The sequence below is a fragment of the Heterodontus francisci genome, unplaced genomic scaffold (genome assembly GCF_036365525.1).
Source record: "Heterodontus francisci isolate sHetFra1 unplaced genomic scaffold, sHetFra1.hap1 HAP1_SCAFFOLD_106, whole genome shotgun sequence".
Lineage (NCBI taxonomy): Eukaryota > Metazoa > Chordata > Chondrichthyes > Heterodontiformes > Heterodontidae > Heterodontus > Heterodontus francisci.
Window position 1 is genome coordinate 4,991,144 of NW_027140940.1, and position 104,423 is coordinate 5,095,566.

The following is a 104,423-nucleotide window of genomic DNA, read 5'->3' on the forward strand; positions in this document are numbered from 1 at the left end:
AAGGCTGAAGCATGTGCAAAAGTGCCGAGATGATGATCCATCTCGGCCTGTTGCTGAAGTCCCCAGCATCACTGATGCCAGTATTCAGCCAATTCGATTCACTCCACGTGATATCAAAAAACGACTGAAGGCACTGGATACTGCAGAGGCTTTAGGCCCTGACAATATTCCGGCAATAGTACTGAAGACCTGTGCTCGAGAACTTGCTGCGCCCCTAGCCAAGCTGTTACAGTACAGCTACAACACTGGCATCTACACGGCAATGTGGAAATTTGCCCAGGTATTTCCTGGACACAAAAAAGCAGGACAAATCCAACCTGGCAAATTACCACCCCATTCGGCTACCCTCAATCATAAGCAAAGTGTTGGAATGTGTCATCGACAGTGTTATGACGCAACACTTGCTTAGCAATAATCTGCTTAGTTTCGGGTTCCGCCAGAGTCACTCAACTCCTGACCTCATTGCAGCCTTGGTTCAAACATGGACAAAAGAGCGTGAGTTGAGAGTTACTGCCCTGAACATCAAGACAGCATTTGATCGAGTATGGCATCAAGAAGCTCTAGCAAAACTGGAGTCAATGGGAATCGGGGGTGGGGGCCGGTGGGTGGGGGGATACTTTCCGCTGGTTGCAGTCATACCTACCACAAAGGAAGATTATTGCGGTTGTTGGAGGTCAATCATCTCAGCTCCAGGACATCACTGCAGGAGTTCCTCAGGGTCGTGTCCCAGGCCCAACCATCTTCAGCTGCTTCATCAATGATCTTCCTTCAATTCTAAGGTCAGAAGTGGGGATGTTCGCTGATGATGGCACAATGTTCAGCACTATCCACAACTCCTCAGATACTGAAGCAGTCCATGTTGAAATGCAACAGGACCTGGACAATATCCAGGCTTGGGCTTAGAAGTGGCAAGTAACATTCGCGTCACACAAGTGCCAGGCAATGACCATCTCCAACAAGAGAGAATCTCCCCTTGGCATTCAATGACATTACCAACGCTGAATCCCCCACTATCAACATCCTATGGGCTACCATTGTCCAGAAACTGAACTGGAGTAGCCATATAAATACCGTGGCTGCAAGAGCAGCTCAGAGTCTGGGGCGAGTAACTCACCTCCTGACTCCCCAAAGCCTGTCCACCATCTACAAGGCACACGTCAGGAGTGTAATGGAATACTCTCCACTTGCCTGGATTGGTGCAGCTCCAACAACACTCAAGAAGCTTGTCACTATTCAGGACAAAACAGCCGACTTGATTGTCACCCCATCCACAAACATTTACTCTCTCAACCACCAATGCACAGTGGCAGCAGTGTGTACCAAATTCAAATCCTCTTACAATAAGATCAGGTGAAGCCTGAAAGAGGCCCCCAGTCACATTTCTCACCTGGTCATAAGACTAATACATCCAAAACTGCGTGGATGTCAGGTGGTCTAAGGGAGATGATAAAAGGGAAGCTTATGACAGATACAGAGTGTTAAATACTAGAGAAAACCTAAAGGAGTATAACATGGGGAAAGCTGAAATTAAAAGGGAAATTGGGAAAACAAAGAGAGGGCATGGCAAAATATTGCAAGTAAATTCAAAGAACATCCAAAGGTTGATATGCATTTCATGTTCAGTCAGTGGATGATTCATCTCGGCCTCTTTCTGAGGTCCCTACCTTCAGAGATGCTAGCCTTCAGTCAATTCAATTCACTCAATGTGATATCACACAAATGCTGAAGGCACTCAATACAGAAACTGCTACTGGCCGTGACGACATCACGGTTGCAATACAAAGATGTGCTCCGGAACTAGCAGTGCCCCGAGCCAAGCACAAGTCTAGAATGTGATGGAATTTTCCCCACATGCCTCGATGAGTGTAGCTCCAACAACTGTCAAGAATTTTGACATCATCCAGGATACAACACCCCACCCTCACCTTAAACATTCACTTCCTCCAACACCAGTACACTGTGGCAGCAGTGTGCAGTTATGGTTATCTGCCCAAGGAAGGTCCTCTGCACAATTTGCCACACCTCAAGGTCCTGTGCTTTCCTCGTCAGTTGTTCATGTGTGCTTTAAAGTAAACACAAGTCCTTTTCCCCAAAGTTCCTACTGCTGTAAGCAGCTGTTCTTCCTCGATGTTCGAGTGTATTTGCCATCACCACAGAAAATTCTGCCATGGATCGTAACGCTGATCACGTGATTCTTACCTGGGACTGGGGGGCTAACAAAAGAGCAGAGACGACCACCACACTGCCCTCTCAAATGACCTTGCTACCCCAGTGTGTGCCATCTACAAAATGTACCGCATCACCTTGCCAGGTCTCCTTCGACAGCACCTTCCATATAAATAACTTTGACCACCTTGAAGGACAAGGGCATCGGACGCATGGAGACAACAAGAATTGCAAGTTCCCGACCAAGGCAGACAGCAAACTGACTTGGAACAATATCACCTTTCCTTCACAGTCGCTGGGTCAAAATCCTGGAACTTCCTTCCTACTAGAACTGTGGGTGTACCTAAACTACAAGGTCTGCAGCTGTTCAAGAAGGCTGTGAGGTGATGCATTTTGGGAGAACTAGCAAGGCAAGGGAATATACAATGGAAAGTAGGACCCTAGGATGTACAGAGAATCAGAGGGACCTTGATGTACTTGTCCATAAATCCCTGAAGGCAGCAGCACAGGTAGATAATGTGGTTAGGAAGGCATATGGGATACTTGCCTTTATTAGCAGAGGCATCGAATATAAGAGCAGGGAGATTATGATGGAGCTGTATGAAACACTAGTTAGGCCACAGCTGGAGTACTGTTTCCAGTTCTGGGCACTCCACTATTGAAAGGATGTGATTGCACTGGAGGCGGTGCAGAGGAGATTCACCAGGATGTTGCCTGGGCTGGTGCATTGCAGCTATGAAGATAGATTGAAAGGGCTAGGATTGTTTTCCTTAGAGCAGAGAAGGTTGAGTGTAGATATGATTGAAGTATACAAAATTATGAGGGGCATTGATATGTTAGATAGGAAGAAACCTTTTCCCTTAGTGGAGGAGTCAATAACCAGAGGGCATAGATTTAAGGTAAGGTTCAGGAAGTTCAGAGGGGATTTGAGGAAAATAAAATCAACCAGAGGGTGGTTGGAATCTGGAACGCACTGCCTGAAGAGGTGGTAGAGGCAGGAATCCTCACAACATTTAAGAAGTATTTCGATGAGCACCTGAAAAGCCACAGCATACAAGGCTACGGGCCAAGTGCCAGAAAATGGGATTAGAATAGGTAGGTGCTTGATGGTCGGCACAGACACGATGAGCCGAAGGGCCTGTTTCTGTGCTGTATAACTCTATGACTCTATGACCTTCAACTTCGGAAAGACAATTAGGGATCTGCAATATATTCTGTCCTGTCCAGCGACTTTCACATCCCAGCAATGCAGTAAAAAGAAAGAGCGGGAGGAAAATTTTCACATTGGAGCGAAGAAGGATGAGAGGTGACTTGATAGAGGGGTACAAGATGATGAGAGGCACAGATAGAGTGGATAGTCAGACACATTTTCCCAGGGTGGAAAGGGCTATCACCAGGGGGCATAATTTTAAGGTGATTGGTGGAAGGTTTCAGGGAGATGTCAGAGGTAGGTTCTTTACACAGAGAGTGGTGGGTGCATGGAATGCGCTGCCAGCGGTGGTAGTAGAAGCAGATACATTAGGGGCATTTAAGCGACTCTTGGATAGGTACATGGATGATAGTAGAATGAAGGGTAGGCAGTTAGTTTGATCTTAGAGTAGGTTAAAGGTTCGGCACAACATCGTGGGCCGAAGGGCCTGTACTGTGCTGTACTGTTCTATGTTCTATGTTCTAAATAATAAGTACAGCCTATTAGGGATTATAAAGGAAGCATATGGCGAAGAACGTTGCTTGGCTCCTAATGAATAGTTTCTGTCTGTTTTCACAAAAATAGAGGCACATTACAGATATTGAAATCAGGGAGGAGGTGTGTAAAATAGTAGATGAAATTAACATAATGAGAGAAGAAGTATTTAAGGTTTTAACATCTTTGAAAATGGTTAAATCCCCACGGCCAAAAGTAACATGTCCTCAGCTTTCAAAGGAAGCAAGAGAAGAAATAGCAGAGGCTCTGACTACCATTTTTCAATCCTCTCTGGCTGCAGGTGTGTGGTGTCTGAGGACTGGAGGATAGCTAAAGTTGAACCACTATTTAAATGCAGAGAAAGGGATGGACAAAGTAATTAAAGACAAACCTCTGTGGTGGTTAAATTATTTGAAAATTCCTGAAGGACATGGACAAATCTTCATTTGATAAAAAGAAAGGTGCTGATCAGTCAAAGACAGTCGGCAATGATTTGTTAACTTTGTGTCTGACAAAAATTATCGATTTTTTTGAGGAACAAACATGGGAGGGTCTCTGAGGGTCGCGCATTTGATGTCGTCTATTTGGATTTTTGCAAGAGTTTTGTTCATGTCCCACACGGATGACTGGTCAGGAAAGTAAAAGCCCATGACATCCAAGACAAAGTGGCAAGTTGTATGCAAAATTGCTCAGAGGCAGGAAACAAAGGTTGTCCTTGTGACTTGAACGCTGTTTACAGTGGGGTGCTCATACAGTCATAGAGAGATACAGCACTGAAACAGGCCCTTCGGCCCACCGAGTCTGTGCCGACCAACAACCACCCATTTATACTAATCCTACATTAATCTCATATTCCCAACCATATCCCCACCATTCTCCTCCAACCTACCTTCACTAGGGGCAATTTACAATGGCCAATTTCTGCAGGTCTCAATACTATGTCCCTTGCATTGTGTGGTATGTATCAATAATTTGGAATAGCAGGTATGATAAAGAAGTCTTCTGACGATACATAAATTAGCCCTGTGGATGACAATGAAGAGAAAATCTGTAGACTGAACGAAGACATAAGTGGACTAGTCAGATCGGCAGAACGCTGGTAAATGGAGGTCAATCCGGAGATGTGTAAGATAAGGCATCTGAGGAAGACTAACAAGGCAAGGGAATGAATAATAACTGGTAGGTATTGAGAAGTGTAAAGGAACAGAAGGACCTTAGAGTCCGTATGCATAGATTCCGGAAGGTGGCTGCACAAGCAGAGAAGGTGGTCAAGAAGAAATACGGGATACATGTCTTTATTTGACGAGGCATAGTATATAAGAGCTTGGAGGTTATTCTGGAACTGTATAATTGAACAGTTAAGCCACAGCTGGAGTACTGCATGAAATTCTCTTCACCACATTATATGAAAGATGTGATTACTCCAGAGAAGGTACAGAGGAGATTTATGAGTATGCTGCTTGGATAGTAGAATGTCAATGAAGTGGAAAGATCGCATTCAAAGAATCACAGAATTATTACAGCACAGAAGGAGGCCATTGAATCCATCATGTCTGCACCAGCCTTCAAATAAGTAATTTACCTAGTGCCATTCCCCTGCCTTCGCCCCATAACCCTGCACATACTTCCTTTATAGATAACAGTCTAATTCTCTTTTGGATGTTTCGACTGAGCCTGCCATACTAAACTCTCAGGCCGTGCACTCCAGACCTGAATGACACACTGTGTAAGAAAAGTTTGTTCTCATGCTCTTTTGCTTATTTAGCCAATTAATTTAAATCTGTGCCTTCTCGTTCATAATCCTCTCACAAGTAGGAACGGTTTCTCCCTATCTGCTCTGTCCAGACCCATCACGCTTTTGCAGAACTCTATCAAGTCATCTCTCAGCCTGCTCTTCTCTCAACAAAGCAGTCCCAACGGGCGGCGTAGTGGTTAGCACTGCAGCCTCACAGCTGCAGCGACGCAGGTTTAATCCTGGATACTGTCTGTGCAGAGTTTGCAAGCTCTCCCTGTGACCATGTGGGTTTTCGCTGGGTGCTTTAATTCTTTAATTTTCTTTCTTTCTTTGCTCTGGTTTCCTCCCACAGCCAACGGCTTGCAGGTTAATAAGTAAATTGGCTGTTATAAATTGCCCCTAGTGTAGGTAGGGGAGTTGAGAGAAGATGGGGTAGGAATATGGGATTAATGTCGAATTAGTAAAAATGGGTGGTTGATGGTCGGTGCTGTATCACTAAATGAGTAAAAAAGCTTCTCCAGTCTATTTTCAAAAGTGAAATTCATCATACCTCAAACCAATCTCGTGTATCAGGAAGAGAAAAGTGTCAATGTCTGCAAGGTCGAGATACAGTGGATTGGAAGGCACTATGCAGTTACTTGCAGCGTCCATAACTAGAGGATTTTTTTCATCTGGAGGGTGGTTGGAATCTGTAACTTACATCTTGTCAACCAGAAAATGACCCATTTATGCCTACTCTCTGTTTCCTGTTAGATAGCCAATCTTCGATTACAAGACTTTGTTAAGGCAAATAGGATTTGTACATTCAAGGGAATCTTGACAAGTACTTAATTATGCTATTCTCAGGTTCAACATGTTCTGAGGCCCCCTCCTCTCCGTGGCTTCCAACTGTCACAGGCCCTCCAACTGACACAGCCCCTCCCACTGGCACAGATCCCGTAGGTGATACAGATCCTCCAACTAAGGCTTCCTCTAAATTCTCTCCTATTGCAGCACATTTCATTGACTAGACAAGTTGAAAAATGAATCCTTCAGTACTGGCATACTTGGAGGCGGGACATCCTGCATCAGAAGGCGCACATCACAACATCAGGCAATTAATTGCCTGAGCCACGCAAAATTGCGACATGGCATGCAGGGCCGTCGGGCCAGCGCCTCCTCATTAAATCCTGACCCCACAGTTTAACCACTCTCTTGATAAATACATTTCTCCTATATACTTAATTGGATTTGTTATTGTCTATCGCATATTCATGGTCCCTTGATTTGCAGTTCCCCACAGGGGAATAATTGTTCCATGTCGACGCACATCATCAAACCCTCAGTATCAATATCTTTAATATCATTCTGAAGGGGGAGGGTGAAGAGTTAGAAGTCGTGGTACACGTTGGTACTAACGACATAGGTAGAAAGAGTGATGAGGTCCTGCAACTAGAATTTAGGGCGCTCGGGAGCAGATTAAAAAGCAGGATCACAAAGGTTGTAATCTCTGGCATACTCCGCTGCCGCGTGTGAGTGAATACAGGAATAGGAGGATAGAGCAGATGGATGCGTGTCTGAGGAGATGGTGCAGGAAAGAGGGCATTAGTTTCCTGGATCACTGAGTCTGTTTCTGGCGAAGGTTGGACCTGTACAAGTTGGACGGGTTGTAATTGAACCGAAACAGGACCAACATCCGTGCTGGGAGGTTTGCTAGTGGTGTTGGGGGTGGGGGGGGGGGGTGTGGGTGCAGTGTGCAGAGGGCAGTTTAAGTAATTTGGCAGTGGGTGGGATACAGAGTAGAGGTACATTAGGGAGTGATGCATCGTCAAATATAGAAGAGAAAGGGAGTCAGTCTGGAAGGCAGAGCAACTATAGACCTGTTAAGGCACAAGTGAAAAATGCAAGGCTGGAATACATCTATTTTAATTCAAGGCGTTTTACTAGTAAGGCAGATGAATTGAGGGCGTTGATTAGCACATGGCATTATAATAGTATTGCTGTCACAGATACATGGTTGGGGAAGGGCAGCACTGGCAGCTCAATATTCCAGGTTATAGAATCTTCAGACAAGACAGGGGAGGGGTTAAAAGAGGAGGTGGCATTGCACTGCTGATCAAGGAGTCAATTACTGCAGTAAGGAGGGATGATATCTTAGAAGGTTCCTCAAATGAAGCTTTATGGGTAGAACGTAAAAACAGAAAGGGGACAATCACTTGGCAGGGAGTGTACTGCAGGCCTCCAAACAATCAGGGAGATATCGAGGAGCAGATTATGTGGACAAATCTCTGAGAAGTGTAAAAATAATAGGGTAATAATAGTAGGGAATTTCAGATTTCCCCATACCAACTGCAAAAGGCTTAAAGAGAGTGGAATTCTTAAAATGCATGCAGGATAGCTTTTTGAGCCACTACGTAGAAAGTCCTACAAGGGAAGGGGCGGTGCTGCATCTAATCCTAGGTAATGAAGCCGGACAAGTGGTAGAAGTTTTGGGGGTGTGGGGGTCATTTCGAGGATAATGACCATATCTCTGTATGATTTAAGGTAGCTATGGAAAAGGACAAAGAGGGACTGGAAATAAAGGTACTGAATTGGTGGAAGGCCAAAGATCTGGCCAAAGTGGAATGGGAGCAGCTACTTGTAGGAAAGTCTACATCAGACCATTGGGAGTTTGGCAAAGTGGAAATAGTGAGAGTTCAGAGCCAACATGCACCCGTTAAGGTGAAGGGTAGGACCAACAAGTTTAGGGAACCCTGGATGTCAAGAGATAGAAAGGATTGGATCAAGAAAAAAAGAGGCTTATGGCATATACAGAGGGCTGAAAACAGCGGAGGCACAAGAGGATTATAGAAAGTGTTTGGGTACTTAAAAAAGTAATTAGGAGAGCGAAGAGGGGACATGAAAAAACACCGGCAGGCAAGATAAAGGAAAATCTTTAGGCATTTTATAAATATATTAAGGGCAAGAGGATAACCAGGGAAAACTTAGGGCCCTTTCGGGACCAAAGTGGCAAACTGTGTGTGGAGCTGGAAGACTTGGTGAGGTTTCAAATGATTACTTTTTGCCTGTGTTCACTAGGGAGAATGACGGTGTAGGTGTAGAGATCATGGAGGAGGATTGTGATATACGTGAATACATTAGCATTGAAAGGGAGGAAGCATTAGCTGTTTTAGCGGGTTTAAAAGTGGATAAATCCCCAGGCCCAGATGAGATGTATCCAAGACTGTTATTGTGAGACAGGGGAGGAGATAACTGTGGCTCTGACTCAAATGTTCGAATCCTCTCTGGCCGCGGGAGAGGTACCAGAGGACTGGAGGACAGCAAATGTGGCACCATTATTCAAGAAGTGTAGCAGGGATAAACCAGGTAATTACAGGCTGGTGAGTCTAACATCAGTGATTGGGAAACTATAGGAAAAAATTCTGAGGGACACGATTGATCTCCACTTGGAGAGGCAGGGATTAATCAGGAATAATCAGCATGGCTTTGTCAGGGGGGGATCGTGTCTAACTAATTTGATTGAATTGTTGAAGGCGGTGACTTTATGTGTCGATGAGGGTAAAGCAGTAGATGTAGTCTACATGGACTTCAGTAAGGCTTTTGTTAGTTTCCGCATTGGAGTTTCGTTAAGAAGGTAAGAGCCCATTGGATCCATGGCAATTTTGAAAATTGGATCCAAAATTGTCTTGGTGGCAGAAGGCATAGGGTGATGGTCGAGGGTTATTTTTGTGAGTGGAAGCCTGTGACCAGTGGTGTATCACAGGGATCTATGCTGGAACTCTTGCTGTTTGTAAAGCACATTAATGATGTAGACGTCAACATAGGAGGCATGATCAGTAAGATCGCAGATGGCATGAAAATTGGTGGTATTGTAAGTAGTGAGGAGGAAAGCCCTAGGTTGCAGGACGATATAGATGGACTGGTGAGATGGGCGGAGCAGTGGCAAATGGAATTTAATCCTGAAAAGTTTGAGGTGATGCATTTTGGGAGGACTAACAATGCAAGGGAATATGCAATGAATGGTAGGACCCTAGGAAGTACAGAGGGTCGGGGGAATTTGGTGTACTTGTCCATGGATCACTGAAGGCAGCAACACAGGAAGATAAGGTGGTTAGGAAGGCATATGGGATACTTGCCTTTATTAGCTGAGTCATAGACTATAAGAGCAGGGAGGTTATGATGGAGCTGTATAAAATGCTGTTTAGGCCACAGCTGGAGTACTGTGTACAGTTTTGGTCGCCACACTATAGGAAGGATGTGCTTGCACTGGAGAGGACGCAGAGGAGATTCACTAGGATGTTTCCTAGGCTGGAGCATTTCAATGAAGAGAGACTAGATCGGCTAGGGTTGTTTTCCTTAGAGCAGAGAAGGCTGAGGGGGGACATGATTGAGGTGTACAAGATTATGAGGGGCATTGATATGTTAGATAGGAAGAAACATTTTCCCTTAGCAGTGGGGTCAATAACCAGGGGGCATAGATTTAAAGTAAGGGGCAGGAGGTTTAGAGGGGATTTGAGGAAAAATTGTTTCACTCAGTAGGTGGTTGAAATCTGGAACGCACTGCCTGACGAGGTGGTAGAGGCAGGAATCCTCACAACATGTAAGAAGTATTTAGATGAGCACTTGAAACGACACAACATCGAAGGCTACGGGCCAAGTGCTGGAAAATGAGTTAGAGTAGTTAGGGGTTTGATGGCCGGTACAGACACGATGGGTCAAAGGGCCTGTTTCTGTTCTGTATAACTCTATGACTCTATCGGACCACCCCTACACCTTCTATGATCTAACGAAATGAGCTCCCGCCTGCTCTGCCTTTCCTGATAGCTTGAACCTCTAAGTTATGCTCTCATCTTGTAAACTGTTTGCACATTTTCTGGAGCCTCACATTCAGTTTAAATAATATGGAGACCAGCATTGGACACAGTACTCTTAGTGTTGTCTAACCATTGTTCTGCAGAGTGTGGGGTCTGCTAAGACACCTACTATGTTCCTGATTTTCAATTATAACCACTACGAGTCTGAACTATCAAAGTGAACTGTTTAATACAATGCAGCATGGCACCAGGATTTTAACTCCATTGGGTACAGCGTCATATTCCGAGGCAGCCTCATACGTGTTGGCCTTGTTATTTTGCTCGTTTCACCACCAGATAACCTAATCTTCATGTCGAGATTTCCAAAAGGACCCTCTTATGCAACATTTGTTTAGTTAATTGCTTCTTCCTTCTGAATACCTCTCACTGGGTTGCATTTCAACAGTACCTGCAAAATCTGCGCCCTACAGCATCCAGAAGGGCAAGGGCAGCATATGCATGGGAACATCGTCATGTCCAAGTTCCCGCACTTGGGCATTTGATACTTTTCCTCGACACTGGATCAAAATCAAAATGTAAATCTCCACCGAGCAACACAGTGGTAATCCTTTTTGCACACGGACTGAAGCACTTCAAGTTGAATGCCCACCACAAGCTTCTCAATTGCAACGAAAGATGTTCAATAAGATTAGAGATACAGCACTGAAACAGGCCCTTCGGCCCACCGAGTCTGTGCCGAACATCAGCCACCCATTTATACTAATCCTCCGCTAATCCCATATTCCTACCAAACATCCCCACCTGTCCCTATATTTCCCTACCACCTACCTATACTAGTGACAATTTATAATGGCCAATTTACCTATCAACCTGCAAGTCTTTTTTTGGCTTGTGGGAGGAAACCGGAGCACCCGGAGAAAACCCACGCAGACACAGGGAGAACTTGCAAACTCCACACAGACAGTACCCGGAATCGAACCCGGGTCCGTGGAGCTGTGAGGGTGCGGTGCTAACCACTGCGCCACTGTGCTGCCCAATAAATGCTAGACTTGCCAGTGCCACACGTATCGCAGCATTTGCAATGCATAACAGTGCATAATTTAACAGAGATATGCACTCTTTGCATCAAGTTATGTCTAAACTGAATTAGCAGGAAAGTGAATTTCACACCAGCAATCCCCTTCTTTACCTGATATGCCAAAGTGAAAATTCAGCGTTAAATCTGGGGTTTGGAAATAAATCCTCTGCTGATTTTTTTTGTGCAACTTTGTTTGATTCAGTTAGTAAACGCCTCAGTCCTCCTCATGTGGGATTATCACTCGTCAATAAAAGCATTAACAATTGTCATTAAGTTGCCAGCATTTCACGGCATAACAAAACCAACAGAACAATTTCTAATTGACTGTTTCATTTATTTAACCTCGGATCCGCTAACAATGCCAATGCTATCACTTGATCAAATGGACTTTGGTTAAATTAGAAGAAGAGACAGTCACCATTACCTGTACTCTGAACAGAGAGAATCGGTGCCTGATCTACTTCCACAAAGATAATCAATGTCGGGACTCTTGCCAAATCGTTGCAAAGGACAACATTGGGACATTCACGGTAACCAGTACAAATCAAAGACAGCGGCATGAATGCCAATATAGAACTTCTATGCCTGTGAAGGCATCTGTAGCAGGAGAGTTGATGCAGAGCAGTAGCTGTTAATATGTCGATTAAACATTCTTGGTATAGTCAGAAAAGCATCCTTGTTTCAATGTAGCAGTGCTTGATTATTACGGATTGAGTCTTTGGGCATAGCTCTTTTCTGTAACGGTTGAATCTGAACAGACAGACTGACGTTTGACTGCCAGGGTCAGTATTAATCATGGAATCATAACATGATACAGCACAGCAGCAGACCATTCGGCCCATCATGCCTCTGTCGGTTGTTTGAAAGACTGAGTTTTTAATATCTGCCGATGTAAATGCATTCAGTATCTTCCCTTACGACTCACCCCATAACATCTCAACCGATTATATCTGAACTTTTTCACCGTTTTTGGTCTGAACAAAGAGCGTTGTAATCACGGCTAGCAACTGAACCCTGAGAAATCAAATGCCATGCCTGTTCCCGGCAGCAAGTTTTCCTGTTACATCTATTTGCAAAATCATGTGGAACTAGATTCAACCTTGAACAAAATCTGGCTTCACATTAAGTCAAAATAAACACTGTTTAAAATGGAGAATTCTCTTTTTCTCTATAAAACTGTAAATACAGACACATTTGTTGAATTGATGTGTGTGATCCTCTCCTAGTCAGAATCCAACATGAGCATCAATGAGCAGGTTATTTGCGAGTATATGCTACTTGACAGCTTTGTCGATGACTGCTTTCATCATTTTTGCTGATGATGAATAGGCTGATGATCTGGCAATAGAGAGAATCTTCCTGGGCAATTTTCTAACTCACCCGGTGGACGCCAGTTTTGTAGCTGTACTGGAATAGCTTGGCTAGGTGCACAGAAGTTCTGGAGTGCTAGTAACCAGTACTACAGCCGGGATGGTAACAGAGCCTAAAGCCTCTGCAGCATCCGGGGCCCTCAAGAGGGTAATAAATCGAACTGACGAAAGAATGGCAGCAGTGATGATGGAGACGTCAGGATGAAGCGACATCTACTCGGCAATTCTGGCTGAACATGGTTACAAATGCTCCAACCTTGTTTGTTGCATGGATGTGCTGGGTTCTGCCATCAGTGAGGATGGAATGGTCCGTAGCAGGCCTGCAGATCTTTGATATTATCCCTTGGTTGTGGAATCAGTTAGCTCTTTCTATACAATGTGTCATGGTCCTGTCGGGTTTTTTTTGGAAATATACGGTTTGCCTTTAAGGCTTGCAAGGGATCTGTATTGCTTTCTGAACCAGCAACCCTCAGGAGTTATAGAAAGCTGTATTTTCGGTTGCCATTGGAAACAGCCATTTGGAGACTGCGATTCATAGGGGTTAGAATTGAAATCAGGTGCCAACCAAGCAGAGATAATTGACGTAATAGCCGAACATCTGCATTCTCGTTACCATAGATACAGCCACTGGGAGTGAGTAACAAGTGATACATTTGTTGCAATTCAATTTTGAACTGGCTTTTAGTTGAAGACAGTTTGTTCTAACAAAACACACAGACAGAGGACACAGACAGCTATGGTGTTCAGCATACATAAAAACGAGCTCGCAACCATTTAAATCGAAGAATAGGATTTTTCTCTGTTTATTATTATCTCTCAAAATTCTAAAAAAAATGTCAAGCCAAACTAGAGATCTCTGGCAATTTAAATTCAAGACAGGGAAGTTAGACTGTGACAATCTTTTATCCCTCTGTTGAAAGTGTTTGCAAGTCGTTAATTGTTGAAATTCGCTGGAGAAGGAAAGCAACATTATGTGAGGACTTCAAGCAAAATTCTGTGAGGACTTCAAGCAACATTCTTTGAGGACTTCAAGCAGCATTGGACTGTAAATATGCAAGGGCTCTTTTGTATTCTATTTTAAATGTTGTTTATATCTTCATAGCGATTCAGAATTTAGTTCTTCTAATCAAAGCATTAATTTGTTGCTTTAAGGACACCTGGTTTGGTTAGCCTCATTCGGGGGTCAATAGATGGTACAATTTGGCAGGGTCCTTCTTTCATTTGGAAAGTTTTAAATGATCTGTTAGACGATCAGTGGAGTGACAGGATTGAATTATCAGTGCGTTTCTCCCACCACAATAAGCATTGTATATTTTGATTGGGGGCTTTGACTGGAGCGGTCAGTCATAACATATTTATTGGGGGCACGTCCCGAAATTTGAATAAAATTTAATTGGGTGCTCATTCGAGATTTGTATCACATATTTATTGGGTTTCTCGTCTGGGATTTGAATCATATTAATTAGGGTCTCTCTCAAGATTTGAATTACATATTAATTGGGTTTCTGGATTTGAATCATATCTTAATTGAGGGCTCGCTCACAGTTGCACCATATTTAATTTGGTGGCTCGCATCAGGGTTCAGAATCAGACTAATTTGGAGGGCTCACGTTTGGAATCATAGCAATTACTCGACTCTGGGATAACATATTTAAATCGGGGTCCTGCGTTTTGCATCAGATTAATTGTTACCGAGTCTGGGATCTTATCAATTAGAAACTTGATTGTTGGGATCTAAATCCGACGCTAATTACAAAGAAATTAAAAGAACCAGGTATCCTGTATAATAAGGCACAATCTATACCATTGTTATGGCATCAGTAGTTGCAGCAGAGGTTTTGGGAAAGTAGAATATTTCCCTGAGTGATTTGCTAATTTTAACAAAGAACAAATTAAATGAATTGGCAGCGCAACTGGGGCTAGAATTGAAGTCAGGTACAAAAAAAACAGAGATTGACATCATAGCCGAAAATCTGGAATTGGTGGAAGGAGATCATGATAGTAGTACAGAGGAAGGGCAACACGAGGAACAAGAAAGTGAATACGAAAGACATGATGGTAGTAGATCCGAAAGTGATGCAGAGGAATTGGCCAGGACTCAGTTAGAGAAGGAGAAAAAAACTGGAGCTTCAGCAGAAAAAAAGAAAAAGCAATCGCAATAAGAAAACTTGAATTGGAGGAAAGGGAGAAAGAGAGAGCATTTCGAAGAGAAAGTGAGAGAGAAGAGAGGGAATTTAGGTTAAAAGAGATGGAACTAAGACAAAGGGGTAAACTCAAATCCAGGGAAAATTCGGGTCAGGAAGATTCTGAATTTAGATCAGGACCCAGCGAGAAGTTTTTTTTTAAAATTTATGCAGGCACTTCCGAAGTTCGAGGAAAGGGATGTAGAGGCATTTTTTATAACTTTTGAAAAAAAATAGCCAAACAGATAAAATGGCCAAAGAAAGCTGGATATTACTCATGCAGGGCAGGCTGGCAGGCAGAGCTCATGAAGTTTATGTCACGCTTTCTGAACAGGATTCTGCAGGTTATGAGATGGCAAAAAAAAGGCTATTCTCTCTGCGTATGAGTTAGTCCCTGAAGCTTACCGTCAGACATTTAGGAACTTACGGAGATTGACTGGGTGGACATATTTAGAATTTGAGAGGGTGAAGCAAATGAATTTTGACCGTTGGATACGGGCATTAAAGATAGAAACCACATTTGAGAACCTTCGAGAATTGATTATCTCAGAAGAGTGTAAGAACTCCATTCCTTCAGTCGTGAAAACTCATATGGATAAGCTAAAAGAGCTAAACGTTTTGAAAGCTAGGCAAGTAGAGATGCTGATGCTTTTGCGCCTTTCAATAAGCCAATCAATTTTGTCCATCACCCCCATAAAACTGATAAAGAGAGGAAGTGGGAGAGTGAAAGGAACTCAAGTAGCCGGGGACAAGAAGGAACACCTGGGAATGTCCCAGCAGCACCTCCTCAGGTCAGAAAGGAAGTTGTTGGTGGTGGAACTGAGATTCGCAAGCCAAAGTGTGACCATTGCAACAAAACGGGTCATCTTCTTTCAGAGTGCTGGAGGTTGCGAGGTAAACTCATATGACCTGTTGGGGTATGCAAAGTTAATGCAACGGAAAAGACTCTGACTGAGATTATAGTAGACCAGGCTATAGCTTTAACGACAGCTATGAATGTGAAATCTGACACTAACTAAGATGAGTGTGGAGGTTAAGAACGAACTACCTGAGAGTTATATGGATTTTTGTCAAAGGGGAGAGTAACTCCGTATCCTGTAAGTGAGGCAGGGAAACCTATGATTACACGCAGGGATACAGGAGCGACCCAAACACGCTTGCTGGGGTAAGATATGAGGTTTCCATCAGAGAGTGCCGTGAATGGTAAAGTTTTAGTTCATGGAATTGGCGGGGCGTGTATACACGTAAACTTGTATTAAGTACACCGAAAGAGTGACTTAATAACTGGTGTAGTAACTGTAGGTGTTGTCCACTGTTTACCAGTCAAGGGAATTGAGCTACTCCGAGAAAATGATTGTGCGGGATCAAACATGTCAGTTTATCCTTTGGCTGCAGAAATGGAGCAACTACAGGAGCAAGTTCTGACAATATTTCCTGCATGTGTAGTTATCCGAGCAATGGCTAAACAGGACCCATTGTTGGAGGCAAAAGGGGCGCCACAAATAGATAATCAGGCATCTGAAACCTTATTTGGTGATTTAGATAATCCAAATAAGATGCTTAACTGATCGTCTATCATGCCAGCACAGCAAGCTGATCCAGAGATCTACCAAATAGCACAGACGGCTCTGTCAGAAGCTGAAGTAAAAGGAGTTCCAGAAGGCTATTATATGGCAAATGGGGTTATGAAGAGGAAATTGAGACCGCCTCATAGACCTGCCGACGAAGACTGGATAGTTGTTGAACAGATAGTGGTGCCACCTAAATATCAACAAGGATTATTAAGGTTAGCACACGACATTCCCTTTTGAGGACATAGGGGAGTTCGGAAGACCAAAACACATTTTAGCCAACATTATTACTGGACAGGTCTTACAAAGGATGTGACACAATAACCAGTGAAAGCACGGTTCAGTGGCCCATATAGAGTGATCAAAAGAGAGGTCAAGGTAGATTACTTGATTGACACCCCTGATCGCTGGATGAAGAACCGGTTGTGTCACATTAATTTGCTCAAACCTTATTACCATAGGGAGGAGGATAAGCCAGTACAGGTATGTCAGGTAATCGGGACTGTGGAGAAGGAAAAGGATAGTGAGGATGAGGCAGACGTAGTCCGAGGAAATTCTCAGATTGAACCTCCAACTATCCAATCAGCGAATGCAGAATGTCTAGGAAAATTAAACAATAGGCGTTTAAAATTAGAGACAAAACAGCGTGAAGTTCTAACCAGTGTTTTCACAATGTTTCAAAAGTTTGTAGGGAGAAGCCAGGATGTACAACCTTAGCCACAGATGATGTTGGTACAGGGGGAGCCATTCCTATAAAATGACATCCTTGTCACGTAAGTCCAGGCAGACAGGCCAAAGTGGAAGCAGAGGTACAATGCATGCTGAAGGGTAGCTTAGATGAACTTAGTCAGGACAGCTGGAATTCGCAGATGGTCTTGATGTCTAAACCTGGTGGGACGGCTCATAATTGCATATCTCTAGAAAAGTCACTGTGGTAATGAAGACAGATTCCAACCCAAATTCTCATTTAAATGACTGTCTGGACAGGGTAGGTAACACAATATGTGTTAAAGAGACAAATGTGTTGGATGGAGACTTTCAAATTCCTTTGACACCCCTGGGTAAGACAAAAATCCACTTCTGTTACAGCCGACAAGGTTTTCCAGTGTCAAGTGATGCCACATAGGCTAAGGGGTACTCGAGGAACTTCTCAGAGTATAGTGAACCCGGAAGTGGTCATTGCTCCTAGCTGTTCAGCTCACCTGGCTGAGGTGATGGCCAATAGGGATACTTGGAAGGAAAACACGAAACAGTTGGAAGACTATGTTTGTAAATTTGAAATGGGTTAATTGGAACAACTTTTTGTAAAGTTAAAGCCGAGATGTTCTGGTGGAACTTGCTGCTGTAGTCTAAACTTGTTTTTTAGAAATGTGTATCTCTGTAAATGCATGAAAACAATTTTCGTGCTTTTTAAATTTGTATTTCTTTACCCATTGTTATGACACGCATTTCAGAAATGGCGTTTCATTCCGCTAGGGGCAGAGGTGTCATGGTCCCGATGTTTTTTTTCTGGATATGCGATTTGCCTTTCAAGCATGCTTTTAGAACCAGCAAGTCTCAGGAATTATAGAAATCTGCATTTTCAGTTGCCGTTGGAAACAACCATTTGGAGATGGCGATTTAAAGGGTGCATTCTCGTTACCATAGATGCAGCCACTGGGAGTGAGCGGCAAGAAATATATTTGTTGCCATTTAAATTTGAACTGGCTTTTAGTGGTGTTCAGTAGACCTGAAAAAGAGCTCTCAACCATTTAAACTGAAGAATAGGATTTTTGTCGGTTTATTATTATCTCTCAAAATTCTAAAACAAAACGTCAAGCCAAAACAGAGATCTCTGGTAATTTAAATCTAAGAAAGGGAAGTTAGACTGTGACAATCATTTATCCCTCAAAAGCTCTAAAGTCAGATTGATTCAGTTGAAAGTGTTTGCAAGTCGTTAATTGTTGAAATTCACTGGAGAAGGAAAGCAACATTCTGTGAGGATGTCAAGCAACATTCTGTGAGAAATTGAAGCAACGTTCTGTGAGGACTTCAAACAACATTCTGTGAGGACCTCAAGCAACATTCTGTGAGGACTGCAAGCAACATTGGACTGGAAATTTGCAAATACTCTTTTTTTCTATTTCAAATGTTGTTTATATCTTCATACTGTTTAAGAATTTAGTTCTTATAATTAAAGAGTTAATTTGTTCATTTAAAGACAACGGGTTTGGTTAAGTAAAAACAAGAAATGCTCGAAATGCTCAGCAGGTCAGTCAGCTTCTGTGGAGACAGAATCAGAGTTAACTTTTTAGGTCAGTGACCCTTCTTCAGAACTGACAAATATTAGAAAAGTACAAGATTTTATGCAAGTAACGCGGGGGTGGGGCAAGAGATAACAAAAGGGAAGGTGTTGATAGGACAAGGTCACAGTGACTAGCTGACCAGAGGGTCATGGAGCAAAGGCAAAAGGTATGTTAATGGTGTGCTGAAAAACAAAGCATTAGTACAGAAAGGGTGTGAACAGACTGTAATGCGCAAAGCACTCCAATCAAAAACATTCTTTTTAAAACAAAATAGAAACATTGGGTAGGCACAGTACAAACAAACTAAACACACAAAAAACCTAAAATAAAATAACAAAATAAAAACGACCTAAATTAAATAATAAAATAGTGGGGTGGAAAGTGTGGACAAGGAGAAACCTGTCGCGGTTCTGGGAGGGAGGGGAAGGGGTGCGGGTAGAGGTGTGGGTAATGGGCTGGACATGGTTGAGGGCCCTGACAACCTCAGTGGTGGAGGGGGTGGGGGGGGAAATCCTAGGTTGAGGCAAATGGAAGACATATCAGAAGCACTTTCATGGAAGGTAGCATCATCAGAGCAGATGCGTCGGGATGGAGAAACGGGGAGTATGGAATGGAGTCCTTACAGGAGACAGGGTGTGAAGAAGTTTATTCTAGGTTGCTGTGGGAGTCGGTGGGCCTATAATGAATATTAGCAGGCAGCCTATCCCCAGAGATAGAGACAGAGAAGTCGAGGAAGGGAAGGGAAGTGTCGGATATGGACCATGTGAAGATGAGAGAAGGGTGGAAATTAGAAGCAAAGTTCATAAAGTATTCCAGTTCCGGGCGGGAGCAGGAAACGGTACCGATGCAGTCATCAATGTACTAGAAAAAAAGTTGGGGGAGGGTGCCTGAGTAAGACTGGAGCAAGAAATATTCAACATATCCCACAAAAAGACAGGCATAACTAGGACCCATGTGGGTACGCATAGCAAAACCTTTTACTTGAAGGAAGTGAATCGGGTTGAAGGGGAAGTTGTTCAATGTGAGAACAAGTTCAGCCAGGCAGAGGAGGGTAGTGCTGGAGGGACTGGCTGGGCTTCTGTTCAAGGAAGAAGTGGAGAGCCCTCAAACCGTCCTGGTGGGGGATGGAGGTGTGGAGAGACTGGACGTCCATAGTGAAGAAGAGGCAGTTAGGGCCAGGAAACTGGAAATTGTCAAAATGACGTAGGGCGTCAGAACAGTTACGGGTGTAGGTGGGAAGAGACTGGCCTAGGGGAGAAAATATAGAGTCAAGAAAGGAAGTAATATGTTTGCTGGGTCAGGAACAGGCTGAAACAATGGGTCTGCCGGGACAGTCCTGATTGTGGATTTTGGGAAGGAGGCAGAAGCGGGCTGTCTGGGGTTTCGGGACTATGAGGTTGGAAGCTTTAGAGGAAAGATTTCCAGAGGAGATGAGATCAATGACAGTCCTGTAGACAGTAGCTTGTTGTTCTGTGGTGGGGTCATGGTCCAGGGGGAAGTAGGAAGAAGCGTCTGAGAGTTGGTGCTGAGCCTCTGCAAGGTAGATGCAGGTATGCAACATAACAGCAGCACCCTTATCTGCAAGTTTGATGACAATGTCGAGGTTAGATCTGAGAGAACGGAATATGGCAAGTTCACAGGTGAGCAGGTTAGAGTGAGTGAGGGGGTCAGAGAAATTGAGATGACCGATGCCTCGCTGACAGTTTTCAATGAAAAGATGAAGACCATGTAAGAGGCCAGAGGGAGGGGTCCAGGTAGAGGGGGTATGCTGGAGGCGTTTGACTGGTTCAGTTTGTCGGGGGAGGACTCATGGTCAAAGAAGTGAGCCAGGAGGCGAAGGCGACGGAAGAAGTGCTCAACATCATGCTGAGGATGAAATTCTTTGAGGTGGGGGAGTGAGGGGATATAACTGAGTCCTTTTCTGTGTACAGAACGTTCAGCGTCAGAGAGGCGAAGGTCGGAGGGTATAGTGAATACACGGCAAGGGGTCAGATCAGATGGGGTGGTGTCAGAGAGAAATGAAGGGCAAGAAGGATCTGGAGGGGCATTAGTCACCATCAGATGCTGGAGCTTGCGTTCCTTAAGACTGAAAGGAAGAAAAAACGTTTTTTGTTAATGCATTGAACAAGACGAAGGATGAAATGAAACAGAGGAGTAGAACAGCTTTGAGATAAGGTGAGGTGGTGCTTCTGGAGAGAGAGGTCCAGTGTATACATATGTTGGCGCATGGCACTGACTGTGGATCTCAGGATGCGGCGAGAATAGCAGTCCGAGGAATGTTGTATTTCGTGGGGATATCTATAATTTTGGGTACTTTGGTTAGCCTCATTCGGGGCTTAACAGACGGTACAATTGGCTGGGTCTTTCTTTAATTTGAAAAGTTTTCAATGAAATGTTAGGCGATCTGTGGAGTGACAGGATTGAATTAGCAGTGCGCTTCTGTCATCACAATCAGAATCGTATATTTTGATTGCGGGTTTAACTGGAGCAGTCTGTCGTAACACATGCTACCGACAGGTTATGTGTTTATATCTGTTCGTGCTGAAATGGTATTGTAAGATGAAATTGATGGTTCTAATAGACAGAGGCACAGTATTAATTTGAGGTGTTTTTCAGATTGAACCTGCTGTATTAACATGAATGGTTGTATTAGTATGAAGGGCTGTATTATTTTGAGGGGCAGGATTAGTTTTAACTGCTGTATCAGTTTGAGAAGCTGCGCTATTTTCAAGGGGCTGTATATGATTGAGGATCCATGATATTTTGATCTGCGGTGTTATTTTATGGTTCTGTATTAGTTTGTACAGATTTGCTTATTTTCAAGTCTATTAATTTAAGGTCTGTATTAACTGGAGGTGCTGTATTCTTTGAGGTGCTTTGTTTGTTTGAGGAGCTCTATAATGTTGAGGTGCTGTATTAATTTGAGATGCTCGATTAGTTTTATGCTACTGATGTTTTATTACCACCTGATGAGCGTAAATTGACGCCAATGTAATATTGGGAAGACTGAATCCATTGTTTTCCTTCCGAACTCCAAAGTCCATTCCCTGCATACTGACACCATTACTCTCGCTGGCAACCATTTGAGTCCATCTGATTGCTTGCAACCTTGATGTCATATTTGACTCCGTGTTGAGCTTTTGACCACACGTTTATCACTCAGACAGCCTATTGGCTGCTCAAGCTCGCTTTGATGCCTTATTGACCTCCAGACTAGATTATTATAATGCACTCCTAGCTGGTTTTGCACATTCTATCCTTCAGCGTCTTGAGATCACCCAAATCTCTTCTTCTAGTCTCTTTACTCAGACGAAGTCCTGTTGACTTAACTGGCCGATGATCGCTGAACTCCATTGGCTCCAGGTCAAAGAATGTGTTCGATTCTAAATGTATCATCCTTGTTTTCAAATCTTTCCATGGTATTGCCTCTCCCCATTTCTGTAATCTCCTCCAGCCTCACAAACATCTGCGATGTCTGTGCTCAATTACATCTGGCCTCTTGAACAATCCCAAATTTAATTGGTGGTGTTTTTGTGGACGTATTTTCAGTTGACTCGGCTTTAAACTCTGGAATTCACTCCCTTCACCTCTGCACCTCTCTATCTCCCTTTACTCATTGAAGACAACACTTAAAACAAAACTATTGGACCCAGCATTTGTTCATCTTAACTAGTACCTCCTTATGTGGCTCAGTGTCAGTTATTATTTTGTAATGCTCCTTTGGAACTTCTTGGGACGTTTCATTACGTTTAAGGCGTTATGCAAATATAATTTGTTGTTTTGTTGATGTGCTCTAGTAGACTGACGTGTTATTTTAGTCTGACAACTGTATTAATGTGAGTAGCTCTGTTAGTTTACATAGGGGCCTAAGAAATAGGAGCAGGAGAATATGATACAGCGTTCAAACCTTCTCCATCATTGAATATTATCTTCTGACTCAACGCCACTTTACTGCCCTTTCCTCATATCCCTTTTTTCCTGTGAGACCAACAATCTCTCTATCTCAGTCATAACTATACTCAACGAAACATATAGATACATATGGAGTAGACGATACTGAAGATTCACAACCCTCTGAGTGCCTCCGTGTTCCAGATTCCCCAAGCCAGGGGAAACAACGTCTCCATATCTACAATACCAAGCCCCTTCAGAATTTGTATGTTTCAATGAGATCACTTCACAGTTTCTAAACTGCAAAGAGCATCAGCACAGTTTACTGAGGCACTCATCATATGACAAACGTTGCATCCCAGGAACCATCACTAGACTGCCTCCAAGGTAAGTATATACTGACTTAGATATTAAGACCAAAATGGAGCACAGTACTCCAGGTGTGGTCTCAACAAAGCCTTGTATAATTGCATCAAAACTTCCTTACTCTTTTACCCCAATGCCATTGCAATAAAGGCCAATATGCCAGTTGCTTTCCTAAGTGCTTGCTGTACCTGCATGGTAACTTTCGGTATTCCTTGTACGAGTCCAGCGAAGACTCTCTGAACAATAACATTTAGAAATGGTCATTCATATAAAACAAAAAATCTTCCATTGAGTTCTTACCACCAAAATGAATAAGCTCACACGCCACCACATTATTTTTCCTCTGTCACCTTGTCGGCCATTCACTTAAACTGCCTATATCTTTTTGCAGCCTCTTTGCCTCTTCCTCACAGATTGCATTCCTTTGTAAAGTGGTAGCCTCAATAAATTTAGGCAATCACTCTCAGTCTCTGCGTGTAAGTCATTAGTATAGATTGCGCTCTAGGTTTGAGGTGCTTTATTAGTTTAATCTGCTGTATCAGCATAAGCTGTTGTATTCGTGTGAGTTATTAAATGATATGAGGTCCTGTATCAGATTGAGATGCTATATCCGTATGAGATGTTGTATTAGTTTGAAGTGCTGCATTAGATTGCGTCACTATATGAATTTGAAATGCTGTAGTACTAATGGCGTTTCATTATTTCGAGGATTATTAATTTGATGTGCCATATTAACTTAAGGTACTGCATTAGTTCAGATGCTGTCATAGTTTGCCTTTCTTCATCAGATTGAGTGTCGACGTTGTTTTGAACGGTCTACGTTTGTTTAAGGGGTTGCATTAGCTTGCGGGGCTATTATAGTTGAGAGCTGTGTTATTTTAGTGACTGCATTACGTTGATGCGCTGTGATTTTTTTTGGTTTTAGTAGCTCTGGGGCTTAAATGATTTGTGGTGCTATGATAGTTTAAGATACCATATTAGATTGAGGGCTGTGCTCGATAGAAATACTGTCTTAGTTTGAGAGGCAGAAGTAGTTTGAAGTTCTGGAATAGTTTGTTGTGTTAGTTTGAGGTAAATTAATTCCGATGAAAGGGCATCGAACTGAAACGTTAACAGCTTTTTCTTTCTCCAGAGATGCTGCCTGACCTGCCGAGTATTTCCAACACGTTTTTTTTGCAGATTTCCAACATATGCAGTATTATACTTTTGTGTTGGTTTGAGGTGTTGCATTCATATGAATTGCTGTGGAAATGTTACGATGTTTCACTAGTTTGAGGTGTGGTCTTAGTTTGAGGAGCTACATTATTCTGAATGTCTGTAATGGTTTTTGATGCTGCATTTCTTTGAGCCGTTGTGTGATTTTGAGGGTCTATGTTTATTTGAAGTGCTGTGTTAGTTCGAGGTATGTATTAGTTCGAGATGCTCTGCTACTGAGAGGTGCTGTATTACCTTGAGGTTATGCATTCGTGTGAAGTGTTTTGTCAGGTTGAGCTGTTGTATTAGTTTTAAATGTTATATTAGATTAAAATGCTATCTATATATGTGCTGTGTTATCTTGAGAGCTGCATTAATTCAACTGGCTGTATTAGCTTTAGTTGCTGTGAAAGTTTCTGGATTTTATTTGTTTGAGGGGTGATACCTGCTTCTGCAATTATGATCGTTTGAAATGCTTTATTATATTGAGAACCTGTATGAGATAAAGGTGCATTATGGATTTGACGGACAGTATTAGTTTGAGACATTGTAATACTTTGAGGTGTTGTGTTAGACTGAGGTGTTGTAATAGTTTAAATGCTATATTATTTTTAGGTTCTGTATTGGTTTTAGGTTCTGTATTATTTTTATTGGCGCTGTTAGCTTGAGGATCTATTTTTGGTGTTTTCTTTGAATGGGTTGTATTGGTTTGAAGGTTTGTTGTATTGGGAGACTTTGTTGGTTTGAGCTGTTGCATTAGTTTGAAGGCAGCACTGTACGCGATTCTTTATCAGTTGAGGCGCTGTATTAGCTATGCAACAGTCTTAATTTGAGAGCTGGATTTGATTAAGTAGCTGTCTTAACTTGAGGGACTGTATTAGTTTTTTGTGATATATTTTAGGGATGTTCTTTGTTTGATGTGTCTCATTCGATGTATATGCTGTATTATTTTGAGGTGCTGTATTGTCTGGAGCTGACGTATTATTTGAAGATGATGCACTAGTTTGTGATGCTGTATTATTTTGAGTGACTGTATTAGTTTGAAGAGCAGTATTAGTTTGAGGTGGTGTAGCTGTTTGAGCTGCTGTTTCAGTTCGAGGAGCTTTATTAATTTGACGTGCTGTATTAGTTTATGTTTCCATATTAGTTTGATGTTCTGTGTTAATTTGGAATGCTGTATTAGCTGATGCAACGTATTGGTTTGAAGCGCTGCAATAATTGGAGGAAATGTGCTTGTTTGAGGGGCTGCAATAGTTTAGTTGCCTGTATTCGTTCGAGGGTTTTATTGGTTAGTGGCCGGGATTAATTCAATATGGTATATTTATTTGTGTTATTAGTTTGAGGCGCTGTGATAGTTTGAATGACTGTATTACTTTGAGGTACTGTATCATTTTTTTTGAGGTACTGTATCATTTTTAGGGGCTGTATTGAGTTGAGAGGCTGTATTAATCTGATTTGCCTCATTAGTTTGATCTGCTAAATTAGTTTGAGTGGCTGTTTATGTTTGAGGATTCTCTTAGTTTGGTGTGTAGGAATAGTTTGAGGGGATTTATTAGTGATGGGTTGTATCGGTTTAAGAGACTGTATTTGGTTTTGGGCCTTTTTAGCTTGAGGTGATGTATTAGTTTGAAATACTGTATAAGTTTGTGTTGTTGCTTTGGTTTGAGGTGATGTATTAGTTTGAGCTGTTGCACTCATTGAACGGCCGTGTTATTTTGAAGCATCATGTTGTTTTGAACTATTATTTCAGTTGGAGGCTTTGGATTATTTTAATGTACTGTATTTTGGAGTGGCGTTGTATTGGCTTGTGGTGATGTCTTACTTTGTGGTGAGTTGTTATCTTTTGGGCAAGTATTAGTTAGTGGACATCTATTAGTTTGAAAGTCAGTGATCGTGTGAGGTGATCAATTAGTTTGAAACAAATTCCCCACTTCAATTGTTTAACTGAATGACCACAGTTAAATAGGTCTGCCACATACCAGAGTACAGGAAAGCAGCCCGAAGATGGCACTTAAAATTTGAAATATAATTTCTGAATAAACATCACTGAAACAACATGCGATGTTGACATGCTTGAGGGAACAAACCTACTGTTGGGGGAAAAGGAATTTCAGTTTACGTTTGTTAATTAATGTGACAACACTTGTTCTGTCTTCGTATTTTACAATTGAATCTCAGCACAAAAGTATTCACTCACAACAGGAGCTTAACTATCCTATTCAATCGCACGCCTTGAGGATAGCACAGAAAAGGTGGGCCACTCGGCATACCTCAGCAAAATCGACCTTTTCAAAGGGTACTGGCAAGTCTCCATGACGCCCAAAGCGAGAGAACTCTCAACCTTTGTCACCGGATGGCCTATATCAGTGTAAGGTTATGCCCTTTGCTCTTAGAAATGCCCTAGCAACGTTTCAGAGTTTGACAAACCAGGTACTGGATGGACTTAGCAATTGTGCTATGTACCTGGACGATCTGATTATTTACAGCAACACATGGGAAGAGTATTTAAACCACCTGTAGGTTGTATTCCAGGGCCTAAAAAGGCAAACCTTGTGCTGAACTTGGATAAAAGTGAGTTCACTAAGGCCAGAGTGAATTGCCTGGATAGTGTAGTGGGATAGGGAACTGTGTTCTGCCGCAAAGCCAAAGTAGGTGGTCCAGCCGACTTCCCTAATCCTATGAAACAGTGGGAAATCAGGCGAATCCCTGGGATGTGTGGGTTTTACAGAAAGTTTGTCCCAAACTTTAACACCCTAGCAGCCCCACTAACAGAAGCACTGAAAATAAAAAAAACAAAGATAAAGGTGAGATGGACAGAGGTGTCCCAGAAGGCCTTTGCAAAGTTGAAAGCTATGCTGGTAAATCTGCCCGTATTAGCGGTTCCAGACTTCAGCAAAACTTTTAGAGTGACATTGATGCCAGCGACTTAGGAGTGGGAGTAGTCTCACTCCAGGAGGACGACTCTGGGGAACCTTGCACGGGGGTGGAATCTTCGGTCAGTCACTCCATTGAAGTCCATTCCTCCGTACACTTCAGTGGTTGATTAGTCCACTCCAGCTGCAGCCCCGAATGTTGGATGCTGTGCCGCTTTCATTCCAAATCCTGGCTCCATTTCAGCTTCTCCAGGTTTCCATTCAGACTTTCTGAAAACAAAGCTCCAACAGCCATGAGTCCTTATCAAATTCTTCTGACAGGCACTTCGAAATCGTTCAGGATGTTTGCATATCCTTCGATGGAGTCTCTCATGTGCCAAGAATTAAACTACTCTGTCCATCAATTAAACTCCATCTTCTGCCCCCACACCATAGTGGACCACTCCATGTGCAAGGTTATCCATTGTCCTGGCTTATAGTTCAAGGGTCATCGAATATCGTTTAAATTGACTTCCGTTTAAATAATAAGAAAACAATTGTTTAGCAGTACAGAACTTGAGTATTGCTGAAAATGGACAACATGTCTCGATTTTCAGCAAAACAAATGTTATTTTAAAGAAGCCAGAAACAGTAGTTTAGAGAAAACAACAGCAGTGCATGACCTGGCCTGACCAGCACGACAACAAAAGGAAGAAGTTCTTGTGAGAACACAAGTTCATAATTAATAATAAACAATTGATTACATAACTGATTAATGACCTGACTCTTGGCACACTCGCACTTAGTTTTAAATCAATGCCTACAAAATGCCCTTTAACAATTCACTACAGGTTTAATACAGTTTTTAAAAAAAATCAAACGCAAAGCACAAACCAAGCAGAAGTAACATGCAAAACTATAAAGAAAGTGCAAAAAGTAGTGGCTGCAGGCTTCAGGCTTACAGATCGGGATGTTGAAAATCACGAGGGGGTTAGGCAGAGCAGATAGGGAGAAAATGTCCCCATTGGCTGAAGGGACCAGAACTAGATGATACTGATTTTAAGCTGATAGACAAAAGAAGGAACAGCGACATGAGGAATATCTTTTTTTTTTACACAGCAAGCGGTTAGTGTCAGGAAGGCACTGCCTGAGAAAATAATGGAGGCAGATTCAATCGTGACTTTGGAAAGGGAATTGGGTAATTTGTTCATGGGATGTTTGTGTCGCGGGCAAGGTCAGTCGTTGTTACCCATCCCGAATTGCCTTTGATTTGAGTGGTTTCCGAGGCCAATTCAGAGGGCAGTTAAGAGTCAAACACGTTGCGGTGGGGCTGGAGTCACGTGTCGGCTAGACTAGGTAAGGAGGGCAGATTGTCTTCCCTAAAGGACAATAGAGAACGAGATGGGTTTTTACAACAATCGGTGATAGTTTCATGGCACCATTCATGAGGCTGGTTTCCAATTCCAGATTTTCTTATTGATTAATTGAATTAAAATTCTCCCAGCTGCCGTGGTGGAATTTGAACCTGTGTCCCAAAGAAATTAGCCTGGGCCTCTGGATTTCTTGCAGTTAGCTGTGGATGATAGGTGGTGGCTGGTGGGGGTTTGGGGGTGGGGAACATCCATTCTGCTTGGCGCTGAATGGATTAATTCGTCCAGACATATCCGACAATTCAGAAACTTAGAATGTCATAATACCACACATATATCCATTTTCATTTAGCAAGCTAATAGTTGCAGTGAGCTAAGCTGCTAGCAGAGAGGGTTAACTTCTCTGCTAGTTTTAAAAGGGGGAAGAGCTAAGCTCTCAGATGGGTATGATAAACATCATCCAAATCTGTCTTTTTAGGCAGGGCAACTCTGATCCTTTTGTATGTAAAAAAAAAGAGAAAATGGGAATTTTCAGAGAAAGTTGTTATCTTTATTGTGAAAACAAACTGCTGTAATTTGTATTTTAAAGGAGGGAGGGGCGGGGAGGATGTAGGACTGAGGCTTGCAGACACTTGTTTTTGAACTTTATAGTTTTGCATTTTGTTTCTGCCTTTCTTTTGCTTTGCTTTTGACTTAGAAAACCCTCTATTAAACCTATAGTGAATTTTAAAGGTTATTTTGTAGCCATTGATTTAAAACTAAGTGTGAGTGCATTCTGAACCAAGTAATCAATCAATTCTGTAATCAATGGTATATTGTTAATTGTGAACTTATGTTCTCATAAGAACATCTTCCTTTTGTTGTCATGTTGCTCAGGCCAGGCCAGGCACAGCTGTAATAAAAGCAAAATACTGCAGATACTGGAAATCTGAAATAAAAACAAGAAATGCTGGAAATACTCAGCAGGTCTGGCAGCATCTGTGGAAAGAGAAGCAAAGTTAACGTTTCGGGTCAGTGACCCAAAAAGTTCTGAAGAAGGGTCACTGACCCGAAACGTTATCTCTGCTTCTCTTTCCACAGATGCTGACAGACCTGCTGAGTATTTCCGGCATTTATTGCTTTTATTTCAGGCACAGCTGTTGTTTTGTTTAAACTACTGTTTCTAACTTCTTAAAAATAATAGTTGCTTTCTTATTGTTAAACAGAAGTCAGTTTAAATGATATTCAATGACCCTTGAACTACTAGCCAGGACAATGGATAACCATGCACATGGCGTGCTCCACTATGAGGTGGAGGCAGAAAATGGAGTTTAATTGATGAACAGTATAATCTAATTGATGGCAGGTGAGAGACTCAATCGAAGGATGTGCAAACAGCCTGAACGGCCTCGCAGTGCCCATGAGAATAATTTGACAAGGACTCATGGATGTTGGACATTTGTTTTGAAAAAGTCTGAATGTAATCCTCGCGAGGCTGGAATGGAACCACAAATTGGATTACAAGGACACAACATCCAGCGTTCAGGGCAGCAGCTGGAGTGGACTAATCAACAACTGAAGACAGCGGAGGAAGGGACGCAGTTGGAGTGATTGACCGAAGAGTCCATCCCCGTGCAAGGTTCATCAGAGACTTGGTGATATATGCACCAAAAGGGAACGGTACCATTTTAGCGAGCTGCCGTGAACCGACTAATGCGGTATAAGGTTTTTTTTGTCTATCTATTCGCTTTTCATTCTTTTTAAAAAAATAAAGTTTTCTTTCTTCTTTTTCATCATTAATAATTCGTTAATAATTACTCAATACAATTACTATTTTCACACATTATTTGGTGTAAAATCACTCATTCCTGTTACATCTAGAGTATGACTCCAAACATAAGTGAGACGCAGTAGGGGACTCACACACCCTATAATCAAATCTCCTCATAGTCTTTCCTTCTGCAAGGGGAACTGTCCCAGCTTCACCAGCCTATCCACTTAACTGAAGTTCCTCATCTCGAGAATGTTTTCGACATCCTCTCTGAAGTCTTCACATGATTCCAAAAGTATGGTGCCCACAACAGGACGCAATACTGCAGTTGAGGCTGGTTTATATATTTATAAAGCTCTGGATCCCACATGTTCTATATGCTTACTAAATCTGTGCTGCCACCTTAAACGATTTGCACACACATAGCCCCAGGTCCATCTGCTTCTGAACCCATTTAATTTGTTCCCTTTAATTAATATTGCCTCTCCTCACACATCCTACCAAAGTGAATCCCTTCATGCTTTCCTGTATTAAATTTCATCTGCCACGTGTAAGCCTATTGTGTCAGCTTGGTTAAGTCCTCTGAAACTTCATCTTTCGTTAAGGTTTCATATTTTGGCGTTAAGCTTGGGTTAGTGATAGAATCCCAGTTAGGTAGAGGGATTTGGATTTATGTTTACAGATTTTGAATTAGGTAATAAACTTAGGGATGGTACTTCAGGGTGCCAGTTGTGGTTTGAGGTTGGAGTAAGGGTGTCAAGGTTAAACTAGTGCTATGGTTAGGGTTTCAGTGAGGTTTAGGATTAGAGTTACTGCTTTTGTTAGGTTTACTTTTAGGTTTAGTGTTGGGGCTACATTTAAGGGATTGGACTCGGGTTAGGTTTGCAGTTATGGTTAGGGTTACATTTCAGACTCGGGTTATGTCTAGGTTTAGGCACATCCAGCTGTTGGTCACCTCTTGCTCATTGGTGAAAAATAATTACTACAATCACGGACATAAAACAATGGGACACACCTCTGGGCTGCTCTCAGTTGGACCTTTTATTCATTAATTGAATAATTGATGTAATTGGATATTTTCCCATGTTCTTGATCTGCTCTCTGAACTTGGACTGAGTCACCCCATAAATAAATGCGCTTGTGCAGCAACTTAAAGTCAGCAACATAAATCCGACTTCTCGAAATATAAATTCAGACTCGCTGTAATCCCTGGAATCTGTTACTGAAATGATATAATATAAAAATTCTATAACATACACCAGCCACAGAAGTATGAAGTTGCCGGATACAGCAAAGAGTAAAATCACAGACTTCCTTCTGCTCTCCATCTCTGAGTCTTTGCAATTCTTTCCTTTGCTCTGACCCCGCAGTCCCTTACGAACTCGACTGGCCACTAGAATGTGCCTGACTGTCAGAGCGTTGAGCAATAGTATTAAAGCAAATGGGAGAAATGGTGTTAAAATGTTATCAAACCAATCAAATCCCACCCATCCAGGCTCAGTATAATAACTTGGAATTAGATAACACTTCCATGCCACATTGTCAATTATTTCTACAGTTTCATATGCAAAGTAGAAGGGGATGTTTTTCAAACAGAGCAGAATGCAGGTTGTTGCTAGAACCACAGCTGCAGTTTTCTCGGTGCAATATTTTGTTTTCAGCTTCAGGCAACAAATGGCCACAAATCGATCAAAGGTGAAAGTGACAGTGAACCAGACTGAATAGTCTGTGGCTATAATAATCAAGGCAGGAAGAAAACTACATACAGAGGTGATGCCCAGGAAAGATCCAGGGAAATAATAATAAATTATCACATACATTATGACCCGAGAGATAATTGACAGTAGATCCGCCATTGCCATGGCCAACAGGTAGCGAGTGGTGCAGGTGGAGAGGTCGCACTTTCCCCGGGACAGGATCACAATTGCCAGTAAATTAGCTGCAAGAGGGAAAAGGCAAGAGAGAATGGAAATTACATATCAAACATTCTCTGTGTCTGACTCAGAAGCTTAAGGCATGATTTTAGCATCAAAAACACGTGTTTTTAAAATTCCTTTTCATGGGATGTGGGTGTTGCCAGCTATTCCAACATCTATTGTCCATCCGTAATTGCCCTTGTGAAGGTGGTGGTGAGTCATTGATATTTAATTTAAAAATCTCAACACCGACCTCAAACCACCTCCAACCCGCCCACCTCCAGGTTTGATGGATTTGCGACAGGGACGGGCAGTCAACCATTCCCAGGAGGTTTATTGGCAATTTAACGATTTGAATTAGATTAAAAGTCTCTGATTTAATCTGTTTTACAAGTTTAACTCTGGCTGGCCAAGTTTCCCCATTCGAACCCATGCCACATGCAAAAGCACCTGGCATAGACATTTGAAATAATCATCTTCTCCATGATCTGACTTCTCATCGGGACATAGAAGCATAAGTGCAGGAGTAGGCCATTTAATATGATCATGGTTGACCATCCACTTCAATGCCTTATACCCGCACTATGATCATATCAAGACATCTCTCAATCTCTGCTTTAAACATACTCAATGACTGAGCTTCCACAGCCCTCTGGGGTAGATAATTCCAAAGATTCACAACCCTCTCAGTCGGAATTGGAGCCCCCACCCCTAGATCTGACTGCACACTCACAGATTGGATATCATCACCCCAGGGATTGGAACCACAGCCAGCATGATCGGACTGCCCACGCTCCCAAGCACTGGATCCGAATCACCTCCCTGCATCAAACTCTCCTAAGTGCTTGAATTTTTCCCACATTTGGAAAGCTTGGTGGCCCACATAGTGTCTTAGATCAAACAACCTCCTGCCCCCATACCCTAATAGGCCTCAGACCACGCGCCAGGATAAGACAACCCCTCCCTGTGGTTGGCTATCGACAGCCCAGTGATCGGAGATGTCAGTATTCTGAGCCCCTCTGGAGTTGGGGGTTAGATACTGGGCAATATCAGGCAGCTCGCCCAAAACCCCGAGGTCGTGCTTCACGCCACCCTGGTCCTGAGGCCTGATCCACTGTCCTCCCTGCCTGACTAGAAGCCAAGTTGTCAATTAGGCTTAATTCAGAGCAGGGAACCTGTCAAGGATAAAGGAGGCAGTCTGCGGAGTTAAAGCTCTGAAACACCGCTCCCCACATATCTCCCTCACCCCTGTTCATACCCAAGCTTAAACATTGGAGTATAAGCAAAATACTGTAAATCTGATAAAAATTAGGAAAATATTGAACACACACAGCAGGCCAGGCAGCATCTGTGGAGATAAAAACAAGACTTTACCTTTCAAGCTGATAACTTTTCATCGGAGCTGTAAGATATTAAAGCAATGACAGAGCCAGTGAAAAGTGGGGTACAGGGAAAGAAAATAAAAAGGGTTGGGTCTGTGATCAGGTGCAGGGCACGAGTGATTCCACGACAAATCGGATGATGGTGCAAGACGAACGGGATAATGAAAGAAACAGAGGAGGGTCCAAAGGAGGGGTCTCGTTTATAGCAGAATGACAGAGAGGGGAGCATGGGAAATCTGGCAAAGAAAAGGCACCACCCGTCCAGAGAAGTGAGAGACATTAGTGGGTAGACTCCAGGTGTGTGGACCAGCCTACTAGCTGTGTACCAGTAGAATAATCCCCACCGCAAGAACTAGCCTACACCGCCTCCACGCTATGTGACTGTGCTTTAACCATCCTCCATTGTGAGCACCGACCAGAAAACGAAATGGCAGCTGCAGATATAATCTGAAGTGTTTATTCGCAGTTTTGAGTCCAACAGGCAATAAAAAGCCGAGCTGAAAAAAATCAACACTGTTGCTCACTGAGCTTCAGTGGAATAGGAGTTCGAGGACAGAGTGGGAGTGGGATGTAGAATTAAAGTGACCAGGGTCACACTTGCAGACTGAATGGAAGAGTCCCACAAAGGAAGCACTCAATCTGCATGTGCTGCTCTCCCAATGTACAGAAGACTCCATTGTGAGCGGTGAATAATGTCAATAAATTGTAAGAAGTACAAGTAAATCACTGTATCACCAAGGATGAATGTTTGGGCCTTGGACCATAGGAAAGGAGGAGGCGAAAGGTCAGGTGTTACATCTCCTGCACTTGCACAGGACGGTGCTAGAGGAAGGGAGGGGGCTTTGCTGTTAACTGAGGAGGGGACAATGATGTCACAAAGAGATGGATGTGAAGAGCAGGATACGAGCAGAATTTATGGTAGGTGATGGACTTAGCTGGATTTGGGAGAAGTATGGGAGGATGTTCCATTGAATGTGATGGTTATTGAGATGGAAGATGAGGACAAGAGGGAAAATAATTGTGGTGCTGGAAAAGAGGGGAAGGAGTGAAGGCAGTCATCAGCGTAATGGGATGGAAATGGTCGAGTGCCCTGTTAACCACAGTGGAGGGAAATCTTCAGCTGAAGAATAATGAAGACATTTCAGAAGCATTGGTGTGGAAGGTAGCATCATTGGAACAGATGGAACAGAGGTTGAAAAACTGTGAGAATGGAGCAGAGACTTTCCAAGAAGTGGGGTGGAAGGAAGGTTAATCAAGTTAGCTTTGAGAGTCGGTGGGTTATAGCAGATATTGGTGGACAGCCACTTCCCTGAAATGGTGTTCGAGACGTCGAGGGAGAGAAGGGAATGGTTAGAGATAGACCATGTGTATACAAGGAGGAGGTGGGAATGAGAAGAAAAGTTGATGAAATTTTCCAGTTTAACGCAAAAGAGTGAACGACATCGGCACAGTCATCAAATTATCAGAAGAAAATGTGGATGAGGAGTAGGATTGATCAAAGAATGGTCCACGTATTTAACACGAAAGCAGCATAGCTAGGATCATATAGCTCCCTTAGCGACACCACATGATTGTGGAATATCACAATGTTTAAACTTGAGGTCCACACACAAATGCTTTACACAGGGATCAGGATCTGGAACCTATGAAGGGTGCATTCCCATACCAGAACCAGAGGGAAGATCTGGGGAATGGCTAGTGAATGAAAGAAAATAAATTCATAATAAATGGGGCCCTTGAATGTACCAAGGGGAAGGCCAACTATACCAAAATTCGGCAGGAGCTGGGGAATGTAGATTGGGAGCAGCTGTTTGAAGGTAAATCCGCATTTGATATGTGGGAGGCTTTTAAAGAGAGGTTGATTAGCGCGCAGGAGAGACATGTTCCTGTGAAAATGAGGGATAGAAATGGCAAGATTAGGGAACCATGGATGACAGGTGAAATTGTGAGACTAGCTAAGAGGAAAAAGGAAACATACATAAGGTCCAGGCTGCTGAAAAAAGACGAAGCTTTGGAAGAATATCGGGAATGTCGGACCAACCTGAAACGAGGAATTAAGAGGGCAAAAAGGGGTCATGAAATATCTTTAGCAAACAGGGTTAAGGAAAATCCCAAAGCCTTTTATTCATATATAAGGAGCAAGAGGGTAACGAGAGAAAGGATTGGCCCACTCAAGGACAAAGGAGGAAAGTTATGCGTGGAGTCAGAGAAAATGGGTGAGATTCTAAATGAGTACTTTGCATCGGTATTCACCGAGGAGAGGGACATGACGGATGTTGAGGTTAGGGACAGATGTTTGATTACTCTAGGTCAAGTCGGCATAAGGAGGGAGGAACTACTGGGTATTCTAAAAGGCATTAAGGTGGACAAGTCCCCAGGTCCGGATGGGATCTATCCCAGGTTACTGTGGGAAGCAAGAGAGGAAATAGCTGGGGCCTTAACAGATATCTTTGCAGCATCCTTAAACATGGGTGAGGTCCCGGAGGACTGGAGAATTGCTAATGTTGTCCCCTTGTTTAAGAAGGGTAGCAGGGATAATCCAGGTAATTATAGACCGGTGAGCCTGACGTCAGTGGTAGGGAAGCTGCTGGAGAAGATACTGAGGGATAGGATCTATTCCCATTTGGAAGAAAATGGGCTTATCAGTGATAGGCAACATGGTTTTGTGCAGGGAAGGTCATGTCTTACCAACTTAATAGAATTCTTTGAGGAAGTGACAAAGTTGATTGATGAGGGAAGGGCTGTAGATGTCATATACATGGACTTCAGTAAGGCGTTTGATAAGGTTCCCCATGGTAGGCTGATGGAGAAAGTGAAGTCGCATGGGGTCCAGGGTGTACTAGCTAGATGGATAAAGAACTGGCTGGGCAACAGGAGACAGAGAGTAGCAGTGGAAGGGAGTTTCTCAAAATGGAGACGTGTGACCAGTGGTGTTCCACAGGGATCCGTGCTGGGACCACTGTTGTTTGTGATATACATAAATGATTTGGAGGAAAGTATAGGTGGTCTGATTAGCAAGTTTGCAGACGACACTAAGATTGGTGGAGTAGCAGATAGTGAAGGGGACTGTCAGAGAATACAGCAGAATATAGATAGATTGGAGAGTTGGGCAGAGAAATGGCAGATGGAGGTCAATCAGGGTAAATGTGAGGTGATGCATTTTGGAAGATCCAATTCAAGAGTGAACTATACAGTAAATGGAAAAGTCCTGGGGAAAATTGATGTACAGAGAGGTTTGGGTGTTCAGGTCCATTGTTCCCTGAAGGTGGCAACGCAGGTAAATAGAGTGGTCAAGAAGCAATACGGCATGCTTTCCTTCATCGGACGGGGTATTGAGTGCAAGAGTTGGCAGGTCATGTTACAGTTGTATAGGACTTTGGTTCGGCCTCATTTGGAATACTGCGTGCACTTTTGTTCGCCACATTACCAAAAGGATGTGCATGCTTTGGAGAGGGTGCAGAGGAGGTTCACCAGGGTGTTGTATGGTATGGAGGGCGCTAGCTATGAAGAGAGGTTGAGTAGATTAGGATTATTTTCATTAGAAAGGCGGAGGTTGAGGGGGGACCTGATTGAGGTGCACAAAATCATGAGAGGTATAGACAGGGTGGATAGCAAGAAGCTTTTTCCCAGAGTGGGGATTCAAATACGAGGGGTCACGAGTTCAAAGTGAGGGGGGGGGGAAAGTTTAGGGGGGATATGCGTGGAAAGTTCTTAACGCAGAGGGTGGTGGGTGCCTGGAACGTGTTGCCAGTGGAGGTGGTAGATGCGAACACGATAGCGTCTTTTAAGATGTATCTAGACAGATACATGAATGAGCAGGAAGCAGAGAGATACAGACCCTTACAAAATAGGCGACATGTTTTTAAGTACAGGATCTGGATCGGCGCAGGCTTGGAGGGCCGACCGGCCTGTTCCTGTGCTGTAATTTTCTTTGTTCTTTGCTCTTTGTTCTACCAGCAGATGATGCTGAAGGCAAATTGGTCGGGAAATGGCCAGGGGTCGGCAACATGTCCGTACACTGACACCAATGACCGTGGAAATGCATTCGGTTGTCCGTACTGGTAATTTCATGGAAAGTAAATTTCCTCTTGGCTTCTTCTTTCAGACCAGTCCGACTTTTAAAAAAATCATGGCCATCAGTTTCACAGCTCACAGGTGCTTTGAGGAGAAACAGCATGTTTGAACCTCAGCCAATTTCGTGGTTTCTGGCGGGTTCCAATTCCTTTTTTTAAAGTCTGCGGAAATCAACGGAGTATCTGAAGTTTGGAAGCACAGTCTCTGTTCAAAGCACCTATCAGCTGCGAAACTGACAGCAGCGACTTTTTTATGATGAAGGATCAACCACATAACACTCAGCTAAGAGGTCCTGCTTTCGGCAACTGTCGGGGTGGCGGTGGGGGGGTGGGGGGGGGAGGTGGTTGTGGCGCTGCAGACAGAGAGAGAGGGACAGATTTGGAAAAAGAAGGGACAGGCGGAAAGAGAAGGGACAGGCAGAGAGAGGGCAAAGAGAGAGGGGGTAGAAAGAGACTTATGGAGGGGCAGAGAGAGAGAGGGGAGGCAGAAAGACAGAAAGAGTGGTCAGAGAGGGAACAGGCAGAGAACGAGCATTGGACAGAGAGAGAGGGAGGCAAGAAGAGATAGGAGTGGACAGAGAACGAGATAGAGGGACCAAGGGGTCAGAAAGAGAGAGGCACAGAGAGAGGGGGTGGGAGGGAGAGAGGGAGGCAGTGAGAAAGGTGACACAGAGAGGTGATGGGGACATGTGAGGGATAAGACACAGGGAGGGGGGATGACAGAGAGGAGTGGACACTGTAGAGACGGGTTACCACAGAGAGAAGAGAACACAGAGAGGGGGAACAGAGAGATAGGAGTAAACAAACAGGGAGGGGAACAGAGAGAGAGACAGAGAGAGAGTCAGGCACAGGGAGAGAGAAAGAGGAGGGAGAGTGATCATGATCACTCCTGACAGATAGACATCTGTCCGGATACTCTGCATCACGACAACAAGTGTGAGGGCAAACAGTGACTACTTCTGCAAGCAAAAACATTCATTTGAAACTTCTTCATAAAACTGCACGTGTTGTTGTTTGATTAACAGTCAGATACACTTTAATGCCTTTATCTTCACAAAATTATATCATCCGCCCCCCAATAAGACAAAAATAGCAATGCGGCCCCCATGCGAAAAAGTTGATACCCCTGCTTCAAACCTTTAACATTTTGTTGGTAAAAAAACTAGCGGCTAGGTTATTTTATGACTCACGTTTAAAGGCTTGTGTGATATAAACTCACTGTAAAATGGTAAAATTCACTTCGGGCATGTCACGATTTCTGTGCCTGGGCCACAAGCTGAATGACATGTTGAATGTTGCTGGACTTTTACTTCTGTATGAATGTCACAATTCCGCTGCTATTCATCTGGAATCACATTGTTCCAGAACTTGTATTGAGCGGAAAACAGACAAGAAATCCAAGGAATCTCCAGAAGTCAACACGCTAAATTCCTCATGAGTACAACAGTACATTGTAATGGGACTAAGCGATAATGGCACCAAAGGAGCTGCTGACCCATTTACAGTAGTTAGTAAATACAATATAACGGATAGTTTTAACAAACCTTCATCGAGGATGAACTGTCTATGATTCTGAACAAATTATATATGTTGCATTTGAAGTTTTAAAATCTGTCGAGGAAGGCATAATACAAATTTATTATGTTTCTGTGATCATGTTGGAACCATTCATGAACTGATTATTTTTGCTGTCAGTTGGACTAAAGGACACGTTTTGCATGTATGCCAAATTTCAGTAACTGCACTGTGCACCATTTACTATCCATTTTGAGGGCAGGTATCCTGAATTGCCAACGTCATTTGAAAGTTTTCTGCATTATATAATTGCATGACGTTAAAAGTGCTCCGTTGTTAACAGGTAATAGGTTTGGTTTATGCATAAATTAAAATCTTACTGATACTGACTAAACATTTTGTAACCGAATAATACATGCAAAAATAAAAGCTCATTTTTTGCAGAATAGCTTTTTTTTAATAATTATCTTGTCAAAGCTGAATAGGAATTGACAGTGATATATTGAGATATGGAGGTAATTGAATTTCAGAGAATCACTTTTTTTGAGGAACTGAAGGGCGCGCTTCACTTGTAATTGTATTTATCAAATTTTGTCAGCAGCTTTGATGAGCAAATGACAGTTTGTTTACGGGCGACTGCTATTTCTGTATATTACACTCAAGGACCTGGTTTAGCAGACTTTCGAGATGAATAAACTATCCTTGGCTACCTATCATTAATCTTGCTGTCCCTTCCTGTCCCAATCTGCTTTTCTGTTTTACACGACTCATCTGAAGCACTATTTGCTTCGCCTGATAAAATTTGCCTGATTTGGAGATCTCTGCCTTTTTTGTTGGCTGTCCTGTCTTCAGACAAGCAGCTGGAGATGTTGTACAAACAGAGATTATCACGGGGTAAAATGACTTGTGACAACACTAGTTTGAGAAATGGTATATCTCCCTATTGCTGATTTTTCTACTGCCTCACCTCAATGACAATGATAACAATCCTCTCCTTGAGTTTCGTGATGCATTGGATGAATTTGCACTCTTGACACAGTGTAAATCCACAATGGTCATCCAATAAGTTCTGTCTATAACCCCGTGACATGTTGTGGCTAACTATATGATTTCAAAAAAGAAATTAGCATTGACATAGCATGCTATTTCGCCTGCTTTCTAGCTAATGCAGTTGTGTTACTCTCCATTGATGTTTGTATCCTTAGCTAAGTTATTTATAGGGAAAATTAGTTTCAATCCCGATTGTGTTTTGATGGCATCAGATTCGCTATAAACTTTAAATTCAGATTAATTGCTCCCATGTCCGTGGCTGGGTCAATAATTTTGTCAAATTTAGTGGGGCAACATGTCGGTGCCAATCCCTGGAAACGGCCTCATGGTGTCTTTCCGGCAGATCCCATCAAGTGTGATTTAAGGACAGCTCGTGGTAATGGCCTTTTGAGTAAAGAGGGGCAGACTGACATGCACAGAAATTGAAATAGAATTTTGAATCACAGCTCCGAGCACAGAAGGAAGGAGGTGTCGTGTGTTGTGGGAGTGTCGGGGCAGAATGAACCAGTGGATGAAAATTCAGAGCCTGAAGAAGTGAGCAAAATCTCTGAGGGGAGGAGCCAACCTGTCAAATAATAGTCAATAAATTCAATGAAATAGTTTAAGGCACTAAAGGTAGCAGGGGACAGATATTTGATGAAGTGATTAAAGAGAGGATAAACTCTCTGGTTCAGATGGATTATATCCACACATACTAAAAAGAGAAAGGTAGAGAAGCAGAGACACGATAATCTGTTCATTCATAATCATCAGAATAGGGAGTAGAGCAAAAGGACTGACGGACAGATAAAGTGATTCTTGTATTTAAAACTGAAGATTGAACAAATCCAAGGAACTATATACCAGATAGCATAACCTCAGTGGTAGGAAAGATAATGTAACCCTTATTCAAAAATGTACCTGAAAAACTGAATGAAGAGTCATAATATATTCCAAAAGGAATGTCCTACTTGACCAATCTTAAAGAATACTTTTAATAACATCAGAAAGACATAATACAGTTGATGAAATATACATTGATTTTCTAAAAGAACCACGCAGCAGAATCGTGACGAATCGCGCAGCAAATGGAGTTAGGGGACAAGCAATAGAATGGACAGCAAGTTGGCTACAGTAACAGAAAACTGGGAGTAGGGATAAAAAGTATTCACTCATTTTGGTGGGAAGTGAGAAATCGTGATACACTCGGTTCAGTTCTGGGAACACTGTCGATCACCATTTAAATAAAAGATTCGGATTCGGGAAGCAGAAGCAATATTTCAACATTTACAAGGAAATCCAAATTGAGAGAACAGTTAATATAGAGGAAAAATGCAGCAACAAACCTGAAGGTATTGTTAATGATAATTAATACACTTGCATAATGTAATTTAAATGGTAAATTATTTTCAATATATCTAAGCGTGAGTTGCTGAATTTTGGTCAAAGATAAAGCTTCCCAAATACTCCTTCGAAAGTAAGTCTGTGAATGAGGAAGAGGGGAAAGGGGGTTCAGAGGGCTGATTCACAAATCATTGAAAGTAGCAACAGAGGTTAATAGGGCAATACATGTGCAAATAAAACACTGGAGTTCATTTCTAGAGGAATGGAAACTAAAAAGCAAAGAGGTAAAAGCATATCGTGTACAATTCTGGTCCCCATTTTACAAAAAAAGAGAAAGCGGAGGAGGTGCAATTATTCTAACCAGGATAATACCAGGACTGAGAGAAGATTACTATTTATTTCAGCAGTAAGAGTTCACTAATGTTATTATTTACTGTCCTCAGTCTGATCTCTGCATGATGAACGAAAATAGTGTTCCTCAATTATAGATGTCGCTTTTCGCAGGCATGCATCTCAAAGAGCTCAGATTGGTGTAGGTTACATGTGTCACGATTCAGAATCATAGATAGGAACTAGTCCATCCAAATGTAATCAGTTACAGAAGTGGATGATTCAAATAACAGAGTCCAATATTCAATCTGTGTATCAGCAAGATTATAAAATTCATCATCATGAGCAACAGATTCTTAGGACCGTGTTGCAGGAAGGGGATTAATCAACATTAAAATAAAGTGCTTACAGTAGTTATACTCAGAATATGTCATTATATGGAGGATTTCAATACTGTAAGTGCTGTCCTGATTTTTCTTTTAACTGTCAGTAAATATTTTATCTCTGTTTCTGTTGGAGGAGCTCAATAGGAAACAAAGAAATATCAATGCAATTGAGTTTATACACTTATTACCAAACATCAACAAATATCTTCCACTGTGAAGGGGAGATCGTGAGTTACTAATTTGATTGAGTTTTTTGAGGAAGTGACGAAGATGATTGATGAGGGAAGGGCGGTGGATGTTGTCTATATGGACTTTAGTAAAGCCTTTGACAAGGTCCCGCATGGCAGACTGATGCAAAATGTGAAGTCACACGGGATCAGAGGTGAGCTGGCAAGATGGATACAGAACTGGCTCAGTCACAGAAGACAGAGGGTAAGAGTGGATGGATGTTTTTCTGAATGGAGGGATGTGACTAGTGGTGTTCTGCAGGGATCAGTGCTGGGACCTTTGCTGTTTGTAATATATATAAATGATTTGGAGGAAAATGTAGCTGGTCTGATTAGTAAGTTTGCGGACGACACAAAGGTTGGTGGAGTTGCGGATAGTGATGAGGATTGTCAGAGGATACAGCAGGATATAGATCGGTTGGAGACTTGGGCGGAGAAATGGCAGATGGAGTTTAATCCGGACAAATGTGAGGTAATGCATTTTTGAAGGTATAATGCAGGTGGGAGGAATACATTAAAAGGCAGAACCCTGAGGAGGATTGACAGGCAGAGAGATCTGGGCATACAGGCCCACAGGTCACTGAAAGTGGCAACGCAGGTGGATAAGGTAGTCAAGAAGGCATTCGGCATGCTTGCCTTCATTGGTCGGGGCATAGAGTATAAAAATTGGCAAGTCATGTTGCAGCTGTACAGAACCTTAGTTAGGCCACACTTAGAATATTGCGTGCAATTCTGGTCGCCACACTACCAGAAGGACGTGGAGACTTTGGCGAGGGTACAGAGGAGGCTTACCAGGATGTTGCCTGGTCTGGAGGGCATTAGCTATGAGGAGAGGTTGGAAAAACTCGGACTGTTTTCACTGGAACGACGGAGGTGGAGGGGCGACATGATAGAGGATTACAAAGTTATGAATGGCATGGGCAGAGTGGATAGTCAGAATCTTTTTCCCAGGGTGGAAGAGTCAGTTACTAGGGGGCATAGGTTTAAGGTGCGAGGGGCAAAGTTTAGAGGGGATGTGCGAGGCAAGTGTTTTACACAGAGGGTGGTGAGAGCCTGAAACATGCTGCCAGGGGAGGTGGTGGAAGCAGATACGATAGCGATGTTTAAGAGACATCTTGACAAATATATGAATAGGAAGGGAATAGAGGGATATGGGCCCCGGAAGTGCTGCAGGTGTTAGTTTTGGCAGGCATCAAGATCGGCGCAGGCTTGGAGGGCCGAATGGCCTGTTCGTGTACTGTACTGTTCTTTGTTTGTTCTTTGTTCTTTACAACCAATTGCACAGTGGTGCAGTGGTTAGCACCGCAGCCTCACAGCTCCAGCGACCCGGGTTCAATTCTGGGTACTGCCTGTGTGGAGTTTGCAAGTTCTCCCTGTGTCTGCGTGGGTTTCCTCCGGGTGCTCCGGTTTCCTCCCACATGCCAAGGACTTGCAAGTTGATAGGTAAATTGGCCATTATAAATTGCCCCGAGTATAGGTAGGTGGTAGGGAAATATAGGGACAGGTGGGGATGTGGTAGGAATATGGAATTAGTGTAGGATTAGTATAAATGGGTGGTTGATAGTCGGCACAGACTCGGTGGGCCGAAGGGCCTGTTGCAGTGCTGTATCTCTAAATAAAAATAAATAAATAAAAATAAAATAACACGGAGATAGCTCAATGGAGTGGAGACATCAGTTACTTGAAACAATTATTTCAAAATAGAATGGACTGGACACCTATACTCAGGACAATCCAATAGTGACAGAATCTCCCAGTAATACATAGTCACTGCCGTCAGGTGTTCCACTCAGCCCAGTGACCCACACTCATTACAGTTCTACAGTGACGGATGCTCCAATAATGCATGGTCATTGGGGTCAGATGTTCCCCTCCAGTTCGTGAAGCACACTGATTTTGACTTTACAGTAACTGATACTCCCACTAGTGTCTTCAATAAGAGAGTTGATTTCACCGGGGACTAATTCAATATCACTGCATTCCACCAAATGCAACAACGTGATAATTCAGAGAGTCTGTCAGTTACAAACTGAAGTTTATTATCAGTTGAGACAATGGAATGAAACCACAGAGAAATTCAAGATATTTGACTTAAAATGATGTCACTGATCAGTTGTCTGTATAATAGTGACTACTGGATCAGCATATAACATTATCAGTCACAGAGTAAAACCAAACAGCAGCTTACATACAGTTTTAAACATTATCTCTAATTATACTCACTTACCAGGTACACCAAAGACGGCAAGAAATATGTAATAATTTTTTTTGATACTGTCAATTGGATGATCCATTTTCTCTCAGTGATCTGTCAGTTCGTGCTGCAGGCAATCTTTGTGGATTAATCTCTGAAGCAATACATTCCCAGACACTGTAATTTATACCCTGTGGAATCTCCATGGGGATCCCGATGTTGCCACATTGTTCAAACTTTCCCCCCCTAATTGAACAGATTACGACATCAAGTTCAGTCCATGTTGTGATAGAATATATTAATTTATGAGTTTAACTAGAAAACTCCAAAGACTGCATAATTCTGATTACATTAATTGACTGATTGAAACTCGAAGCTGTTTTCTCCCAGCAATGAGGTTGTTCTTTTAAACACCATCAGTTCCATCTTTCGACCTCAAGCTGTTTCATTGATATCTCTCACTCGATTGCAGTTTGGCCAGTAAAGAGCAGATTGCAGCCATCATCTGTCTGTGCCTTGAGCTGCACGTGCTCATTGTGAAGCATTGAGAATTGAGATTGGAGGCAGCGAAAATCCAGGAATCTTTCACCGTCTCATTGGCAAGTGTTTTCAGATGTTCCTTGGAAGTGCAGAGTGGGGAGTAGACACCAGAAAAGGACAGGTAAACCAGAGAGAGAAATACACTATCTCACACCTTATCTGACCAATCAGAGTAAATTCAGCAACAGGAGCCTATTGAGCTCCTCCAGCCTGTTACACAGACACAGGAGGCGGCCATTCAGCCCTTCAAGTATCCTAGAGAGGAACAGGAGGAGGCCACTAAAATCTCTCGAACCTGTTCCACAGGAACAATAGGAGGCCTATCCATCTCCTCGAGTCTGTTAGAGGAACAGGAGGAGGCCTTTCAGCCCACTCGAACCTTTAACACAGAAACAGGTGGAGACCATTCTACCCCCTTTAGCCTGTTAGACGGAAACTGGAGGTGGTCATTCAGTTACTCGGCCCTGTTACACAAAAACAGGAGGTGGCCATTCAGCTGCTCGTGCCTGTTACACATGAACAGGAGAAGCACTATTCAGACACACAAGCCTTTTACAGATGACAGGGAGGAGGCCATTCAGCCCACTCGAACCTACTGTACAGGAAATGAGGAGGCCATTTAGTCCCTGCGAGTCTACCGCACAGGAAATGGAGGAGACCATTCAGCCCCTCCAGCCTGTTACTGAAGAATACAGGAGGCTATTCATCCCCACGAGCCTGTTATACAGGTTCAACAGATAAACATATAACCCCTGGAGCCTGCTCCATCTGTTGATGGAAGCTGCCGGGGGAAAGGAAGAAATTGCGGGATAGATGAGTGTTCTAATGCGACAGACAGTCTCACGGCAGGAAGGAGTGGCCGTGGATTTTTTTTGCCGCCTTCTGCGAGGGCAAACCCGACTTTGGTATAATCCCTCAGTACTGACACACTGACAGAGAGGTGTTCCCTCAGTGCTGCATCTTTGACAGTGCAGCACTCCCTCAATACTGACACTCCGACAGTGCAGAATTCCCTCAGTACCGACACTCCAATAGTGCAACACACCCTCAGCATTGACCGCATACAGTGCAGCACTCCCTAAGTTCTGCCCTTTGCTGATACAGCTCTCCCTCTGCGTTGATCCTCCGACATTGTAATTTTCCCTCAGTGATGAACCTCCAACTATGAAGCACTCCTTCAGTACAGACCCTCCTTCAGTGCATCACTCCCACGTTACTAACCCTCTGACAGTGTGGGACACCCTCAGTATTAATAATAACAGTAAAACTAAAACTGGAGATATTTCTCCACAATACTTTGAATGTGGCAGGCCAGGTTGAGAGGGCTTCTTAAAATGCATACTGGATCCTGAGATTCATAAATAGAGCAACACCTTGTGAAAAGATGAAAATTATACTAAACATTGATGAAGCACTGATTATGTCCCGCTGGATTATTGTATCCACGTTAGGAAGGATGTCAAATTCATGGAGAGAGTGCGAGACGAGATTGGCCAGAATGATTCCAAGGATGAGAACGCAGTGGTTAGCATCGCAGCCTCACAGCTCCAGCGACCTGGGTTCAATTCTGGGTACTGCCTGTGTGGAGTTTGCAAGTTCTCCCTGTGTCTGCGTGGGTTTCCTCTGGGTGCTCCGGTTTCCTCCCACAGCCAAAAGACTTGCAGGTTGATAGGTAAATTGGCCATTATAAATTGCCACTAGTATAGGTAGGTGGTAGGGGAATATAGGGTCAGGTGAGGATGTGATAGGAATATGGGATTAGTGTAGGATTAGTAGAAGTGGGTGGTTAATGATTGGCACAGACTCGGTGGGCTGAAGGGCCTGTTTCAGTGCTGTATCTCTAAATAAAAAATAAAATAAAATTCAGTTAATATAGAGAGACTGGACACTACTGGACTGTTCTCCTTAGTAGAGATGGTTAAGAGGAGATTTAATGGAGGCTTACAAAATCATGAGGGGTTTTGACAGAGTAAATAAGGATAAACTGTTTCCAGTGAAAGGATGGTCAGTAACCAAAGGACACAGATTTACGATAATTGGCAAAAGAACCAGAGGGGGAGATGAGGAGAATTCTTTTATGGCGAATTGTTGTGATCATGAATGCATCGCCTCAACGGGTGGTGGAAATAGATTCAGTAGTAACTTTCAAAAGAGGAATTGGATAAAGTTGAATGGGAAAAATCTACAATGCTATGGTGGGAAACCATTGGAAGTGTGAGAGGAACTGGATAGCTCTTTCAAAGAACCAGCACAGGCTCGCAGGGCTCAATAAGGTATGATTCTGCTTTTGGGTATATTAATAAGCATGAGAGAGAACTCTGGGTTCAAAGTGACACACCCAAGGCAGGGATCAGTGGAGGACTCAATTTTGAGTGACACACTAGTTGTATATGGTGAGATCGGGCAGAGGTGAATATTAAAGTGGAGGATTACCAGTGCAAACGCCTTCGGAATCACTGAACCCGCAGAGCCACTGAACAAACCATGCAATCTCTCACTCCACGCACCCTCCCAAAATTCTGCAGTACCCATAATTAGTAATACTTCATTGCATTGATGGTCACAGTTGCACCAGACAAATTACTATCCCAAGTAAGCATTGTAACCGTTCAGATTCGAAAGTGGGATCTGTACAAGTCGGACGGATTGCACCTGAACAGGAACGGGACCAACATCTGTGCAGGGAGGTCTGCTAGTGCTGTTAGTGGTGGGGTGGGGTGGGGGGCAGTGGGTTAAACTAATTTGACAGGGGAATGGGATACAGAGTGGAGGCACAGTAGGGGGTGATTCACAGTCAAACATAGAGGAAATACCAGGTCATTCTGGAAGGCAGAGAAAATATAGACTTGTGAAGGCACAAGCGAATAATGCAAGGCTGGATTGCATCTATTTTAACGCAACGAGTATTTCAGGTAAGGCAGATGAATTGAGGGTGTTGATTAACATATCGGAATATGATATTATTGTTATCACAAGACATGGTTGAAGGAAGGGCAACTCTGGAAGCCCAAGTTCCAGGGAATAGAATCTTCAGGCGTGATGGGGGGTGGGGGTGTAAAAGAGGAGGCGGCATTACACTATTGATCAAGAAGTCAATTACTGCAGCAAAGAGGGATGATATCTCAGAAGGTTCCTCAAATGAGGGGTAGAACTTAAAAACAAAAATGGGGCAATCACTTTTCTGGGAGTATACTACAGGCCTCCGAACAGTCAGGGAGAGATAGAGGAGCAGATATGTAGGCAAATCTCAGAGAGGTGTAAAAATAATTGGGCAATAATAGTAGGAGAGTTCAACTTCCCCAATATCAACTGGGAGAGTCTTAGTGCAAAAGATTTAAAGGGGGCAGAATTCTTAAAGTGCATTCAGGAGAGCTTTTTGAGCCTGCACGTAGTAAGTCCTACAAAAGATGGGGCAGTACTGGACCAAATCTTTGGAAATGAAGCTGGACAAGTGATAGAAATGCCAGTGGGAGGAGGGAATTTTGGGGAATACAATTTAATGAATAAATCTGGAATTAAAAGCAAGTCTAATTATGCCCATGAAACCATTGTCGATTGTTGTAAAAACCCATCTCGTTCACTAATGTCCTTTAGGGAAGGAAATCTGCTGTCCTGGACTGGTCCACACGTGACTCCAGACCGACAGCAATGTGCTGAACTTTTACCTGTCCTCTGATTTGGCCGAACAAGCCACTCAGTTGTACCTAACTGCTACGAAGCCAATAAAAAGGAATGAAACTGGACGGATCACCCAGCATCTATCCAGGCACCAGAAACGACAACAGCAAACCCAGCCCTGTCGACCCTGCAAAGTCCTCCTTACTAACATCTCGGGGCTTGTGCCAAAGTTGGGAGAGCTGTCCCATAGACCTGTCAAGCAACAGCCAGACATAGACATACTCAAGGAATCATACCTTACAGACAATGTCCCAGACACTGCAATCACTATTCCTGGATATGTCCTGTCCCACCGGCAGGACAGACCCAGCAGAGGTGGCGGGACAGTGGTCTACAGTAGGGAGGGAGTTGCCCTGGGAGTCCTCAACATCGACTCCGGACCCCGTGATGTCTCATGGCATCAGGTCAAACATGGGCAAGTTAACCTCCTGCTGATTACCACCTACAGTCTGCCCTCAGCTGATGAATCAGTACTCCTCCATGTTGAACACCATTTAGAGGAAACACTGAGGGTGGCAAGGACACAAAATTAACTCTGGGTGGGGGACATCAATGTCCATCAGCAAGAGTGGCTCGGTAGCACCACTACTGACCAAGCTGGCCGAGTACTAAAGGACATAGCTGCTAGACTGGGTCTGCAGCAGGTGGTGGGGGAACCAACACGAGGGAAAAACATACTTGACCCCCTTGTCCTCATCAATCTGCCTGCTGCAGATGCTTCCATCCATGATTGTATCGGTAGGAGTGACCACCACCTAGACCTTGTGGAGACAAAGTCCTGCCTTTACTTTGATGATACCGGCCATCGTGTTGTGTGGCACTGTCACCGTGCTAAATGGGATAGATTTCGAACAGAACTAGCAATGCAAAACTGAGCATCCATGAAGCTCTGTGGATCACCAGCAGCAGCGGAATTGTACTCAACCACAATCTGTAACCTCATGGTCCGGTCTATCCCCCACTCTACCATTACCATCAAACCAGGAGAGTGGTTCAATGAACAGTGTAGGAGGGTATTCCAGGAGCAGCACCAGGCAAAGCTCAAAATGAGGTGTCAACCTGGTGAAGCAACAACCCAGGACTACTTGAATGCCAAACTGCACAAGCAGCAGGCAATGGACAGAGCTAAGCGATCGCATAACCAACGGATCAGATCTAAGCTCTGCAGTCCTGCCACATCTAGCCATGAATGGTGGTGAACAATTAAACAACTAACTGGAGGAGGTGGCTCCACAAATATCCCCATCCTCAATGATGGGGGAGTCCATCACATCAGTGCGAAAGACAATCTTCAGCCAGAAGTGCCGAGTTGATGATCCATCTCGGCCTCCTCCTGAAGTCCCCAGCAGTACAGATGCCAGAATTCAGCCAAATCGATTCATTCTGCATGATATCAAGAAACGACTGAAGGCACAGGATACTGCAAAGACTATGGGTTCTGACAATATTCCGGCACTGCAGAACTGTGCTCTCGAACTTGCTGCACCCTAGCCAAGCTGTTCCAGTACAGCTACAACACTGGCATCTACCCAGCAATGTGGAAAATTGCCCAGGTATGTCCTGTACACAAAAAGCAGAACAAGTCCAATCCGGCCAATTACTGCCCCATCAGTCTACTCTCAATCATCAGTAAAGTGATGGAAGGTGTCATCAACACGGCCATCAAACAGCACTTGCTAAGCAATAACCTGCTCAGTGATGTTCAGTTTGGGTTCCGCGAGGGCCACTCAGCTCCTGACCTCATTACAGCCTTGGTTCAAACATGGACAAAAGAGCTGAACTCAAGAGGTGAGGTGAGAGTGACTGCCCTGGACATCAAGGCAGCATTTGTCCAAGTATGGCAGCAAGGAGCCCTCGCAAAACTGAGGTCAATGGGAATCAGGGGAAAACAATCTGCTGGTTGGAGTCAAACCTAGTGCAAAGGAAGATGGCTGTGGTTGCCATCTCAATCATCTGAGCTCCAGGACATCACTGCAGGAGATCCTCAGGGTAGTATCCTAGGCACAGCCATCTTCAGCTGCTTCATCAGTGACCTTCCTTCAATCATAAGGTCAGAACTGGGGATGTTTGCTAATGATTGCACAATGTTCAGCATCATTCATGACTCCTCCAATACTGGCGCAGTCCGTGTAGAAATGCAGCAAGACCTGGACAATATCCAGGCTGATAAGTGGCAAGTAAACTTCGTGCCACACAATTGACAGGCAATGAACATCTCCAACAAGAGAAAATCTAACCATTTCCCCTTGGCATTCAATGGCATTGCCATCGCTGAAACCCCACCATCAGTATCGTAGGGGCTACCATTGACCATAAACTGAACTGGAGTAGCCATATAAATACAGTGACGACAAGAGCAGGTCGGAGGCTAGGAATCCTGTGGCGACTAACTCACTTCCTGATTCCCAAAGCCTGTCCATAATCTACAAGGCACAAGTGAGGAGTGTGACAGAATACTCTCCACTTGCCTGGATGGGTGCAGCTCCAACATCACTCAAGATGCTCGACACCATCCAGAACCAAGCAGCCTCCTTGCTTCGCGCATCATCCACTAATATTCACTCCCTCCACCACCGACGCACAGTGGCAGCAGTGTGTACCATCTACAAGATACATTGCAGCAACGCACCAAGGCCACTTAGACAGGATCTTCCAAACTCGCAACCTCGACCACTTCGAAGCACAAGAACAGCTGATGCATGAGAACATCACCACCTGCAAGTTCCCTTCCAAGTCACACAGCATCCTGACTTGGAACTATATCGCCGTTCCTTCACTGTCGCTGGGTCAATATCCTGGAACTCCCTTCATAACAGCACTGTGGGTGTACCTACCTCACATGGACTATAGCAGTTGAAGAAGGGAGCTCACCACCACCTTCTTAAGGGCAATGAGGGATGGGCAATAAATGGCATAGCCAGTGAAGCCCACATCCCATGAATGAATTAAAAAAGGCTAGTGACCATCGTGCTGTAAGATTTAAGGTAATTAGTGAAAAGGACAAAGATGGACCGGAAATAAAGGTATTGAATTGGGGGAGGCCGAATTCAATATGAGAAAACAGGATCGGGCCAAAGTCGACTTGCAGCAGCTACTTGTAGCGAAATCTACATCAAACCAGTGGGAGTCATTCAAAAAGAAAATAGTGAGAAATCAGAGTCTATATGTTCCTGTAAAGTTGGAGGGTATGACCAACATGTCCAGGGAATGCTGGATTTCAAGGAGTATAGAGGATTGGATAAGGAAAAGAAAGGAGGCTAATGACAGATTCTGCTGGCGAATAACTGTGGAGGCCCTAGAGGAGTATAGGAAGTGTGCGTGTGTTGGGGGGAGGTACTCAAAAAAGAAATTAGGAGAGCAAAGAGGGGTCATGATAAAACAATGGTGGACAAGATAAAGAAAAATCTCAAAGCGTTTTATAAGTATCTTAAAGGCAACTGGATAACCAGGGAAAGAGTAGGGCCCATTAGGGATCAAAGTGACAACCTGTGTGTGGAGCCAGAGGACGTAGGTGAGGTTTTAAATTATTACTTTTCATCTGTGTTCATTTTGGTGAAGGACGATGTAGGTATAGAGATCAGGGAGGGGAGTTGTGATATATTTGAACCAATTAGCATTGAAAGGGAGGAGGTATTAGCGGTTTTAGCGGGCTGAAAAGTGGATAAATCCCCATTCCCAGATGAAATTTATCCCAAGCTGCTTTGTAAGGCAAGGGAGGAGATTGCAGGGGCTCTGACACAAAGTTTCAAATCCTCTCTGGCCACAGGATAGGTGCTAGAGGACTGGAGGGCAGCGATTGTGGTACTGTTATTCAAGAAGGGTAGTAGGTATAAACGTGGCAATTGCAGGCCAGTGAGTCCAACATCAGTGGTTGGGAAACGATTGGAAATAATTCTGAGGGACAGGACTAATCTCCATCTGGAGAGGTTGGAATTAATCAAGAATGGTCAGCAAGGTTTTGTCAGGGGGATATCATGTCTAACAAATTTGATTGAATTTTTCGAGGAGGTGATTAGTGTGCAGATGAGGGTAAAGTGGTTGACGTAGTTTACATGGACTTCAGTAAGGCTTTTGCTAAGGGCACGCATGGAGATTGGTTATGAATGTATGAGTCCATGGGAACCAGGGCAATTTGGCAAATTGGATCCAAAATTGGCTTCGTGGCAGGAGGCAGAGGGTGACAGTCGAGGTTTTTTTTTTGATTGGAAGCCTGTGAACAATGGTGTGTGCAAGGAACAGTGCTGGGACCCTTACTGTTTGTAGTGTACATTAATGCTTTCGACGTGAATATAGGAGGTATGATTTATAAGTTCACAGATGACACAATAATTTGTGGTGTCATAAATAGTGAGGAGGAAAGCCTTAGATTACATACAAAATAGATGGGCTGGTAAGATGGGCGGAGCAGTGGCAAATGGAATTTAATCTTGAGAAGTGTGAGGTAATACATTTTGATAGGACTAACAATTCAAGGAAATATACAATGGATGGTGGGACCCTAGGAAGAACAGCGAGTCAGAGGGACCTTGGTGTACTTTTCCATACATCACTAAATGCAGCAGCACAGGTAGTTAAGGTGGTTATGAAGGCATATGGGATACTTGCCTTTATTAGCCGAGGCTTAGAATATAAGAGAGGAGAGGTTATGATGGAGCTGTATAAAATGCTAGTTGGGCCAGAGCTGTAGTACTGTGTACAGTTCTGGTCGCCAAACTGTCGGAAGGATTTGATCACACTGGAGACAGTGCAGAGGATATTCACCAGGATGTTGCCTGGTTTGGAGTATTTCAGCTATGAAGAGAGACTGGATCGGCTAGCGTTGTTTTCTTTAGAGCAGGGAAGGCAGAGCGAGGACCTGATTGAGTCATATACAAAATTATGAGGGGCATAGATATGATAGATAGGAAGAAACTTTTTTCCCTTAGCGGAGGTGTCAATAACTAGGGTGAAAAATTTAAGGTAAAGGACAGGAGGTTTAGAGGAGATTTGACGAAAGCAGTTTTCACACAAAGGGTGGCTGGAATCTGGAACACACTACCTGAGGGGTGGTAGAGGCAGGAACTCTCACAACATTTAAAATGTCTTTAGATGGGCATTTGAAACATCATAGCCCACAAGGCTACGCGCCACGTGCTGGAAAATGGGATTAAAATAGATAGGTGCTTGATGCCCGACACGGACACGATGGGCCGAAGGGCCAGCTTCTGTGCTGGATAACTCCATGACTCTTTGACTCTAATTTCCGCTGGAGCAGGAAATAGAGAGAGAGAGAGGGAGAGAGAGAGAGTCACAATAAGACCATCTTTCCCCTTTTTTGATGGAGACAGCGTAGAGGGAGCTTAACTCTGCATGTAACCGTTTTTTAAATTTCTGTCCCTGCCCCAAAAGTGGTTGATGGTACAGTGTGGAGGGAGCATTATTCTGTTGTTATGAAAGTTTATCTATTTTTTTTGAGGATTCCTGTGTTAGAATTTTGGACATTTGTTTATTTGGGAAAACTGAAAAGACTCCATTGATTTTTTTTAAACAAAGGTCACTTGTTTGAAAACAAACCTTTTTACTGGATATTTCATGCCTTAAGTTCAATAAACAACAGAAAGCTTAGTAATTTTGGGAGAGAGGTTTACCAAGAAGTGACGTGCCAAGATTTAGAGTGGTCAGGAAGTTCTGTCTTGCTGTTTGGGATTTTTCTTCTGTGATATGTTTCATTCAGTGGCGTTGTGGACAGTGCTTGAAGGCAGTTGGAAATCTGTCTGCTGAACAGATAAGAAGCAAGTTCATCTTTCTCTAACTCTTCAAAAATCTGTGGATCCACAGTGGGATAATTGAAACCCCTGATGCCACAGTTCTCCTGGAAAGACTACGAGACTACTTCTAGAACTCTCCAGAATGAACTGCTCCAGACATGAATCTACTGATTAGTCCCAGTACATCCTGACGCCAGACCAAAAGGAATACCTGACATCCTTCCATATCTTTTCTTTGTTTCTTCAAGAATTAGCAGGTATTTGGCCAAAGATTATTTCTTGTACAAGAGACCTGCACAGAAAATGTCTTTATTTCTCAGTTAACAGGTGTACCTGTGTGTGTGAGGGGTTCAGGGAAATAAAAAAGAACTTTCACATTTCAATCTATGTGTGAATGCTTTGCTTCATGACTGGATAAGCCTTGCTTTGCAATAAACAGATAATTTTGTTGTTTATTAAAGAAACCTGGTTGGTGTATTTTATTCAGCGATAAAGAGTAGTGCAAATGATTGACCATATCAGTAACTGGGTAAAAATCGACATATATGTTTTAACCTGTGGAGAAGTGGAATTAGAAAAGGCACTGCACTCCTCCCGCCCTGGTTATAACATATAGTTGGCGGCTCTGTGCTGGACAACCCAAAGCCGACGACATTCCATTGTGAGTGGGGTAACAATAGTTGAATAGAAGAAATGTTAAAAACCACATTTTTTGTGCATTAAAGTTTTCACAAACACAATGTATTTGGCAGTTGCCTCGACCTTGCTGGGGAAGGAACATTTATCCCTGTGTTGTTTCACAAATTTAACCAAGGATAGGTGAAAGAAATTGACGGAAATGTTGATGTTGGAGCTAAAATCAGGGTCTAAGAAAGCAGACATGATTGAGGTAATGGCTCAACATTTGAAATTGGAAGAAGGAAAAGGCAATCCTGATGGTAGTTTAGTTGAACTAGCTAAAATTCTGATGCAAATTTTTTCTTTTATTCATCTGGAGGACGTGGGTGTCGCTGGTTAGGCCAGAATTTATTGCCCATTCCTAATTGCACTTGAGAAGATGGTGGTGAGCTGCCTTCTTGAACCGCAACAGTCCTTGTGGTGTACTATTGGGAAGGGAGTTCCAGGATTTTGACTCAGCAACAGTAAAGGAACGGCGATATAGTTCCAAGTCAGTATGGTGTGTGGCGTGGATGGAAACTCACACTGGTGGTTTCCCCATGCATCTTCTGCTCTTGTCCTTTTAGGTGGTAGAAGTTGCGGATTTGTGAGGTGTTGTTAAATGAGTCTTGCTGAGTTCTGCAGTGCATCTTTTAGATGGTACACACTCTTGCAAATGCCTGTAGTGGAGCGAGTGACTGGTGAAGGTGGTGGATGTGGTGAAAACCAAGTGGACTGCTTTATCCTGGACGGTGTCGACCTTCTTGAGTGTTGTTGGAGTTGCATCCATCCAGAAAAGTAAAGAGTATTCCATCACACTCATGACTTGTGCCTTGCAGATGATTGACGGGCATTGGGGAGACAGGAGGTGAGTTACTCGCCAATTAATTCCCAGTCACTGACCTGCTCTTGTAGCCATAGCATTTATGTGTCTGGTCCAGTTCGGTTTCTGTTCAATAGTGACCCCCAGGATGTTGAGAGTGGGGGTTTGGCGATGGTAATGTCATTGAACATCCAGGGGAGAGGGTTAGATACTCTCTTGTTTGAGATGATCATTGCGTGGCACTTGTCTGGCATGAATGTTATTTGCAACATATCAGCCCAAGCCAAGGTCTCGCTGCATATGGACACGGGCTGCTTCAATATCTGAGGAGTGGTGAATGGTGCTGAACATTGTGCAATCATCAGCGAACATCCCCACTTCTGACCTTATGACTGAAGGAAGGTTATTGATGAAGCAGCTGAAGATAGTTGGGCCGAGGACACGACCCTGAGCAACTCCTTCAGTGATATCCTGGAACGGAAATGATTGGCTTCCAACAGCTACAACCATCTTCATTTGTGCTGGATATGCTCCAACCAGCTGAGAGTATTCTCCTTGATTCCCATTGACTCCATTTTAGCTCTGGCTCCTTGATGACATTTTCGATGAAATGTTGCCTTGATGTCAAGGATAGTAACTCTCACCTCACTTCCACATTTTGGTGAGCAGGACTTTGCTGGTAGGGTCGAGTTTGCCATTGTCATTGCTGAGTTTGCCATTGTCCTTTCCAGTGATGAAGTCGATGCTGGGTGTTCCATCCAGTTTCATTCCTTATTGACTTCATAGCGGTTAGATACAACTGAATGTCTTTCTAGGCCATTTCGGAGGCTGTTAAGAGGCATCCACATTGCTGTGGATCTGGAGACACATGTAGGCTATACCAGGTGAGGGCAGAAGATTTCTTTCCCTGAAGGACATTAGTGAACCAGATGGGTTTTACAACAATTGGCAGTGGTTTCATGACTAGCTTTTTAATTCCTGATTTATGATTTGAATTCAAGTACCACCTTCTGCCGCGGTGGGATTCGAACCCATGACCTCAGAGTTATAATCTGGGTATCTGGATTACTAATCCAGTGACAACAGCACTTCGCCATCACCACCCCTTGTTGTTGACCATTCAGTGAAAGGACGCTGGTATGTTGTTTAGAAACAGCCTTACAAGAAGCCATGTGCTTTGAGCAATAAACAACAGAAAACTTGGTGACCTGGGGAAGATATTTTACAGCGAAGTGACAGTTCAAGATTAATAGGAGTTGGGGGCTTGACTCTTTAGACATTCTTTTTTATTTGTTTAGGTTTGGACTGTGTTTTGGCGTGTGAACTGTTCTGAAGACACTTGTAGAAAAGCTGCCAGGAGAGCTGCCGCTATCCGTTCACCTCTTCCATCTCTTTGAGATCTTTCTGAAAATCAAGTGCAAGAAATAGAGAAAAAGATGCTGCATTTCTCCCGGAAAGCCTGCCAAACTGGTTGTCAAAGTTGCCTGAAAGGAACTGCTTTAGAAAGAACCCAGGGACAGCAGTATATGCACAATGAATTAGCAAGTATTTGGTCAAAGTATTTGGCCGAAGTATTATTTTCTGTAACAGACCTCTTCAGGCAGAATCTTTGTATTTTGTAAGTGTGTGTGTGAGTTTGTGTTTGGGGAATTTAAAAGGGAATTTTCATATTTCAATCTGTGTGTTTATGCTTTGCTTCGTAACTGGTTAAGTCTTATTTTATAATAAACTGATAATTTTGTTGTTGATGAAGTAAACCTAATTGGTGTATTTTATTCTGGGATAAAGAGCAGAGACCACATCGGTACGTTTTGACCTGTGGACCAATGGAACTAGAAAAGGCAGTGCACTCCTCCTGTCTCGATCCTAACAGCACAGAGATGCAGGGTCAGCTGCTCGGGCATACAGAATCAGACACATAGAGATCGAGTTATGCACATAAATACACGGTTAAATGCACTGGGATAGAGGGTAAGCGGCACTCGAATACAAAGTAATGCACACTGGAATACAGAGGCAGATACATCAACACACTTAGTCAGACACACAGGGATACAGTGTCAGACCTACTTGGTTACAAATCTAGGGCTACCGCGTCCGGCTCAAGGCATTAAATAGACTGGCTGGGCTGCTGACGCAGACACGCATGAATAAATAGTCAGAAATACTGAGAGACAGTGTCATTGACAGGTGAATACACAATCAGATGTACCATGATACAAAGACAGACACATAGCGATAGAGTCACATAGACAGGTACAACAAGAGTCAGGCACAAAGAGAGAGAGAGTCAGGCTCACTGGGACACAGAGTCAAACACACTGAGATACAGTCAGGCGCACTGGGTACAGAGTCAGCTATGCTGGATGCAGAGTCACCTACATCAGTGCACGGAGTCAGAAACTCAGAGACAGTGTCAGACTCTTGAGATAAAGCTTCAGACGTACTAGGCTAAAACGTCAGACACATAGCGAAACAGAGTCAGACAGATTGGGATCCAGATTCAGATAAACGGGATACAGAGTCAGGTACACATGATGCACAGTAGGCACAACATATTGAGTATCCTGACACAAAGCTTGACAGAGGCAATCACTCACAGATAGAGACTGACATTGGCATGGAAGAGATACTCATAGATACAGAGACATACATATAAGTACAAAGTCATACATATGGGGTAAAGATTCAGTAAAATTATATGCAAATTTCAGATACCTAGGAATGCAGAAACTGACACACAGGGATGCAGAGTCATGCAGACAGGAATACAAGTGGAAGGCGGGCATGGATACACAGTCAGATACACAGGGACAGGGTTAAGCACACATGGATGGAGGAGCAGAGACAGAGAATACAGTCAGACACATGGGTTATAAAGTCACACCCAGTTCAATGCGCTGCATGAATACTGATCCATCAGCCAGTACCTGACGAAGTGACAATCACTTAAACCATCACGCATTCACTAACCAAACATCCAGAAACTGAGAAAGTGATGAGCTCTAACTCAGCGCAAGCTAAGTTTCTGAGCCTGAATAAAATGACTAGGTATCCATGACCTAGCCCTACAACAGGAAGCAGATCCATTTCCGCAAACTGACCATGTGTGACCATTCAATAATCCAGCAGAAATAAACAGTCTAATCAACTGGAAACTGAACAAGCCACCGATATCGAACCCAAAATACTTAAACTGATGCATCATAAAGAAACTGACGAAGTGACAATCACCAAACTCAACACTTATAAACTGATCCACAGCAAACACACTGACCAAGTGGCAATCACCTAACCCAATACACATAAATTAATTCATCACCCAGGAAGATACCAAGTAACGATAATCTAACCAAGAACAGGTGAACTAACAAAGCATTTAGGAACTGATCAAGTGACCATCAACGAACGAAACACTTATCAACTAGCCAAGTCACCAGAAACTCAGAGAGCGGGAAACAGAGAAAGTGGAGTGAGCAGGAGTCCAGGCAAGCCAGAGTTTGAAAACAAAGTGAACAGTGACATCAAAGGAAAGCTGCAAGGTGATTGGTTGGTGAGTAACTCTGTTCGGGAGTATCAGTAAATAGCTCGGTTAGTACACGAAAGTTAGAGTGCGTGTATAAATAGCTGGGTTATAGCGTCTCAACAACTAGCAGGCTACAAAAGAGTATAAATTAAGTATTAATAATAGGGAACAAGTGAGTAGCTGGTGAGTGTTTTTATTGAATATGGTATACTTTAACGAGTGAACTGTATTGATTTTTAGTAGGATTTATCAGTACTAGTAAGGTTTTATTAATAATTCTAAGGTGTTGTAGAGTTGGTAAGTTTTTTTTTAACAGTAGAAAACTGTCAACTAATAGATAAGGAATGGCAGTGTACTTCAACTTGGGAAATACACCTCCTGTGCTTTGTGGGAGCTCAAGGATGCCTCCCCTATCCTGGAGAACCATTTATGGAGGAAGTGTTGCCTATTTCAGCAGCTTGAGCTCTGGGTTTTGGAACTTGAGCGGCAGCTGGCGACACTGTGGTGCATTCGTGAGAATGAGAACTACGTGAATAGCATGTTTATAGATGTGGCTACCCCACAGTTTAAGAATATGGAGGAAGAGAGGGAATGGGCGACCACCAGGCAGTCAAAAAGCATCAGGCAGGTCGTGCCGTGAGTGCATCTCACGCTCCATCAGGTATTAACTCTTGAATGCTGAGGACAGTCATGCTTTACCTGAGGAGTGCAACCAGAGCCAATTACATGGCTTCACGGGTGGCTCAGCTGCACAGTGCGGTACAGAGAACACTGGAAGATCCATAGTGATAGGTGATTAATAGTCAGGAGAACAGACAGGCGTTTCGGCTGCCGCAGACATGGACCCAGGATGGTGTGTTTCCTCCCTGGTGCCAGGGTCAAGCATGTCACTGAGCGGCTGCAGAGAATCCTGAACGGGGAGGGTGAACCACCAGAGGTTGTGGTCCACATCAGAACCAACGACATAGGTAGAAAGGGGGAAGTGGTCATGCATCATAATTTAGGGAGCTAGGTAGGAAGTTAGCAAGTAAGACCCCAAAAGTAGTCATCTACTGATTACTCCCAGTGCCACGTGTAAGTGAGTATAGAAATAGAAGGATAAGGCAGATGAATGCGTGGTTGAAAAGATGGTGCAATAAGGAGGGCTTTAGATTCCTGAGACATTGCGACTCGCTTTGGCAGACAGGGGACCTAAAAAATCTGGAGGGGTTGCACCTGAACAGAGTCGGTACTGAGTTCCTTGTGGGACATTTTGTTGGTGCTATGGGGGGTGTGGGGGCGGGGGTAGATTTACACTAGTTTGGCAGGGGATGGAGAGCTGAGGGTAGACTCAGTTGGGAAAGCATCAGAAATTAAAATGGATAGCAGAAAATAAATCGATGAATCTGGAAGACAGAGGAAACAAAGGTTAGAAAATTTAAAGAAAAGTGTTTGGCAGTGCTCAAGCGTATCTATTTCAATGCAAGAAGTACAGAAAATAAAGCAGATGAGCTGAAGGCACAGATAGACACGTGACAGTATGATCTCATAGCTATTACAGAAACATGGCTTAAGGAGGTACAGGAGTGGCAGCTCAATGTTCCTGGTTACAGGGTTTTCAGACGTGATAGGGAGGGAGATACGAAAGGGAGGGGAGTGGCAATTTTGGTCAAGGAAACTATTACAGCTGTGGGGAGGGATGATATGTTGGGTGGTACATCAAATGAAGCCATATGGATCGAACTAAGGAACAAAATGATTTGGATGTAAATGAAGGGGGCATGATCAAGAGATTTGCAGACGACACAAAGATTGACCATGTGGTAGATTCCGAGTAGGATAGCTGTAGGCTATCAGGTCTGATCAGCTGGGCAGAAAATTGGCAAATGGAACTTAACTTAGAAAATTGTGAGGTGATGCATTTGGGAAGGTCAAACAAGGCAAAAGGCAAAAGAATACACGATTAATGGGAAAATACTGAGAAGTGTAGAGGAATGAGGGACCTTGGAGTGAATGTATACAGATCCCTAAAAGTAGCAGCATAGGTCGATAAGGTGGTTAAGAAGGCATATAGAATCACTTCCTTTATTAGCCGAGGTGTAGAATATAAGCGGTTACGCTGGAACTGTGTACCTTATAGTTTAGGCCACAACTTACGTACCGTGTGCAGCTTTGGTGACTGCTTTCGAGAAAGGAGGTAATTTCACGAGAGAGCGTAAAGAGGAGATCTAAGAGGATGTTGCCAGGACTGGAAAATGCAACTATGAGGAAAGATTGGATAGGCTGGCATTGTTCTGCTTGGAACAGAGAAGGTTGAGGGCAGGCCTGATTGAAATGTACAAAATTTTGAGGCTGAATAGAGTGGAGGTGAATGGTCTATTCACCTCAACAGAGAGGTCAGTGATGAGAGGGCATAGTAAAGTGATAGGTAGAAAAATTAGAGGGGAGATGAGGAATAACCTTTTCACCCAGAGGGTGCTGGGATCTGGACCTCACTGCCTGAAAGGATAATTGAGGAACAAACACACGACTTATTCAAAAGAAGTCTGGATATGCACCTGAAGTGCCATAACCTGATGAGCTCCGGACCAAATACTGGAAGGGATTAGAATAGGTGGATTTTTTTTTCGGCTGGCACAGACACGATGGACCAATTGGCCACTTTCTGTGCCTTAATCTTTCTAAAACTGACCAAATGATAATCGCCTAACCCAGTACAGGGAAAGCAACCCGGATTCCTGAAACTGAACAGGTCATATTACTTTATCCAAGTATATGGAAAGCAACCCAGCTCCTGCAAACGGAGAAGGAGATATTAATGGAACTCAGAATATGGAAAGCAACCCAGACCTTGGTACTGGCCTGGTGATTTTCACTTAGCCCAGCACACGGAACTGGCAGTGCACCTCTTCTACCTCAGCTCATTTGCTGCTGAAAGCTCACTCGTCCATTTGCTTTTATCTCTAGACTATTCCTACGCACTTCTGGCTTCCAAATCTTAGAATCCAGACATCTGAAGGCCAATGGTGGAATATTGCAATTAGATCGTGGGGGTGGGGGCGTTGGTGGTGCTCATGTGTAAGAGGCTGGAATTGGACGTATACAGAGAGCTCACAGGACTGTCGGGTTGGAAAAGGTTACAGAGATCGGGAGGTTTGTAGAGGCTGGAGGAAGTTACAGAGTTAGGGACTGTTGTAAGAGCAGGAGTTGGTTACAGAGATAGGGAGGATTGTAGGGACTGAATAAGGTGACAGAGAGAGTGAATGTTGAAGGGGATGGTGGAGGTTACAGAGATTTGCAGGCATGGAGGAGGTTGCTGAGGTAGGGAGGGTGTGGGCTCATGGAGGGATTCAAACACAAAGATGACAATTTTAGAATTAGTTGCTAACACATGGAGAGCCAATGTAGGTTTGTGAACGTCAGCAAGATGGATGAACAGGACTTACTGCTTCTGGGAACAAATGGCCACAAATAGATCAAAGGAGAAAGTGACAGTGAACCAGACAGAACAATCTGTGGCTGCACGAGTCAGGACTGTAATAACACTACACACAGGCCTGATATTCAAGAAATATCCTGGAAATAATAAAAACTGATCTGCCATAGTATGACCTGAGTGGTAATGACCAGTAGATCCGTAGTTGCCATTTCCACCAGGTAGAGAGTGGTGCAGGGGGGGAGGCCGCACTTCCTCCAGCATCAGATCACAGTTTCCAGTAAATTAACTGAAGACAGAGAAAGGAAAAGAGATGGAAAATTCTGATCAAACATTCTCCATGTCCAATCCAAACAGTAGGGACAGGGTTTTAGCACAAAAAACAGGTGGATTTGTGGGTGAGTAAGAGGTTAAAATTAAAATTTTCAACCCTCAACCAACAATGCTCCCACTTCTAGATTCAGTGGAGTTGGGACAGGAGGCAGGCAGACTATCGCACCCAGGAGGTGGGTTGGCAAGTTAAATATTTTAATGAGACTAGAAGTCTCTGATTTAATCTGTTTCACCTGTTTAACTCTGGCCGACTGGGTTTCCCTGTTATAACCCACAGAACATACAAAGGTCATGCTTGCAGACTGAATGGAGGTGCTTAGCAAAGTAATCACCAAATCGGTGTTTGGTCCTCTCCCACACAGAATAGACTTCAATTACAGTTACTAAATTGCAAGAAGTACAAGTCAATTTCTGTGTCAACAGGAAGGAGAGTTTGAGGCACTCAACACTGAGAAGGAAGGAGGGGAAAGAGGTATCTCTGGCGCCTGCATAGGAAGGTGCTGGGGGAAGGGAGTGTTGGAGGTGAGGACCAGGGTGACACGAGGTGTGGGTGATGGGAGGGGAGGAATTATTTGGTGGTGGCCTTAGCTGGAAACGTTGGAGGATGCCGCTTTGCATGTGGAGGCTGTTCAGGTGGAATGTGAGGACATGGGGAATCTTTTTGTGGTTCAGGAAGGAATGGGAAGAGGTGAAGGTGGCAATGTGGGAAATGAGATGGACGTGGTCGAGGGCCCTGTTAACCATAGTGGAGGAGAATCCTCGGCTGAGGAATAATGAAGTCATTTCAAGCACTGATGTGAAAGGTAGCAACGTTGGAACAGATAGAACAAAGGTTGAAAATCAGTGAGAATGGAACAGAATCTTTCCCAAAATGGGGAGGGAGGAAGCATTATCAACGTAGCAGTGGGAGACAGTGGAATTCTAGTAGATATTGGTGGACAGCCAGTCCCCTGAACTGGCCGTAGAGAAGTCGAGGAAGGGAAGGGAAGTGTCAGAGTCGCACCATGTGAAGGCAAGGGAGGGGTAGGATTGAGAAGCAATGTTTATTACATTTTCGTGTTCAAGGCAAAAGAAGGAAATGCCACCAGAACAATCATCAAAGTATCAGAAAAAATATGTGAATGCGGAGACCAGAGTTGGATTGAAACAAGAAATGGTCCATATATCCTAAAAAAGATGCTGCATAACTAGGACCCAAATGGGCTCCCATAGCGACATCATTTCGGTGTGAAATATCTCATTGTTTGCACTCGAGGTTATCACACCTATACTTTAGAACAAGGTCCTTGCACAGGGGTCAGGATTAGGAACTTGTGAGGGTTTACATTCCAGATCAGAGGAAAAGAGGAGAGCCAATGAGAATGGCGAGAGAATCAAACAAAAGAAATCCATTTCAAATGCGACCCTCAGAAAGTACCAGCTGGAGATGATGGAGGGAAATTGGCTGGGAAACAGCCTCATGGTGTCTTACAGGCCACATCCCATCAACTGTGAGTTTAAGAATAGCTCGGGTTTACTAAAATGTGGATCAGGCAGGGGCAGACTGACCTAGACAGAAATATAAATGGAATTCTGGATCGCAGCTCCGAGATCAGAAGGAGGGAATTCTCATGTGTTCTAGAACAGTCGAGACAGAATGACCCAGTGGATGTGGATTCAGAGACTGAAGAAAGGAAATAAATCTCTGAGAGGAGGAACGAAACTGTCGAGTAATAATGAATACATTCAACAAAACAGTTTCAAGACATTTAAGATAGAAAGGGGGGAAGAGAATATTTGATGAAGTAATGAACGAGAACGTAAACTCTCTGATTTGGATGAATTGCATCCATACATACGAACAAGCGATAAAGATTATTTGTTCATTAATTATTATCAGAATAGGGAATTGTGCCAGAAACTGATGGATGGCTAATTTGATTCATTTATTTAAAACAGAAGATGCAACGACTCCAAGGAACAATAGGCCAGTTAGCATCATTTCAGTGGTCGGAAAGGTAATGCAATCCTTATTCAGAGATGCAACACAAAAACATCCGGGAACACAGAATACAATAAAGAGTAGTCAGCACATGTTCCAAAAGGAAGCTCATACTTGACCAACTTTGGAGAATACTTTGAATAATACCAGAAATAGTAGTTCAGACTAATAGAGTAGATGTAATAGATACTGATTTTCTGAAAGCCTTCGATAAGGTGCTACACAGCAGACTCATGACTAATCTCAGAGCAAGTGGAGTTAGGGGACAAGCAGCAGAATGGATATCAAGCTGGCGACGAAAACAGAAAACACGGAGTAGGGGTTAAAGGTATTTCTTCAGTTTGGCAGAAGGTGGGAAGTGGTGTTCCACAAGGATGAGCACTGTGAACTCTTCGTTCATCATTAACATAAACAATATGGTACCGGGAAGAAGAAGAACAATTTCAAAATTTGCAGACAAATCCACATTGAGAGTACAGTTAATACAGACGAAGAATTCAACAAAATATCTGAGGACATTATTGATAATAATTAATAAACTGGCACACTGGGCAGTCAAATGACAATGAATTTCAGTATATATATGTGCGATTGCCTGAATTTTGGTAAGAAGAATAAGCTTCCCAAGTACTCCTTGGAATATCAATTTCTGAACAGGGCCAAGCGGAAGAGGGATTCAGGGGCAATTATTCACAAATCATTTCAAGTGGAAAGACAGGTTAACGGGGCCACAAATACAAACAAAGTGCTGGAGTTCATTTCTATAGAAATGGAATGGATAAAGCAGTAAACTGTTTTTAAAATCTTGGTTACACAACACTTAATGTACTGTGTACAGTTCTGTTCTTCACATTACAAAAAGAATGTTGATGCACTGGAGAAGGTGTAATTATTTTAACCAGGATGATACCAGAACTGAAAGAACAGTGATATTTATTTTACCACTAACAGTGTGCTGATATTATTATATTGCCCATGTCTCATTTTGTATAATTAAAAACTGAAATGTATGTTTCTCAGTTCTTGATGTCTCTCCTCACAGTAACACATCTCATTGAGCTAAGGGCGGAAATTGGTACAGGTTGCATATGTAAAGATTCCGAATCATAGATATGAACAAAATCTTAATCAGTTACAGAAGTGGACGATTCAATAAACACTGCCCAATGTTCATCCTTTGTACTACACAGAGGGTAAAGTTCACCAGTAGTGGCCCAGATTCTCAACTCAAAAAAACTGAAGTGTTTATAGTTCCTGTAAGTCATGATAAAGAGGATTGAAATGCTGTAACAATGCAGTCCTTCTGTTTAACCATCAGTATGTAGAAAATATCACTTTCTACTGGAGCAGTTAAATAGGAAACAGAGCAATATCAGTACACTTCAATACATTTCAATTTATACACTTATTACCAAACATCAGAAAATATATTTCACTTTGCAATCAAGTCGATTCTTAAATAACAGAGCCAACTCCATGGAATGGAGAGATCAGTCCCTTGAAATAATGATTTCAAAACGGAACTGGTTTGGACAATTACACTCAACACAATTCTACATTGACAAATACTCCCAGTAATACATGGACAATAGGATCAGGTGTTCCACTCCGGTTAGTGATCCACTCTCATTACAATTCTACAGTGAAAGATACTCACAGTAATACATGGCCACTGTGATCAGGTGTTCCACTCAATTTAGTGACTCACACTCAGTATAATACTACAGTGAAAGATACTCACAGTAATACATGGTCACTGGGGTCAGTTATTCCACTTTGGTTGTGACTCAGACTTTTGATTTTACTCTAACCGAAACTCCCAGTAATACCTTCACTCAGAGAGTTGCTTTCACGAAGGTCTTATTCAACATTACATGAAATTTCACAAATTGCAATGGCTTGGTAAATCTGAGAGCCTGCCTGTTAGAAATGGAGGTTTATTATCAGTTGGGGGAATAGAACAAAAGCACGGAGATAATTCAGAATATTTGGCATAAGAAAATTATATTACTGATCGTGTGCCTGTATATTGGTGACCACTAGATCACCATGTATCATTATCAGTTGCAGAGTAAAACCAGAGACCAGCTCACACACAGATTTACACAACTTCAATGGTTATAGTGACTTACCAGGTACACCAATGAAGGCAAGGGTTGTATAATATATTTTCGTGATACTGTAAAATGTTTCTTGCATTTTTTGTTTGAAGTGATCTGTCTCTTCTGGCTGCAGGCAATCTTTCTCTATTAAACTCTGAAGCCATACATTTCCAGAGCCTGCAATTTATAGCGTGTGGGATCTCCCCAGGGATATTGAGATTGCCACAATGTTCAAACTTTTTTTTTATTTGAGCAAACAGATTACGACATCAGATTTAGCCCATGTGATAGAATATATTTATTTCTGAGTTTGAATTGGAAAAATCTATGGATTGGGCAATTCTTATCACATGAATTCATTAATGAAACTTGGAAGCTGTATTCTTTCAACAATGAGGTTCTTCTGTCAAATACCATCAGTTACATCTTTAGATTCCATGTTGTTTCATTGATGTCCTTAACTAAATTATGACCATTCAGTAATTAAAATCGAAATGTGAGAGGGTTTCTCTCAGGGTTGTCCACTGCACCACGGAATGTGGCTGTCTTTTTTATTTGTGGAAATTCAGTAAGTACACTCCAAATGTTGGAGTGTCTCTCTCAGGGCTGCTCTACTGCCCTCTTAGATGTGGCTGTACTCTCTAACTGTGGACATGTAGCTAAGTGATTAAAGTGGGTTCTTTAGGACAGTGCATAGCAGAATTCAACTAATCCAGCATCAGTAACTAATTCAACAGCACAATCTGCTGCAGCATCTCAGCATCTTAAACTTTAACCCCAAAAGAACACGTCAAGTAATACACCCCTTCACCCGATACAGACCCTCCAACCAATACAGTCCCTCCAACCAGCACAGACCCTACCACAGATAAAAACCCTCCAACTAATGCAGTCCCTCTAACCAATTCATACCCTTCAACCAATGTAGACCCTGCAACCGATACAGCTCCTTTGACCGATACAGCTCCTCTAACCAATACAGCCCTTCCATCTGATGCAGCTCCTCCAGCCAACACAGATCCTACAACTGATAAAACTCCTTCAAGCAATGCATCCCCTTTCTCTGATACAGGCCCTCCAACTGATACAGAGCTTTCAACCAATGTAGTCCCTCAAATGATAGAATCCATCCAACCGGTACAGCCCCTCTAACAGATAGAGACCTTCCAACCATTATAACCTCCCAATAAAAGCAGCCTCTCCAATAGATACAGCCACTTAAACCAATGCAGACCTTCTGGCTGAAACATCTCAAACTAATACAGCAACTAAAAATAATAGATCCCTCAAACTACAACAAAACTCAAACTAATCCGTCACCTCAAAATGAATTACAGTCAAAATAATAAATTAACACAATGTGATGCTGCACCTCAAGCTAAAACAGAAGGCACATCTCGCATAGCATAGAATAATAAAGTCATTTAAATTTACAGCTCGGAAAAAGGCCATTCGGCCCACCATGTCAGTGTGGGTAAAGGAAAAAGTTATTTAACCTAATCCCATGTACCAGCCGTTGGTATATAGCCCTGTAACATACAAAACCTCACATGCGTATCCACGTGTGAACAATATTGACCTTTGATCTTAACCAACAGATACCATGTTCTTGCAGCCTTGCAAGGTCTGCAGGCTGTGTGAACAAACTCAAGATGGCTCTGTAGTACAGGCTGCCAATAGAGTGAGGGAGTGAAGAACAACATGGTAGTGATAGGGAGCAGTCCAATTATCTAGTAATAACTACTGTTCTTTGCAGCAAGTACCGGCAGTTCCAAAAGTTGTACTACCTGCCTGATGCCAGCGTTGAGCACACCTCCTCATGGCTGGAGAAGAAATTGAAATGGGAGGAAGAGGATACAGTTATTGTGACCCTCATAGGAACTGACAACACAGGTGGTACGAGGAATAGGCTGCTGCTGAGAGAATTTGAGCAACTAGGGTTGAAATTAAAACATAGAACGTCAGAGATAACATTCTCTGGATTATTACCTGAGATATAGCATAGGTTAAAGCTGATTAGAGAACTAAGATTACAGAAGGAGTAGCGTGGGAGACAAAGTTTTCAATTCAAGGGGCATTGGCTCCAGTACTAGGGAAAGAGGAAACTGTTCCATTGGCAGGAGTTCAATTTAATTGTGCCGGGAGCAGCATTCAGGCAAAACGCATAACTAGGTCTCCAAATAGATATTTGCACTACAAAATGGGCAGCGTTCAAATATGGAGAAATTTATAAATCTAAAGGGAACAACCAAGGCCACAGAGCAGTAGGACAGTATGACGAATGTCCAACAGGAAAAGACACCTACGTCCACCTCCATAAGATCTCCAGCCTCCACCCCTGCCACAGACCATCAGGCATTGAAACCCTCAGTAACACATTGGACAGCTCTAGACTTTCTGTTCTCTCCTTCAATCCGTCAGCTCTTCATTCCTATGATAGTGGTTAGCAGCTTTAATTTTAGGTAGGAAAAAGATACAAATACATTTTTACTGTCAGTTGTTTTTTGTCTGCTAATCTGTTCCGCTTGCAAATTGCTCTGTATGCCGAAGGAAGAAATCAAGATTTTGTAACTGCAATCATCGACCGACGTTGTGACTACTCAACAGAACATCACAAAGTTTGTGTTACTAACAGTTATCAAGCCTAATATAACATCTAACTGTAAGATTATTTCCCGTTATGATAGTTAGAATTTCTAACTTAACAATTACTTGTAGATGTGCTCCCCATGTACTTGATATCAAGGATAATTTAAAAATAAATTAAACTTAATAGCTAATATATTCGTTATATTCAACTGATCACTTAACTGTAACACTATTCATCTGTGTATTGGTTATCAAGCTTAACGTAGCAATTAACTGTAAAGTTAGCCCCGATTCTAGAACATAGAACATTACAGTGCAGTACAGGCCCTTCAGCCCTCAATGTTGCGCCGACCTGTGAAACCATCTGATATACACTATTCCATTTTCATCCATATGTCTATCCAATGACCACTTAAATGCCCTTAAAGTTGGCGAGTCTACTACTGTTGCAGGCAGGGCGTTCCACGCCCCTACTACTCTCTGAGTAAAGAAACTACCTCTGACATCTGTCCTATATCTATCACCCCTCAACTTACAGCTATGTCCCCACGTGTTTGCCATCACCATCCGAGGAAAAAGACTCTCACTATCCACCCTATCTAACCGTCTGATTATCTTATATGTCTCTATTAAGTCACCTCTCCTTCTCCTTCTTTCCAACGAAAACAACCTCAAGTCCCTCAGCCTTTCCTCGTAAGACCTTCCCTCCATACCAGGCAACATCCTAGTAAATCTCCTCTGCACCTTTTCCAAAGCTTCCACATCCTTCCTATAATGCGGTGACCAGAACGGCACGCAATACTCCAGGTGCGGCCGCACCAGAGTTCTGTACAGCTGCAGCATGACCTCGTGGCTCCTAAACTCGATCCCCCTACTAATAAAAGATAACACACCATATGCCTTCTTAACAGCTCTATTAACCTGGGTGGCAACTTTCAGGGATTTATGTACCTGGACATCAAGATCTCTCTGCTCATCTACACTACCAAGAATCTTCCCATTAGCCCAGTATTCTGCAATCCTGTTACTCCTTCCGAAGTGAATCACCTCACACTTTTCCACATTAAACTCCATTTGCCATCTCTCAGCCCAGCTCTGCAGCCTATCTATGTCCCTCTGTAACCTACAACATCCTTCGGCACTATCCACAACTCCACCGACCTTCGTGTCATCCGCAACTTTACTAACCCACCCTTCTACACCCTCATCCAGGTCATTTATAAAAATGACAAACAGCAGTGGCCCCAAAGCAGATCCTTGCGGTACACCACTAGAAACTATACTCCAGGATGAACATTTACCATCAACCACCACCCTCTGTCTTCTTTCAGCTAGCCAATTTCTGATCCAAAGCACTAATTCACCTTCAATCCCATACTTCCGTATTTTCTACAATAGCCTACCATGGGGAACTTTATCAAACGCCTTACTGAAATCCATATAGACCACATCCACGGCTTTACTCTCATCCACCTGTTTGGTCACCTTCTCGAAAAACTCAATAAGGTTTGTGAGGCACGTCCTACCCTTCACAAAACCGTGCTGACTATCTCTAATGAACTTATTCTTTTCAAGATGATTATAAATCCTATCTCTTACAACCTTTTGCAACATTTTACCCACAACCGAAGTAAGGCTCACAGGTCTATAATTACCAGGGCTGTCTCTACTCCCCTTCTTGAACAAGGGGACAACATTTGCTCTCCTCCAGTCTTCCAGCACTATTCCTGTCGACAATGCCGACATAAAAATCAAGGACTAAGGCTCTGCAATCTCCTCCCTGGCTTCCCAGTGAATCCTAGGATAAATCCCATCTGGCCCAGGGGACTTATCTATTTTCACACTTTCCAAAATTGCTAACACCTCCTAATTGTGAACCTCAATCCCATCTAGCCAGTCGTCTGAATCTCAGTATTCTCCTCGATAACATTTTCTTTCTCCACTGTAAATACTGACGAAAAATATTCATTTAACACTTCCCCTATCTCCTCCGATTCCACACACAACTTCCCACTACTATCCTTGATTGGCCCTAACCTATCTCTAGTCATTCTTTTATTCCTGATATACCTTTAGAAAGCCTTAGGGTTTTCTTTGATCCTATCCGCCAATGACTTCTCGTGTCTTCTCCTTGCTCTTCTTCTCTCCCCTTAGATCCTTCCTGTCTAGCTTGTAACTCTCAAGCGCCCTAACTGAGCCTTCACGTCTCATCCTAACATAAGCCTTCTTCTTCCTCTTGACAAGCTCTTCAACTTCTTTAGTAAACCACGGCTCCCTCGCACGACAACTTCCTCCCTGCCTCACAGGTACATATTTATCAAGGACACGCAGTAGCTGCTCCTTGAATAAGCTCCACATTTCGATTGTGCCCATCCCCTGCAGTTTCTTTCCCCATCCTACGCATCCTAAATCTTGCCTAATGGCATCATAATTTCCTTTCCCCCAGCAATAATTCTTGCCCTGCTGTATATGCCTGTCCCTGCCCATCGCTAAGGTAAACCTAACCGAATTGTGATCACTATCACCAAAGTGCTCACCAACTTCTAAATCTAACACCTGGCCGGGTTCATTACCCAGTACCAATTCCAATGTGGCATCGCCCCTGGTTGGCCTGTCTACATCCTGTGTCAGAAAACCCTCCTGCACACACTGGACAAAAACAGACCCATCTAAAGTACTCGAACTATTGTATTTCCAGTCAATATTTGGAAAGTTAAAGTCCCCCATAACCACTACCCTGTTACTCTCACTCCTGTCAAGAATCATCTTTGCTGTCCTTTCCTCTACATCTCTGGAAGTATTTGGAGGTCTATAGAAAACTCCCAACAGGATGACCTCTCCTCTCCTGTTTCTAACCTCGGCCCAGACTACCTCAGTAGACGAGTCCTCAAACGTCCTTTCTGCCGCTGAAATACTTTCCTTGATTAACAATGCCACCCCGCCCCCCCCCCCCCTTTTACAATCTTCTCTGTTCTTAGTGAAATATCTAAATCCCGGAACCCACAACATCCATTCGTGTCCCTGCTCTACCCATGTCTCTGAAATGGCCACAACATCGAGATCCCAGGTACCAACCCATGCTGCAAGCTCACCCACCTTATTCCGGATGCTCCTGGCGTTGAAGTAGACACATTTTAAACCAAGTTCTTGCTTGCCAGTGCCCTCTTGTGTCCATATAACCTTATCCCTGACCTCACTACTCTCAACATCCTGCACACTGGAACTACAATTTAGGTTCCCATCCCCCTGCTGAATTAGTTTAAACCCCCCGAAGAGCACTAGCAAATCTCCCCCCCAGGCTATTGGTACCCCTCTGGTTCAGGTGAAGACCTATTCTATTAGGTATCATTTCTAGTAGAACAACAACTGCTCGTTTTGTACACATACACTCAATATTTAGAACAATTTAAGAATTAACCATCACTTCCTTCCATGTGTATTGATTATCAAGCAGAACATTGCAATTGACAGTACCTTTTAACCCACGTCGCTCTTTATCTTCTTTCTTCAGTTATTCTTGGGAGGTTGGTGTTCCTGGCTATGCAGCTCAATACTAGACATCCAAGAGGCATTGTGGGTCATCATCAGCAGCAGAATTTTTTTCTATTCTTTCATGGGCGTCGCTGATTGGGCCAGGATTTATTGTCCATCCCTAACTTCCCTTGTGAATGTGATGGTGAGCTACTTTCTTGAACTTCTGCAGTCTGTGTGGGGTAATAGACCCACAGTGCTGTTCGCATTGGAGTTCCAGCATTTTGACTCAGTGACAGTGAAAGTACTGTGATATAGTTCCAAGCCAGGATGGTGGGTGCCTTGGAGGGGAAATTGCATGTGGTGGTGTTCCCATGCATTTGCTGCCCTTGTTCTCCAGGTGATAGAGGTCGTGGGTTTGGAAGGTGCTTCAAGTCGATATTGCTGCAGTGCATCTTGTAGCTGGTATACACTGCTGCCATTGCGCGCCAGTGGTGGAGGGAGTGAACGTTTTTGAATGGGGTGACATTCAAGCGGGCTGCTTTGTCCTGGATGGTGTCGAGCTTCTTGAGTGTTGTTGGAGCTGCAGCTATTCAGACAAATGGAGAGTATGTCATCGCACTCCTGACTTATGCCTTGGAGATGTTGAACAGGATCTGGGTAGTCAAGAGGTGGGTTACTCACCACAAGACTCCTAGCCTCTGCCCTGCTCTTGTAGCCATGGTATTTAGGTGGCTATGATAGTTCATTTACTGCTCAATGACAATCCCTGGGATGTTGATAGTGGGCAATTCAGCAATCGTAATGCCATTGGATATCAAAGGGAGATGGTAAGCTTCGCTATTGTTGGAGATGGTCATTGCCTGACACTGTGTGGTGCAAATGATACTTGCCACTTATCAGTCCAAGCCTGGATATTGTTGAGGTCTTGTTGTTATTTGTTCACGGATCACTTCAGTATCTGAAAAATCACGAATGGTGCTGAATGTTGTGCACTCATCAGCGAACATACCACGTCTGACCTTATGATTGAAGGAAGGTTATTGATGAAGCAGCTGAAGATGGTTGGGCCTAGGACACTACCCTGAAGAACTCCTGCAGTGATGTCTTGGTGCTGAGATGATTGACCTCCAGCAACCACAACTATCTTCTTTTGTGCTAGGTACTATTCCAACCCACGGAGAGTTTACCCCTGATTCCCAATGACTCCAGTTGGCTAGGACTCCTTGATGCCTTGCCTGGTCAAATTCTGCCTTTGATGTCAAAGGCAGACACTCTCACCTCACCTCTTGAGTTCAGCTCTTTTGTCCATGTGTGAACCAAGGCTGTAATGAGGTCAGGAGCTGAATGCTTCTGGCAGAACCCAAACTGAGCATCACTGAATAGGTTATTGTGAAGCAAGTGCCGCTTGATTGTACTGCTAATGACACCTTGCATCACTTTACTGATGGTGGAGAGTAGACTAATGGGATGGTAAATGGCCAGGTTGGATTTACTCTGCTTTTTGCGTACAGAAGATACCTGGGCAATTTTCCACATTGCCGGATAGATGCCAGTGTTGTAGCTGTACTGGAACAGCTTGAGTAAGAGTGCAGCAGGTTAAGGAGCAGTGGTCCTCAGCACTATTGCTGGAATGTTGTCAGGGCCCGTAACCTTTGCAATATCCACTGCCTTCCGTCGTTCCTTGATATCACATGTAATGAATCGAATTGGCTGAAGACAGGCATCTGTGATGCTGGGGATGGCAAGAAGAAGCCGAGATGGATCATCTATTCGACATTTCTGACTGAAGATTGTTGGAAACGCCTCAGCCTTACATTTTTCACTGATGTGCTCGGCTCCCCCATCTCTGTGGATGAGGATATTTGTGGAGCCACCTCCTTCTGTTAGTTGTTTAATTGTCCATCACCATCCACGACTGGATTTGGCAGGACTGCAGGGTTTGGAGCTGATCCATTGTTTTGTGGGATCACTTAACTCTGTCTATCGCATGCTGCTTATGCAGTTTCGCATGCAAGTAGTCCTGTGTTGTAGCTTCACCAGGTTGACACCTCATTGTGAGGTATGCATGGTGCTGCTCCTGGCATGCCCTCCTGCACTCTTCATTGAACCAGAGTTGATTCCGTGGCTTGATGGTAATGGTAGAGAGGGAGATATGCCGGTCCATGAGGTTACAGATTGTGGTTGAGTACAATTCGGGTGCTGCTGATGGCCCACAGCACCTCATGCATGCCCAGTTTTGCATTGATAGATCTGTTCGAACTCTATCCCATTTGTCAGGGTGGTAGTGCCACACGATACGATGGAGGGTACCCTCAATGTGAAGATGGGACTGCGTCTCCACAACGACTGTGCGGTGGTAAATCCTGTTATGGACCGATGCCTCTGAGGCATCTAGATTGGTGTGGATGAGGTCAAGTGTGTTTTCCCTCTTGTTGGTTCCCTCAACACTTGCCACTTACCCAGTCTAGCAGCTATATCATTTAGGATTCAGCCAGCTCTGTCGGTAGTGGTGCTACCGAGCCACTCTTGGCGTTGGACATTGAAGTCCTCCACCCATAGTACATTCTGCGTCCTTGCCACCCTCAGTGCTTCCTCCAAGTGGTGTTCAACATGCAGGAGTACTGATTGATCAAGGGGGGGGGTGGTGGTGGTGGTGGTGGGGGAGGGCAGCTGCAGGTAGTAATCAGCAGGAGGTTTCCTTGCCCATGTTTGACCTGATGGGTGAGGTGTGCTAAAGGGAATACTGTGGCTTGTAGGGATAGATGGGCTGACGGGAATACTGTCGATAGGTGGGTTAAATGGACTGACAGGAACTCTGTTGATAGGAATGTTGGATAGACTGAAGATAATATTTTGAATAAATGAGTTAGATGTATTGAAGGCAATACTGCTGGTAGGTGGGCTCCATAGGCTTAAAGGATAACTTTAAAGAGGTGGGCTAGATGAGATGAAAGGAAATCCATGGATATATGGGCTTGATGGGACTAAGGGAATGTTGTGGAATAGTGGACTGGATAGGCTAAAAGATAACTGTAGAGGGGTGCACTTAGTGGGATGAAGGGATTGCCATGGATATCTGGGCCTGATGGGACGAAGGAAACACTATGGATAGTTTGGTTAGATGGGCTGAAAGGAATACTGTAAATTGCTGGGCTAGGTCAAGGAAACACTGTGCATAGGTGCGCTTGATAGGATGAATAGTACATTATGTATAGGTGGCCTAAATAGACTGAAGGGAACACAGTAAACAATTGGGATAGAAGTGCTGACTGGAAGACAGTGGATGGGTAGGCTAGATGGGCTGAAGGAAATATTGTGGGTTGATGGATCAGATGGGTTGATGGGAACATTGTGCATAGGTGACCCAGATGCTCCCGAGGTAATACTGTCGATATATGGAATAGATGGGCTGTATGTAAACCTAATTGGCTGAAGGGAATACAGTGGCTAGATGGCCTAGATCCACTGGAGAGAATATCATGGTTACGTGGCGTTGATGGGCTTGATGGATTGCAGTGATTAGGGCTGAAGCGAATACTGTGGATAAGTGGGTTAGATTATTTGAATGTAGACCTAGGTGGTCTGAAGGATTTCTCCTGCCTCAAACCACTATGTCATTATGTCAACTCTGTTCCCAGTTTACAGGATGCAATTCCAGGAATTTGACCACTTATGATGAAGGATCCGCGCTATAACTCCATGTCAGGATACTGCGTAACTTGAAGAGAAATGCTCAAATTAATTTGGAAAGCAAGCCCGCACAGTAAAATATTCACACATCTGCATGCAGTGTATCTGAATCTGAATATTGACTGAAAAGAGTGCATGTTCATTTAATAATATAACGATGACAGCACCTGCTGTGCTATCAGCAGAGCTCTATTTGTTTTATCATTTCTGAATAAATGTCAAAACAATGGTATGGCCATTTGTTTGGTAATAGTCCTTAAAATAGATTCTACTTCACAATAAGCTTCGGAATAAAAGTGTTTAGTTGACTGTTTGTTCATACCATTGTCACTAATATAATGTATTATGCAACCAGGCTAATTGCCTCACTAGAGATTTCACTCCAATATAAATATCATGTAGTGATATTTGTCAGGCAGAATCACTGAATCCCCACCAACAGACTTTTCTGAAGAAAATGAATTACCCAGTGATCTTCCATATTGAGCGTATTTACTACCCAATTCTTGCAGCTGTTGGTGTTACTGGTAAGACTTTGGATCCAGTACTATACGTGCAACCCAATGTCTAAGTACTACTGCTCTCTCTCCTAGCCGTGCACTGTAGCTAACTCGTCTTGCTCGCTGTGTTACATAGTCAAATGCTCAGTATTCATTCAATTAACAGTATTTTTGTTGTTTGCTGAAGCGGGTTTAGTAATTAAAATTCTGAAGTTTCTTTAGTCTCCAATATAAGTTAATGTTGCTGGATTCTTCCCCTTTATTGAATGTTGTGCAATTTCAGTTCCAGAGCAAATACGAGAGTCAGAAAATATATATTTATTAATGGTTTTATGCCTCTTTCTATAAATATAATGGGAAGTGAATTAAATGTTTAATATAGAACCGTAAAGTTTCAATTTTAGTTATAATCTAACTTTTATCTTGACTGATTGCTATGAATTAATATTTAATTTGAATTCATGGCAACGTGCGATCGAGTGACTTTCTCCCATTTATTGTGGCTTGACTGATTATGGTCTGAGAACACTGAAATGTAAGATAGTACAACATTGTATTGTGTCATCCTACATTGTAGCACCGAGGGACTTAATTTCATTCTTAACTTAGAGATGAGAACAAGCATCTTAGCATTTCCAGTAATGTTAATATAATTACTGAAATCATGGGATGTGTGTTATATTATTTTCCATGAAAGTTATGCTCCATGATTTCTGCCACTGTGGACTGTGTAATTCTCATCTCTGAGGTGCAGAAATTCGTCTTGAATGGTGACGCAAATGGGGCTATTTTGGATCAACCACCCGTTATGCACAGTTTCTGACATTCAGTTCCATTGCAATCAATGTAATTAAATGTTAGGCGTTGTGTATAACAACGGTTGATCAGATACCACCTCTCCGCCAACTTTTTTTCAACACTGCCCAAGATGAATTTCTACCAATCAGTATTTAGCATGGCAAAAAAAAAATCGGTTTCTGTTGAAATAGAGAAAAGGCAAGAGACAATTCAGCGAATATATTTATCTAACTTCCTATAACATAAATTGTAAATCAATTGAAAGAAAAATAAAATTTACATCAAGGATCAATATAGTGGATACACCCACTCAAAATGTTGACTAATGGAGACAAGGAAACTTAAGGCAAGATGTGAATAAGTTGTTTGTAGTCCGACACTCCAGGATGTAGCTAACGACTGGGACGGAATATTCCTGTCCTTTACATGCGTCTATATTTTACATTTGATGCTTCAATTGCAAATCATCAGTTTGCACCATGAAATAAATAATTCTAAGTAAATCCTGCAACAATGACTTCTTACTCCAGCACCTTCGTCCCTATTAATAGAAACCTGCACTTCTTTATCCTCACTTTGGGTCGACCTCTGAAATAGTGTTTGACACTGCACCTCGCCTGAGATTCTCAGTACTAGTAAATATTTCTTCCAATTATTACCTGAATCTAATTCATAATGAAACCCTTTAGTTTTGTAATCAAATGCTGAACAGTTTTAATGCTGAGCTAATACACCAACCAGGATTAATAAAGATTAAAAAGATTACCTGGCTTCAAAAACAACTTGCTGGATTCATTTGCTAATTAAATAAGAACATAAGTTAATTAATAATTTGATTAACGTGTATGTATTCGTTATTGGGATGTATGTATCCCTGGAAGGATCAAGATTTATTTCTCATTCCTAGTTCCACTTGTAAAGATGGTGGTGGGTCTTCTTAAACTACTGAAAGCCCAACGATGAAGGTGATCCCATTGTTCTGCTTCTTATTGATTGTCACAACTGAATGACTTGCTTGGTCACTTTAGAGGTTAACAGTCAACCGGACTGGGTAAGGGTGGCAGACTTCCTTCCATAAAAGACATTAGTGAACCAGTTGGAATTACATGACAATCCAACAGCATCATGGTCACTTTTCGTGATAGCAGTTATGTTGCTGATTTCATTGAATCATATAACACAGAAGGAGGCCATTTAGCCCATCTTTCGAATGCCTGTGACGGACCTTTCAATTAGTTCCACTCTCCTGCAATGCTTTCACTTTGTAAGCAGAGATTCAAATCAGTTTTGAAAGTTTCAATTGAATATGCTTCCTCAACTCTTTAGGCAATGTATTTCAGATCACAACTCTCCAAGGAAAAAAAAGTCCCTCGTCTCCTCGTTTTTTTTTTGCCGATTATCTAAAACTCTTCATTTTAGTTACTACTGACTTTGCGACGGTCACATGGTAAGGTTTGGGTGGTTCCCACTGTTCAAACTCCACCTGACTGCAACAACTGTGGTTTTTTATTAGAGTTTAGCCTCTTGGTGTTTTACTTGCCGAATAAACGGATAGCGGCAGATTTTCTTGCAGGTTTAAAACAGAAAATAAATTATTTATTGATCACTATGTCTTATCCCAGAATTGTTGCAACTGCATCCACAGATGCATTTACATGCTCACAAAAACACACACACAAACAGACGCACATGCAGTATCCATTGATGCATTTGTTTGTACTCACATACACACAAACACACACACACAAAAGAGAGGAAAAGGTGGTAAGCGATTATAATCGGTGGTAGGTTTTGGGGAAGGTCACAATAACCTTGTTGAATTTTCTTGGAAATCAATGTCTCATTGATTGGAAGCCTGAAGTGATTGCAGATTTCTCTCTTGGTTGAACTTTAAGTCAGTGGATCACTTCTAGCTCACTGATTTATAGTATGGATGTAGGATTCTGCAGCATTCTGTTTTTCTGGTGACAAGCTTCTTAGATGCGCCTTTTTTGGGTGTCCGTCTCCAGACATCTATTTAAGGTAAAGCTGTGTTTCATCTTGCCGGCTGTAGGAGACATTTTGTTTGCACCATGGTGATCGCACAATAGACCAGGACGTGACCACTTCACACCTTCCTGGTTTCAGAAGTAGAACCCATTCAATTCTGAAATGTTTTATGATGGGTGTGGGATGGGTGGAATTTATTCATCTTAGCTTTCAAGATTTCCTTTGTCCCTGTCAGATAGTTTGAATACACAAAGGCATATTCTCTTTGGTGGCTATTTTGGAGCATTGTTCACTTTTTAAAAGAAAGGTCCATTTTTTAAAACAGAAAGTAAATTTTTATAACTCTTCAGATTTTGTCATAGTTTTTGCATCATCGAACCTCTTGTCCACGTAGCATTGTCTTACCACTGAAAGCAGTTTCTCTTCATCCGTTCTATCAAAACTCGACATAATTTTGAACCTCTCTTATTTGTCTCCTTTTAACATTCTCAGCCGCAAGGAGAACAAGCCCAGATTCACCTGCCTTGACACATAACTGGAGTCTTTCATTCCTAGTACCATTCCAATTCATCTCCTCTGTACACTGTCCTTGGATTTGTTGACATATCTGCTGAAGTGTATTGCCCAGCATTGCACACTGTACACGAGCTGATGTCTAACTGGAGATTTATAAAGTCTTCACATAATTTACTTATTTTTGTTCTCAATGCCTCGACTTAGGAATACCAAATATCCTTTATGCATTTATGATAGTTTTCTCAACTTGAGTTGTCACCTTCAATGACTTGTTTACGTACACCCTCAGGACGCTCCACCCCTGTATCTGCTTTACAATCATTTCATTTAATTTATACTGCTTCTCATATTTTTTCCTTCCAAGATGGATCATTTCACAGTTCTCTGCATTTACATTCACCTGCCATTTTTCTACACATTTCGGCAGTCTGAATTTGTCCTTCTAAAGTTTATTTTACAATCTTCTTAACTGTTTACTGAATTTCCAAGCTTTTTGTCATTTGCAATCTTTGAAATTATGCCATGTATACCCATCAGAACAGTGCTCTGAAAAGCGAGCCCTGGGAGACATCACTGTTTACTTTCCTCCATTCTGAGAAACAATATTTTGCGATTATTCTCTGTTTAATGGCTCATCGACAATTTCTATTCAAGCCAGCATTGTTCCTTTAATCCCTTGATCTTCAGATTTACGAACCAGCATTACTGTTAAACTGACTTCAAATGTTAATTTAAACTCAGGCTAGTCCAGTAGTACGATTACTGCACTACTGTACTTGTTATAAATTATCATCAATTCTGAGATCCCCAACAGCAGCACTGTTCAGCGGCATCTGCTCTTTTCCAAGCTCATATCTGTCCCCGCTTCCAATTAGGAACATAGAAGCAGGAGTAGGCCATTCAGCCTATCAACTCTGTTCTGCCATTCAATTGTATCATGGCTCGTCATCTACCTGAACGCCAGTTTCACACGCTATCCCTAATCCCGAGGTTACATTAGTATCCAGAAATCTATCAATTCCTGTCTTGGACATGCTCAATGGTTGAGCTTCCACAGCCCTCTCGGTAGAGAATTACAAAGATTCACCACCGTCTGAGTGAAGAAGTGCATCCTCATCTTAGTCTTTCATGGCCTAGCTCTTATTCTGAGACTATGTCCACTGGTTCTTGACTCACCAGCCCGGGAAACATCCTGTCTACATCCACCTTGTCAATCCCTATAAGAATTTTGTAAGTTTCAATGAGATCGCCTCTCATTCTTCGAAACTAACCAATGCAGGTCCAGTTTCCTCAATCTTTCCTCATAAGACAACCCCACCATCCCAGGAATTGGTCGGGTGAACCTTCGTTGCACTCTTTCTGTGTCAAATATATCCTTCCTTAGATAAGGAGACCAAAACTGTACACAAAATTTCCACGTGCGGTCACACCAAGGCAATTGCAGCAAGACATTTTTACACCTGTATTAAAATCGCCTTGCGATGGAAACCAACATACTTATTTGCTGTACCTGCATGCTAGTTTTTAGTGACTCATGAACAAAGACACCCAGGTTCCTTTAGACATCAACATTTCTTAATCTCTCACCATTTAAGAAATGTTCTGATTTTTTGTTTTGTTCTACCAAAGTGATTAACTTCATACTTATTCACATTATATTCCATCTGCCACATTCTTTTCCACTCACGTAGCTTACCCAAGTCCCCTTGAAGCCTCCTTGCATCCTTCCTACAACTTACATTCCCAGCTGGTTTTGTGTCATTAGTAAATTTGGCAAAATAACATTTGGTTCCACATCCACATTGTGAACAGCTGTAGCCTCAGCACTGATCCTTACGGTACCCCACTAGTAACAGCCTGCTTTGCTGAGACTGACCCATTTATTACTACTCTCTGTTTTCTGTCTGTTTACCAATTCTCAATCCATGCCAGTGCATTACGCCCAATTATATGCGTTCTAATTTTGTTTACTAACCTCCTGTCTGGTACCTTAGCAAAAGCCTTCTGAAAATCCAAATGCTCCACATCTACTGGATGCCCCCTATTTATGTTACAAGTAACATCCTCAAAAATCTCCAGCAGGCTTGTAAAAGATGATCTCCCTTTCATAAATCCATGTTTTCTCTTCTCAATCATATTATTATTTTCTAAGTGTCTAATTATCACATGCTTCACAATAGATTCTAACATTTTCTGTACTGCTAATGACAAACTAACAGGTCTGTAGTTCTCCATTTTCTCTCCTTCTCTTCTTAAATAGCGAGGTTACATATGCTACTTTCTAGTCTGCAGGAACCTTTCCACAATCCATAGAAATTGGAAAGATAACTACCAATGCATCCATTATTTCTACAGCCACCTTCTTCAACGCTCTGGGATGTAGCACATTTGGTACAGGGGATTTATCAACCTTAAATCCAGTTAAATTTTCGAGTACTACCTCTTTATTGATACTAATTTGTTTCATTCTCTCATTTTCACAAGTCCCTTGGTTCCCAAGCATTTCTGGGAGAGTTTCCATATCTTCCTCCATGATGACAGACACACAATAATTATTTAGTTTCTCCACGATTTCCCTACTCTCCATTATAAATTCTCCTGTCTCCGCCCATAATGGACCCAGACTTGTCCTTGCTAATCTTTTCCTTTTGAGATCATAAGAAAAAATCGTCCCCTCAAGCCTGCCCTGCCGTTCAATAAGATCATGGCTGATCTGCCCCAGACCTCAACTCCTCTTTCATACCAGGTCCCCATAGCCCTCAACCTGCTGAAATTTCAAAATTCTACCTATCTCCTTTTTAAATACTTTTAGTGATCCATCCTTCACAACTCTTCCAGACATTCACTACCCTCTGCCAGAAGACATTCCTTCGCATCTCAGTTTTAAGTGAGTGTCCCCTTATTGTTTAACTATGTCCCATAGTTCGATATTCCCTGACTAGTGGAAATATCTTCTTAACATCCATCCTGTCAAGCCCCCTCAGAATCTTGTACGTTTCAATAAGATAACCCCTCATTCTTCTAAACTCTGATCAATAAAGGTTTAACCTGTTTAGCCGTTCTTGATAAGTCAAACCCTTCATCCCAGGAATCAGCCTAGTGAATCTCTTTTGAACTGCCTCCAATGTCAGTATATCCTTTCTTAAATACCGGGACCAAAACTGTACACAGTACCTCAGGTGCGGCCTCGCCAACCCCCTGTACAGTTATAACAAGACTTCTCTCTTTTTAAACTCCAACCCCACCAATAAAGGCCAAAGTTCCATTTGCCTTCTTAATTGCTTGCTGCATCTGCATGCTAACTTTTTGTGTTTCATGCACAAATCACCCAGATCCCTCTGTGCTGTGCTTTTTTGGAGTCTCTCTCTATTTAAATATTAGTTTGCCTTTTGATTCTTCCTAGCAAAGTGCATGACCTCACGATTTCCTGCATTAAACCCCATCTGCCAAGTTTTTTCCCACAAACTCAACATATATATATCCCCTTGCAGATTCCTTGTGTCCACATCACAACATGCCCTCCCACCTATTTTTGTAATGTCAGCAAATTTCTATATATCTCACTCTGCTCCCTTCTCCAAGCCATTGATATAGATAGTAAACAATTGAGGCACTAGGACTGTGGCATTCCACTAGTTACGTCTTTCCAACCTGAAAAGACCCACCAATCCAGAATTCCTCTCTTCTATGAGTTCACCAATCCTCAATCCATGCTAATATATTACCCCCAATTCTGTGAGTTCCTATCTTGTGCAATAATCTTTTATGTGACACCTTATTGAATGCCTTCTAGAAATCTAAATACACTACATCGACCAGTTCCCCGGTATCAACTCTGCTTGTTATACCCTCAAAGAAGTCTAGCAAATTTGTCAAACATGATTTCCCTTTCACAAAACCATATTGACTCTGTTTGATTGCATTAAGCTTTTCTACATGTCCTGCTATTTCTTCCTTAATAATGGACTCTAGCATTTTCCCAACAACGAATGTTAGGCTGACTGGCCTATAGTTTCCTGCTTTTTGTTTCCCTCCCTTCTTGAACAGGGGCGTAACATTAGTGGTTTTCCAATCCGCTGAGACCCTCCCGTAATCCAGTGAGTTCTGGAATATTTCGGCTAATGCCTCTACTATCTCTGCAGCCACTTCCATTAAAGAAGATTTTACAGTCAACCTTTATGTTTCTCGCAAGGTCGCATTCATATTCTCTTTTCGCTTTCTTTATCAGGTTGCTGAGCATCATTTGATGGATTATAAATTGCTCCCAATCCTCGGGCTTACCAATTTTTCTGGCAACCTTATATGCCATTTCCTTTGGTCTAATGCAATATTTAACTTACTTTGTGAGCCATTTTTTATTCATCTTTCCTATTGGTATTTTGTGTCTTAGAGGAATGTGTATTTGTTGTAGACAATGTAATTCTTCTTTAAATACCAGCCAGTGCCTGTCTACTGTCAAATATGTTAGTGTATTTTCCCAATCCAACATCGTCAATTTTCCCCTCATACCTACATTGTTTCCTTTGTTCAGACCTAAGACCCGAGTTTCAGAATGAACTTGCAAGCTAAATGTAAAATTCTGTCATGTTATGGTCACTATTTCCCAGAGGCTCCTTAAGAGCAAGGTTATTAATTAGCTCTTTCTCATTCCATGTAACTAAATCTAAAATAGTCCAAAACCTAGTTTTTTGTTCAGCATACTGCTCCAGAAACCCATCTCGTACACAGTCCAGGAATTCATCCTCCACAGCAATAGTGCTGGTTAGGTTTACCCAGTCTATATGTAAATTGCAGGCGCCCATTATTACTGTATTATCCATGTTACAAGCACCTCTAATTACCTGATTTATACTGTGCCCAACATTACCACTACGGTGTGGTGGTCTATAAACAACTACCACCATTGTTTGCTGCTCCTTGCTCTTTTTAGTTCTGCCTAAACTGGTTCTATATCTTGATCCTTTAATCTAGGATCCTATCTCACTGATGTACCAATCTCGTCCCTTATTACGAGCATGCCCCACCTTCTTTTTCCTATTTGTCTATCCTTCCTAAATGACGAATATCCTTGAATATTCAGTTCCCAGTCTTGTTCACCCTGTAATCACGTCTCTGTAATGGCAATTAAATCATACACATTTACCTCTATTTGTGCCTTCAAATCATGTGAATGCTAGAGTGCCCTTAACTTTGACTGTTATTTGACATTATTCCGCATTCTGATTCTGTTGATGGTTGTCTTTACTTCATCTACCTTCTAATTTTGCTTGCTGCTTTCTACTTACCAGTTTTTCTTTCCTCCAATCTCACCTCCCTCTTAGTTTCCCATCCCCTTGTCAATCTAGTTCAAACCCTCCCCAATAGCACTCGCAAATCTCCCTGCGATCATGTTAGTTCCAGTGCTTATATGATGCAATCCATACATCTTGGGTACAAGTGCCACCTGTCCAAAACCCATCCCAATGCCTCAGAAATCTGATGCCCTCCCTCCTACACCAATTCCCTCGCCACGCGTTGAAATGCTGAATCCTCCTGTTCCTCTGCTCAGCAGAACGTGGCACTGGGAGTAATCCTGAGATTGCTGCTTTTCAGGTACTACTTTTAAGCTCTTTACTATCTCCCGAAAATCAGTTTTCTGGACCTCATCCCTCTTCCTAGCTATGTCATTGGTACCAATGTGGGACACGACCTCTGCCTGTTCACCCTCCCCCAGAAGCATATCCTTCAGCCACTCTGTGACATCCTTGACCCTGGCACCAGAGAGGCAACAAACCATCCTGGAGTCGCATATACAGCTACAGAACCACCTGTTTGTTCTCCTAACTAACAAATCCCCCTATCAATGTCGGTCTTCCAATTGTCTCCAGTAACCTGTGCCCATGCCTCGCTGTCATTAGCAGATGTGAGAAAGAGTGGGATCCAGAGACCATGACTAATGACACAGAAGCTAAACCCCAAAACTCGAAATTCCTCCCTCCCTATTCAAAGCACATGATTATGTTCATTCTTGTGCCAAGATGCTGGTTTGTCCATTAGTTCACTCTACCCAGCTTGAATCGTGCCTTCACCCTCCATGGTTTCTATTACATCTTTGCTCTTCTTATAATTAATTCCCCGTTATAATCTTCCCTTCATTAAATTTAAAAAATAACTGTTTACTATTCAATTAACCACAATTCCCATATTGATTTTGATCTTTTTTTTAGTTCCTCATTTATTCCTTAATTATAATTTAAGATTTTTTCGAATGTTTTGCCCCTATTGTGTCGCTCGATTCTGGGCAAAATATTTCATCCAATGATGGTCAGTCATTGGCGACAGTAGAGGAACAAAGCCAATACGGAGCTTCAGGTATCTCAGCTGTGTGGACAGATGGAAAAGTCATTGAGTATCTACTTTGGAGAAGAGAAGATAAGGGAATGATTATTAATGTATTCATCTTGTTTAAATAAATAGTTAAACTGAACCCTGGTAATGTAGTGTTACAGCCGAGGCGGGAGGAGTGCCCTGTCTTTTCTAATTCCACTTCTCCACCGGTCAAAACATATATTTAAATGTTTATCCAGTTACCAATACAGTAAACATAGATTCTATTTTTATTTAAGAATAAAATCCACCAACTAGTTTTGTGGAATAAACAACCACATTTTTAAAATAAAACAAGACTTATTTAACAAAGATGAAAAGCTTTCACATACAGTTTGAAATATGACAGAAAATATGGTTTATATATATATATATATATATATATATATATATATATACAGTCCCCTCTAAATACACACACACACACACATGGGTTAAAAGAAAAAAAAGCCGATGCTTTGACCAAAGTACTTGTCAATTCTTGCAAGAAAGAAGATTTGGAATGATATTGGTTCTCCCTTTATGCTGGCGCTCCAAATATGTGTAGGCAGCTGTTACTGGGAACCTTCTGGAGCAGTTCTTTTCAGGCAATGTTGAGGATCAGTCTGGCAGGCTTTCCAGGAGAAATGTGGCATCGGGGGATTCTGGCAGACTTTCCAACAGCCGTTTCTCTATTTTGTAAACTTGATTCTCAGGGCTTCTCAGAGAGATGGATAAGGATGAACTGATGGTGGCTGCTCACTTCGCAGGCTTATTTCCAACTGCTTTGTAACACTGTCCACACGCCAATTGACAAGGACAATATCTCAGAAGCGAAAAACAACTCCTGACCCTCATGAATCTTGCCTTGTCACTTCTCTGTGTAAACATTTCCCTCACATCACCAAGGTTTCTGTTGTTTATTTATCTTAAGGTATATGACTTCTAGTCAAGGTTGTTTTCATAACAGCATCTCAATCGTCCTCTCAGCGAACTTAAAAAAAGATTCCAGCAACTATGAAATCTTCAGCCTTCAACAAAACTGAATCTATTTCCACAATTTAACGATAGCCCTAAAAAAAAATCAACAAAAAATGTAGGTACTTTAAAACAATAGCAACAAATGAAAATACCATGGATGTTGGAAATCTAATTTTTTCAAAGATCATGGGATGTGGGTATCACTTACAAGGCATTTGTTGTTCAGTTCTAATTTCCTTTCATAAAGTGGCAATGAATTATTTTCTTGAACTGCTGCAGTCCATCTGTTGGTACGCACACTGTGCTGTTATGGAGGGAATTCCACGATATTGATTCAACTACAGTGAAGAAACAGCGATTTATTTCCAAGTTAGGATGGTGTCTGACTTTGTGGGGAACTTGGGAACGGTGGTGTTCCCATGCATCTGCTGCCTTCCTCCTTCCAGGTTGAAGGGTTCTCGAGTTTGGAACGTACTTTTGAAGAAATAGTGCTGAGTTGCTGCAGTGCATCTTGCATTTGGTACATACTGCTACCACTGTGCATCGGTGGTAGAGGGAGTGAATGTTTAAGCTGGTGGTTGAGGTGGCAATCAAGCAGGCTGCTTTGCCTCGGATGGTGTCGAGATTCCTGAGTATTGTTGGAGCCGCACTCATCCAGGCAAGTCGAGAGTATTCCATCACACTCCTGACTTGTGCCTCGTAGATGGTGGAAAAGCTTTGTGGAGCCAGGAGGTGCATGACTTGCGCCAGAATTCACAGCTTCTGACCTGCTCTTGTCACCACAGTATTTATGTGACTGATCCAGTTCAGTTTCTGGTCAATTGTAATCCGAGGATGTTGATAATGGGGGGAAACGCGATGGTAACGTCGTTTAATGTCAAGGGGAGCTGGTTGGATTCTCTCGTTTTGGAAATCATCATTGCCTGGCATTTGTGTGGTGCAAATGTTACTTGCCGCTTTTCAGCCCAAACCTAAATGTTGTCCAGATCTTGCTGCAAATGGACAGGGACTGCTTGACTAGCTGAGAAGTTGAAAATCGCACTGGACATGGTACAATCACCCATGAACACCAGTTTTATGATGAGGGAGGGTCATTGATGAAGCAGCTGAAGATCGTTTGGCCAAGGAAACCACCCTGAGGAACACATGCAGCGATGGCCTGGGGCTGAGATGATTGTCCTTCAACAACCAAAGCCATCTTCCTTTGTACTAAGTATGACACCAACCAGTGGAGAGTTGTCCCACTGTTTGTCATTGACTTCAATTTGCATAGGGCTACTGATGCCACAATTGGCCAAATGTTGTCTTGATATCAATGGCAATAATTCTCACGCCACAGCTTGAGTTCAGTTCTTTTGTCCATGTTTGGACCAAGGCTGTAATGAGGTCAGGAGTCAAGTGTCCCTGGTAGAGCCCAAACTGAGCATTGGAGACCAGGGCGTTGCTGTTTAAGTGGGCTTGATAACACTGTCGATGACAACTTCCAACGCTTTGCTAATGATCGAGAGCAGACTGATGGACAGCAATAGGCTAGATTGGATTTGTCCTGCTTTTTTGTGGACAGGACACACCTGGACAATTTCTGCATTGTCGAGTAGATGCCAGTGTTGTAGCTGTACTGGAACAGCTTGGCTGGAGGTGTGGTTAGTTCTGGAGCACAGGTCTTCAATATTGCATCTGGGATATTGTTAGAGCCCCAAACTTTGCAGTAAACAGTGCCTTCAGCAATTTCTGGATATTATGTGGACTAATTGGAATTGGTTGAAGACTGGCATCTGTGATGCTGGGGACCTCAGAAGGAGGCAGAAATTAATCATCCACTCATTCCTTCTGGCTGGAGATTGTCACAAATGCTTCACGCTTTTCTTTTGCAATGGTGTGCTGGGCCCCTCCATCTTTAAGAATGGCGACGTCAGTGGAGCCTCCTCCTTGGTTAGTTGTTCAATTGTCCCCTAACATTTACAATGTGACAAGAATACAGATCTTTGATCTGATCCTTTTTTTGTGGAATCGCTTAGCTCTGTCTCTTGCTTGCAGCTCCCGTTGTTTGGCATTCAAGTAGTCCTATGTCGTAGCTTCACCAGATTGACACCTTGTTTTTAAGTGTGCTTGTTTCTGCTCCTGGCGTGTTTTACTGCACTTTTTATTAAACCAGAGTTAATCCCTTGGCGTTATGGTAATACTGAAGTGAGGGACATGCCGGGTCATCAGATTACAGATTGTAGTTGAATATAGTTCTGCTGCTGCTGATGGGCCACAGAGCCCCATGGATGCCCAGTGTAGAGCTACTAGGTCTGTTCTGAATCTATCAATTTAGCACGGTGGTAGTGCCAAACAAGAAAATGGATGGTATACTCAGTGTGAAGATGGGACTATTTTTTCACAAGGATTGTGTGGTGGTCACCCCTGCAAATAATGGTATGAATAGATGCTTCTGCAACAGATAGATTGGTAACGATAAGATCTACTAGGTGTCTCACTCGCCACCTGCCTCAGTCCAAGTCTGGCAGATATGATCTTCAAGATACATCCAGCTCGGTCAGCAGTAGTGCTATCAAGTCATTCTTGGTGATGGATATTGTGGTACCCACCCAGAGCACATTCTGTGCTTCTTTCAATTGGTGTTCAACATGGAAGAATACTGAGTCATCATCAGGAGGTTTCCTTGCCAATGTTCGACCTGATGCCATGAGACTTCATGGGGTCTGCAGTCAATGTTGAGGACTCCAAAGGCAAATCCCTTCTGACTGTATGACACTGTACCACCACCTCCGGTGATTCTGTCCTTCCGTTGCTACAGGACATACCCAGGAATGGTGATGGTGGCGTCAGGGACATTAGATGTAATGTGTGTTACGGTGACTATGACTATGCCAGGCTTTTGCGTTTGGCTGTGGGACAGCTCTCCCAATTTTGGCACAAGCCCCCAGCTGTTGGTAAGGGGAAACTTTGCATGGTCGTCAGGGCTGTGTTTGCCATTGTCATTTCCGGTGCCTAGATCGATACCAGCTGTTCTGTCCCAGTTTATTCCTTTTCAATGTTTGTTTTCTACAACTGAATGGCTTATTATGCCTGTTCAAAGGGCAGTTAAGAATCAACCACGTTGCTGTTGGTCTGGAGTCTGGAGTCATATGTCGGCCAGATGACGTAAGGATGGCAGATTTCCTTCCTTCAAGGGCATGATTGAATAAGATGGATTTTTACGACAATCGTTGACAGTTTCATGGTTGCCATACTTTCACTTCCAGATTTTAAAAAATTAATTGAATTCAAATTCGGCTATCAGCTGTTGTGGGATTTCAACCCGTGTACCCAAAGTATTAGCCTAGCTCTCTGAACATTACCACTACGCCACCGTCTGCCCTTGTAATGCTGGCAACACTCAACAGGTCAGGCAAAATCTGTTTCGAGAGAAACAGAAATAACGTTTCAGGACTGGGTCCTTTTATTAGGACTAGGAAACAGAAATGCAACATGTTTTAAGCAACTATATAGCCAAGGAAAGTAAGGACGTGGCAAACAACAAAAAGGATGATGTGCAATAGCCTGGAAAGCAGGAGAGATTAAATGACAAAAGGAACAAGGCTGAAGCAGCAGCTGTTGTTGACGATTTACGTTTCCAATCACCTCTTTTAAAAGTATCTTGTATTTCATTACTTATCCCATGTCCTTTTGCCTTTCATCATCACGACCAATCATCGACCAAAATCATTAACCCTGATAAATGGCTTGAAGTCGTCAATTCAGGTAGGTCGACCAGTTCCTGTCTTTGAGGAAATAACTGAACTAGTTGGATTTTTGTGTTTACCAGTCAGTTTTCATGTTTGCTTCTGGTTCCAGTCCACAAATTAGCAGCTTTATTGAATTAAGGTTCACAAATTACCCCAGTGTGAATTAAAATCACAACCCTGAGCTTTGGCGATGGTACCGTTCCATTAAAATCTTTCAAATCATTATATATTTTGCTATTTTTATCTCCTTACTCTATCGATTCACTAATATACTTTATTACACGCCTTATTTTTTCATTAATTTCATTGTTGAACTGATTGCTATTTGAAAATATTACTAGTCATTATATTGATCTCGGTGATGGTGCTAAACTAGTTTCAATTGATGCAGTTGTAATTAAGCACGAACCCTGCAAAAAGTGTGCTTTTTCTGTGAATACGGTTCCTAAGATATTCATATTTTATTTTATTTCTTTCAGTTAACTTAATGGCAATTGTGATCCTGACTCGAGGGAATTGCGGCCTCTCAAAATGCATCACTCAATACCTGGTGGCAATTTCAGCAGCAGATCTACTGCTCGTTATCATTAATGTCATACTGAATCGAATTAATAACATTTATTTCCCTGTTAGTTTCTTGTTCATCACTCCTGTATGTGCTCTCAGGGTTGTCTTGCTTGGTGCAATCCTGGACTGTTCTGTTTGGTTCACAGTCACTTTCACCTTCGATCGGTTTGTCGCCATTTGTTGTCAGAAGCTAAAACCAAGGTATTGCACCAAGAAAACTGCAGCTGTGGTTATAGCAACTGTAAGTGTCGTCAGCTGTTTAAGGTCCATTCCATGGTACTTTCTATTTGTTCCTTCAATTATTATTGACAATGTATCGTGGTTTTGCATTCAATCACCAGACTATTATACTTCATCCTTATGGACAGCGTATGAGTGGATCGACAGTATTCTAACACCGCTGCTTCCAATTGTTTTGATTTTGGCGTTCAATGCTCTGACTGTTAGGAACATTATAACAGCTAGTCGACTCCGGAAAAAGCTCCGAGGCCACAGCAATAACGAGAAACATATTGATCCAGAAATGGAAAACCGAAGGAAATCCATCATTTTGCTCTTTGCTTTGTCTGCCAACTTTATACTGCTGTGGATTACAAATGTTGTGCATTCTTTAAACTGGCATGTTATAAACTATAATTATACCGACAAAAAAATTAGTGATCCAGTATATGTCGCCCAGCAATTTGGATTCATGCTACGGCTTCTCAGTTCATGTACCAACACCTGCATTTATACACTAACCCAGACTAAATTCAGAGAGGCTTTAAAGAATGGGGTTAAATTTCCATTCACTCTACTTTTTAAATTATTTAAATAAAAGCGTAAAAGGAACCTGCCATATGAACTGCATTTCCAGCATTACAACTCAGTTCCATTTCAGATTCCACTCCATACACTACATATACGACATATTTGCTACAGTCTATAATTACTGTGACCATAGTAGATTTCCCATTCTCAGCCCCTACAACCTCTCTACAGTCTTGGAAACCATCCACGGTTAACAGCTCTCCTCCACTACCCAGCTCAGTGAAGCTGCCCTCGCCTAGTTCCACTCTTACATATCCAATCAGAGTGAACTCATCTCCAACAATGGTTTCACTTTTCACTCCTGTGCTGTGAGGTCTGGAGGCATGCGAAGATCTATCTTTGAACACCACTTCTTCCTCATTACACTCTGCCCCTTGACCATATCATCCCTAGACATGGGATTAGATTCATATATGCACTGACGTTGCGCAGTTCTACCTCTCCACCCTTTTGCACCAACTCATAAATTGCCTCTTTGTTGCCAGAGTGTTTTTTTTAAAATCCAGTTCTATATGAGCCACTATTTCTTCTAGTTAAACACTGTGAATTACAAAGCCATCAGTCTTGCTCCCTGTCACAAACTCTATAACCTTGCCACCGACTCCATCTTTCTTCATGGATACTGTCACACACTGATCCATGCTATTAGCCCTGCCCAGAGTTTGTGACCTCCTTATTGTCTCCATCACATAGAAAGCCTACAAGTAGATGTCGTTGGTACTTTCTCAGTCCAGCTGTGGCTAAAGATCTCATCCATGGGTTTGTCACCTGCAGAACACTCTAGTGTCAAAACTGTCTGCAGCTTTTAACACAGTTGACTACACTATCCACCTCCAACGCCTCTGCACTGTTGTCCAGCTGGGAAAAAGTGCTGTAAATTAGTTCCATTCTTATCTATCTAATTGCAGCCAGAGATTAACTTGCAATAATTTATCTTACTCTTACTCGTTACCTCTGCTCTCCCCCAAGAGTCTATCTTTGACTGCCTTCTATTTCACATCTACATACTGCCCCTCGGCAGTACAGCATTAGTTTACACATGTATGCTGACGATACTCAGCCCTATCTCGCCATTACTTCTCTTGTCACCTCTAATGTTGCTGAATTATCAGACTGCTTATCTGACACACAGTACTGGATCAGCAGGTATTTTCTCCAATTAAATATTGGGAAGAATGAAGCCATTGTTTTGGTCCCCGCTCCAAACTCCATTCTCCAGGTACCAATTGCATTCCTCTTCCTGGCAATAGTCTGAAATTAAGCTAGTCTGGTCTCAACCGTGTTATCACATGTGATCCTGAGATGAGCTTCCAAGCTCATATCCGTGCCATCATTCAAACTGTCCATTTTCATCTCCATAACATCACATACATTTGACGCGCCACACAAGTGCCAGGCAATGACCATCTCCAACAAGAGAAAATCTAACCATCTCCCCTTGACATTCAACAGCATTACCATCGCTGTATCCCCCACTATCAACATCCTACGGGCTGCCATTGACCAGAAACTGAACTGGAGTAGCCATATAAATACCATGGCTGCAAGAGCAGGTCAGAGGCGAGGAATCCTGAGCGGAGTAACTCACCTCCTGACTCCCCAAAGCCTGTCCACCATCTACAAGGCACAAGTCAGGAGTCTGATGGAATACTCTCCACTTGCCTGGATGGGTGCAGCTCCAACAACACTCAAGAAGCTCGACACCATCCAGGACAAAGCAACCCGCTTTATTGGCACCCCCTCTGCAAACATTCACTCCCTCCACCACTGACGCACAGTGGCAGCAGTGCGTACCATCTACAAGATGCACTGGAGCAATGCACCAAGGCTCATTAGACAGCACCTTCCAAACCCGCGACCTCTACCAACTAGAAGGGCAAGGGCAGCAAATACATGGGAACACCACCACCTGCAAGTTCCCCTCCAAGCCACACACCATCCTGACTTGGAACTATATCGCCGTTCCTTCACTGTCGCTGGGTCAAAATTCTGGAACTCCCTTCCTAACAGCACTGTGGCTATACCTACCCCAAATGGACCACAGCGGTTCAAGAAGGCAGCTCACTACCACCTTCTCCAGGGCAATTAGGGATGGGCAATAAATGCTGGTTTGTCCAGCGTCGCCCACATCCCATGAATGAATAAAAAATAAAATTAATTTGCCCCTGCCTCAGCTCATCCGCTGCTCGAAACCTCATTCATGTCTTTGTTACCTCAAGAATTGACTATTCCAATACACTCCTGGCTGGTTTCCACAGTTTACTCCTCTAAACTTCAGGTCATCCAAAACTCTCCTGCCCATGTCGTAAATTGCACGAGGTCCCATTCCCTTATCACCCCTCTGCTTGTTGACCTATATTGGCCCTCAGTCAAGCAGTTTGTTGATTTTAAAATTTTCATTTTTGTTAACAAATCCCTCTGTGGCTTCGCCTCCTTCCTATCTCTGCAATCTCCTCCAGTCCTACAACCCTCCGACATATCTGTACTCCTCTAATTTTGGCCTCTTAGCATCCCTGATCTTAATTGCTCCACCATTTGTGGTCGTGACCTCAGTGGCCGAGGCCTCAAGCTCTAGAATACCCTCCCGACTCCTCTCCGCCTCTCCACCTCGCTTTCCACCTTCAAGGCACTCCTTAAAACCTACCCTTTTACCAGACTTTTTGTCATCTGATCTAATATTTCCTTTTGTGACTTGGTGTCATACTATGTCTTATAGGTGTGCTGCAAAGCATCTTGGGACGTTGTATTACATCAAAGGATCTAAATAAATATAGGTAGGTGGTAGGGAATTTTGGGATTACTGCAGGGTTAGTATAAATGGTTGATTGTTGGTCGGCACAGACTCGTTGGGCCGAAGGGTCTGTTTCAGTGCTGTATCTCGAAATAAATGAATCAGGCAGGGCATAATTAGAGAAGACGAATGCATTTGGGTGACACAGTGGTTAGCACCGCAGCCTCCCAGCTCCAGCGACCCGGGTTCAATTCTGGGTACTGCCTGTGTGGAGTTTGCAAGTTCTCCCTGTGTCTGCGTGGGCTTTCTCCGGGTGCTCCAGTTTTCTCCTACAGCCAAAGACTTGCAGGTTGATAGGTAAATTGGCCATTATAAATTGCCCCCCGTATAGGTAGGTGGTAGGGGAATATAGGGACAGTTGGGGATCTGGTAGGAATATGGGATTAGTGTAGGATTACTATAAATGGTTAATGGTAGGCACAGACTCGGTGGGCTGAAGGACCTGTTTCAGTATCTCTAAATAAAAAAAAAATGAAAAAAGAAACTGCTTGTTGTTGTTACAGTTGTTATTGCTCGCTAGTTGGACATTTTCCACAACCAGGTTCGATTCATCAATCGTTCATCGCCTTTCTGTTCTACATTAGCTTCTAGTGCACATAACGTCTCCGATACTCTTATCATCATGGTTAAATTTCTCATGGGTCTCCAACCATCCCCTATCTCTGGAACATCCTCCAGTCCTACAAAACTGCCTCCACGATAAATCCCTGTTCCTTTGACTCTCGCCTCTTGTCTATTTACAGCTTTCCCCCCACCCCCACCCTCCCCCCTCACCCCCACCCCCACCCCCCAACCCCCCCACACACACACACACACGCACTTTTTTTTCGTTTGTGGGTTGTGGGTATCGCTGGCTATTCCAGCATTTATATCCCATCCCTAATTGTCCTTGAGAAGGTGGTGGTGAATTGCTTTCTTGAACCGCTGCTGTCCATGTAGGTTTGGTACACCCAATTTGCTGTTTGGGACTTCCAGGATTTTGACCCAGCGACAGTGAAGAAATGGCGACATAATTCCATTTCAGGATGATGTACGGCTTGGAGGGGAATTTGCAGGTACTGGTATTCCCATGCATCTGCGGCCCTTGTCCCTCAAGTTGGAAGAGGTCGCGAGTTTGGAAGGTGCTGTCGAAGGAGGCTTGGTGAGTTGCTGCAGTGAATCGTGTATTTGGTACATACTGCTGCCACTGTGCATTTGTGGTGGGGGGAGTGAATGCTGCAGGTGGTGGATGGGGCGCCAATCAAATGGACTGTTTTATCCTGGATGCTGTCGAGCTTCTTGAGTGTTGTTGCAGCTGCACCCAGCCAGGCAAGTGGGAAGATTTCCATCACATTCCTGGCTTGTGCCTTGGAGATCTGGACAGGTACTGGGGAGATAGCAGGTGAGATACATAGAACATAGAACATAGAACAGTACAGCACAGTACAGGCCCTTCGGCCCACGATGTTGTGCCGAACCTTTAGCCTACTCTAAGATCAAACTAACTACCTACCCTTCATTCTACTATCATCCATGTACCAATCCAAGAGTCGCTTAAATGCGCCTAATGTATCTGCTTCTACTACCACCGCTGGCAGCGCACACCACGCACCCACCACTCTCTGTGTAAAGAACCGACCTCTGACATCTCCCCGAAACCTTCCTCCAATCACCTTGAAATTATGCCCCCTGGTGATAGCCCTTTCCACCCTGGGAAAAAGTCTCTGACTATCCACTCTATCTATGCCTCTCATCATCTTGTACCCCTCTATCAAGTCACCTCTCATCCTTCTTCGCTCCAATAAGAAAAGCCCTAGCTCCCTCAATCTTTCTTCGTAGGACATGCCCCTCCATCCAGGCAGCATCCTGGCAAATCTCCTCTGCACCCTCTCTAAAGCTTCCACATCCTTCCTATAATGAGGTGACCAGATCTGAACACAATATTCCAAGTGTGGTCGAACCAGGGCCTTATAGAGCTGCAGCATAACCTCACAGCTCTTAAACTCATTCCCCCTGTTAATGAAAGCCAACACACCATACGCCTTCTTAACAACCCTATCAACTTGTGTGGCAACTTTGAGCGATCTATGGACATGGACCCCAAGATCCCTCAGTTCCTCCACACTACCAAGAATCCTGTCTTTAAGCCTGTATTCCGCATTCAAATTCGACCTTCCAAAATGAATCACTTCACATTTTTCCAGGTTGAACTCCATCTGTCACTTCTCAGCCCAGCTCTGCATCCTGTCAATGTCCCGTTGCAACCTACAACAGCCTTCCACACTATCCACAACTCAAGCAACCTTCATGTCATTGGCAAACTTGCTAACCCAGCCTTCCACTTCCTCATCCAAGTCATTTATAAAAATCACAAAGAGCAGAGGTCCCACAACAGATCCTTCTGGAACACCACTGGTCACCGAGCTCCATGCTGAATACTTTCCATCTACTACCACCCGATGTCTTCTATGGGACAGCCAATTTTGTATCCAGACAGCCAACTTTCCCTGAATCCCATGCCTCCTTACTTTCTGAATGAGCCTACCATGGGGAACCTTATCAAACGCCTTGCTAAAATCCATATACACCACATCCACTGCTCTTCCTTCATCAATGTGTTTTGTCACATCTTCAAAGAATTCAATAAGGCTTGTGAGGCATGACCTGCCCTTCCAAAGCCAAGCTGACTGTCTCTAATCAAACCATGCTTTTCCAAATAATCATAAATCCTGTCTCTCAGAATCCTCTCCAATAATTTGCCCACTACCGACGTAAGACTGACTGGTCTATAATTCCCAGGGTTATCCCTATTCCCTTTCTTGAACAAGGGAACAGCATTTGCCACCCTCCAATCATCCGGCACTACTCCAGTGGACAGTGAAGACGCAAAGATCATCGCCAAAGGCGCAGCAATCTCTTCCCTCGCTTCCCATAATATCCTTGGATATATCCCGTCTGGCCCCGGGGACTTATCTATCCTCATATCATTCAAAATATCCAGCACATCCTCCCTCTTAACCTCAACCTGTTCGAGCATATCAACCTGTTCCACGCTGTCCTCACAAACGACCAGGTCCCTCTCACTGGTGAATACTGAAGCAAAGTATTCATTTAGGATCTCCCCTACCTCCTCAGACTCCAGGCACAAGTTCCCTCCACTATCCCTGATCGGCCCTACCCTCACTCTGGCCATCCTCTTGTTCCTCACATAAGTGTAGAACGCCTTGGGATTTTCCTTAATCCTACCCGCCATCTCTTTTTCATGTCCCCTTCTAGTTCTCCTAAGTCCATTCTTCAGTTCCTTCCTGGCTACCTTGTAACCCTCTAGAGCCCTGTCTGATCCTTGCTTCCTCAACCTTAAGTAAGCTTTCTTCTTCCTCTTGACTAGCTGTTCCACATCTCTTGTCATCCAAGGTTCCTTCACCCTACCATCCCTTCCCTGCCTCATCGGGACAAACCTTTGTGCTTACACAAAATATAACCATCAGAAGCTGGATTGAGTGAAATGATGCGGCATCTGCATATTTGCTGGAAAAGTCCGAAATTATATTTGGAATCTGTGCAGAATATTGATTACCAATTCAAAGAAAATTCAATTCTGTTTCCCTAACATTTGAACATCTGGTTCTCAAAGTGTGAGAACCTCTAAACTAAGCCTCTGATTTTCAGAAGTATAATGTGTTTCTGGCAAATAAGTATATTGTCATCACTTACTTTCTCCTCTGTAACACTGTCGGACCCTGTCTGTGCCTCAGCTGATCTGACATTCAAACTTGAACCATGTCTTTATGATCTCTCGACTTGGATAGTTCAACACACTCCTGACTGACCTCCCAACTTCCACCCTCAATATCCGTAAGCATGCCCCAATCTCTGCTGCCTGTACCCCAAATCTCAGCAACATCGTTTCGTCCATCACCACTTGACTCACAGTTAAATATTGGCTTCCTCTTGCGTAATGCCTCGATTTTAAGACTCTCATCTTTGTTTTCAAATTCCTCCATGGCTTCACTGCACATTACCTCTGGTTAACCTTTGAATCCTACAACGCTCTGAAATATCTGGGATGCTCCAATTTGTGCACATCTCCAATTTTAATCGCTCAACCTTTGGTGACCCTGTCTTCAGCTAAGCTCTAGAATTCGTTCTCTGAAGTTGTCACCTGTCCATCTCTCTTTTCCTCCTTTAAGACAATCCTTAAATCTGACCTCTTTGACTAAGCTTTCCTTCATCCACCCTAGGATCTCCTTACATGGATCGGTGTCAACTGTTGCTTGACAACGCTCCTTCTTTGAGTGCCTTGGGGTGTTTTACTACGTTAAATAAGATACAGAAATGCAAATTGTTGCTGTTCAAAATCACCATTTCATCATTTACCTTCTATGTGACTGCGTATTTTGGATAAACCTCCGACGATGTTTACGTCATCAAATGGATGAGAACTTGTTTATATCTTTGAGACTTTGTGAAATAAGATCTGTGTAATATTATTGTGAAATTTACATTGTTTAAATACTAATTTTAATTCTGTCTGTGATTTCACCGTACCGAGTTCCTGCATTTTTCTCAGTATTTTATCCAACTTAATTGCATTTTAACAAAGGATTGCCACATCACTCTGGGCCGAAATCTTTTCTCCATCAACAGATTTAGGAAACGTTTGGAACTATCCACCCAGTTTCCCTTCGCTGCAAGCTCAGTGACATTCTGTGAAGAATAATAATGGATATATTAAGGAGCGGAGTGAAAGACAAACACTGAGAATGAGAAGCAAAGGATCTGCTCAGTGACAGCATCTCAGACTATTTTTTCACTACAGAAAGCCATCACAGGGCCGGGTACTGACCAATTCTGAACGTGAGCTGAATTTTCGCTAAGCATTTTGATTCAGTCATTAAGGACAATAAATCAGGTAAAACGAAAACAGAAAACAGAAATATAAACAGAAAAAGTTGGAAATACTCAGCAGGCCAGACAGCATCTGTGCAGCGAGAGAGAGACAGAGCTCACGTTTCAGGTCTGTGATCTTTCATCAGAAGTAGAAACCGTTCCAGATGGAACAGGTGTTCAACAATGACAGCGACAGATAAAAGGGCTGGAGGCGGGGAAGGAAGAAATGGAAGGTCTATGATGTTGTGGAAAATAGATAGAACTCAGAAATCTTATTCTCGGAGAGTGAGGAATCACTGAAAATCTGCAAAAATTTTAATGTGATTAATTTTCTCCATCCTTCTTTGTTCACCAGGACATCCAGTTACGCATTGAGAATGTGATCCACTTGTTACTCACATTTACGTCCTGCTGTCACACATTGTGATTTACTTAGATTTGAAAGAGCAGCTAATCAGAACTCAAGAGCAGGAAAGAACGAAAATGAAATCAGGGAAGCAGCAAGAAAACTGTCTGTGAAGTTACGACTGGATAATTGAAACAGCCAATGGTCATTTATTATTCAGAAGAATCGACAAGAATAATGCAAATCCAAGAACTTGCCCCTCGGGAATAGAAATATCTGACACCCATTGGCTTGAATTCCCATTGCAGGCCTGAAAACACTGAAACCCGAAGCATACATTCAGCAATTGGGCTTGTGTAGTCAGGACTTTCATCGAGAGTACCTTACATTTATACATGGTTTTTAACATAGTAAAACGTTTCAGGGCGTTTCACAGAGAATGCATCAGATTATGGATCCGAGACAAAGCATGATATTTACCATAGGTGAACAAAAGTCAGAGGAAAAGTAAGTTTTAAAGATGAGAGGAGGGTGGGGATGCGGTATGTTTATAGAATTCACTTCAGAGCATGGGACTTTAGATGATTAAACACTCGGCCAGGATCGGCGTGAAGGAGGAGATCAATCCATAATTACAGTAGCATGGAGGGTTGTCGGACTGAACATAGGAACATAGGAGCAGGAGTAGGCCATTCAGCCCATCGAGTCTGCCACGCCATTCAACATGATCATGGCTTATCCTCCATCTCAATGCCTTTTCCCCCACACTATCCTCATATCCCCTTATATCATTTGTTTTTAGAAATCTGTCAATCTCTGCTTTAAACATACTCAATGACTGAGCTTCCACAGCCCTCTGGGGTCGAACATTCCAAAGATTCACAACCCTCTGAGTAAAGAAATTTCTCCTCACCTCTGTGAAGGATGTTACAGAGAGGAGACACCCTGATGGTAATTAAACAGAATGATTGGAATTTTGAATTTGGAGGCCTTCGGAAACTGGAAGGCATGTAGGCAAACAAGTACACGAATGAGAGCTGAGCAGGCCTTGCACATTTCAGGGAGCTAAGTTTTGACATAACTGAAGCTTACAGAGCGTGAAAACTGGGAAGCCAGCAAGGCGAGCATTGGAATAGTCGAGCGTGGAGTTGACAAAGGCATGGATGAATGTTTAGCAGCAGCTGGGCTAAGGCAGGGCTGGAGACGGGCAATATTGTGAGGATAGAGGCAGGTGATAATTTGATGGAGAGCATACGGGGCAGGGAGTTCAGCTCGATGTTGGATGATGCCATTGTGGACTGTCTGGTTCAGCCTCAAAACAACGGCTGGGGAGGGAAATGGAATCAAGTGACAGGTGGGCAAAGTTTGAGGTGGTGGTAGAACACGTTGGCTTTAATTTTCGCATGCTTAACTGGAGGAAAATTCAGCCTAAATCAACAGCAGGGCTGATAAATAAAACTGAGTACAAACAGTGTTTTAAAAAAAGTAATTAACTATTAATATTTCATCCACAGCCGTTCCGTCCATAAGCAGAATGGAGTGGAAATTCATTGACTAATGTTAATTAACCTGAAATTACTTACTAAATGAGTTCAATTTCCCAAGGTTGCACTGGGGAGTGATATTCTGCACCAAAAACACTGGGGCAGTTGTACGTGATTTTGAACCCCTAATAAAGGGATGTAGTTTGTTTTAATGGAAAAAATGCCCTGCAGTTTCTCTTGAATGTTGTCAAAGATGGTGAGTTAGTACCATGGAGGTGTTTGAGAATTCTGTGCTCATATCTCTGGTGTTGGGAGCATTAAATGACGAATTCATGGAAGTCTTCAAGATTCTGAAAGCTTATGAAAAAATAAATGCTAACCGATAGTTTCCTGTATTTGTTCAAAAGCCACAAATTTAGGCGAATTTGAAGTGTTTCGGATGTGGCTGGATAAATTTATTTCAGTACATGGTGGTTAGAAAACATAATTTACTCTACTTTATTTGTCTATAATATAGTCTATATTATTTGCCCTGTCGAGGTCTCACACATTTTCACCATTTGAGTACTTTATTTTAAAATATGTTCTGTTTAACCCGCAGGAGATTATTTTTGACATCCAACGGTTCCCCAATTTGCTATTAGGTAGCATTCTGGTCAGTTACCTTATACATTCTCTCTAATCCATGTCTCCAGGTCTGGTCCCTTTCCCCAGTCTCATTCAAGTCATTTTCATTTGTTTTCAGTCCACAAAAGAGCTATACCCGAGCTACTCCCTTGTCTTTTGTACAGCCGCTGACAGATCCAATGGATATTTGCATTTGCCCGACTCTATTCGGTAAGATTCTACCTATTTAAGAACAGATACTGCAGCAATTCTCAGTGGCATTATGGAAAGCAACTCAGATTTTAGGCAGAATTGACAGTTCGATATTGCGCCAAAATAGTGCCATAATTTTTTCACTTCATAAATCATTGGCGTGACTTCACTTCGAATACTGTACTGATCTGGATGCTTCAATACAGCAAGGTTAATGCAGCTATGGCAGAGAACAATTAGAATCTTACAATGGATAGAGGAGTTAGATTAGGAACTACCGTGTAAATTGAACATTTATTTCACTGGGAAAAGAAGTGTGGGAGGTGAGATGACTGCTGCTTCACTTTGCCACTGCAGTAGAAACAGAGGAGACGGCTTTCACTTCAAGGGAGGAAAGTTCAAATGTGCAGAATGAGTAATTCAGTGAGTGAGTGATCAACCTGTGGGACACCTCCCGAGGGAGACGGTGGCAGCTGTTATACTAATTCATTGAAATGCAAATCAGGTAGCTTGTATCGAAAAAAATAATATTTTCAGATACAGTATATAAGTAATTTGAAATATGACACCTGGTAAGTGCATTATGCTTGGAAGGAATACATGACTTTGTATCCATGGTATCTCAGCAGCTCGGTTGA

General features: G+C 42.9%; 1 protein-coding gene across 1 annotated transcript; it reads left to right on the forward strand.

Moving 5' to 3' along the window:
• The first annotated feature begins 16,586 nt into the window (after positions 1–16,586).
• LOC137361448 (thyrotropin-releasing hormone receptor-like) lies at positions 16,587–93,483 on the forward strand. Its single transcript, XM_068026310.1, has 5 exons — positions 16,587–16,795; positions 22,961–23,143; positions 69,243–69,382; positions 87,280–87,393; positions 92,579–93,483. The coding sequence occupies exons 1-5, from the start codon at positions 16,587–16,589 to the stop codon at positions 93,481–93,483; spliced, it is 1,551 nt and encodes a 516-aa protein (XP_067882411.1).
• The last annotated feature ends 10,940 nt before the right edge of the window (positions 93,484–104,423 follow it).

Bases quoted from the DNA above. Each gene is read 5' to 3' on its own strand.
- LOC137361448 (XM_068026310.1), top strand. From the start codon at position 16,587: ATGCCAGCACAGCAAGCTGATCCAGAGATCTACCAAATAGCACAGACG. The intron at 16,796-22,960 runs GTTAGCACACGA...TCCGTGTTCCAG, and splicing joins TATCAACAAGGATTATTAAG to ATTCCCCAAGCCAGGGGAAA. The intron at 87,394-92,578 runs GTATCTCAGCTG...TATTTCTTTCAG, and splicing joins AAGCCAATACGGAGCTTCAG to TTAACTTAATGGCAATTGTG.